The 143,591-nt window shown below is 49.3% G+C and overlaps 1 protein-coding gene across 1 annotated transcript; it reads left to right on the forward strand.

Annotated features, from left to right (window-relative positions):
• The first annotated feature begins 1,725 nt into the window (after positions 1-1,725).
• On the forward strand, positions 1,726-111,891 carry CLMN (calmin). Its single transcript, XM_065872232.1, has 13 exons — positions 1,726-1,807; positions 79,994-80,055; positions 83,505-83,600; positions 86,289-86,372; positions 91,951-92,043; positions 93,763-93,953; positions 96,000-96,193; positions 98,158-98,240; positions 102,885-104,483; positions 107,363-107,559; positions 108,935-108,995; positions 109,665-109,735; positions 111,723-111,891. Exons 1-13 carry the CDS (start codon positions 1,726-1,728, stop codon positions 111,889-111,891), a joined length of 2,982 nt encoding a protein of 993 aa, XP_065728304.1.
• Positions 111,892-143,591: the final 31,700 nt, after the last annotated feature.

Genomic DNA, 143,591 nt, shown 5'->3' on the forward strand with positions numbered 1-143,591 from the left:
GCACCCTGACAGTAGATTCCCGTTCGCCCTCTGGATAAACACCCCCCACGGGACAGGCAGTGCACGTGGGCAGCCACGTCCCTGGCTGTGCCATGGCGATGTCTCCACTGACCCCCTGCCCAAACTGCTGTCGCAGTGGTGGTTCCCTTCATCCTTCAGGCTCAGCTCCAAGGTCCCCATCCCAATTACTTATCCCAAGAGGATTTTTTTCTTGAACTCACTTCTGTTTTCAGTTGTCTGGTTTCTTTGTTTGTTGGCAGTCCACTGTTCCCAGGAAGTTGCCTGAGGTAAGACTTCTTCAATTTAGGGCGGTGCCTCAAAGGCACAGGGTCTGTCTATCAGCAGGGGCTCCCTAGTTATTTGTTAATTAGGAAGTAGGCCGTCTGGGTTTCTAGTATTTCAGTACCATGAATATGGCAATGATGAACACGGCCCATATATATAAATGCTGAGGAGCCCTGCCCGTTTTTTCTCTCTTGGAATATCTCATACATAAACCATTCTCCTCTCCTCTCTCTTTCTGTGTGTGTGTGTCGGTATTTGTTTTCTGGAAAGGGTCAGAGTACTGAGCTGGGGGCTGGGACCTCAAGTCCCTAGCTCATTCTTCAGCCTTTGGCAAATTCCAGGACTCCAAAGCCTCCTTTTTTCTGTGTTTTAAAAACCAGTAAAGAACTCTGCCTAAGGTATGAGTTGTGAGCACCAAATAAGATAAGATCCTGGAACTCTCAAGACTCAAAAGAAACAGTGAAGAAACACACACACACACACACATACACATACAAATACACCCCACCGGCAAGGCCTATACTCATTTTTCACTTTCAGTAAAGCCCCAGAGAAGGTCACTTGGAGATTCAGGGGCCCTGGATTCCATGGGGTACCCTCCCGGGGTGTCGGCTGCTTCTCCCTCCTCCTCAGAATCTGGGGTCATCTCTGGACTGGATCCCCGGGGAAAAGGTTCCCAATACCCAGACCCAGGAAGGAAGTCTTTCTCTCCAAGAGTCCCCAATCTGGAGACAAACGAGTGAATCCCCCAACATCATCTCCACACTCGCTGGCCTCCTACCCAGTCCCTCCCGATGCCGGTAGGTGTCCTTGGGGCGGATGGGCACGGCTTGGGGGACCACCCCCTCCGCAGGGGGCTGCCTCCCCCAATTTTGCCGGGGCAGAGGACCTGGGGTAGAAAAGTGTGGGTGTCAGGTTCCTATCTGGGACCGGGCTGGGGTGGGCGGAGGCGCTGGGAGTAAGGGTGAGAGGGGGCGGGCCCCATGGGTACCGGGACCCGCGGGCTCATCCCAGGTTGCGTCACCCGGCCCACCGCCCACTGAGACATCACAATCGGAGGGCCGGGACCCCGCGCCTCATTACCAACCCGACTGCAACCAAACAACCCAAGCAACAAACACCCCGGAAAAAAAAAAAAAGAAACCAGCCGGAGTCCAGCCTCCCTCCCCGCCCCTCCCCCTCGCCCCCCGGGGCCCCCGCCCCCGGATGCGAGAGTGAGCGCGAGCCAGGCGCCCCGCTCCCGTCAGCTGCCCGCCGCCAGCCCGCGGCGGGGGCGGCTCGACCGCGCGCCCGCCCAGCCCGCGCCCCGCCCGCGCCCGCGCTCCTCCGGCTCCGCGGCGCCCTCGCCGGGTGCGTGCCGCTTGCACGCCAGCCCGCCCGGCTCTCCGCGCCCGCCGCCCGCGCCCGGCCCCGGCGCCCCGGCCCTGCTGCCCGCGCTTCATGGCTGCGCACGAATGGGACTGGTTCCAGCGCGAGGAGCTCATCGGACAGATCAGCGACATCCGAGTCCAGAACCTGCAAGGTAACGCGTCCAGCCTCCCCGGAGAGGGGCGCGGAGCGGGGGAGCCCGGGAGCCCCGGGAGCGGCTCCCCCCACCCCCCCGAGGAAGCTCCGACCCGCGCCGCCCCCGGCCCCGTCCTGACCCGGTCCTGTCACTTACGGAGGGGAAGAGGGTCGAGACACCCTCCCCCAAACCCCGGCATTGCCTCCCCGGCCAAATGAACAGTGGCCTCCGGGGTGTGGGGAGGCACACGTGTGTGTGTGTGTGTGTGTGTGTGTGTGTGTATGTGTCGGGGGGGGAGCATCCCATTTGCTTGAGGGGGGCGGGGGCGTCACGATTCCTCCTCCAGCCGCAGCTGCGAGTTTGGAGAAGTTTGTACTTGGGCCCTTGGGGGCGGCGGCCCAGGTCAGGGAGGGGAGGAGAAAGTGAGATGGCGTGTGTGCGTGCGTGTGCGTGTGTGTGTGTGTGTGTCTGAGTTCGGACAGTTCCTAAGTATCTCCGGGGCTAGGGGAACTGAATGGGGCGCGGCGGCTCGGGGTGGACGGGGGAGAAGGAGGTCAGAGGCGCGGGTCGGTGGGGTCTGGCGGCTTCTTTGTTCGGGGAGCTGCCCCTCCCTTGGCCCGGGGGTCACCTGGGCAGGGGTGGGAGGGTGGGGTAAGGGCGAGAGGCCGGCCGGCGCGAGACGCTGGGAGCTGCGTCTGCCTTGGGACGAGGTGAAAAGAGACGCTTGGGAGCCGGCAGGTCTGACCAGGGCTGGTGCGGGGCGGGGGGGGGGGTTCTCCCACCACAGACGACATGAATTTATCTTCCAGAGGAGTTAGTTCATTGTGGAAACTTAGCACAAACATATTTAAAGGAAAAAATTCACCAACAATCACCCCATGACCCATGCACGCCCCCCCCCCCCCACACATGAAGAAAGCCGCTTTTCATGGAGGTGTACTTCCAGCCTCTTTCTTTTCATATGTGGACTTTGCAGAACTGGACAGAGTTCCACCTTCCGCCTCTCTTCACCCACATAGACCTGGACAGGGACGTTTAGCAGCTTCCTCTTCAGGCTTGGGTTTCTAGAGATTGCAAGGTCAGGGAGCAGCTCAGAGAGAGCTGGGAGGCCTGGACAGAGAGTGGGTGGGGCCGTGGGTCCCAAGCAGGTGGCCTGCCTTTACTGCTGGAGGGCAGAGAGCCCCAGTGGTCAGGGTGCAGTCTTGGGGGGTGACTAGGCAGTCAAGTTTAAACATTACACCTGATAAAATGTGTCCTGGGAGCCCACATGGCCTGCTCCACCCCTAGGTTGGGCAAGGACAGTGCAGGCAGAGGTGACCTGCAGTGGGGAGGAGGGGAGCCTAGTGCACTGGACACTGGAAACTTGAGTTTGCTCTGTGCTCCCTTGATTTTTTCTGCAGTGATTTGTGTAAAGTAAGGAGGATTGAGTTGGAGATGCTGAAAATGATCTTTTTCGCTAAGCCTCACGTCTGGGTCCTGTTGCCTGAGAACTGACATCCTATTTTGGGGGTGGGTGTTAGTATCTTTTGCTGAGGTGGCATCTGGTTTGGGCTGTCAGGTTGTGTGTGTGTGTGTGCCTTAGGCAATCAGTGGGTGTTTATTAAGCACATACGAACCAATTCTTGGTGCAACAATTTCCTGCACTCCTCAACTCTTGGTAAAAAGATCGACTTTTGTGAAGGGATGTTCAACAATATGAGCAGCTAGTTACACCTGGAACAGTGAGAGAAGGCTTCACTCAATGGGGACAATTTGAAATGGGTCTTGAGGGTGGGGTAGGAGTTCACTGAGTGGGCTCCTCTCTCTCAGCTCCCAGTGAACTGTCCTCACTTTTAGGCAATTGCCAATGGCAATTTGAGCATCAATGGGCTTTGCCATTTAAAAAAATAAACTTCTAACTTTATGTATATTAATGATTATATACATGTATATAAAATATGCATTAATCTCAAGTACAAGCCCAACACATTTTTATGTATGGATACACCTGTGTAATAACTGCCTAGATCAAGATGTAGAAGTTTTCTAGCACCCTGGATGGATGCTTTGTCTCCCTTCCCACTCACCCCCTCCAACAAAGCAGCTACTATTTTTATCTTTATTGCTGTAGTTTTGCCCCTAGAACTTCTTATAAAATCGAATAGCACAGTATATATACTCTTTTGAAATGGCCTTTTTTTGCTCCACATTATGTTGGTGCGTTTCATCCACTTTCTTGCTTGTATCAGTAGTTCCTTTTTTTTTTTTTTTTTTGCGGTACGCGGGCCTCTCACCGCTGTGGCCTCTCCCGTTGCGGAGCACAGGCTCCGAAAGCGCAGGCTCAGTGGCCATGGCTCACGGGCCTAGCCACTCCGCAGCACGTGGGATCCTCCCGGACCGGGACACGAACCCACGTCCCCTGCATCGGCAGGCGGACTCTCAACCACTGCGCCACCAGGGAAGCCCAGTAGTTCCTTTTTTAAGAGAGTTTTTATAAAACTACTGATGCAGTTTTACATATTGTAAAATTCAACCTGCTTTAAGTTTATAATTCAATGATTTTTAGTAACTCTGCAGAGTTGTGCAAACGTCCCAACAATGCAGTTGGGGAACACTTTCATTACCTGCTAACGGCCCCTAGTGCCCAGCATGTGTGTCAATATCGCTCCCAGCCCTAGATCCAGGCTGTCCATAGTTCCTTGTTTTCCGAGGACTCTTCCATCATATGGATGTACCACAGTTTGTTGATGTGTTCTTCGGTGAGGGGCGTTTGGGTTGTTTGCAGCTGGGGGCTGTCCTCAGTGGATGGAGCTGTCAGTCCTGGCGGGCGCTGTGGAGTTGCTGCCCAGCGTCGCTGAGGAGAGGCTAGGAGAAGCAGTGGGCCAGGAATCTGTCTTGTCTCTCTCCATCTTTCCCTTGGCATCCCCGTCTCTTAAGGATGCTAAACAACCATTTTCTCTCCTTGTCTCTGTGGTGCTCAGGAAGTCCAGCCAAAGGGCTGGGTCCAGAAAGCGGTCCTCGCCATGCTTAGAACGTCTGCCCAAACCAGCTGGTGGGTGTTGGCCGGCCCTGGACGTGTCTGGGTGACACGTGGGCCATGGGCGGGGGCCTTGTTCATCTGAACTCTGCATGGGTGGTAGTCAGGAGTCCAGGCAGAAGGGTTGTTTTTCAAACTCCGTGCTTCCTTCGCGAGCACAGGTAGAAGCAGTTGTCGTGGTGATGGGACGCTGGGTACAGGGGAATTTCACAAATCTGCCATCATAGGGACTGAGCCTGATCCCCAGCCTCCATCAAGCTTTTGTCTATGGCCCTGTGGAATTGTGGAATCCATGCAAATATGACTGTGATGTCACCAGACCATCCCCCAGGTCGGGGGGAGCAGGGCAGAAAGCGTGGCCTCTCCCAGGAGGGCTGTGACAACTCACTGTACCTGACACATGGGCACGTGAAGTCCTCTTGATGTGCTCACTTCGATGGCTCATAAAAGTGTCTGTAAATGAAGGACTCCCTGGCAGGGAGCATGGATGTCCATCTGGGCGAAGCTGCCTGTGCCACCCTCACAGGGTCCTTCGCAAGGAAATGGGGGCGGCCCAGCTGTTGACCTTTTCAGAAGGGAGAACATGGAATTGCAGGATGTGGGCAGCCGCCACCTGGTGGCCCCCACTTCCTTGGAGCCTCGTGGGGTAGAGCTGAGGTTGGAGGCGGCACTTCAGGTCTGTGCATTAGTTCTCAGCCGGGCTGTGGGCAGCAGGCGCTCCGGTGCCTTTCCGATGACAAGGCTGCCTGGCTGCCCCCTCTCCCTCTTTGGCTTGGCCTGAGGGTCCAGCTGAATGCTCCACCAGTTCTGGGATCCCCTGACTCTTGGTCCAAGGCAGGTGTCAGGCCAGTGTTCGGAAGATGCTCCCGTTTCTGTAGGGAGCCTCCACCCTGCCCCCCCGCTCCCCACAAGATTCATAGTCCTTTTCTGCTGAGTTTAGCAAACACGTGCCAAGCATCTAGCATCGTGCAGACACCAGGGAATGCAGAGCTGGTTCTTGTCCGTGCCTTGCAGGAGCATGAAGCCATCACGGCACCCGGCCAGACCGGGGCTTGGAATTTTCTGCTCCTGGCAGCACAGACGTCCGTTCAGTTCGCGACCGTCTCCTGTTGCTCTGGTGCCTGTTGGGTCTGACGCTGTGAACTTTGACCTCATTGTTCCGGAGCGACTTGGCCAGAGTTGGAGGTGGACGGAGTGAGATTAGGCTGGGCAGACATAAGGCTTTCCCACTGCATCTCTGGGGCAGCCAGCTAGGTAGGGGTGTCCAGCGCTGCCAGCTGAGCCCCGCCGGCTGGAGCTCCCTGAGCGGCAACCCTCCCCCTCTGCCTCAGTGTCTCCCTCAGTCGGAATTTCTTGGGAAGCAGTACCACCCAGGGTTAGCAAACAGAAACTGTGACTCAGGGCACTTGGAATTGACTGCCAAACAGGGGTAGTAACATTCCAGCGGCCTGTGTGCCAGACACGGCGCAAACTGCTGTGTTTTAATGCTTCTGCAAGCCTTTAAGGCTGTTTCAGAAGTGGAGAGGTAGAATGACTTGCCCAGGGTCATGGGCTTGGAAGTGGAGCTGGGCTTTGAACCTGGGTCACACTAAGGCACACTTCGCATTGCGCTGGCTCTGTAAATCTTGGGCAAAGGCTGCACGGGTGAAGGAGCTGGTAGCCTCAGGGCTGGGAGCTGGGAGGGCCTCTCACAGTGGGGGCATTGGAACCAGACCTTGAGGGCAGAGCAGAAACTTAACTGCATGAGTTCTGTGCTACACAACCCGGTAGGCAGGAAAGTGGCTGGGATCTCCTGAAGGGAGGCTCAGGGCCAGGACTGTGCCCGCGTGCTCACGATGGGCCCTTCTTGCCTTGTTACCCACTTCCTCCTTTCTTCCACCGGCCCGGGCCCTCCTCACGCCTGCCCAGTCTCCGCAATGACCTCTTTATGGCTCCGGGCCTTGTGTTACCTCCTTCAAGCCACCCGCCACCCAGCCACCAACACATGTCCCTGCTAATGCCTTTAGCGGGTCTCCACGGCCACCCTGTGCGCCCAGGGCAGCTCCCGTCCACCCCAGGACTGATAGCATCCTTATCCACAAATGCCGGGATGTAGGAAAGGTCAGGCTGCACCGGTGTACTGGGTCAAGTCCAGGCCCCTTTGCCTGACGGGTGAGGCCCTCTGGGGTCTGGTTCAAGATGCCACACCAGGCTCCCCTCCCACTCCCCGCACCCAGTACCCTCCCCTCCCATTCCTTAGGTTCTTATCTCCAAACCTCTAGGCCTCCTGTGCAGACAGCCATGGGATTAGGGATGTCGCCTGGTCAAAGTGATCCAGCACCCACAGGAGCCAGGGAGCCGAGAGGGAATCTTTCCTGCTTCTGTGTCCCTCAGCTCTTGGAGGGCACAGCGAGCTGCTGGAGGTTTCTGTATAAAAACCAAAGAAAATCAAATTCAGAGGTTTCACCGTTCTCCAAGAACTTGCTGCCCATTAGGGCCCAGCCCCCGGGGCTGTGTGCTTGGTTCTAAAGGATGAGTCATCATGTAGAACATTGCTTTCAGCCCCCCAGCTGGAGTCAAGTCACTGGCTTTGAGTTAACTCTGGATTTTGCCCACAAAAGGCTGTGTTCCAGCCCTGGCTGCATCCCTCCCTCCGGGTGTGGATTCTTCTCGAGCAGCCTTTCCAGGTGGGAGCATTTGAGCAGCTGGGGAAGACACAGTCAGGACGGGGCAGCTGAAGGCCTGGGTCTGGGGCCTGGCTTTGCTGCTGACTTGCTGTGGGATCCTGGGAAATCTCTTCCCCTCCCTGTGCCTCAGCTTTCACATCTGCAAAAGGAGAGGGTTGGACTCTCAGGGGCTCACATGGCCCACCCCCGCCGAAGGCGGTGTAAGGAGGGTGGGACCTGGACAGAGACGCCCACGTAAAGCCATCGTCATCCCAGCCCCTGGAACACGTGGGCGGGTGGCCGTCGTGCAGCTCTGGGCACCGCTGAGCACAGCTGGCTGCGTTCCTGAATTCTTTTCACTGCCAGGTGCAGGAGACTCACTCCCGCTAAGGGTTCCATGTAGAAAAGGTTGCAGTTCATGAGCTTTGTTGTAAAAGTACATGTGGGTAAATGATGTACCTTCTTGGTTTATTCTTGGCTGATTAATTATGGTTTCTATGAAGAGCCCAGGAAAGGCCTGGGACACCTACTCTGAACTAGCTGGGCAGAGTTGAAGGTGTCCTCGGGGGAGGTTTAGGGACCTGCCCACGGTCCTGCCAAACTGGGCGGAGGGGGGCACGTCCTGCGCACGCACATTTGTACTGAGGAACGTTCGAGACCAGGTAGAACAGAAGCCCGTCACCGAAAGGGTTTGTCAGCCGTGAGAGGGAAGCCCTCCATCTAGAGGGCAGCCCCCGGAAGAGGTTTCTCCCTGAATCCCTTGTTAGTGGCCCCGGTCGTGGTTGACCTTGACTCCATCAGAGCAGTCCCGCGGGGTGAGGTGAGGCTTCTGAGCAGATCCAGCGCTCTGGGGAAACGGCCCTTTGCCCAAGAGGCCCAGATGACAATAACGGCCCTCCCGGACCCGGGGTACACTGTGGCATTTAATCTTTGCCTGGAACAGCTGAGGCGCTGGCAGAGTCCTGCCCAACAAGCCAGAGGTCACTCCCGCTCCGCCTCAGAGGGGAAGAGAGAAAAAGAAAGTAATTCTCTTCTCAGTGGTTGAAACATTAAAAGTAAACTCCCGGTTCCCATAGAAACCTTTTCTTATTTCCCCCACCCCCTCCCTGCACCTCTTATTTTTTAAAACAGTGGTGGATTGTGTCAGCCACAGAAGGAATTAGAGGCAGCATCAAAAATCACAAGTGTGGCTTTAAAGAGTCTTTCACAGTTTTTTTCCCTCACTAGTCTGTCTGCTTTGCTTTCATTCATTTTTTTTTTCCTATCAGAGCAGGGATTGGTGAACTACGGTCTGAAGGCTAGATCCAACCGGCTACCTGTTTTGGGGAATAAAGTTTTATTGGAACACAGCCATGCCCATTGTAAGTGCAAAAGGGATTCTTTTGCACTTACAATGGCAATTGAGTAGTTGTGACAGAGGAGATCCACAAAACCAAAAATATTTACTCTTGGCCCATTTGGAATGTGGGAATCCAGAGAGCTTCCTGTGGGGTGGCAGGGACCTTGTATTCTAGACCCAGACTCGGAGCACATGACAAGTAGGAGATGTTTGTGAATGGCTGCTGCATGTGTAACAGCCCAGTCCTCTTTGCAGAGGGTGCATGCCTGGAGTGGGTTCTGCACCCACTTTAGAAATGGACTTCCCCACTGGAAGCCTGGCCATTTGTTCAAATAATAGTTATTGAGTCCTCCTGGCAATGCTGGGAGCTGGGACGGAGGGATGGATGGGACACTCTGGGAGCCCCTAGTACCCGGACGACACAGGCATCTTGAGGCTAAGATGAGCATGTTAGGGCTAAGGATGCCAAGGCGTGTGCTGCCAGGAATATGGGGGGAGGGGAGGCGTGATCCAGCCTTAAGGGTGGTGGCCTGGAAAAATCTGTAATCCCAAAGGCAGGCAGTGTGGAACCAGGGGGTAGGGGAGTATGGTAGGGGTTTGGCAGGGGCCTCTCTGGTGGGATTGCAGCCAGGGTTGGGGGGGCCAGTGCAGGGGAGTGGGTCCCAGAGGACCCATGCAGCTGCATTCCCCTTGACCTTCCTGAGCTCCGGGATCCACTGCTTCTCGGAGGTGACGGTCCAAAGCCCCGAGGACCAGGAAAAGCCAGGGAGGATTGGGGGAACTTGGCAGCATCCCTGGAGTCATTCTGGTGTCAACCAGCTCCTGCAGAACTGGGGGGTCTAACTGGAAGACATTGGGGATCCGATGACGTCATGCCCCACTCCTGCTTCCCCCTCCTGGGGGGCCGTCCAAGTAGGCAGGAGCCTTTGCAATATTTATATCCCTTTTAAACTATTTTTAATCTTTTACGGTATGACATACTTAAAAAGCAGCAGCGTTCTGTGGCCTTCTCGCTGCGAACTGGGGCGAGGTGGGGAGAGGGCACAGAGATGGCTTGACAGTTTGGTGGTGACATAAGTTAGCCCTCGGATGGGCTCCTCCACCGGCCCCTCCCTCACCTCTCGCATCCTCAAGCGTCTCTCCCATCTACACCTTTCCTTTCTTGCCTGCTTTTGCGAACATTCTCCTTGGCGGTTGCTAGGACCACTGTTTTCCTGCTCCCAGCTTCCCGGTTCCCACTTCAGCCCAGAGATCCGGAAGTCTTTCCCTCGCCAAATCCGTCCTCTACCAAGACTCCTCTTTGCCCTCGGGCAGAAACCCTGCTGTGTGTTCTGGGCACCCTCACTTCTGTCCTTTCTGGAATCAACCAGCTGCACCGGGAAATCATCCTGTTTATCCCACAAACCACTCCTTTCTCGTCCCTGTACCTTTGTCTGCATGGCTCCTTCTGCAGAGAACGACTGTGGCCGCACCTATGGCAGCCTCCCTATACCCCGCCTCGGGAGAATTCACAGCCACCTCCCTTGGACTTCCTGCCGCCCAGCCCTGAGTAGGTCGCTAGAGGAGTGCATGCGTTGTTGTCCCGCCAGCCCCCAACATGGAGTAGGTCGCCAGAACTGTTTGCTAAACTACTGTCGGCTGAACTATGGTCCACATCTTGATCCCCAGAACCTGGGAATGTGTTACCTTCCTAGGTAAAAGGGACTTTGCAGATGTGATTAAGTACAGGATCTTGAGATGATCCCAGGTTATCTGGGTGGGTCCCATTAATCAATCACAAGCATCCTTATAGGAGGGAGGCAAGAGGGTCAGAGAGGAGATATGTTGATGGAAGCAGAGGTCATAGCGATGCCATTGCTGGAAGGAGCCATGAGCCATGGAGTGCAGGCAGCCCCTAGGAGCTGGAAAAGAGAAGGAAATGGATTACTTTCCTAGGGCCTCAAGGAACACAGTCCCGCTGATAATTTCGATGTTAGCCTGTCAAACCCATTGTGGACCCCTTACCTCCAGAACTGTCAGATAATAAATTTGTGTTGTTTTAAACCTCTAAGAATGTGGTAATTGGTGACAGCAGCAACAGGAAACTGATACATGAATGAATTACAAGTGGCTTATCAAGCCTTCTCCTTTTTTCCTGGAAGAGACACATCTGGGGGACATTTGCACACCTGGAATACCCTTTAGGTTCTGTGGGAGTGTGATGGACACCCAGGGTGGTGGCGCTGAGCTGAGTTTGAGCCAGGAGTGCAGAGACCTGGGCTCTGGTCACAGGGTTGGCGCTGCTTGGTTGTGGAACCTGGGAAGGCTGCCTGACCAAGGACAGCAGGGCAGGACTTGAGCGGACAAGAGAGGGAGTCTGCCCGGGCCTACAGAGACTGTCTACTCAGAGGTCCAAATGCAGCAGTGCTGTGATCCGAGATACACACCGGGCTGTGAATAACCAGGGCACGATGTCATGGGCTGGCCCTGTGGCCTATGTCCTGCGGCCCTGGCGGTGTGGATGGTGCAACAGGAAGGGGTGATGTCACAGCAGCCTCCAGGTACACACCCTGTCGTGTGGACCCTGGGGTTCAACGTGCTCCGGCACCAATAACATCTCTGTTTTAATCCTTGTGTTGTTTTAGAGTTGAGATACGTGAACTCTGGAAATGCTGATAACTCCGAGTGAGTCAAGTCTGGAATATTTTGGATAAACATTCTTCTATTTCATGTGAAATATCAAATCTATTTGGAAAACCAGAGAGCATCATTAGAGGATTGGCTTATATGCAGTTCCTGAGTTTTTTCTACATTACATCAAGCATTAAACATACAATTATGAGGAACTTAAATTCCCAGAGAATGGAAGGAAAACCCTAATCGTGCCTCACTGTTTAAGTATGGTTGAATGACATCATACCGTACTGTTGTTTCATTTATTTTCCTGAACTTGCCCTCTCTGCTTGGTTGAAGGTCACCCCATAACCTTCACTGCTCTGGTTCCATCGGCTCCATGGTATTGTTTATGAAACCAATAGTGATCATTGATAATGACACTTCCATTTTTTTCTCTTTCTACTTATTTTTATAAAACAAGGATGAATTGCAATCAGATGTTCCAGTAACTCCCCAAACATGCGGTACAATGAAGATGCCAGTGTAGCTAAAAGGCTCCCCTGTGCTGTAGCTTGGCCCCTTCCTTGTCAGGGTGATTTAGCCAAGACGCAGCTTGAGTGACTAAAGAGAATTTGGGGCATTGCTGTTGTAAAATGTATAATACAGAGTACAGGTTCTATAAAAATCAGTTAAGTCAGGGGTTGTCTTAATTGGTTATGGGGCATTGATGTTGTGATTATGGGGAGTCTGGGGGATGGGGGTTGACCCCTTGCTGGATCCTGTACTGCGTCTTCCCAATAACCCCTGTGGTGGGCATTATCATCTATCTGCCCAGAAACTAAGGCTGAGCAAGGGTGTCATGAATGCCAAGCTACTGAGCTAGTAAGTGGTAGAACCAGGAATCAGAACCAAGTCTGGGAAGAGGGAGTAAGTTGCGGGGAGGGGATGTTAAGAGGGGAGACTGATGGGATGTGGACTTGGGGGAGGGGAGAGACTTGATGAGCCCTGGCTCAAGGCCCCGCTGGCTGTGGACGGGGCACTTGATTTGGAACCCAGGAAGAAAGCTGGGCCAGGCTAAAGGCTGTCTGGCAAGCAGTCAGCCAGCCTTGGGTGTTGTTTCTTATCAGAGTGGGCTCAGTGACTCTGCTGTTTATAGTCACCTATGTACCACGTACCTCACACTGTGACAGAGTAAAATCTAAATTCCTAACTGATGATTCTTGACTAGTAATTCCCCGGGGCAGATCTGAGAATTGCGGGGACAAGGATCCCCTTTTCAGAGGTTGAGAAGACGAAATCCTTGTAACCTTGAATTATGGCAGAGGTGACTGGAGGCAGCCATGGGAAAGCAGCCTGCCATCCTCGTCTGGGCCGTACTATGGCCATGGTAGATTATAAAGCACAGTCATCCCCATTACATCATTTTAATTCTCCTGGAACCCTCTGAGGCTGGTGTCATAGTCCCACTCTACAGATGCAGACACTGAGGCCCAGCGGAGTTCAACCACTTTGCTCTGTCCCACAGCTAGTGAGCAGCTGTCTGAGGTTTCCTTCCACACTCTGGTGTCTGGGGCTTACCCTGGACCTGCATACCCACCAGCACTTGCTGAGGCTGGTCTGTGCAAGGTTATTCACTTTCCCTTCATGTACACAAGGGACTGTGTGTGTGGAGCTCTCCCTTGGAGAACCAGTCTGGCCTTTGAGCCCGACTCTGATCTAAGACAAAACGAAACACGATACCTTCCAAATCAAAGCTGAGGGCCTTGGACCTGGGTGGCAGTGTGTTGGCAGGCCTGGGTGATAGCCTGTTGAGTTCCCAGAAGTGTTGTGGGCAAGAGCTAAGTAGTGGCATGTAATGACTCACTTGTGGGGTGGTGGGGGGATGAGGTGCCATGATGCCACAGGAACAATGATGGGCTGGCAGAGGGGGAGGCCAGGAACCAGACAGGTGTTGCCCTTGATAGATTGTGACCACCCAGGGTGGGCACTGCTGCACTTGGATTTGTTATTAGTGGTGGCTTGTTGACTGTTGGTTTGCCCTGGTAGAGCAGAAGGCTCATTGGATCGGTCCCTGGGGCCTGTCCTGTCCACCACTGTGTCTCAGGGCCTAGCCTGCTGTCCCAGGCTCAGTGTGTGCTCAGTTCGTATTGGTTGAATATATGAATGGAGACTCAAAGGGAAAGTGTAGCTTCTGGGATCAGGCAGAACTGGGGTCTGAGTTTTAGCGTCTTTTTAGTGTTGCCTAGCTGTAGGTAGTCTGAGCCTGACAGTATCTTTTTGGTGAAGAGGGGGATAAACCCAACTTCTCTTAGTTGTGAGAACATTCGGTGATGTCACATGTCTTCATCAATGTCAGTTTCCCTCTCCCTTGCCTTTTCCAAGTCGTATGAGACTATACTTGTCCAAGGTTTATATGAAAAACAGTGGCTCCCCCTCGTTGCCCCTTTTCCCAGAGGCAATCGCTTGCAACTTATTTTAGTACAGCAGTCCGCAGCCTTTTTGGTACCAGGGACTGGTTTCGTGGAAGACAGTTTTTCCACGGACTGGGGCGGGGGGTAGGTGGGGGGGGGGGGATATGGTTCAGGCGGTACTGTGAGCGATGGGGAGAGGCTGTAAATACAGATGAAGCTTCACTCGCGTGCCTGCCCCTCACCTCCTGCTCTGCGGCCCTGTTCCTAACAGGCTGCAGACCAGCACCGGTCTGTGGCCCAGGGGTTGGGGACCCCTGTTTTAGCGGATGATTTTGGTATTTTCTTCCACGTCTGTAAATAACATGCACGTATTCCTTTGTCTTGAGTTTTTGGTTCTAGGCTCCTCTTTCCTACTATGGAAGGTAAGGATGTAGGTCTCCTTTTTACCTCTTTTAACCTCAGCTCTTTCCTGTCCTCCCAACTTCCTGATATATTTCATCATAATTTTGGTAAGATCAGTAATTGGGGTTTACACTGTTCCGACTAGATCAGTGAGATTCAGAGCTTCGTCGTGGAGTAAATTATGATCACCTCTCCTGCTGTACTTTCTGGTTTCCTTGGAGTTAAAAATTGTCTACTGTTGTTGGCATATGTGCTTAAATTCTTCCTCAAAGTCTCTGTTAGTGTCTGGATAGCCCCTCACGTTGTTTGGATGCATCAGGTAAATTCTCTCCACTTCCTCTTCCTGAGCACTTCAGGATCCTCTGACCTGTCTCCAGTCTGGACTCACTGTCCCCCACACCTGGGACCTGGCTGTTACCTGGGCCGTCTGTCACCATCACCTGTGGTTCCCTTCTCTCCTGGGTCAGATCTGCCATTTCCTGTCTGCCTCGTATGGCTTTGTCCCTTGAATACAGGAGCACATCCTTCCTGAGAAGGTCTGCCTAGAGGGTGAACTTTCTGAGAACTTGCACATGGAAAAATCAGCTTATTCTCCACTAATTCTTTTTTTTAAAAATATTTATTTATTCTTTTGGTCACGCCGGGTCTTAGTTGCGGCTCGTGGGCTCCGTAGTTGTAGCACATGAACTCTTACTTGCGGCATGCATATGGGATCTAGTTCCTTGACCAGGGATTGAACCCAGGCCCCCTGCATTGGGAACATGGAGTCTTCACCACTTCACCACCAGGGAAGTCCCTCCACTAACTGTTGATTGCTAGATTAGCTAGGCATCAAATTCAAGGTTGGAAATCATTTTCCTTCCGAGGATTGAAAGCCTTGCTCCACTGCCTTCTGGCTTCCAGGGTTGCCGTTGAGAAGCGTGAAGCCATTTTTGACGCTTTGTGTGGCCTGTTTTGTTCTCTCTGGAAGCTTATAGAATCCTCTTTTTGTCCCCAGTGCCCTGAGATGTCAGGGTGACCAGCCTTGGTGCTGGCCTCTTTTCATCTGTCATGCTGAGCTCTTCTTAGTGAGACTCTTCCAGCTGGAACTATGTCGTTCGGTTCTGGGAAATTTTCTTGGATTATTCCATCATGGTTTCTACTCCTTGGTTTTCTCTAATCTTCTAGAACTCCTTGTATTTGGATATTGGTCCTCCTGGACTAATCCTCCAATTTTCTTATCGTTTTCTGTTTTCCATCCCTTTTGCTTTTTTGCTTTACTTTCTGGGAGATTGCATCAATTTTATACTCCATATTTTAATCTACCACATTTTTAATTTGCAAGAGTTCTCTTATTCTATCTTTTTGAATTTTATTTTTTTACTACAGCAGGTTCTTATTATTTTTTTTATACATATTAGTGTCTACATGTCAATCCCAATCTCCCAGTTCATCCCACCACCTCCCTTCACCCCCCACGAAGAGCTCTTTCTTAAGAGAAGTCCAGAATCTTCTCTTCCACACTGACAATAGTAATGATGGACAGTGGTGGCCGGGGTGATGCTTTGAAAGGCAGTGGTTGAGAGCACTGAGCCACATGGTCTGGTTTGAATCTCGCCTCTGCCACTTCCTCGCTTTGTGACTTTGGGTAAGTTATTTTATTTCATTATTCTTCAAACACCTCGTCTTCAAAATGTGAATAATACTAATGTCTGCCTCAAGAGCTGCAGTGATTACAGGAGGGACTACAGGGGGAGGGTTGAGAGCTGCCCATGCACACTGGATGTGCTGAAATGTGTGTGTTCCTTTTGCCTCTCCCTCTGTTTACTGCGTTTGTTTGGTCTGGAGCTTTCACATTAGAAACTTCTTTCTTTAGCTGGCTGACTCATTCACAGTCCTTGGTTGGCTACTCATATTTAAGAGTTGGGAACTAAAAAGTATCCTGCAGGCTCTGAGCACAGGGGGCAGGGCTCCTTGACTAGAGCTCCTCTGACGAGTGCCCTGTGGGTTGTGTCACAGGGAACCTCGATGTCACTATTTTTAAGTCTTTCCTCCTGGGTGGGCAGACTCCCCACGGAAGGGTCTTACAGTCTCCTGTCTGGAGGGTGAAGGTCGAGCTGCTGGGGGTAAGGGCTGGGGGTCTGGGAGCTGAAAGAAGGAAGAGGGCTTAGGACAGGGAGGTCTTCTGCATCCAGTATGTGTAAAATCACTTAATCTGCCTGTTTTGAGTACAATTCACACTGAGGCCTTCTGATTTACCCTCTTCACGGAATAAACTTCCAGTCTTGTGCCCGATGGAGGAGGGACAGTCCCCCAGCTAGGAGACTTGTGGGAAGGGATACCAGGACCTGTCTGGTTCTTTCCTCTAAGCCTCTTTTTGCATTCCTCCATCCCAGCCGCATTTCTAGAGATACCTGTCATCACTCTTTCCTGAGCCTTTGGGACATCCGCATTGTATGTTGGGTTGATTATTGTCCTTTCTCGCTGCCACTTGGATATAGATTTCTTGAGTTTGGTAAATCAGGTATCAGAGGGTGGTCTTCTCTCCACCCTGCAGAATTTGTCCCTGTGTTCCCTTCTGTCCTTTCCATCCTGGAAGGTTTCTATTCTATATACACAATATATCCAACAGACAAGATCCCTTTACTCTAGGTTTTAGTGGAGTTTCCAGATGGACTGGAGTTAGAGCCCGTGTTCTGTGTGTCCTCTTCTCTGAGAAGTCACTCCCTCACCTTTCCAAGTGTCTCGGGACAGCCGCGGAGGAAGCTGGTAGGCGGGTGCTGCGTTCACCTTAGCCTTGAAGATTGCAAGTGTGAAGATGCTTGCTTGGCGATGTTCCCTTCCCTTTCGACTGTTTTCCAGAGCCCGCTGCTGAATGCTTGTTACCAGGAGACCTCGGGAAAATAGCAGGAGGGCTTCAGTCACCTGATGGCTGTTTTCCCAGCCACACACTGTGGTTATCTGGGGCTGGGGACCCAAGGCCTGGGGGTCAGGGATCTGGGTGGGTGGAAGGACTTCCTCCCATGAACTTGCCGCTGAGCTTCCCCCAGGCCTCAACACCCTGATCAGTGGGCTAAAAGCTCCTCTCGGCTTGACAGGTGGGGTTTTAATCCGACCCCTGGCGCTAATCTTTATGCACTTGTTTTTGCTGTTCTTGTTTTAAAGCTGCAGCCTCTGCTACCCACGGGTTGCCTTGGCGCCTCGGGAGACAAAAACCAAACCACTGGAGGGAACAGGTTGTTTGGTTTCTACATTATTTGATGTTGGAACCCTTCCTGCTTTTATAAAACCTTCCCAAGCCCAAAGCCACAGGCTACCTGGGGGAGAATTGGCTGGGGCCAAGCTTTGAAAGTTAAGCTATTCTTCATGGCAAGATTAAAGATTATCCAGCCTGAACCTCCATCAGATACTGCCAGGCTGAGTTGACTTGATAGTCTAGATTTAAAAAATTTTTCTTTTTGCGGTACGTGGGCCTCTTACTGTTGTGGCCTCTCCCGTTGCGGAGCACAGCCTCCAGACGCACAGGCTCAGCGGCCGTGGCTCACGGGCCCAGCCGCTCCGCGGCACGTGGGATCTTCCCGGACCAGGGCACGAACCTGTGTCCCCCGCATCGGCAGGCGGACTCTCAACCACTGCGCCACCAGGGAAGCCCCGATAGTCCAGATCTTTGAGTGGGTTGGATTACCCGGGAGGAGGAGCGCAGGAGAAACACCCTTTGAATAGTACAGTAAAGACCGAATCAATACGTGACCCTCCAGGACCCCTGAAATGATGCCTCTTTATCAACCGCAGCCCTTATCGAGTAAACACAGTTGATCAATAAGAACAAAACCAGAGAAAGAAGAGCCTGAGGTGTTGGAAACCAGGGGTGAACTTGAGTTTTAGCTCCTTCACTTTGTAGCTGTAGAACGTTAGCCAAATTACGTGTCCCTGCGGAGCTTTGATCTCTTCCACCTGTAATGTGACTTCAGTCACAGGAATGCCCTCTCGGGGTTGTTTGGAGGATCCAGTGAAACTGTGAATGCTGAGTGCCCGATACTAATCAGGACCTTTTGAACAAAAGTTCCTTTCTTTTAATTTAAAGTGAAAGAGGAATTGTGTTGGTATGGTGGTCGATGTTTGGGTAGGGGTTCAACCGAATGGCGTGAATGAATCCATCACTTAGTCAATACATTGAGGTCAGATTTGGCGTCTATACTCAGGGGTCACGTCATGGAGACCACAGGGCAGTAGTTGACAAGCGCTAAGTAAGTTGTCTAGTTGGAGGCCTGGAGTCCCTTGGAGATGGGCGAGGTGATGGGGGCCGAGCCATCCAGCAAGGTGCCGGCCGTGCAGCAGGACCTTGTGTTGGGTGGAGATTGAGGATGGTTAGGTGGAGGTTGACAGGGATGGCTCTCCAGGTGAGGGAGGAGGTTGGCACAAGCCAAGGTGCTGGAGTCTTCAGAAGGTGACTGGTCCAGCCTGGGTGGGTGGGAAAAGGACCCAGAGGGGACGGTGTCAGTGGGTCCTCATTAACAATGAAGTGCCCTTTTGGACTCATTTTTTCTCTGCCGCCGTTTCACCCTGGGGGCATGGCCTGGGCTGGCCTCTGGCCAGTGTTCCACTGGTCGGGGGATTGGGGGGATGCTGTTGGGTTTTGGAGCAGGTGGTCCTCCTTGGGAAGGATGTTCCACGTGTTACAGGAGATTTAGCATCCTTGGTTGAGCCCACAAAAATGCCAGTCGCGTGACGATCGAAATCTCCTTCCACTTGGGGGAGTGGTACCACCCATTTGAGTACTAACAGGGCACCGTGTATGCAGATGAAGGGGGGAGGCTGTGCTTTTCCAAAGAGCCATCTCTCCACTCTAGTACACAGAGCAGCTATGGTAACTACGTGTGCCCCTCACTCAAAAGACTCTTTGATAGGAACCTCCAGCTTTGAGGCTCTTGGAAAATCAATGGTTGATGTAATAGTTGTTCTGTGAATTGTGTCCATTATAACCAAATCCTCGCCAGTTCTTGGAAGAGTCCAGCAAAGTGACGCAACAATGCATGACCCTTTGGGCTGTTCCGTGGAAAATTACTTAATGTGTTAGATGCAGGTGCTGCAACGTTTGTTTTCCAAAGTACTGCCGCTTTTCTCTCCAAGTCCAGCCAACCAGAGCCCTTCTGGTTCTTGAGTGAACTTCACGCGACGGCCACTTGCAGCAGATGTTTGTTGAGTGCCTGCTCGGTGCCAGGTGCTCTCCCAGGCTCCAGGGAGATACAGCCCTCGTCTCTGGTCCATGGCAGGGTATCAGTCCCCACAGTCCCGCCAGGGTATAAGGATGACTGTGAAGTGGGACACAGTCACGTGAGAGTGTCCAACAAGGGAGGCCTGCAGCAGGTGCCATGAAGGGCTTTCAGACAAGGTGACACTTTAAGTTGAAAAGAGAAGGGTAAGTGGGAATTAGCCAGATGGAAGGGGGAGAGGGACATTCCGTGCAGAGGACACAACTCACCCAGAGGCTGAGGCAGGCAAGAGCATGGCTCATGGCCATGGCTCTACTGACTGGAGGGGCCAGGGGTGGGCTTGGGGGCTCTGTTCAGTCTGGAGCACCTCGTGGGCGGAACCCTTGAGCCCCACCCTAGGTGAAGATGTCTTCGGAGTTGGAGGTAGAGCTTCTGGATTTTTCCCATTCAACGAAGCAATAGATCGGGGCTCTGGGCCATTATCACAGGGACCAAAAAGTCTATGATTCGCTTTCTTTCTTTTTGTTTTTTTGGCCGCACTGCGTGGCATGTGGGATCTTAATTCCCTGACCAGGGATTGAACCCATGCCCCCTGCTTTGGAAGCACGAAGTCTTAAACCACTGGACCACCAGGGAAGTCCATCACTTGCTTTCATATAGGCTCAGCTCTGAAGGGGGGCTCCCCACCGCTGATAGAACATGGGTTAGCTCTGACACTGGTTCCCAGAGTTGGGGTGCCTCGGGCGCAGCAGGCGCTGTGGTACTGGTGCCCCGTGGGTATGTCCTCTCCTCTCGCCACGCCCATCTCTCTCATTTCCTCTTCCTGCCCTGACCCAGGCCAGGCAGATCTGCCTCTGAGACAGACTGCTCCTTTCAAGCTTCAGTTTTCTGGGTTGGGGCTGATGGAAATGCAGTTGCTGAAGGCCATATATTCACCACCTGTATCACTGTCATGTCTCCATGTTGAATACCGACGGTGCGCCGAGAACTCTGTTGGGTATTTTATATTTAACTCTCACTGTAACTGTATGAGGAGGGGAATTGAGGCTCAGAGAGGTCGAGTACAAGGTTCATGGTCACACAGCTGGTGAGCGGCCAGGTCGGAATTTGGCTTTGGATATTTCTTGCTCCAAAACCTGTTGTTCTTTCTGCTAAGCCACCCTCATCCCCCAGTTGAGTCAGGCACTGTGATTAACAAGCACATGGCTCTGGCCTCATTCAGTCACCTCTTTGGACCTCAGTATCCGCAGTGTAAACTGAGGGGTGAGCTGCCCGCTACGGTAGCCACGCGTCACCTGTGCCTGTCGAGGCTGCGTCTAGTCCAGATTGAGATGTGCTGTGAGGGTACAATGTCGAAGAAAATTGGAAAAACTTACAAAATCGGAAGACTTTTGGAAAAAGAGTGTAAAACATGAATAGTTTGAAAATATTTTGCTTTAATGTTGAAATGAAAATACTTTGGATATCGTAGGTTAAACAAAGCATATTATTAAAATGAATTTTGCCTGTTTCGTTGGACCTTCTACAACATGGCTACTAAAAAATGTAACATCACACGTGTGACCTGCATTGTATTTCGACTCAGCAGGGCTAGGTTAGGCTATGATTTCTGAGAGCCTTTTAATGCTTCAATGTGCAGACTCCGGGACTTGCATCTCTCTCCTTCCTGTGCAGTGTCTTTAAGACCCAAGCCCCCTTTGACTTCCTTGCCCTATGGTTGACTCTCTAGGGGGGCTTTTATCCTGTCTCCTGCCTGACTTCTGACTCCATCGCAGGAAAGAAACTCACCCGCTGCCCTGGACAAGTTGTTTCACCTCTCTGAGTCTCAAGTGCCTCAACTTTCAAATGGAGGTGAATCTTGCCCTCCTCACAGGGTTGTTCTGATAAGGGATGTTGGTAAAGCCCCACGCTAGCGGGAGCTCTACACACACCCACCCCCTACTTAACATTCTGTAGCCGATGTCTGTCACCCTCCCAACAGATTCCAGCTGGGGTTGTCATTGTCCCTGCCGTGGATGGTGTCCGTTTCATTTCTCTGGCAAATTTGTTGGGGATGGGATGCCGCAGAATCAAACGAGCCACCCGCCCCTGCTGATCTGCTGGTCCCCAGTTGGGGGTGGTGGTGATGCTGCCCCACCCTGTGCCCTGGAGGCCAGGATGTGCGTTGGAGTCTAGATTTGACTTTGCACCTGGTGCAGGGGACTCAGAGGCTTCTGGGCAAATGGATCGAGTACGTACCTGGAATCCTCTCTCCGCTGGCTGTAGATCCCACGCTGGCCCATCTCTTTGGGCTTCAGGGGCCTCAGATCTAGAAGCTCTGGGTTTGAAGAGTTGAAATGGTCCTTAGTGTCCCAGTGGGGCAGTTCTGGTGAGCAGTGGTGATGAGGGGGCAGGTATAGGACAGGAGGCTGTGCTGTCTGAAACAGAGCCCTCACGTGCCACAAAAGCCATGGGCTCCAGGGCGAGACCCCTGACCTCGCAGGCCCTATTCCTCAATGTACTTAGAGGAAACCAAGTCCTGCCTTATTAATAATGTATGCGAAGCCCTTGGCCTGGTACAGCAGTGTGTATCCGCTGGGTTAATCATCTGTGGCGACTGCTGTTCTTGTTTTCACAGGGTTATCAAAGTCAGACACACACACTTTGGGGCCACCACCCTAACACAACTGCCGCTGTTAGTTTTGTGTGGTCCCTTCTGGTCTTTTTCATATGAGTTTGTATTTTTCACACTTGTATCCCTTACCCGTTTGAGTCCTGCTTTTTCCTTTTCCCTGTCGCATCTGATCCAGCGCCTTCTTCCGTGCTGTTGGTGGCCTCCCTGGCACCGCGAGCTGGCGCCCCTAACCCCTCTGCCCTCAGCATCACGTCTCAGCTCTTGTCCTTTTTTCGTCACTCTGCCGTGACTTGTCTGATCCTCCATCAGGCACGAGCCCTTTGCAGGAGGGTCTGGTCTGAGCCACCTCCATGGGCTGGTCCAGCAGTGCCCATAGAGTGGACACACCGCGTCCCACCGAGCACCTGGGCCGGACTTTTCTTAACCAGCTCCCTCCTGGGAGGTGTGAGGTTACTCTCCAAGCAGAGTTCCCTTCTTGAGCATCTGACTCTGTACAGCCGTCTCCACTCTGGGGTGATGTATTCTCAGGATAGGGTCCCTGAATAACGATGACAAGGTCAAACATCGTGTGGGTCTTGGTCAACATTCACGGTGAATTTTAATCTTGGGACCGCCTCTGCCCTTCTTTTTGGGAGTGGGGTCCTGGATCCCCCAGACTCCCTTTCACTCGGCACTTATGCAGAAAAATGAACTGTTAAGCCGGCTCTGATGGGAGAGGGTCAAGTGAAGAATACAAATGAAGCAGAACAGTCCAACCAAAGCTTCGGTGGACCCAGCCGTCACGGGTCACGGGGAGCCGATTGACGGCTGTCCTGGGAGAGCCAGGCATGCGAGCCGAGGAGTCCTCCAGGGCGGTCTGAGCGTTCAGAGCCACATGGGGCAGCTCCCTGAGAAAGGGGACTGTACGGGCAGGCGTAGCTGTGGTGAGGAGGCAGAAGGAGGGGACACAGCAGCAAGTGTCAGGAGTCGGGGGTGGGATGAAGAATACGGAGCTCAGAGCCCGACGGCCTGGGCTGAATCCTGGCTCTGCCTCTGAGCTTGTTTCCTCATCAATAAAATGGTGCTGCTGTAAGGAGTGAGACCTGGCGTCCAGCCGGTAACTCCACCAATGGAGGAGGTTACTGTTACCGAAAACAATTCCCCTGTAGGCTCCTGGAGGGAGCGAGTCGGCTTCGTGCCCTGTGGAGCAGAGGTTCTCAAACTTTAGGTCAGTGGATCTCAACTCGGGGTGATTTGACCCCCAGGGGATGTTCGGCAACGTCTGGGGACATTTCTGGTCACAGTTGCAAGGATGCTCTTGGCACCTAGTGGGTGGAGTTCAGGGATGCTGCTGAATGTCCCACAATGCACAGGGCAGCACTCACCACAGAGAACGATGCAGCCCAGAGCGTCCACACGGCCGGGACTGAGGAGCCCCGCCTTTGACGCCTGGGCATCCTCTGGAGGCCTTGTTGAACCACCGCTGGGCTCCACCCCCGGGAGGTCTGGTTGGGGGGCTGGGCATTTGCATATCCAGCAGGTCCCCAGGTGCTGCTGGTCCCTTGAGACGGATCCGTGAGCCAAGCGCGCTGCCACCACCTAGACTCCTAGCTGACGCTCTTTTGGGAGCTCACGGTGTGCCAGACGCGGCGTGAAGGGATCACTTGCATTTCACGGCCATCCCCTAAGAGAGCTGCTTTTATCAGCTCCCCTATTTTCCAGATGAAGAAACTGAGGCTCAGAGAGTAGGATTCCCACTAAGTATCTGGACACATCACCCCCTGACTGGGGGCTCAGCTCTCCTCTGGAAGGGCCTGCCCTCAGCCCAGCGGCAGCCTACTGGCCCGGCAGCTGCCAAGAGGTGAGATCACCCACCCCTTTGTCTCTTCCCAGAGCTCTGCTTATCAGCCTCGCAGAGGTAGGAAGGGGAGGATCCCTGGGCTTTGGTCCCAGGCTCCAGAGGAGAAGGGGGAGGGCGGCCAGGAGGGCCCAGGAGAAGCCTGCCGGGGCACCAGCTCTGGGGACCTCTGGTCTCCCGTCCAGGCGGCCGGGCAGGACCTCAGGGCTCAGACGGGGGCGTCGCTTGGCCTGCCCCCTGCCCAGGTGCTCCCGGGGGCTCCCCCCGCTTGGGGCCCCTTCACCCCCCTTTGTGTGGTGGGCTTTGGTGCTGGCAGCTGAAACCTGATGGGCCCTCGGAGGACAGGAGACACTGGTGTGCGGACGGCAGTGCCGGTCTCGGGCAGCAGTGCCCCTCAAGCCGGGGTTTCAATATTGCCTCCTCCTGTGACTTTGCCCAAGTGACTGTGTCGTGGGGAATGGGGGGAAGTTCTCCTCTCTCCCGCAGGACTGGAGTGCAGATTAATTAATGCCCACCAGCTCTGTAACCCAGACCCGATGCCCAGCAGCCCCTCCAGATCAGCAGCCTCTGGTTCTAAGCTGCTGGGAGGCCCTGGGACCCAGACCAGCCTCCTGGCCTCAGTCTCCTCACCGGAGATGGAGATTTGAAATGGCTGGCCTACCTTCCTCACAGAGCGGTGGGAAGGTCTGATGAAGCCTGGATGAGAAATGCCCCTCCCTCTATACCCCACCTGTCTACCTTTGCCACTCACCATCTCCAGGCAGCCTTCCTTGATTTCCACCCCCATCCTGCTTCCAGTGCCCCAGTGCTTAGCCCTCTGTCCTCGAGTGGGTGTTGACAGCCCTCCCCTCCGCGTTGCGAGTCCTTATGGGGCCGGGGCTCTGCCGTGGTCCTCCTGTGTCCCCAGTGCCTGGTGCAGAATGAGTGCTCGACAAACATTGCAATGAATGCATGGAATGGCAGGATGAGGGACCTGGTGCCTGAAGACCTGGTGCTTCTTGCTCCTACTTTCAGAGCATCTCCCCTTCCGATGTGGATCCCAGTGGGGGCTGGGCACTGAGGAACCCAGAAAGTTCTCTATGGGCTCTGGGTTTCCCCAGCGGCTCCCTCCTGACTTGGATGAGCCTCCTTGGGTTGGGAGAGGGACTGGGGGAGCCACAGGGTAGACCCTGGGCAGCCTCGTCGCCGCACCCCGACCTGTTGGCTCACCAAACCATTAGTCCTCTGAGGACAGGATTTTGTCTTGTTCATTTACTGATGCTTCCCGAATGTTTGGAACAGTGTCCAGTACATAGAGGACACTCGAAAACATTTGCATGAATGAATGAATAAATGAATCCTGGCAGGTGCTGGATGTGGTTTTCCATGGCGCATACACATACCTGGAACCTGATGGTAACATAGTTTTTTCTTTTTTTGAAAAGTTATTTATTTATTTAAATTATTTTGGCTTCGTTGGGTCTTCGTTGCCGCATGCGGGCTTTCTCTAGTTGAGGCGAGCGGGGGCTACTCTTCGTTGCGGTGCGCGGGCTTCTCACTGCGGTGGCTTCTCTTGTTGCGAAGCACGGGCTCTAGGCGCACGGGCTTCAGTAGTTGTGGCTCGCGGGCTTAGTTGCTCCGCAGCATGTGGGATCTTCCCGGACCAGGGCTCGAACCCGTGTCCCCTGCATTGGCAGGTGGATTCTTAACCACTGCGCCACCAGGGAAGCCCCATAGGAGCTTTTAAAATACGTTTCCTTCCAAAGATACCTTGGAGTCAGGAAAGACCGTATGGAATCCCATACTGGCCACTCTGGCTGTGTGACCTGAGCAGGTGATGGCTCATCTCTGAGCTCTCTTTTCTCTGCGGTAAAGTGAGGATGAAATACCCAAATCCCCAGGGGGTTAGGCCGGATATGCTTGTTGCTGTGTAGCCATCTCATTTTATGTTTGCTTCTGCCAGCTTGGCTGCCCCTTCTTTGTGGGTGTAGATGTGCCTTTGTGAGCAAGCATGTGTGCTCCCCTGCTGTAGGTCGTCCTGGGTTACCCTGGGGCCAGTGTTTCAGCCTGAGATTTCCATAGCCCGGGTGGAGAGCTTCTTCCTCCCTCCTACAGATTGTGTGTTTGGGGGAGGTGACGCTGACAAGTGGGGGAGTCAGCAAGGTCACCATCTCTTTGCACGACTGACCCCTTCCTCCCCCCGGGGTCCCCGGGCTGGTGACTCTGTGGTCCCTTGAACAGTCTCTGTCTTCTCGTTCCAGTTTGTCTCCAGGGGTGGCAGACGGGACAAGAGAAGGTTGTGGTGGCCAAAAGGGGAGCCTTTCTCAGGCAGTGGAGGGTGACCTGGGACAGGCCGAGCTGAGTCCAGCAGCTCACCCTCAGGGAGATCTTTCCGTCCATAACAAGAGAGAACACAGGCTCCCCGTTGTGCTTTGTGGTTAACTGGGGCACAAGACTTGTTGGGCGTTGTGGGGGGTGGGGGAGTGGGAGAGGAGAAGGGCTGCAGGAAGGAACTGGTGGGGAATTGGGTGCGGTGGGGTGGCCGGGCGGGCTGGGTCTGGGTGGTGACTGACCTTGCAGTTGGAAGGATTGTCTAGAATGCTGTGCCTTGACAATGGTCCTCTCTCTGCAAGTGCTGGCCAGGCCTTGGAGCAGCTGAAATGTTCCTGCCCTGTCGGTGGGAATGCAGAATGGCACAGCCACTTCGGCAAAGTTTGGTAGTTTCTTATCCAGTGAAACATACACTGCGATTCGACCCCGCAGTTCTCCTCCTTGGTATTTACCCAGAGTAACGGAAACCTGTCCACACACACAGCTATATGGGAATATATGTAGCCGCCTTATATCGTGTGCATGGACACAATGCGCATGCCCTTCAGTCGGTGAATGGGTGCAGGCGATGGTACCTCCGGACAGTAGTACTGCTGGTACATGCTGCTGGATCTCCAGAACACGCTAAGTGAAGGAAAAAAGATTCTAATGGCTCTACATATGATTCCATTTAAATGACATTCTGGAAAAGGCAAAATAATCAGAATTTTAAAATGGCCTTGTGGTAATCAGGGGCCAAGAATTGGGGGAAGAGGTTTGGCTACCATGGGGCATGGAGGGACTTTTGGGGGGTGATAGAATATTCTGTGTCTTGAGTGAGGTGCTTCCATGATTTTATTCACGATGTTGTACATGAGAAAGAGTGAAGTTTACTATATGTAAATTATACTTCAATAAATCTGACTTTCAAAAGAGACAGAGTGAGAGGGACGCCACAGACAAGCTGAGAATCTCTGTATCACAGTTGTTTTCATAATGCTGGTGTGTCCATTTATACAGGGCGTCACACAAGTGGCCTCTTTTGGTCCTGTGACCGCTGATGTAAGTAAGCACGTTCTAGACTGATCTTTGAAATCTCTTCCTCATGAAAAACACAGGACCCCACTGAGCTCTGGGCATAGATTTACCTTGTAAGTGAGACTTTACAGACTTCTTTCAAGCCTAGTAAAGTGAGACCCGCAGGGAGGGCCACAGGTAGGAGTCGGACAGCCACCCTTCCACTCCAGGCCCCACAGGCACCAAGCCCAGAGCTCTCCCTGGGAGCACACTAGCTGGCATGCCTTTGCTTTCTTTGCCTCCGAGAGAGAGCTGGGGGTGACGCTGGATCTCTCTCGATTAGGTTTGGCTGCGAGTTACTGAAACACCCAAATAACAGTGTTATGAACAGATACGCGTTTCTGCGCGGGCAGCCCAAAGCTGGTAGGCAACTGTCCACCACAAAAATCTGAGGGACCCAGGCTCCCTCTAGCTCATCACACTGTCATCTTCCAGTGTAGCTCTGACTTCACAGTCCAAGATGGCTGCTAGAGCTCCAGCCATTGCATTAGTGTTTCAGGCAGCAGGATGGAAGAAGGGACAATAAAGAAGGGTCAAGGGGTGAACTCTAGCTCTCTGTTAGTGGAAGTTTCAAGAAACTGCCCCTTGGCGTTTCTGCTTTCATCTCATTGGCCAGCATATGGTCACATGGTTGTAATTAACTGCACGGGAGGCTGGGAAATAGAGTCCGTGGTGCCCACCTAAGAACAGGGCGTCTATTTTTATGGAAAAAAGAGAGAAGGGATATTTGAGGTGAGGGGCAACCAATAGTCTTTACTACAACTCTCAGTTTCGCGGTGTCTTCGCTGTGGGGCCTTGGACCAATCTCTAACCTCTTGAGGTCTTACTTTTCTCATCTGTAAAATAAGCACAATAACTCCTTCCTCACTTGCTGGTTTTGGAAATGAAACAAGATAATGTGTATAAAATCCCTGGGGCACAGTTTCCCCATGGTAACCGTTTTTATTACTCCCACTGTGGTTTCTGTAAATGGTCTCTGGTTATTAACATCTGGGCTAAGCGGGCACAGCGGAGAACACCATAAAGAGGGGACACACTTTGCAGATACCCAGGATCCAGTCATCTGACCAGATTTACTCAGCAGTTAACGCTGATAGGCCCTGGGCACCAGGCTACCATATACTAGTATCACCGCTGACTTACTCTGTGGCAGTCACTGTGTGCATGCAAGAGTGCTCTTGCATCCCTGTTGGGCGGAGGGGCCTGAAGCACTGAGAGGCTTAGGGACTTAGTCACATGGTCAGTGAGAGGCGGGGGGATTTGAGCCCGGGCAGTGTGGAGTAGGGTCCGGGTTCTCTCGGTGTGTCGTGCGTACCCGTGGCTTTGTGCAGGGACAGACTGTGCATCAGGGCAGGACGGCGGGGCAGGGGGGCAGGTGTGTTACACGGGGCCGTGGGAACCCCAAGATCAATGCCCCCTTGAAAGAAAAGTAGCCGGGTAGAGAGATGGTGCAGGCGGAGGGTGGAGGGCACGCCGGGCAGGGGGAGAAGGTGGCGATGATGAAGCGAGTGGGGTGCGCCATCGGCAGTGAGCTAGAAGAGGTCGTGGCGACTTACTCCATTTCTGGTTGAAATGCTGGTCTTCAGAATAATTACTGCATGTGGGGGGGCATGTCATCGATAGTGTGGGTACCGAGTGATGTGAATCCCAGCCCCACCGCTTGCCGGATATGTGACCCCGCTGAGCTTCTGATTTGTTTTCCCCCCCGTATCGTGGGCCCGACACCAAGCCTGGGTGAGAGGAGTGGGAGTTCCCACTCAGGAGGCACCTGGCACCTCTTGGCAGTGGCCTGTTCTCCCCTGGGCTGTCCTGGCCGTGGCCCTCACCGGCTCTGTGGCCTCCTCTGCACCCGGCTGGGGGTCTGCTCTGCGGATGAGCCCCCTTGCATGTCAGGGTCCATAGTGCCCTCTTCCATGGGTCCAGAGCCAGACCCTTGTCCTGCCTTTAAACACGCCCCCTGCGCCCAGGGGGTCAGCCAGGTCCTCGAGGTGGGAGAGGGGCCCAAGCCCCCCTCATCGCCACATCATTGACAGTCACATTGCCATCAGTGCCTTTTCTCTGCAATTCCCTCACTCAGCGAAAGGGGAGGAGAATTTTGCTGCATTTAAAAGCCCCAGGATGGGGACTTCCCTGGTGGTGCAGTGGTTAAGAATCCGCCTGCCAATGCAGGGGACACGGGTGGTTTGAGCCCTGGTCCGGGAAGATGCCACGTGCCGCGGAGCACCTAAGCCCGTGTGCCACAACTACTGAGCCTGTGCTCTAGAACCCACGAGCCACAACTACCGAGCCTGCGTGCCACAACTACTGAAGCCCGTGCACCTAGAGCTCATGCTCTGCAACAAGAGAAGCCACCACCGTAAGAAGCCCGCGCATCACAACAAAGAGTAGCCCCCGCTCGCCGCAGCTAGAGAAAGCCCACACGCAGCAACAAAGACCCAAGGCAGCCAAAAATAAATAAATAAATTTATTTATTAAAAAAAAAAAGCCCCAGGATGGACCTCAGGCTGCTGACAGAGTTCCTCTCCGTGTGCTGGACCGGTGGTTGTCTGATATTTCCCTCTTTTCACTTATGTGTGTTCCCCAGTTTCTCTAGAAACAATACATTGAGTTTTTGCTAATAAGGAAAGCAAAGGTTTTGAAGAATGAGCTTCCAACATTTTGCCTGGTGCATGGGAGGCATTCTTCCGGGCCCCGCCCCCAGTCCTGCCTTCCCACAGACATATCCACCCCACTAGATCATCTGTCTCCATTTTAACCCACCACTGTAGATGAAAATGGAATGTATTAAAACTCATGAATAATTCACGTTACAAAAGGAGTATTGGCTTTACGACGTCTGCTTTCAGAGTTCATTGTCTGACAAAGGCTGCCTAGAAAACCTAAAATGTTAGCCAGCCAGAGTGGAGCTACCCATTCTGTGCAGTTGTCGGCAGGTCATTCTCTCCTGGACCTGTTTCTTCACGCAAAAAAACCACAGGGTTAGATTTGGCTGCCTGTTCTGATCGATGGTTTGTGCCTGCCTAGGTAAGGAGAGGGGCCAAGTCTGGGCTTGGTGGAATGGCGTGCTGGGTTTGATTAGCAATGTCTGCTGTGACGCCAGTTGGTAGTATTTAACATGAGTGAAGGATTTACTGTCCCAGGACTAGATTATCTCAGAAATCTCTCTCTTTTTTTTTTTTTTTTTTTGCCACTCTGTGCAGCATGCGTGATCTTAACCACTGGACGGCCAGGGAATTCCCATATCAGAAATCTCTTTGACAGTCTGTGTATCTATGAGCCGTACTCAGGGCCAGCCACATAATTGGTGGAGTCCAGTGCAAAAAAAAAACTGGGCTCTGGCTGAGAGTGGGGACATCAGTCTCCTTCCCAGGAGCTCACTGCCCCAGGCCCTCAGACAGGAGTTCCCTGTAGCCCACGATGGGGCCGGGGCCATGCTTCCAGATGGCTGCTGGCCACTCCTTCTGTGCCGACAGACGCCCAGGTCCCCAGCGTCCCAGCCGCAGACCTATAATGCCTCTCCCCCTGTTCTCTCTCTGCTCTTGGGCCCAATGCCATCTTTTCTTTGGTACCCACCCCCCTGACTGTAAACCCTCCTCCATTGGCCCCCTGGTGACTGTTCTAGAATCATCAACTTTGGCAGCTCCATGAGGAAGCTGGCCTCAGTGCCTGTGACCTACAGGAGGCAAGAGCCAGGCTTTCAAAATCACTGCCTAGGGCTTCCCTGGTGGCGCAGTGGTTGAGAGTCCGCCTGCCGATGCAGGGGACACGGGTTTGTGCCCTGGTCCGGGAGGATACCATATGCCGCGGAGCGGCTGGGCCTGTGAGCCATGGCCACTGAGCCTGCGCGTCCGGGGCCTGTGCTCCGCAATGGGAGAGGCCACAACAGTGAGAGGCCCGCGTACCGCAAAAACAAACAAACAAACAAAAACCTGCTGCCTCCCAGGAGTGGGGGTGGGGATAGGGGAAGCCTGCCAAGACTTGGCTGTCAGCTGGGCCTCACTTGCCCGCTCTCCCTCCCTCCCAGCACATGTTGATTGGGCATCTACTATGTGCCAGACACGGTTCTAGGTGCTGGGAACACAAGGTGGTCCAGACAGACTAGATCCCGCTTCTCTGGAGCATCACATCCTTGTGGGGGAGACAAGCTGTAAACAAGCGCACAAATAATCAAATCCGGATGTTAGAAGTGCCTGGAGGAACATTAAGGTGGCTTTAGGGAAGAGGGGGTGGAGGGAGGGGAATGTGGAAGCCAAAATAGTGGACCCCAAAGAAGTCCACATTCTAACCCCTGGAACCTGCAAATATGTTCCTTTCCATGACAAAAAGGCCTTTGCAGCTGTGACTGAGAGATTATCCTGGATTATCCGGGTGGGTCCAGCATAATCACACGGGTCTCTCTAAGTGAAAGAGGGAGGTGAGAGGTCAGAGCCAGAGTGATGCAGCTTGAGAAGGACTTGACCAGCTGTTCCTGGCTTTGAAGAGGGAGGAAGACCGCGAGCGAAGGAACCTGCGCGGCCTTTAAAAGCTGGGAAAGGAAAGGGGCTTTTCCCCTAGAACCTCCAGAAAGAGTAGAGCCTTGATTTGGGCTCAGGGAGTCTCATTGCAGACTTTTGACCTCTAGAACTAGGAGATAAATTTCTGTTGTTTTATGTCACCACGTTTGTGTTGATTTGTTACAGCAGCCAGGGAAGACTCATACAGGAAGCTCTTTGTGGTCGGGGGAGGCCTCTGAGGAGATGAGCAAAGAGCAGTAGCAGCTATGCAAAGATCTGAGTAAAAAATACTTTGGGCCTAGGAAACAGCGGGTGCAAAGGTCCTGGGGTAGGAGTCGTTTGTGGGTCGCTCTTCTGTCATGGCCAGCTGTCACGTGAAATGACCTGGGCCTTTGATCAACATGAGAACTCTGACCTTTGCCCCCCCAGGCCTCTGGCTTTGCTCCTGTTTCGCCCTCTGCCCTGCATGCTCTTTCAGCCAGCGAATTCCTACGCGTCCAAAGAGGCCCAACCCAGTGTGTTCTGAGAAGCCCCTCCTGACACCCCTGTACAGAGTAACAGTTTCCCCCTTTTCAGTCCTCGGCTCTCATCATCCTTATTCTGTTGCATCAGTCACTTGTTTATACATCTGTCCCCTCTGCTGGGCCATTCCCCAGGAGGAAAAGCTGTCTCTTTTTCTCCTATCTTTAGCACTTGGTACAATGCCTGGTGTGCAGGAGGTAAAGCATTTGTTGAGTACCTGAGAGCTCTGACCTGTGAACTGATTTTTCTGAAGCCTCCTGCTTACCCTCTCCAGCTACCAACCTCTTGGACTAGCCTGAACTCAACAGCTTGTGGGCGTGGCAGCCTGAACACATTTTCCCCAGAGACAGTGTCCTCCACCCTGTTATCAGGACAAAAAAATGCCTTGAGCTTATCACAGGGCCTTATCAGCCAGGAGCCCAGAAGGAAACTCACAGGGGAGAGTCTGCAGGGTTTGGTGAAGAGCTGTTTACAGGGGTGGGGCGGGAGAAGGGCCCCAGCAAGGGAGGCGCAGCCCCCGGGGACTCACGGCAGAGGTGGGGAGCTGTTACAGGCAAGGAGAAGGGTGGAACTGTGGGAACCCCCCAAAGCTGTAGCCTGGCGAGGGGTCCCCGGCGAGAGCTGTGGGCCGAGGTGGGTGAATGCAGCCCTGGCTGAAACAACAACTGGGGAGGCCAGCATGAGAGCAGGGGGATGAATCATCGGGCCCCTCTCCACCCCCATCTGGTCCTGCCAGCCTCTCCCAGTGGTCAAACCCAGCATGTGGCCAGAGGACAGGGGTGCCCAGAAGCTGCAGGCTGGGGAGGGGTCAGCCTCCCAGATGGGGCGTGAATTGGAGGGAGGGGTTGGGCAAATGGACACTAAATAGCACGGGAACATGCATCCGGATGTTCAGCCCAGCACTTTAAATAAGCATCTTTTCTGCATGTTATTATAGAGCAAGAGTAACTTGCCCAAGATGGAGCTGCTGGGAAGGAACGGGTGAGGGAGGGAGCTGCAATGTGGATGCAGGCCTGTCTCCCGGGTCTTTCTGCTCGACCTGACCCTTCCACCCAGTTGCCAATGGGCTTGGGTCCCTGAGCACCTACTGTGTGCAAGGTGCCTGCTAGACAAGCACCCCAGCCCACCTCCTTCCAGAGGCGTCCTGGGGTTCAGTCTCTCAGAGCCTAGCTTTCTTCATCCTTGCAACAATCACACTTTGTGGTTCTACGGTTGGTTGTGTTTTCTTGCTTCCCCAAGGCAAGCAAGGACCAGGCATCTTGCTCAACACTGTTGCCTCATCCAGTGCCTGGCGCATAATAGATGCTCAGTAAATACCTCTGGAAATATGCATGCATCCTACCCATTCATTGCAGGTCCTTCAGCAGGCAGGCGGACCCTGCTGTCCTGGCTGCTTGGGGTGTAGTGGGAGGGTGCTGCCTGGGGCAGTAGGGCAGCTCTTCAGGGCCAGACTTCTCGCCTCACCCTCCTTCTCCCCCCCCCCACGTCTCCTCAGCATCCCATTGGTCTGTTCTTAGTGGGGGTGTGGGCAGCCCACCCGCACCCCCAGCCAGGCGTGGGACTGGCACCCTCCCTGCTGGCATTCTACAAGCTTTGGCTGCAGCGTTAGGTGAGAGACTAGTGGGAGGGATTTTTTCCTCTTCCTTTCTTTATGCTTCCGCCTTCCTTACCACTTGGAACCCCAGGGCTGATGTCTGAGGAGATCAGGTTTGTCTGATAGCCCCGAGGAGGGAGGGAAGGAGCCTGGGCCCCATTCTCCACCTCGCAGGGACAGCTCAGCCCGGGGTTGCGTTGTTGCCACGGATTTCTCTTTTCATTTCTCAAAGCAGTGAGGGCTTCCTGGGGGCAGTGCACCAGCATGGCTCTGCCCTTCCCCACTGGCACGGATGCAGAGCCAGTTCAGAGCTGTTCCTGGGCGTGGTCCAGAGGGAACAGTGAAGACCAGAGCCTGGCAAACTTCCCAGGAGAGTTTCAAAAATATATATGTTCATTTGATTTGATTTAAAAATAAATGAGAGAAAGCTTTGAAAATGGGGTGGGGGAAAGAAAGAAAAGTACCTTCAAGCCCATTCACTCTGATATAATTATTGTCATTTTTATGTTTTTTTTTCCATTTTTAATCATTTCCCAAATACATTTTTATTGGTTCTCACGGCCATAAAAGGATACGTGCAAAATTGCATTCTGCTCTGCGTCACTCACCGACTTCTTTTTCCTGGGACTTGGTTGCCTCCATCTGATGCTGTCTGATGGCTGGTTGGGTGAGCTGGGATTGAACTCGCCATGGCTCGGAGAGGCACAGACTCTGGGCCTCCTGTCCCCACTGCATCCTGTGCTCTCACAGGCCTGACCTCTCCGAGCCTTGTTTTGCCCTCCCAAGCTGGTCTGTGCTAATCCTTGGTGATTTTTCTCCTGCTCTCAGCAAATCCTGGCTCCCGGGAAAGCTGGTGTTTTTAGCAAGGTGGGAGGTGAGGCAGCCTGGAGAACCTGGAGAGCAGGTGAAGCCAGCGGGCCCCCCTCGGCCCCCTGAGTGGGCAGAAGGGAAAAGCTGTTCTCAGGCTTTTGACCTGAAGCTACTGAAAGTCAAGGGCATCATCTCCTGGGAAGGAAAATCAATGTGTAAAAGACAGTAAGGCTTTTGCCCATAGCAAGCGGGGCGGGGCGGGGAGTCCTGGGAGGGCAGGTCTCTCATTACTGGTCTTTGTCTGTGTTGTTATTTAAACCATTCTAGGGGAGGTTATGGTATCTCTGGAGGCTTTTAAAAATAGCACAGTTTCTGGTTTTAAAAGTAACATGTGTCCACTGTATAAAATGTGGAAAATATCCAAAATATAAAGGAGAAAATAAAAATCATCTCAAGTGGCACCACCCAGAAATGACTACAATGAATATTTCCTTACATTTGCTTCTCAGGCTTTTGTTCCCGTAAATGTGTTGATGGTTTGAGCATAAATGGTTTAACGCATAGTCACTTGGACCTGCATTCTGGTCCCAGTGTCACTGCTTACAAGCCGAGTAATAATTGAACTGAAGACTTCTCTCCATGCCTCAATCCCTTTCTCTGTGAAACAGGCCTAAAGTCGGACCTCCCTCAGGGGCTTGCAGTGAGGCTAAATGACACGTTGGGCCCCAGCACAGCGCCAGGCACACAGTAAGCGTTCAATAAATGCTTGTCGTCGCCATTAGCAATTTTGGTCAATCGTATGCACAGATTTGGACCCTGCTCTTTTTCATTTTGTATTAAGATCTCAGAATTTCCCTGTGTCTTAAAAGCTGAATAAACGTCATTTCTGTGGCTGGTGAGAGTTCTCCCTATGACTTATTGAGCCACTGTTTACCATTCAGGTCTTCTCCACCTTTTCACTGTTTTTGATACATCCCACTGTGATGAAGTTCCTTGCCCATTCATTCATTCTCTGGGTTCCTGATGATCTTTAGGACAGATACGGCCGTGCAAACATGTTGGGTCACAGGCTGCAAGAATGTCTTTCTGGGGCTCCCGATAACGCGAGACCACGTTACCTTTTAGGAGGGTGATACCGCTTTACGTTCCCTAGACGGCTTTGCTAGGACCGGTCTCCTTCCCCTCAGCAGCATTCTGTGCGGGGGTTGATGTTTATTTGCACAAGTAACCATCCCCAACGATGCCTGTAACCAGGAGCCTCTGTGGACGAGAGGCAGACACTCTGGCCAGTAACATTTCCAGGGAGGATGCAAGTGTCCGTTTTTTTTTTTTTTCTGGCATCGGCTGTATGCAACCGCAGTTATTAGCTCCGAGAAGGCGAGAAGGGCAGGAGCTGAGGGAACAAGATGATGCAGATTGGCGTGGACAGGAGGAGGCATCTGTTTCCAGAGCCATCACTAGGCAGCTGGGCTCTCATTTAACGTGGCTGCAACAGGTGGTTTCCTGGATGGCGAGCCAAGTCCCAGGCAGTCAGGAGGCGCCACGCCTCGCGCTCAGTGAGTGGATGGTGTCATCAGTGACCAGGGACGCGGAGGCAGCCCCAGTCCTGCTCCAGCCGGCTAAAGCCTTTTCCAAGGTGGTTTCTTTTTAAATTGTTCCTCTTCTTTTGGGTTGGAGCCTAGCACATAGCTAAGAGGCTATTAATGATAACTACAGCAAATATTTCAGAGAGCTCTGCTCTTTCCAAGCATGTTTTCCTGCGATCTCCCCTGCAACCAGATGGGATGCATGCCCCTAGGAATCCCAGTTTCTGGGCATCATTATTCCTGGACTGCTGAGACTTACTGGTCCTGTACCAAACACCACCCCCTGCCCCCCACCCCCCACCAATGAGCTCTTGGAATCTGAGCAATACAGACGAAACAAAACAAATATAAAATAAAATGACACCCATTTTACAGATGAGGCTCAGAGAGGTTAGCTTGTGCAAGCTCACCCAGCTGAGAAGGGGCAGAGTCAGGATCTTACCAGGGTCTGTTTGTCTCCCAGATGTGTGCTTCTAACCTCCACTGTATACTCCCTTCATTCAACTGGTGTTACTGGGGCACCCATGGCCGTTCCACTGGGTGGGGCTGGGAAATTCTGAGAATAGCAAAGCTGATCTGACATTCAGTACCTCACAGCATCTTAAGGAGGTGTGTGAGTTTCCTATGGCCGCCGTAACAGATTACCACACACTTGGTTGCAAAGAACACAACTTTATTATCTTACACTTCTGGAGGCCAGAAGTCTGATGAGGTCTCACTGCCCACGGACCAGCAGGGCTGCATTCCTTCTGGAGGCTCCAGGAGAAAATGTGTTTCCTTACCTTTCCTAGCTTCTAGAGGCCACCTGTGTTTCCTGGCTCTCAGCCCCTTCCTCCACCCTCAACGCCAGCAGTATCTAATCTTCTGTCTCTGACTCCACTTCCGTTAATGGCTTTCTCTTCTGTCTTCTGGGTCAGATCTCCCTCTGCCCGCTTCTTATAAAGATTTGTGATGACATTGGGCCCATCCAGAGAATCCAGGAAAGTCTCCCCACCCCAGACCCCTGCATCAGAGACTCTGGGTGCGGGGCCAGGCAGTCTGTGTGTTTCGGATGTGCGCTCAGGGTTGACAACCCCTGCACTCCGGGAACGGGGACAGACACAGACCCTTCTCTCCCTCTCTGAGTCACTGAAAAATACGCATATGGCTGCTGCCTCCTGATGCAGCTGGCTCCCCAGAGATGCCGGGGTCCCAGACCTGTGCTGAGGAGGACAGGCAGGTTGAGGCTGGCCCCACACACCTGGCCCTCTGATGCACTGGGCTTCGGTGGAGAGAGACCACAGGGCTGGGCTAGGAGGTCACAGAGACACTGCCTATGAGACAGAGGGTTTGTGGGCAGAGAGGGCTGGCGTGGGCGGACAGGTTTTTGTTTATTTGTATAGATGCAGACGTGACGCTCAAATCCACAGGATTATCCTGGTTTGCAAAGTCAGCCCATCAGAACTGCCTCTCACTCTCTCTGCGGATTCACGGGAGAGGAGGGTCCAAGGGGAGGTTCAAGGAGCCGGCTTAGGCGGGTACTGGGATTCTGGGAAGGGTGATGGAAGCAAAGTGCAGCAACCCTGGGGGAACATGACCTCGGAGGCAGCTTAAGGTGTAGCCACTGGCCCTTTTTTGCTAGCTGCTCACGCTTCCTCCCAAATTATAGACGTGCCTTTCACATTGCGTGTCTGCCTATCTGCAAAACCTCGTGCAGATTTTCTGTGGGTTCACATGGCAAGCGGAAGGTGATGAGTGAAGCCTCAGTGATCTCAAATGATCTGCCATGAGGTCTGGGCCTTTGAACTTGCTGTTCCCTCTGCCTGGAGGAAAGGAGTCCCCCGTCTCCAGGTGCTTCATCTTCACGTGTTTAACTCCTGGGTATTTTATTTTATTATTATTTGAAAATATAGCGTTTTTATTTTGGAGAATAACTTTTTTTTTTTTTAACCGAAGTGCATAAAATTAACCATTTTAAGGTATTCAGTTCGGTGGCATTTAGTACATTTACAGTGTTGTCCAACCATCACTGCTATCTAGTTTCAAAATACCTTCATCACCCTAAAAGGAGACCTTACACCCATTAGCAGTTAATCCCCACTCTCACCCCCAACTCCTGGCAACCACTAGTCTGCTTCCTGTCTCTGTGGATTTGCCTATTCCAGACCTTTCATGTAAGTGGAATCACGATATGTGGCCTTTCGTGTCTGGCTTCTTTCATTTTGCATAATGTTGTCTGGGTTCATCCCTGCTGTACTGTGTATCAGTGCGTCATTTGTTCTTACGGATGAATGATATTCTACAGTATGGATATCACATCTCCCCTGCCCAATCTCACTATAGTGAGATTCTCCTGTCTCACTATCTGGGACTTACTGTTTTAAAGTAAATTTCAGGCATGGTGCCATTTTATCCATAAATGTTTTAGTATGTTTCTTTAAAAGATAAGGACTGTTTAAAAAAGCATGGCCACATTATCATGGTCACAGCTAAAACAATTCATGATAATTCCTTAATATCCTCAAGGAGCCAGAGGAAGCAGTTTTTCAGCCTGGCATTTGGCAGCCAAGTTTACCTCGTCTCCTCTCTTCCTCCTCCCGCAGACCGAAGATCTCACATCGATTTTATCATGTGGTTCCATGTGGATCAATTGTCAGTGGCTGCCTGAGGGCTCAGTGCAGAAGTATTTTGAGGTCAAGTCTGGGATTGGTGGGAATGTGCGGTGGTTGATTAGTGATGCCTGCCATGGGCACCAGTGGAGGATGTGGTAGCACCATGGACCCTTTGCTTTAGCCACATATTTTAGAGTCTCTCTCTGCCTTTATTCCAGGAATCCAGGCACCTGTACATGCTCCCTGACATTCCACCCACCCTCTCACCCACCCAAGATCTTGCCCTGTTTAATACCCAGCTCAAAGTCCACTCTTCTGAAACCTTCCCAGGTCCTCCAGTCATAATTAATCTTTAACTCTGTTGGACTTTATGGGTCCTGTCCTATGTCTCCAGAGGAAGAAGCCATCTTCTACAATTTATTCAGTCTCCCCAGCACTGTATCAACAGCACAAAAAAAGCTAGAGTATTACCCAGAAGCCTCAGCATTCAGAGGTGGGCCCTGCCTTCCTGGCTCAGATTCATATTCTGTCTGTCTGTCTGTCTCTCTCTCTCTCTCACACACACACACACACACTCACTCTCACACACACACACTTGAATTTTCATTTTTTCATTTCCTGGGGAGAATTCAATGACCTAAAGGAATGATTCTAATGGGTATAATTTCAGGCACCAGCTAAGGATAGGTGGTTTAGGGTTTAATTTTTCATCCTATTCAAAATCAAACTCTGAAAGCTGTGGCATGCAACAGAAAACAGCCCTGGAGCTGAAGCCCCAAGAATTGCTCCCGCCCTGGCTCTGCTCTGTGACCTTGGGTGGGTTGCCCCCCATCCCCTGGTGCTCTGTGTCTTCCTGTGCACAAACGGGCGTAGGCTCCATGATCAGTGATCCCCCTGCTGGTCCTGTATCTGATGGCTCTCCACTCTGCCTCTGACAAAGAAGGGGCTAGTCCTGCTGAAGTGAGGGCCTTAAGCAAAAGAAGCAGGGAGGTGGTTAGAAATAGCCCATCTTCCCTCTCAGCACCCTGTTCTGGCCTTTTATATGCCTGGCTGCCCCTGACCAGGAGGAACGTAAAAACTTCCAGGACTGACGCAGGAAACGCCCTGGAAATCAGGTCTCTTGACTCTGCCCCAGACCCCCAGGAGCCACTTCAGTGCCTGCCTGCCCCTGCGTACTGGACTCAGCTGCCCATTTAAGCCTGCCCCACCCCACTCCCCACTGCCTCAGGGTCAACTCTGAACAAATCATTGGGTCTTTCCTCAGATCTGACCCTTCCCAACCCCCAGCCCCCAGCTCCTGCTCTCGTCCAAGCCCCCCTACATGTGCCTGGACTGATACAGCTTCCTAACTGGCTTCTTGACCTGTACTTGCTTCCCGCCCCAGCCTCCTCTCCATAGGCTGACAGAGGTGTTCTGACAAATAAAGTCTGATTTGGCCGTTCCCTATGGTTCTGTAGACGTCCAAATCATAGTGCAAGAAAAACCCTTGAAGATCGGGCACTTGGCTTCTGCCCATCCTCTGCCCCTGCAAGACCAAACTGCTCATGCTTTTCTCACATACTGTTCCCTGCACATTCTTTTCTCCAACAGCTGTGCCTGGTGAACTCTTATTCATCCTTCAGAGCCCAATTCACATATTCTCATCTTGTGCAGCTGATGCTCTGAAGACAATTACTACCCATGACCAGGGACACGCAACCAAGTCCAGAAGGTGTGTCCCGCAGCGAATAAGGGTGGAGCAGTTCTCTGGCAAATTGGGGGACGGGGGAGCACATGCCCACCCACTTCCCTCTCTCCCTTCATCTAGTGTTGCGTAGCCCATCTCTGTGCAAGGAAACAGCGTGTTGTCACAAACGGTCATCGGGGGTTGGAAGTCAGAATTTCTAACACTTGCTTCCAGATGTCCATACCTGGATAGAAAGATTTCAGCTAAGAATGACTTTGAATGGGTCCATTTTAATTTCAAGCCAAGATATGCTGTCATAGCAGATTACAAGAAATCTCAGGAGTATTTCCCAGTGATAGACTTCATTCTGGTTCCTCATAGTAGATGACTTGTGTGTGAGCATGAAATACCTGCCGCTTATTTCCCCTGGCCTGATGAAGCATCTCTGAGCAGAGAGACCACCTCGTATTTTCAAGACCAAGGGATTCATGCATCCAAAGTTCTCCTGAGGCAGGCAGTTTCAGGCTGACCCAGGACACTGGCCGGGAAAGCGCTTATGTGTATCCTTTTAAAGCTTAGCCCCATGAGGGCATCCCCTCCTTTGGGAACCTTCCTTGATTTCCCCCGGTCAAGGGGGTGAGGAGCTTACCTCTCCCGGAGGTGGTCACTTGGGCTTACTCGCTTTTAGACCATGAGCTCCTGGAGGGCAGGGAGGATGTGTTTTCATCTTGTTATTTTTTGTGTCTAACACAGTGCTGGGCACAGAGTTAGTGCTCAGGGTTTGTTGAATGAATAAATAACCACTCGTCGATTGATTAGTCTGGATTTGGGGGAATCCCTGACCCCCACCTGATTCTCTGTGCTTTGCCCTCATCTCCCCATTTCATTTTTTCACTTCCTGTTTCTCTTCTGCTCTTGACTGGCCTAAGTAATCTCTAATCACTGCCCTGTACCAAAGTGACTGCCACTTTCTATTTGAAACATCAGAAGGAAAGTTAGCGAGCTTACCAAGATTTCCATCGAAAGGAGTTTGGATCATCAAGAGATACGCTTTGGTTTTCTAGAGCCTGCCTGACTTGGAATAGTTCTGTCCTGATGACCTGCCTCGACGCTGTTCTTTGAAATGATTCAAAGGGGTCACAGGTGGGACATGAACTTGCACCTAAGGCTTTGGCTGCTGACTTGCTCACATCCCCAGAATGTAAATTAATCAGAAGTCTGACGTCTAAGCTTGATTCTTCTTCTTTGGCCTGGCCTAGGTCCCCACCTGTAAGATACTCTCGGTGGCCCGGGACTGGGGGAGAGGGGCACTTGGCAAAGGCTTCTTGGCACTAACTCCATTTTATTCTGAGAGCATGTTGAGAAGGCCTGTCCCAAATGCTAGCCTCTGGTTAAGGCCTTGATCAATGGGGAAGATAGTGAAGGGTTCCAGCAGCAGGGGCCTTGGCACTGTGACAAGCCCCTCCCTCCTTATGTCCCTGTATCCGTGACACCAGGAAGTACCAGTTCAGGACCCCAAGATAGATTCCCTCACCCACTTCTGCCTGTCAGGAGGGGGATGATGAAATTGATTCCCCCAAAACTTTTTCCTAGAGCTACTATATATTTCAATCCCTATTAATTAAAAAAAAAAGTGATTATAGAATATTTCAAGCATTCACCAAAGTAGAAAGAATAAGACGGTGAACCTTTTCCCCTCTGCAGCTTTAGCAGTGATCGAACTGCTCGTGTGTCACCTGTGACCCCAGGCCGCCTCTCCCACCTACCCTGGTGGTTTTGAAGCAGATCGCAGACCTCGGATCATTTTGTCCACAGATATTTTAGTAGAGAACTCTAAAAGAGACTCCGAAATTCTTGGAGGGTTTAGATGGATCGGTGCCGCTCCAGCCCCACCAGCCAGCCCGGCCCCAACGTGAGCTCCCCGGCCTCTGCTACACTTACTTCCCTCAGCTTCCACCTGCCCTTCCACCTCCCCGAACAGGCGTCTTCTTATTCCTGCATTATTGCCTTTCCACGGGATGTTTGTGTTCTAAACATCCCACAGGTGCCTGTGGTACTGAACGTGACGCAGGGATATAGAGTGAATCTCACCGAAAAGATATGTACAATGTACCTGACCTCTTTCAGAATCCATGCTCACCTGTGTTGTACGTGTGCATGTGATCGTATAAATCCGCCACCCCGTTTCCCTCAGGTCTCTACTCAGATGTCACCTTTTGAGTAAAGCTTCCTTTGCCAGGGTGTCTTGACCTCAGCCCTAGAGACATGGTGGGACGGATAATTCTGGTGGGACGGGTGGATAATTCTATGTCAGGAGGGGCTGTGCTGTACATTGGAGGGTGTATCACAGCCTCCCTGGTCTCGGCCCGCCACATGCCGGTAGCACCCTCCCCCCAGCTGTGACAATCAAAAACGTGTCTAAGAATTGCCAAATGTCCCCTGCGGGCAAAATCGTGCCAGAATGAGTACTATTGACTTAAATTTTAATTGGGAGAAATAAAATAGCACCACTTTTCATCCATCCACCCCTCCACCCACAATCTCCATCCCCCTTCCTCTTTCATGTTTCATTTTTCTCTTTGGCCCTTATGCCCGGCTAACAGACTAGATATTTTACATATTTATCCTGTTGATCGTCAGTCTCTCCATATCAGACTTTCAAGTGTCACACATCTGGGATTTTTATCTGCATCATTTGCAAGATACCCTCCTATGCTGTTTCCCCAGGGCCTAGACCACTGTCTGACCCATAGGAGGGGTCAGTAATTGTTTGTTGAATGAACAAGTGATCGTTTTATAACAATACTGCGAGACACGCACAGGAGGGAGAAGGCAGTCAGGGGCTTCCCCACAAGGAGCCACAGGTTGGGAGACATCCTTCCAAGGCAGCGTGCTGGGACCAGCTCCCTGGGGCTCAGGGCATGCTTCCCTCCCAACCAGTGGCCAGGGCCATGTGCCCAGGTGTCCAGAAGCCTGACAGGAAATGACGTCTGCCCGCCGCTGCTGGGCAGAGACAAAGGCAGCTTCCTAGGGGGTATGTTTGCTGACCACATTATGGCATGATGACAGCTAATCACGGGTCCATGACTGTCAAGCATGGGCAGGGGTGGCAATTAAAATACCGACTGATTTCATGGTCCTGGATGCCTTGAGAAGTTTGAAAGGTGTGGTTAGTGCAGTGTGGGTCTGATGGGGGGAAAAGAAAGAAAACAGGCGTTTCCAAGCAGAGCAATGGGGGGAAAAGACCAGAGGAGGGAGAGAGGGCTATGGGTGTGCAGGTCTGAGAGCTGAGCATTTCCAAGAGGAAACAAGCTGGAGCAAAAAAACGGGGGCAGAGGGACTTCCCTAGTGGTCCAGTGGTTAAGACTCTGCACTCCCAATGCAGGGGGTGCGGGTTCAATCCCTGGTTGGAGAACTAAGATCCCGCATGGCATGACCAAAAAATAAAATAAAATAAAATAATTTAAACAAACAGGGGGCAGGGACTGCACTGCAAATGCGGGGAAGAAAAGTTAGAATAATTGGGAAATAGAAGGATTGCAGTAAAGGGTAGAGTGAAACTGGTCAGTAAGCCAGAGCCCTAGTCATGAACCCAAGAAGAGAACAAGGTAAGACTCTTCCTTATCTTTCTCTGCCATAAACCTGCCTAGAGAACAGGAAGTAAATCAGCTCTCAAACCATGTGGGTAAAGAATCTGTTCTCTATTTATCAACTGAAGTGGGTAAAGCGTTCAAAACTGGACAGCTGAGGGCTTCCCTGGTGGTGCAGTGGGTGAGAGTCTGCCTGCCGATGCAGGGGATGCCGGTTCGTGCCCCGGTCCGGGAAGATCCCACATGCCGCGGAGCGGCTGGGCCCGTGAGCCATGGCCACTGAGCCTGCGCGTGTCCGGAGCCTGTGCTCCGCAACGGGAGAAGCCACAACAGTGAGAGGCCCGCGTACCGCAAAAAAACAAACCCCCGCCCCCCAGAATTGGACAGCTGAGCTGAGTTCAGAGTGAGATTCTGAATGTAGGCTTGGCCGGATGGAAGATGGTTCTGTAGGGGGCCTTTGAGAGGGGTTCCGAGGATGGCATGCGATCATTTTGCTGTTGGGCCAGTTCTGGCAAACAGAAATTTGTAGCTGTTAGTATTGTTATTGACTAAGGTGTGTAGTCAGAGCGGAGACCAGGTAGGTGAGGGCAGAGGCGGTATTTATAGACCCACAGGTCAAATGCCCACTCACACTTACCTGCCCTGCCCCAGGCTAAGATAGTCAAGGTTATGAAATTCCCTAGACGTAACAGTGGGTGTATGGATGCACTAAGTGTATGATTGTTACTGATCCGTCCCAAACACCACGGAGCCTTTCGGGGCCTTTCCTGAACACGCTCGTTGTGTTGGGAGTATTATTTATTTAGGGGTGAGCCAACCTCAGTTGGGGTGCCAGGCCCTATCAGATGGCAGAGCTGGCCACGTGCAGCTCCCAGTTATAAGTGAACTGTGCTCTCATAAGCACTGCCACCTTCTCCTGTTCGCTGAAGAACACCAGGCCCGGATGAGACACACGGAACCCTCCCGAGCAGGGGTAAGGGATGACTTCTCCCAGATGTGTGACCTCTGATGGGATGGGGTGGGGGGGATTCACTGGTGCAAATCACCCCAGAAATGTCCTCAGAGCAGATGCCCACACCATCCTCCTTACACCTCTGAGCCTTCCGGACATCCTTGGTGGCTTTTCACCTGCTGTCCCTCTTTCTGGAACCTTCTCCCACCATTCTGCCAGCCTCTGCAGGGCCCAGTCCTTTAGAGTCTGCCGATTGGAGGGTGGGAAATTATATGTGCATTTGTTTATAAAGGGCTAAAATATTTCTGGAAGAGATCACACAAACCGCAACTAAATCATTTGCTTTGGGGGAGGGGAGTTGGCTGGAGAGAGAGGGATGGGAGACTTCACTTTTATTGTTTCATAATTCACTTTTATTATACTTTTTGAATTTTGAACCAGGCGAGGGTTTATTCGAGCCTACATTGTGAGGGAGGCTTTTCACAACCTCGGCCCCAATATTTTCCCTTCGGAGCGCTAATGAGCAGCTTACAATTATTTTATGGATTCGTTTGATGTGGCCTTTCTTCTCTCCTCTAGAACTTGATCTCCACACAGCCAGGGCCCAGGTCAGCCTAGTTGTTTGGTATCTGGTACAGGCCTGGACACACAGCCTGACTTGATGGTTGGATACATTAAGAAGGAATGAACTAACTCAGGACATGCGGCTGGTGTATTGTGGTATTGAACTTGAATCTATAGCCACCAAGCTACCCACTTTAAACGCTGCTCCGGATGTCAAGGAGCTCACGGTTGTCCGTTGAGTTTAATGCTGAAATGCCCGAGGTGCCGGGCCCCCCAGTACAGGGCCTGGAACCTAGTAGGTGTGCAGGAGAGATCTGTTGAGTGTGTAAATGGATAACTTCATCTCCCCTCATTCTGAAGCGTTTCGGAGTCTCCCTCACCCATTCTGTTCCCAGGCCCCACTGAGGCTAGGGCGTTGTCTGTTACGGCAGTGAGCATGACTCTTATACCCCCTCATCCTCTCTTCCTACAGTGCCCTCCCCTCCCCTGCCCTCCCCCCGCAGCCAGCAGCCTCCCAGCAAACTCCTCCTCTATCTCAGCCTCCCCTCTTCTGCACAGCCTGCTCTAGCCCCCTGCTCATCCTTTCTCTCTTCATTTTTCTACTGGTGGACTGAGTACCTCACTCTACCCAAGGACAATCCCTGATTTAACATTTGGACATTTTTCTTTCCACACTTTTCTCCATGCACCTATTTATACTTAAAAGAAGACAGGAGTTTTAAAGAAATTTTATTGGAGTATAGTTGATTTACAATGTTGTGTTATTTTCAGGTGTACAGCAAAGTGAATCAGTTATACATATATCCACTCTTTTTTATTTTTATTTATTTATTTATTTTGCGGTATGCGGGCCTCTCACTGTTGTGGCCTCTCCTGTTGCGGAGCACAGGCTCCGGACGCACAGGCTCAGCGGCCATGGCTCACGCGCCCAGCCGCTCCGCGGCATGTGGGATCTTCCCAGACCGAGGCACGAACCCGTGTCCCCTGCATTGGCAGGCAGACTCTCAACCACTGCACCACCAGGGAAGCCCTATTTATTTTTTATATAGTAGTATGTATATATCAATCCCAATCTCCCAATTTACCCCTCCCTCCCCCTCTTTCCCCCTTGGTACCATAAGTTTGTTTTCTACATCTGTGACTCTATTTCTGTTTTGTAAATAACTTCATTTGTACTGTTTTTTTTAGATTCCACATATAAGCAATATCATATGATATTTGTCTTTCTCTGACTTACTTCACTCAGTATGACAATCTCTAGGTCCATCCATGGCATTTCATTCTTCTTATGGCTGAGTAATATTCCAGTGTATATATGTACCACATCTTCTTTATCTATTCCTCTGTCCATCACATTTAGGTTGCCCCTGGCTATTGTAAATAGTGCTGCAGTGAACGTTGGGGTGCATGTATCTTTTCGAATTACATTTTCTCTGTATATGTACATCCAGGAGTGGGATTGCAGGATGATATGATAGGTCTATTTTTAGTTTTTTAAGGAAGCTCCATACTGTTCTCCATAGTGGCTGTATCAATTTACATTCCCACCAACAGTGTAGGAAGGTTCCCTTTTCTCTACACCCTTTCCAGCACTTATTGTATGTCAACATTTTGATGCCTGGTGTGAGGTGATACCTCTTTATAGTTTTGATTTGCATTTCTCTAATAATTAGTGACGAACATCTTTTCATGTGCTTTTTGGCCATTTGTATGTCTTCTTCGGAGAAATGTCTATTTAGATCTCCCATTCATTTTTTGATTGGGGTGTTTGTTTTTTTCATATTAAGCTGCATGAGCTGTTTGTATATTTTGGAGATTAATCTCTTGTCAGTGTCTTTGGTTGCAGATCTTTTTCTCCCATTCTGTGACTTTTTGTTTTGTTTATGGTTTCCTTTGCTGTGCAAAAGCTTTTAAGTTTAATTAGGTCCCATTTGTTTATTTTTGTTTTTATTTTCATTAGTCTAGGAGGTGGGTCAAAAAAGATCTTTCTGTGATTTATGTCAGAGAGTGGTCTTCCTGTGTTTTCCTCTAAGAGTTTTATAGTATCCAGCCTTACATTTAGGTCTTTAATCGATTTTGAGTTTATTTTTGTGTATGGTGTTAGGCAGTGTTCTAATTTCATTCTTTTACATGTAGCTGTATAGTTTTCCCAGCACCACTTATTGAAGAGACTGTCTTTTCTGCATTGTATGTTTTTGCCTCCTTTGTCATAGATTAGTTGACCATAGGTGTGTGGGTTTATCTCTAGGCTTTCTACCCTGTTCCATTGATCTATATTTCTGTTTTTGTGCCAGTACCATATTGTCTTGATTACTGTAGCTTTGTCGTATAGTCTGAAGCCAGGGAGCCTGGTTCCTCCAGCTCCATTTTTCTTTCTCAAGATTGCTTTGGCTATTCAGGGTAAAAGAAGACAGGATTAATGCCCATCAACAAGAGAGCAGATAAACAAATCGTGCACTAGTCACACAATGGAATAACATCGTACACAGAAATAATAATAATAATAAAAGATCAGACTATTGACATGCCCAATAATATGGATGAATATTGAACATTAACAGAACAAAAGAAGACAGACACAAAAAAGACTGTACTCTGTGATTCCGTTACGTGAAGTTTATCTATGGGAATGAGAGTCAAAATAGTGTGTACCTTTGGATATGCACTGGGAAGGGGCACAAGAGAACTCTCTGGGGTGATGGAAATGTTTACAGTCTTGATCTGGGTGGTGATTATACAGATATACATATAGGTTAAAGTTCATTGAGCTGTACACTTAACTTTTGTATGTTCTGTTGTACTGAAACATGCTTCAGTTGGAGGGAATAGAAAAGAGAGTCTTGTGCTCTATGTGCTGCTCTGTTCCCTGACACATTCACCTCATTTGTTCAAGCATACTGACATTGTGTAGATCTGCGCTGTAATTTTAGTGGCTACATAGTATTCCATTGCATGGATTCATTTGTATCTTCAGACCAGTTTTGTTCCCGGGTAGAAAATCCTTCTGAAATGATGTAAGAGGAGAAGGAAAACCCAGTATCTTTGGCATCATCTTTGTGCTTCTCAGGGATATGGTTCTGCAGACAGGCCAGGAGAGCATGGCTGCTGTTCTGGGATCAAATTGTTCAGAATATTTTGGTTCATCAGGAACAACTTATAAAAATGAGCCAGGTTCATCAACATTAAAAACTTCTATTCTTCAAAGGAAAGTGAAAAAACAACCCACAGAATGGGAAAAAATATTTGCCAGTCATATATCTGATAAGGGACTTGTTTCCAGAATGTATAAAGAACTTTTATACCTCAATAGTAAAAAGACAACCCAATTTAAAAATGGGCAAAAGATTGGAATAGACGTTTCTCCAAAGAGGGTATACAAATGGCCAAAAAGCACATGAAAAGATGTTCAACATCATTAGGGAAATGAAATAGAAACCACAGTGAAATACCATTTCACACCCACTAGATGGCTAAAATCAAAAGGACAGACAATAACAAGTGTTGACATAATGTGGAGAAATTAGAACCTTCATACACTGCTGGTGGGAATGTAAAATGGTGCAGCTGCTTTAGAAAACAGTTTGGCAGTCACTCAAAATTTCAAACAGTTACTATATAATCTAGCAATTCTACTCATAGGTGTATACCTAAGAGAAATGAAAACATACATCCACACAAAAACTTGTACATGGATGTTCATAGCAGCATCGCAGAATTATTCAAAAACTGAATGTCCAAATGTCCATCAACACGAAATGGATAAATGAAATGTTGTGTATCTGTACTATGGAATATTATTCAACAGTAAAAGAGTGAAGCACTGATTCATGCTATAACATGGATGAACCTCAAAAACATTATACTAAATGAAAGAAGCAAGTCACAAAAAGCCACATATTATATGACTCCATTTATATGAAATGTCCCAAAGTAAGGGAGGCAGAAAGTATATTAAGGTTTGCCTGGGGCAGGGAGGGGCATGGGGAATGGGGAATGACTGCTAATGGGCATATTATTTCTTTTGAGGAAAGTGATCTGAAATTAGATTGTGGTGATGTTTCCACAACTCTGCACGTATACTAAAAACCACGGACCTGTACTTCAAATAAGTATATAGTTTGTAAATTATACCTCAAAAAAATGAGTGAGGCATTTGGCAAATATAAGGGGGAATTAATTATTTTTCATTGAATTACCTGGAAAACACTGAATGAGGTGATGATGATGGGGAGATAGTCAACAAAGACAGCATTAACTGGACCGCGGTTTGGCCAAGATGTGGCACGTTGTAGGGGGAGGGTCCCCACCGACAGCCTGAATCCTGGGCTTGTCCCTCCTTGCTGGCTGTTTGACCCTGGCCAAGTCATCCTACTCCTTGGATTTTGTTTTCTTCTTCATAAAATGGAAACCAGTGTTAGGGGAATGCCAGCTACTCTAACAGATGAGCCCATACATCACAGTGGTTGCACGTAGCAGAAGTTAATTTCTTACTCATGCCAAGTCATACTGCCCTCCAGCCGGTAGATGGGATGGGAGAGAGAGGGCGGATGACCAGGCCGGAAGTGACACACATCCTTCCACCCCATCCATTGGCCAGAACTCTGTCACACGACCCCAGCTAGATACAGGGGCCAGGAGATGCAGTCACCTCCCAGGAATGTCTCCACACTTTGAAAGGGGAGCCTGAACCTTGGTGGGCAGGCAGCTGGGCTGGGGGATGCAGGCGGGGAGTCTGGGAGTCAAGAGGCCATATCATTGTCCAGTGGGACCTTGAGTACAATCCCTGTGGTGAGTTGAAAGGCACACCATATGAACACAAAGTGCTGTAACCTTTATCATGAGTCACGAGCTGAGATGAAGTCCTTTCAGTTCTGCCAGGGTCAGGCCATCTGACCACCTTTCAGGAGATCTGCCAATCAAAGGGGAAGCATATTTTTACAGGAACACCTATGAACTCCCAAATCAAAAGACCGTAGCATTGCCTGCTTCCTCCACTTCATTCAGGTCGGAAGCTGAGGACTAGATTGTGACCATCCCACAAGGCTCTGCTGTCTCAGACGCTGATGGAGGCTTCTCCTCTGGCCTAGGCATGAGTTGGGTTTCACCAGGAGGTGGCTCACAGCTACGAAGAGGATTGTGCTGTGGGGCTGTTGCTATAGAGAAAATCTGACTATATTCAAACTCAAGTTCATTCAACCAGAATATTCCTTTTCCTCAAGGCTGGAGAATGTCACAGGGAGGCCCTCCCTCCCTCTGCCTACTTCAGGCTACTGGAAGGCCAATGTTCAAGAGGGCCGTGTCTGAGCATGAAAAGAATGCCTTATTCCTTCTGATCCCAGCCAGCTGCTCGAAATATGATTCACTGGAAATAAAAATGAGAAATCGATATGGTTGGAGCAATGGCAAACGGTTGCAGCCAGGAGGTCTGATTCACAGGTAGTGACTTTCTCCACTTTTCTACACTCACGCATGCCACAGTGCAGCCCTGTGTGTATTAGGGTTCTTCAGAGAAACAGAACCAACAGCATGTGTCTATGTATATAGATTTATTTTAAGGAATTGGGTCATGTGATCATGCAGGCTGGCAAGTCCAAAATCTCCATCAGGCTGGAGACCCACAGAAGAGTCGCAGTTCAAGTCCAAAGGCCATCTGTGGCAGAATCCCTTCTAACTTGGGGGAGCTCAGTTTTTGTTCTGGTCCAGGCCTTCAACTGATTGGATGAGGCCCACCCATGTTATGGAGGGCATTCTGCTTTCCTCAAAGTCTCCTGATTTAAATGTTGATCTCATTCAAAAAGAACCTTCACAGAAACATCCATAATGATGTGTGACTACATATCTGGGTGCATGGCCCAGGCAAGTTGACCCATAAAGTTAACCATCACACCGGGTTTATCACAAACGTGCTCACAGAAGTGGTGGGCTGGCCTGCAAAGTGCATGGATGCCAGGAAGCTTGGGTGTGAATCTTCCCTCCTGAATTTTCTAGGGAGGTAACTGTAACCTCTCCGAGCCTCTGTGGTCTTGTAAAAATACCGGCCGTTTATTGAGCCCCTTCTCTGACCAAGGAGAGTGGATTCATGATTCTCCCCAGGTTTAAAGCCAGGGCATTTAGGGGACTGGCCCAGGGTTGGCTTATACAACTGCGTGGTGAGGAGAGGAACCCGGAATCCAGGTCTGACCCCGCCCCCACTGGCTGGTGCTCAGTCAGTAACAGGTTTTTCTTCAAAAGGCCCCTTCGGGGATGGTGGTGTTCAGTCTGGACTTGGAGAGTCTAAGGCCATAATGACGATGGTGACAACCTTCTTACTGGTGTTTGCCGTGCCGGCCACTTGTCTACGCTCTTCCCAGACACTCAGTTCAGTCCTCATGACAACCCCATGAGGTGGGAGTGGCGATGATCCCCAGCTTTCCATCCTGCCACCCAGAGGACCAGCCATGTGGCCTGCGGCATGTTCCCTGACTCCCTAAGCCCAACTTCCTCAACCAGAAAATGGTGAGAAGATCTGGAAAATAGCCCCTACCTTGAATTTAGTAAGATTGGATAAGATAGTATCTCTTAAGTACGTGTAGCAGAGTGCCCGCGTGGCACACAGCAAGCGCTCGAGAAACACTTTTCTTTTTCTTAATTTATTTATTTTAATTTATTTATTTTTGGCTGCTTTGGGTCTCCGTTGCTGCGCGCGGGCTTTCTCTAGTTGCGGCGAGCGGGGGCTACTCTTCGTTGCAGTGCACGGGCTTCTCATTGCAGTGGCTTCTCTTGTTGCGGCGCCCAGGCTCTAGGCGCACGGGCTTCAGTAGTTGTGGCTCACGGGCTCTAGAGCACAGGCTCAGTAGCTGTGGCGCATGGGCTTAGTTGCTCTGCGGCATGTGGGATCTTCCCGGACCAGAGATTGAACCCGTGTCCCCTGCATTGGCAGGCAGATTCTTAACCACTGCGCCACCAGGGAAGCCCCAAGAAACGGTTTTCTATTTTTATTAGGCATTTAATAAATGCCAAGTGGATATCTCTTGGCTGACTCTGCTTGCTCTAGATCAGTTTTCAGGTCGTAGCTTGCTGAGCTGTCCTCCCGTCACTGGAACGTACTTGTCTTTTGTGGAGGGAGATAGGGTTGCTCTTCTGGTAAGCAGAACAGCTGCGGAAAGGCTAAGTATTCAGTAGCCAGGCTAAGAACTGGGTTAACCACAGGGCAGATGCAGGGCCCTGAGAAAATGTCAACTTCAAGAGAGTCACCAGAGCCGGCTCTGCGATTGGCTTTAATGCTTCAACAGGTGATGACACTTGACTGCTGATGCCCTGCGCGAGGTGGGGAGACACGTGGAGAGTTCAGATTGATTTCCCGGGACGTTTGGGAATGCAGGTGGGGATGCTGGCTGAGTCTCAGCACCTGTCATCCAGGCTTTGGATGCTGGCTCTCCTGGGCCCTGAGCCGAGCTGCTGCTCGGAGGAGGAATTCCTAGGAAAGGCATCTGGAGAAGGAGCTACTTGCAGGTTGTCAGGATTCATTCCTTATCAGAACGAAGTTGACGGATGCTTTAGGAGGCCTGGGAGTGAGAGGATGGTGATGGCTTCCAGGTTCTCGCTGTGGATGGGAGACGGGCTGTGGAGATCCCCGTGTTACCTGGGGGGATGGGGGAGCCAGCACACCTGCAGGCAGCCTAAGGTGGACAGGGGCGGAAGAGCCACCTGCCCAACAGCAGTTATGTGCTTTGCTGGGCCCACTGCAGAGGCACAGGTCTCAAGACCCTGGTGACTCTCAAACTGGAGAGTGAAAGGGGGAGCTGTTAATTACATTCCATGCACATTGTCCACGGATTCCGTATTTGCACTTCGCCTACTCGCTAACTTTATTTGTAGCCCCCAAATCAATACTTGTGGTGCTTTCACGGTCATTTGCAGACACGCACAGAGTGGCAAAAAATTTGAGTATGTAACGCACATGTTCCAGCTGAGATGGAACAAAGCATCAGTCTGTCTTCTTGTTTCAGTTCTCGTGCTATCAACAAGTGTCCTTTCGAGGTCTAGTTAGTGCCAAATTTTTAGCATTTTTCTGCTTTTCGCTGGTGATCTCATTGTTTAAAATGCCCCACACACATCGTGCTAAAATTCAAGAAGGCTGTGATGTACCTTAAAGAGAAAATACACGCATTAGATGAGCTCTGTTCAGGCGTGAGTTATAGCACTATTGGCGCTGAGTCCCATTTTTTTTAATAAATTCATTTATTTATTATTAATTTTTGGCTGCTTTGAGTATTCGTCATTGTGCACGGGCTTCCTCTAGTTGCAATGAGCGAGGGCTACTTACTCTTCGTTGTGGTGCACGGGCTTCTTATTGCAGTGGCCTCTCTTTGGTGCCGAGCATGGGCTCTAGGCACACAGGCTTCAGTAGTTGTGGCACACGGGCTCAGCAGTTGTGGCTCGCTGGCTCTAGAGCCCAGGCTCAGTAGTTGTGGCGCACGGGCTTAGTTACTCTGCAGCATGTGGGATCTTCTCAGACCAGGGCTTGAACCCAGTGTCCACTGTGTTGGCAGGTGGATTCCCAACCACTGCGCCACCAGAGAAGTCCCCTGAGTCCAGTGTTAAGGAGTCAACAGTATATATTAAGTAAGGTGTCTTTAGACAGAAACACACATAAAACAAGGTATGTATTGATCGGTTGACAAGAATGTGGCCAGAGGTTCTCAGGAACCCAAACCCGTGTTTCCCAAGGAGCAATAATTCAGTACTTGCTAATTCAGTGTTCGTGGTGACTTTCTAGAATGTAACTACTGTGAATAATGAGAATCAACTGTATTACCTTTGGTCAATAGGAATAAACTGGGTCATATAGGCACTTAAGACCTAATGCAAAGCCACGCCTTCAGGAAGCCTCCTCTGGTTTCTCCAGCCTCTGAAGATCTTTCTCCTACCCTGTCTCACCCCACAGTATGTATTATTTACCACTGATTTTTTTTTTTTTTTTTGTACACGGGCCTCTCACTGTTGTGGCCTCTCCCGTTGCGGAGCACAGGCTTCGGACGCACAGGCTCAGCGGCCATGGCTCACGGGCCCAGCCGCTCCGCGGCATGTGGGATCTTCCCGGACCGGGGCACGAACCCGTGTCCCCTGCATCGGCAGGCGGACTCTCAACCACTGCGCCACCAGGGAAGCCCTTTACCACTGATTTGACACGTGACATTGACTGCAAGATATTAGTCATTTTTCCCACACATTTATCTTACAGAATGACAATGGCACGAGCTTCTTGAAAGCCGGGAATGCGTCTGTTACAATTCTTTGGGCACCGCTCATAGTAGAGTGTGTTTGAGTCTTTCTGCAGATATTTGATTCATTAATTTGATTTGCATGTTGGATTCATCCTCTTAATGAGCAAATAATTGCAAGATTGATGGAAGGAAGGGAGGGAGGGAGGGAGGAAGGGAGGAAGGAAGGATGGATGGATGTGCTTACTGAATGCCAGGCACCCACGGGAGGCAGTAATGATGAGAAAGTCACAAGACAAAGAATCCCGGGTGCTGCAGTTGTGGGGAACAGAGAGGAGGTGGCTCCCCATCCTAAGATGGGTAGGGTGGACGTCCAGAGGAATTTCATGAGTAGGTGGAGAAAGGCAGGAAGGGTGTTCCATGCGGCGTGAACAGCATGTGCAAAGGCCCAGAGGCACGGTGGGCAGGTGTGTTAGGGAGCTACAAGACGTGCAGCAGCAAGGGGAGAACGGGAGTGAGGAGAGGGGAGGACAGGCAGGTGGGCCGGGCCCCCGCGGCCTCGCATCTACGCACTGAGGAGGTCTGAGTTAGGAAGGTCCTTTGGGGGGTTAAGCACTTAGGCGGTTGCGGTTAGACGCGATGCTCTGGTCCTTAATTAGCTCAGGAGCACATGCACATAATTCAGGACAGGTATCCACCCTGTGCCGGCTGGTGGGGTCAGAGGACTAAGGTGTCCCAGGGGCTCAGGGAGCTCACGCCCAGGTAGGGGAGACACAGACAAGTCAACTCCTTTCCCAGCCCCACCGGCTGGGTGTAAAAACAGGATCCCCAAGCAGGTCAAGATGGTGTTTTTCTGTCCTGCTCCCAGCAGCTCTGTGGGAACCGCGGCCCGGCCCTGCCCTCTCGCTTCCTCCCAGATGGTTCTTGAAACCCCAGGAGGGTCTGGGCAGAGGTGGGGGTGGGGCATCCTCCTGTGTTGTGTGAAGGACCCTCTCTGGCACCCGCCGGGCTGGTCCATGCTGCCCTTCCTCCCTGCTCTGAGGTCAGGCCTGGGGTGGGGGCAGCTGGTGGATGGCCAGGGCCCAGCCAGCGTCCAGCCAGCATCAGAGCTCTCCGCTTTGTCCTGTGTCACAGCCACACATGGTCACCTCCCTCCATTCTGCCCTCTGGGGGGGGGGCTGTCCGGCTCCCACTCCTTTCCCAGCCCTGGGGGGCCAGCTGCTCATGCCTCCAGGTCCAGGAGCAATCCCTGAACAAACACACACACACACACACACCACAGACACACCACAGACACACACACCACACAGACACACACACCACACAGACACACCACAGACACAGACACACCACAGACAAGACACACCACAGATACAAACACACCACACAGACACACAAACACAACACAGACACACAGACACACCACAGACACACAAACACAACACAGACACACCACAGACACACAGACACACCACAGATACAAACACACCACACAGACACACACACACCACAGACACCACACACCACAGACACACACCACAGACTTACACCACACAGACATACACACACCACACAGATACAGACACATACACTCACAGACACACACCACACGGACACACAAACACAACACAGACACACCACAGACACACACACCACACAGACACACACACCACAGACACACACACCACACGGACACACACACCACAGACACACCACAGACACACAGACACACCACAGATACAAACACACCACACAGACACACACACACCACAGACACCACACACCACAGACACACACCACACAGATACACAGACACAGACACACACACCACAGACACACAGACACACACCACACAGACACAGACGCACACCACAGACACACAGACACACACACACCACACAGACACACACAAACACACAGACACACACACCACAGACACAAACACACCACACAGACACACCACAGACATACACCACAGACATACAGCACACAGACACACACACACCACACAGACACACAGATACCACACAGACACACACACACACACACACCACAGACACACAGACACACCACAGACACACAGACACACCACACAGATACACAGACACACACCACAGACACACACACCACACACACACACCACACATACACACCACATTCAAGTACACATACTATATACAAACATCCACATACATCACATAGCCTACACTACCTTTACACAGCCAACATACCACACCCGCTACTCACACATGCGCACCACATGTACTACACACAGCAGACACACAAAAATACCCACGCACGGCCTAGCCCCTCCAAACACACCACACGTGCTATACACACCATACACATACACAAATATGTATATTTACACATGTATATACACAAACACACACACACCATACACACGCACACCACCTCCCCCACACCACATGCTACACACACATCCTACACAAATACACACGCTCTACACAAACATCCATACACATCACATACCCCACACACACCTGTATGCACAGCACACATACCACACACACTACATACTGATACACACCCCATACACGTACACCACACACCCCTTACACACATCATACGCCCGTACACACACACACCCTTACACCACACACATACACATGTACCAGACCCACACGCGCGCACACGCATACACGAGTGCGGTGCTGCCTGAGGCTGCAGGGCCAGCCCCCTACGCTCCCTGTCTCCTCAGAGGCGTTGCCTCCCAGCGCTGTGTTTTCCGTCTCTTGGAGCCTTTATTACAGGCCCCTTGGCCTGAGGCTCCCTGCCAGCGCCTCTTAACATCAGGCACACCCCACGGGGCGGGCACCTGCCCCACCGCCGGACTTGAGCTCACCCCATCCCTCCCCACTGGGCTCTTTGGGGGCGTCCAGTGAACCACGCACACTTCATTCCCTCTTCTCTGGGGATGAGCCCACACCTGGAAGCTTCTTCGTCCCAGTACGTAGAGACCCGGCTGGCTTTTCCCACCAGCCCTTCAGCTTAGAGCAGTCTGTTCAGGAAAGATGGAAATGTGTCACCTCCTGTTGGAACACTGTTGTCAAGGAAACAACAGGCTTCCTTGAAGGACTAGCAAAGGACAGAGAAACTTCTGCAGCTCGTGGGGCAGTGTGACTGTTAGAACAGAAAACATAGCTACCATTGCAGGCGTGCCCATGATGCGGTGGCCATGAGTGCCTGCTTTTCCCTTCTTAGCAGAGCACGCCCTGCACCCTGGGGCCACAGGTGTTGCTTTAGTAATTGCACAGGTGGGAAGAATGAATGTCAAGGCCTCCGTTTGTTAGTGCTGTGTAACAGAGTACCACAGGCTGGTGCTTTAAGACCAGAAATGTATTTTCCTACATTTCTGGGGACCAGAAATCCAAGATCAAGGTGCCGTGAGCGTTGGTTCCTTCTGAGATCCGTGAAGGACGGCTCTGTTCCAGGCCCCGCTCCTTGCGTTGTAGACCGCCGTCTTCTCCCTGTGTCTTCACGTGGTCTTCCCCTGGGTGTGTGTGAGGACACCAGTCCTATTGGATTAGGACCCACCCTAATGACCTCATTTTAACTTAATTATCTCTGTAAAGACCCCATCTCTAAATACAGTCAGCTCTGATATCCTGAGGGGCTAGGAATTCAACATACGAATTTCTGAGGGGACACAGTTCAGCCCGTCACAGAGACGTTAAGCAAATGACCCTTGACCACACAGCCGGCTGGTGGAGCTAAGAGAGAAACCAACATCTCCCAGCGGCAAAGGCCATGCAGGGCCAGAGCAGAACCCAACAGCAGTCTTCTTGGAGGGGGCTGTCTCCCTTGCTCTGTGGGGACTGCTGCGGTTGAGGGGACTTGATGAGAAAGGATGCAGCAGAGCAGAACTTTTCCATCCCTGCTGATGCCTTTATGTCCTTAACTCCGGAGATGCCCTGCATTCCAACCAGAAGGACCCATAGGGTCAGGCATGGAGCCTGTTCCTTCTGTTGCACGTACCCAACAAATTCTAGTTCTGAAACTCCAGCAAGCGCCCAAGCCTCGTTTCTTCGTTGGTGAGGTGGTGATCATAACACCTGCTTCTTAGGACTCCTGGTAGCAAGTGACAGAAACCTGACTGGAACTAACCTAAGCCCAAAAGGGAAGGAATCTGCTTTTAGATTTCAAGAAAGAGGAACCAAAGAAGCCACTGGCAGGGTCGGGGGGAGGCTGAGCCCCAGGAGTCAAGGAATCCAGGACTCAAACATCACCAATTGTTTTGCTCCTCTCTGCATTTCGACTAAGTCTCTCTTATGCCCTAGACCAGCTTTCTCCACCAAGTGGGAAATGTGGTCTCCATGAGCCCCCAAGTTCAAATATCATGGCTTCTCATGGGAGGGACATCTCTGATGCCCTCTGGACTCCCAAGTCCAAAGCTCCCAGGGAAGTAGCTCATTGGCTCCGCTGGGCTCCCGTGGCCTTTAAGTCAATCTGACTGTGACCAGGGAGGGGCAGGGTCCTGAGACGTGGCAGGGTCAGAGCACAGTAGCTCCACACTCCTTATAACCATGTGGCAGGGGCAGGGGAGCAAGTGGGCAGTCTCCCAAAGAGTTTGAACACACCATCGCTGAGAAAATTCAAGGAGATGCTGACTGCCTGACTCTAGTTAGCTCCCTTCTACTCCACCCACCCATGAGGTAATGCCAGTTAATTGGAAGAGATTAATCTGGATTAATGAGGTGTAAACACTTAAGCACAGAGTTACTCTATTAGCAAAACATTTTCGGTGGCTCCTGCTAGGTCTTTGTCAATGGATAGACACCTTATTGATAGACACCTTATTGACAGTTGGCATCCTTCACATCCAAGAGAATGACTTGGAATCTACTACTTGTGGAAGATAAAGAGGGAGGAGAGAATAAAAACAGGAACAAATAGCTCCTCGTCTAGACACAGCTGGCAGCGGGTCCTCGACAGCTGTTTCACTGGATGAACAAAGTATAAATCCTCTGTTTTACTCTGGCCTCTGCCTTGGTTTACTTCTCAAATCTAATTCGCAAACACTGCAACCGGGATGAAAGATCACACATTCTAATTCAAGGAATCCATAGGAATAATGGCCTCATTGTATATTTGGTCCAAAGGAACCGCTTGGGTGGCATTCAAGGCTCTCTCACCGAGTGTCCCCCCCCACCCCCGTTTTTGCCCCACTTCTCCCTGCCAAGGAGCTGGGGGCTGACAGGTCTCAGAACCTACCCTTTGTTATTGGTCACGCTCCAGCCTTCTCCGTCCCTCTGCAGGGAATGCCTCCCCCCCAACCTCCCTCTCTGCTGACCTTGGACCTTCAAGTTCCTGCTCCAACTCCACCCCACACGGGAAGTTCCTGAGCGGAGGCTCCATCCACCACAAGAGCCCTTCTCCGAGCACTGAGTTTCCCCGTACCTGTGTGCCTGGCAGGGTGCTGACCAGGCCCATGTATTCAGCAGTTTTTCTCTCCTGCCAACACAGACACACACTGTGCGTCCAGTGCATTGCTCAGTTTCATTTTTAAATGAATAAATGAAGGAACGTCTAGCCAGGAGCCACCTGGTCATTTCAGCGTCTTGAATGAACATTTAAGAGATGGTTGGGGGCTTCCCTGGTGGCACAGTGGTTGAGAGTCCGCCTGCCGATGCAGGGGACACGGGTTCATGCCCCGGTCCAGGAAGATCCCACATGCCGTGGAGCGGCTGGGCCCGTGAGCCATGGCTTCTGAGCCTGCGCGTCCGGAGCCTGTGCTCCACAATGGGAGAGGCCACAACAGTGAGAGGTCTGCATAACACACACACACACAAAAGAGATGGTTGGGAAGAGAGGTGTTGGGACCTCACTGGGTACCCAGCCAGCGCGCAGGGCAGATGCCCTCCCAGGGGCATGACAGGTGGGGGTTACTCTAGGTGGCTGGCCTTTCCTAGGAAGCAACGAGCTCATAAAGAAATCATTTTCTAAGTGTTAAGCCCGGCAATTCTCTGTTGAATCACAAAGCGACTGGCTGGTTGCAGTTTCTTCAGGCAAGATTCACTGTCTCTGACAACACCAGGAGAGAGTTCCTTCCCACTAAACACTCACGAGCCTGATCAGATTGTGTTCTTTTGTCAGTCGAATTGGGTTAAAATGATGTAGGGAGCTCCATGAAGTCCTTCCTGATCTGGCAACTCACAACCTGGAAAGGTAGGCGCTGTGCGTCTCATTTTACAGATGTGGAAACTGAGGTGCCCATGAGATTGCATCTGAAACGCGCTCCACTTAGTTGTTTCCAGTTTGGGTGGTTGGGGGTCCCAGTGGACATGAAACTCAGGAGGGTTGGTGTCGGGGAAGTTGTCTGGAATTCACCCTCATTTCTGACACTAACTGCAAAGTTCGAGGGGTTCCCCAAACCACCCTCAGGTTTGATAATGCATTAGAAAGACACAGAGCTCACTGAAAGCGGTTCTACTCACGTTACCCTCCTGGCACTGATGTGTGACAGTACACACAGACATCACCCACTAGGGAAGCTCGTGTGAGCTTCGGTCCCCAGGGTTTTTACTGGGCCTTCGTTAAGTAGGCATGATCGATCCATCGATTGATTGATTGATTGGTGGCCCACATGGTTGCACTCAGTCTCCAGGCCCACTGGTACTATGTGACCCACAGCCCCCATCCCAGGTCACACTGTTGGTCTCTCTGGCGTGGTCAGCCCCTGCCCTAAACAAGGACACTCCTGCTGGATGGCGTAGGTCACCTCCCAGAAGCCAAGGGCAAAGGCTAGTCCTCTCTTTGGCCAAAGTCAGATTCTGTGCTGCTCAGAAGTGCTGGCAGGAACCAGCTTTGACTGGCCTGATGGCTGTAAACGTGCTCACCCTATCACAGGGCTGGGGCTGTCCCATCTGCCGTTACTGCCATGTGTCAAGTTCTAAGCATTCTGTAAACACCTGCTCTCACTGCATCCTCATGCCAACCCCACGGTGCTTTAGACTGTCCCCCCACTTTACAGATGGGGACAGTGAGGGGAGGCACTTTGCCCAGCAGTGCAGGGCTGGCACGTGGTGGAATCAGAATGCCTCGGACCTTTACTGTTGCTGCGTTCATTTTTAAACTTTTTAAAAACATGAGTAAGTTGCCGCCCGACTTCAAATGGCCTGCTCAGCACCCGTCCGGTGCTCCTTTGGTAATTTCCAACTCCTTGGAGAAGGAAGGACCACCCTGAGTGCAGTGGTCTTGGGGCCAGACTCAGCCAGAGCTGGGAGGAAGAGACACAAAGCCATAAAGCAGCCGGGAGGGAAGTTATTTTTCAATCAAGTTGGGCTTTGCCTGCTAATCCTTCCCCTCTGCAGGGGCCGAGGGCAGAAAACTCTCCTCTGCGTGGAGACTCCAAGGTCTGGCCCCGGCCCTTGGACCTGAGTTTAGAACCTGGCCTGCAGCTTTGAGAATAAGCAAAAGTAAAGGAATGCCTCAGAAAACCACCAGGCCCGGAAGAGTTCCAACTGCTCCTTATGAAAGAAGCAATTGAAGGGAGGGAGGAGGGGACCCCTCATCAACAAAGACCCAACAATTCTCTCTGTGACACCGCTCGCCCTAGAATTAAGAGCACGTTTGCTCAAGACATTTAGAATTCCTTTTCTTCCCTCCTGTCTGGTCCTGAACACAAAATTCCCTCACCTCTGAGCCTCAGTTTCCTCATCTGTAAAATGGAGATATTAATACCCACCTCACAAGTGCCCAGCACAGAGCCCAGAACTCAATAAATATAGGGTCCTAGTTTTCACAGTTGAGGCTTAGAGAGGATCTTTGTGATTTTAACGCCAGGATGTCAAGTCCTTGTTCTGTAATAAATGAGTTCTATTTATAAAATGGAAGACATTCTGGGTCGGACACATAGGGAACAAATGTGTTTAGAAGAGTGCAAAGACCACTTGACCGGGAGATGAGTCTCTTTTACTACATCTCTGATTTTATAGGGTCGGTCAGTGAGAATAGAGGATTCACTTTAACAGCCAGAGTGATTGGACCCCATCCACAAAACAAACATCAAGGGGCAGAGGCACCAAGGTTTTCCAGAACACAAGATGGCGGGTGGTGGTTTTATCGTCATCACCTGAGAACTAAGAACACGGACATTGCCTTTGGCCCTTCAGTGTTCTCCCACTCCTCTCCCCCACCCCCACGTGGGATGGCTGTGTGCAATCACCAAATGCATATACCACATGGGAAATAAAAAGGGCCTCAGGAAATCCAGAGGTTAGAGAGGGTGATGTTTGGTTCCAGGTGGTCTCTCTGGCGTGGTCAGCCCCTGCCCTAAACAAGGACACTCCTGCTGGATGGCGTAGGTCACCTCCCAGAAGCCAAGGGCAAAGGCTAGTCCAGATTTCCTGTATTGTTAAGAAGCAGCCCTCTCCTAATACCTTTCAAGATCTCATAGTCTTTGCCACCTTTTCGAACACCTTCCCAACCTCCCTGCTGCTTCTCCAGCCCACCCCGACACACGCAGACATTGGCTATCATCTCTGAGGATTTTGTCCCATGCCCCCTGCTATGGTGTTCAGAGGCCCCAAGCGATATACAGTATTCCTGAGCCTTTGCTTATGCCTTAATGTATTGCAGTCATTCGTTCTTTGCACCCTGCGGTTAGAGACAGGCTTCCTGGCTTCGCGAGGTGACCTCCCATAGGGTTAATCTGCAGGGTTTTAGAACCTGGATGACACATCCCTAGCTCTTCACAACTTGGAAGTGTTTCTCATTTCTCACTCGGATTCAGCAGCCACCATTTACTGAAGTTGGATGATTTTTTTGAACAGAACGTAGATGTTAGGGGGAAACATAAAGGAGAGAGAAGACGTCATGGAAAACCTGGTGCCTATAACGTGGCCCTTGAGCCATCCTATCTTGAAACATTTTCCTCTGGCTTCGTGAGCGAATGAACGTGAAAGAGTTTTGCTATAGAAATGTAAGGACCACGGGCGCTTATGCATAATTGTGCGTATTACTGAAGTATTAACAGCACCCCGAAACCTGGGACTAGCGTAACTATCCGACAATAGGGATATGGTTGAGTAAGCTTTGAAGGGTTTACGTTGGGTTTATCACGTCATACAAGAGGATGTGTATTGTGTCATTTAAGATCGTGTTGAGCTGCAAGTAACAAAAACCCAACTTACAGTGACTTCAGATAGGATTTATTTCTCTGAAGCCTGGAGATAAGTAGCTTGGGGCCAGTTCTGGGGCCCAGTAGAGCCATCATGGAGCCAGCTGCTGCTTTTCACTGCTCAGTCATTCCTAGAAGTGGCTGTTATGTTTTCTAGCTTCATAGTTTCATGACTGGAAACCAGAGGGTTAAAGGCAAAGTAAACCTCAGCCTTTTCTGCTCCCCTTTACAGGGCACTCCTGGAAACCCCACCCCCTAACTTCCTCTTCCACTTCATTGGCCAAGCTTTGTCACATGACTCCCCCGGACTGCAAGGGAGGCTGGGAAGTGATCATTTTTAAACTAGGCAGATTGCTGGCTCAAAATCAGCATTCCGTTAGTTGAGAAGAAGGGAAGGACGAATGTCGGGGCGGCAACCAGCGGTTGCCACAGGCCGCTCCCTTAGCTACCCACCATCCATACATACCTTTTTCCTTCTCAGAACTCATATGAATGTTCCATATCAGAACATTCCCAAGGAAAAGTCAGAAAATTTCACTCTGAGCCAGGCCTCAAAATCCAGGACCATGAAGGGCTCTACCAGTTGCCTATCAGGTTTGAAAGTTGTCTGTCTGGTTCCTTGTACCTATAAACTAAAAGACAAGTTATTTGCCCCCTCTCCCAACACAGCCAAGACACAGTGATGGAGAAGGGGCAAGATTGATGACAGTAATAATAATAACGACAATGATAATGATAACTATTACTACTACCATTCAGGAAAGGTGAGAAAAGATACGGAACAGGCAAACAGCAGCGCCCACCCCCACCGAATCCCACGTGGCATGTATAATATGGTCGAAATTATGTTCAAACAAGCAAGCAAAAATAAAAAGCATGTAGAGGAAGAATGGAAGGAAATAAGCTTGCCTTGGAATAATTGAATCCATGTGACTTTTTTTTTTCCATTGTATTTTCTGATTTTTTTGTGTGTTTTAGGTATCTACTGATTTTACAAACAAAATTCTTTCGTCAGCTCTGGCATTTGGAAACATTTCCCCCAGTGGTATTAAGGTCAAAAGATGAAAAAAGATTGCACTAGGCACAGGGTTGGGTACATAGCACATTTTTTAAAGTAAAGCTTAAAATTTCTATCACATGTATGCACATCATTTAAAAAATTAAATATATTTTAATTTATTAAATTTTAATAAATAATAATTTTATAATAATAAAATTAATAAAATTTAATTAAATTTAATAATAAGATTAAATTAATAAAAATTAATTTATTAAATTAATTTATTACAAGATAAGCTTGTAATAAAAGTTGCAGTCTCCTTCCCTAGCTGTCTGCACTTTCAGGCCCGCTTCTACCGGGAAGCCCTTTTATAGGTTTTAGACTTTTGAAGATAGGGTTCTTCCTGGGTAGAAGTTGTGGTTTAGTGTGGGGGAACTGACAAAATGTATGAAATCGCTAATAGCACAGCCTCGGAAAGTAGGCATCCCTCTGCAGAGGGACCCGCCAAGGTGGCACACGGCGTGGCAGGAGGTGGTAGTGACCTAAATTGGAAGGACTTAGAATAGTCCTGCTAATGAGCTCCGCCCTGGTGTACTGCGAAGTCTGGGAGTGGTGGTGGCGTCCGGTGTCCCGGTCAGGGTTGAGATCGGGAGGCAGTGTGCCCAGCAGGCTGGGTTTGACACAGGCTCTGGGGCCAGGCCTGGGTATGACACCCGGCTCTGGGTGGCCACACTCATCCCTGCCTCGGTTAGTGCATCTGTAAAATGGGAATCAGGAATGTTCAAGTTAAGGACTGTTTGTTGTTGTTTTTTTTTTTAACATTTATTGATGTATTTAAATTCCCTATTTCTTCTTGCCCTGATTTTGGCATTTTATAATTTGCTAAGAATTTATTTCAGTTATGTTTTTGAACTTCCAGAATACAATTATTTTATCTTCATAACAGTGTGTTTGAATCTGGATCCAAATAAGGGCCGTACATTGCAATCCGAGGGTGTCCGTTGAGCCTTTCTTAATCTTTCGGTGTCCCTTCATCTCTTTGAATTTGCAGTTTGCTTGTTGAAGAAATTATGCTTTTAACTGCAACCAGCAGAAACTCACAAGAGCATGATTAAGCTTAAAAGCTGCCTTTGCTTTAAGAAAAGTACAGGAAAAGAAAAAAAGTACAGGGATCCCACTGAATCCAAAGGCCAGGGCGTGTGTAGCAGGGCCTCGAGAATAGGCCAGAACAGAGCTCTCCTTTGTACACACTTTCTCCTTCTCTGTCTTTCCCACCCCATCTCTCATCGCTGTGTCTCTCTTTCTTCCTGATTGATCTGTTTGCTCTCCAGTCCGAGTGGCAGCAGATGGCCCCTGTGCCGCTTGCTCCGTTCAAGGGACCAGTCAGATGGACGCTGGAATCAGACCCAGTCTGATTCCCAAGAAGGAGCTCAGGCTCCAGTGGTCGTGTCGTTGACTTTCAGGGTCCCACTGCCTTTACCACCTGGATCAACGACCAGGGAGGGGCATCCCCGTACCAGGGGGTGCCCTGCAGGGCACTCCGGCGTGCACACCATCATGACAGTACCCGTCCCATAGGGTCACGGATCAGAGGAAAGAGATGAGCCATGTGTAGCGCAGGGCACACAGTGAGCCCAAAAAATGTGGCAGCTTTAGCAACGAAAAGCAGACACCAAAAACTCTTAGGAATCATGAAGGTTAGTTCACGCACAGTGGCACGGCGCCCCTTTTCTTCCCGAGGGGCAGCTAGACGCAGTATCTTAATTGGCTGTTCATTTAAGCCAAGTGCCGAGATGCCTGGGCCAGGTGGTGGTCCTTTTGCAGTCAGGCTTGTTCTCTTGATACCTGAACCTGGGAGAAATCCAGATCCAGCTCTCACTGATAGAGCCATGGTGATCTGTTCCACCAGAGACAGATGGTTGTAAGCCCCTCAGGCCGGCGCACCACAGAGTTGGTCCCCATACTGATTCCTGGGTATCTTCATCCGGGCTTTCTTGGTTCAGTCCTATAGATTCCACCTGAGACTTGGCTCACTGGAACAGCCTGAGCGATTCTGTGAGCAGGAACTGCAGGTACAAAAAGGGAGAAGACCTAGTTTGTGTTCCTAGAGCCACACTGGTGAAGTTAGATGGACAGATTGGAGGTCAGGGTCGCAGCTGGGAAGTGAGTGATCCAGGCTGTGTCAGGATGAGCATGGTGGTTTTGGAGGCCAGATGCAATGAGTGCCGTGGTAGGTGAGTTTTCCATTGATTGATTGATTCAACAAGCATCTCTACTTATACACCAGGCATGGGTGGGGTGAAGGGTAACAACCATGTACAAGACACTTTGTTTACTTATGGATTTACTCATTCACATGTCTGTTCATTCATTTATTATACTCTCTTTTTTTTTTTTTTTTTTTTTTGCGGTATGCGGGGCTCTCACTGTTGTGGCCTCTCCCGTTGCGGAGCACAGGCTCCGGACGCACAGGCTCAGCGGCCATGGCTCACGGGCCCAGCCGCTCCGCGGCATGTGGGATCTTCCCGGACCGGGGCACGAACCCGTGTCCCCTGCATCAGCAGGTGGACTCTCAACCACTGTGCCACCAGGGAAGCCCATATACTCTCCTTACTTTTTTTTTTTTTTTTTTTCGGTACGCGGGCCTCTCACTGTTGTGGCCTCTCCCATTGCGGAGCACAGGCTCCAGACGCGCAGGCTCAGCGGGCCTAGCCTCTAGGCAGCATGTGGGATCTTCCCGGACCGGGGCACGAACCCGCGTCCCCTGCATCTGCAGGCGGACTCTCAACCACTGCGCCACCAGGGAAGCCCTACTCTCCTTTCTTGAGCAAAAACATTTAAGGTAGTTTACCTGATCCATAAAACAAAGCTTAAAAGTTTATAAACAAAAGAATCTGTATCAAATTCAGTTGGCCCTCAATATCTGTGGATTCTGCGTCCGTGGATTCAGATAACAAATATTCCAAAAAACATTTCCAGAAAGTTTCAAAAAGCAAAACTTGAATTTGCCACGGGGACAACTATTTACGTAGCACTTACATTGTATTAGGTCTCATAAGTAATTTAGAGATGATTTAAAGTATATGGGAGGATGTGTGTCGATTATATGCAAATACTGCAGTGTTTTATATAAGGGACTTGAGCATCCACGGATTTTGTTATCTGTGGGGGTCCTGGAGTCAGTCCCCTGCAGATAACAAGGTATGACTGTAATATTTTTGTAAAAATTGAGGTCCAGGGGAAAGTTAGTATCCAGATATGTGGGCCACAGTTCCGCTCATTGGTTAAACTTGGCCTTCAAGTTTAACGAAGAATTTCCTGACGGCAAAGTGAAAAAGGAAACTGAACTCGTTATGAGATTCCTCCAAAGAGGAATATTTGCAGTGACCCCTGTTCCTTTGTATAAGAACCTGTTCAAGAATGTTAGTGATGCGGTTATGTCCCATCTTTTTGTGAATTAGTGTGTTTCCGTCTCCTACATAAATATATGGATTCATTTTCAAGTAAAAATTCACCCCTAACCAACCTGTTACAAGAACTAGTTTTCATAGCATATCTAGTTGGAGGAATTACAGTAGTTATCAGGAGAGGTAGCAAAACCTCCTTCCAGCTCACCAGATTTTCCAACAGCCTGAAAAAACATTTACCAGGGCTTTCTAGCCAGAATCTCAGAGTATCTGTGTGTTTTTAGTTTTCCTCTAAAACGTTAAGATTTGAAGAGCTGGAAATGTTTGGTATTCCATCCCACTGTTGGTCAGCTCTGATGGTCTAGCTTCCTGATATCAAACTGAAACCTGTCATCCTCTAGCTCCTAACTTGTACCCACTGCACTTTCTCCTTTTCCATAAGACAAGCTTTGAGATCATGGAAGCCTGATTTTGGAGAGGTACTGAGTGCCTCATCCTGGGACGCATTCAAGTAGACCCTGGACGACTGCCTCGATGGCAGTGTTGGATGAGAAGCTACCCTACGTATTTAGTGGCCTCTCCAGCCAGAACACTGAACTGCCGAGTACTCTGATGGGCAGAATAATTCTGGGTTCCTTGCGGTGCCAAGAAAATGGGTGAGGGAGATTACTCTCCTTGGACAAGGTTTAATCTGCTAAGAAATTTTGCCTACGGGTAGCCCCGTTTGATTTTTTTTTTTTAAGCCTGTTTCCATTTAAACTTTACAAAAGAAGAAGGAAAAAAAATAATGATTGTGTGGGGTTGTTTTCCTTCTCCATGTTTGCTCCCTTGGATTCTTGAGACAAAGTGGGTATTTAGCAGGGAATGAGGAGAGAGAGGCTAGGTGATAGGACTTGGTTTGAAAAAGGCTGGCTGCTGAAGAAGGAAAATAAGGACAAGAATCACTTACAAGTCTGGTTGCCCAAATGTGATTTTTCTCACAGTTTTGGTGATGGAAGGAGAAAATCCAAGTGGATTTCTCTGACTTGCAGGGACCAAATACTCAGTTTTTCTGCTGCTCTTATTTCCCATACACCTTCTGCTCCATCCACCCCACCACTGCTGTTTGCTTTTCTTATAACAGTAAACAGAATGCAAACAACCCCCTGCTCCTGAAGCCCCAAACTGACTTTTAAAAGTTGGGCCGTGAAGGGTATGGCCACCAGCAAAGTCTACAATGGCTGATTAAATCAAGCAATGGGGCTTGTGAAGTCTAGAGCAGGGCTTGGCAAGCTGCGGCCCACCACCTGTTCTTACAAATAAAGTTTTATTGGAACACACCATGCTCGTTTGGGTATACCTTGGCTGCTTTCTACCACCACTGCAGAGTTGGCTAGTTGCCAGAGACCACATGGCCTGCAAAGTCTAAAACATTTACTATCTGGCCCTTGACAAAAAAAATTTGCCAACCCCTGGCTGAGAGCAGTGGTTCTCAGCCCTGGCTCAGTGTCAGGATCACCTGGGGAGCTTTAAAAATGCAGATACCTGGGCCCCATCCTCAGGGATTCGGATTCAATTAGTCTGGAATGGAGCCCAGGCATCTCTGATTTTTTTTAAAGATTCCCCAGGTGACTGTGAGGGTTGAGCATCACGGGTCTAGTCTCAGTGGGTTTTGTAGGATTACCGAACTGGAATTTGCCATTCTACAGGGTTCTACCCAGTGGCAATGGTCTGCCCTTGACCTCAGTGTGAGTGCAGTCCTTGAGGTCTGAACCATTATGGCTGTGGCATAAGGGAGACCTTGCAATGACAAAATCCCTCCAGTGACCCTGGGAGCTAAAGGTCCCTGAAGAAGGTTGAAGGTGACCCACATTACCTTGAGGGGTGTGTGTGTGTGTGTGTGTGTGTGTGTGTGTGTGTGTGTGCGTGTCACTTTTCGTTGGCAGTTTAAGGTTGTAAATGGGAATTTTCAGGGTTTGTTCTGTCCCTGGCATTTAAAGCAAATATTAACCACCTCGAGTTACGCTGTCTTGGTCTCCCACGTGGCTCCCAGGGCCTTCTGCCCCTCCCAGCAGCTGTCCCCTCCTTCCTGCTCTCCAGGACACAGTGCTGTGTGTACTGCTTAGAATGGCCAACTCATCCCAGTTTGCCTGGGACTTTCCCAGTTTTAGCACTGGAGGCCCTGTGTCCTGGGATCCCCCTCAACCCAGGGCAAACCAGGGCAGTTGGTCACCCTAATTCTAGAGAATCTCGCAGCTGATTGGCCTTTGCATGTACATAAAAACATTGGTATTTGAAGGGTGAGTGTGGGGCTTTATTAAAAATGTAAATCAAGGTCATGCAGCTGAGTGTTTTAATCTCCTTTTTAAAAAAGAGCTGAACCCAAGAAGTCAAGCGAACGCTTATTAGGTCTGTTTAAGCTCTGTTCGGGGACAAAACACCAGGTCAGCCTGTATTCTGCCGAGCTCACCTGGGTGTGAAACCGATTCTTTGTGAAGGTTCTTCAATAAGATGTTTGTTCTGAAGGGTTCCACCAGCCCAGCAAGGTGCCGTGGAGAGGGTACTGGCTCACCAGGCTAGACTCTTCCCTCGGCTGTACAGCCAAGCACCGGAACAGGTCACTGCCCCTCTCTGACACTCAGTTTCCCCATCTGCACCGGAAGCACCATCGCTCACCTGTTGAGGTTGCCGTGAGGATTCAGTGGCGGAGTATTTCTCCCTGTGCCTGGAAGAGGCTGCAGAAATGTTGACTTTTCCCTTCTCCCCTTCCTCTCGTGCACAGGGGAGGCTGGTTCTCACTTAAGGCAGGTACAAGCCTGGTTGTCCAGCTGCTATAATAACAATCCCCAAAGGACTCTGGCTTAACTCAGTGAAGGTGTATCTCTCACTCACTCAACAGTCCCACAGTGGTATTCCTCATGGGGTGGCACTACTGGGGGGATTTGGGAGTCCAGACTCCTTCCCTGCTATGGCTCGGTCCTCCTCTACATCCTTGGCACAAGGCATGAAGCATTGGCCTGGCCTCGTCTGAAAGTGGCATGCTTGGCTGGAACGCAGCCATGAGGCCCCCACCACCTGCAAGGGAGGCTGGGAAATGTAGTTTGGCTATGTGCCCATGAGAAAAAGGAAACAGGGTTTGGCAAACACAAGGGAGTCTCCGTCACAGGAAGTGTGGCTGCCTAATTCAGTGGCTGTGAGGACCCAGTGGAGACGTCCCCCATGAATGAACATCTCTCTGTATTTCCAAAGCGGGAGTCTACAAGAAAGTTGTGATCAGTTTTACCCAGAAAAGGGGTCTGGCTTCAGATGAGCTTGGTTGAGACCAAGTGAAACACGTCTCTATTGCAGGACTTATCAGAGCCTTAAAAATACTGCTCATAAATATCCATGAGAGGAAACAGAGGATGCACTATTTCCCAGCTTTATTGGGTTCCTCTTTTGAAAGGCCTCTTAGAACTAGTCCTCTGCAGGATGTGGTTTGGAAAACACAGTTTTAGAAGTTACTCAAGTTAGTATTCAGAAGCCAGGATACTTTCCCGAAAATACTGGTATTAGAAAAAAGAAAATCATCAAAATCTGTGGTCCACAAGGGAGAGTTCAGTCCCCCAGGAATCACGGTCTCCATAGTATGGGAAGAGAATATGTTTCTATCTTGCTTCCCTTCCTTCCTTCTCTCCCTCCTCCCCTCCCTCTCTCCATCCTTCCTTGTGGGACCTGGCAAAGGAAGCCCATGAGGACGGGGTCCACATTCTTATTTTCCATGGTTGAATGTAAGCGTCAACCCATTTGCTTCCTGGATGGGTGTGTGAATGATCTGTCCGACACCACTTAACTCTCCGTCTCCGTTTCAACTGGCTGCATCCGGGCAGTCTGCCTGACTTGGTCATGTCACCTGGTCTGCCCATCTGGGTGGATGTTAAAATCCCTTTTCCCAACCTTGGTTTTTTTTTGGGCGGGGCGGGGGGGGAATTTTATTTTATTTTATTTTATTTATTTATTTAACATCTTTATTGGAGTATAATTGCTTTACAATGGTGTGTTAGTTTCTGCTTTATAACAAAGTGAATCAGTTATACATATACATATGTTCCCAAATCTCCTGCCTCTTGCGTCTCCTGCCCTCCCACCCTCCCTATCCCACCCCTCCAGCCGGTCACAAAGCACCAAGCTGATCTCCCTGTGCTATGCGGCTGCTTCCCACTAGCTATCTACCTTACGTTTGGTAGTCCAACCTTGGTTTTTATGGCTGGCTGGCTGGCGTCATCTGTCATAAATCAGGGTGGACCGAGGTTGAGCACTGAGGTTAGACAGTATCACTCACAGAAAAAACTAGAGTGGGTTTATTTTTTTATGTTAGTCACAGGCACCCGCCCTGTATATATATACATATAACTTAAAAGTTAATTTGGTGTGAAATTGGGACTAGCTCTTTGGAGCCCTGGGGTATGTGTTTGAGAGCAGCTAAGAAGCAGGGGCATGGCGGGGCAGGACGTGGTATGTTAATTGGTGGCCTCTGGGACCTGTGAGAGAATTGGATTTAAGTCCCCAGTTCGAATAAGCTTGGCAGTTTTATTGCAGTCTCCCCAGGTGCATACTGGGGAGACCACCGGTTTGCACCGGCTGGAGCCCGGACTCACTCTTGGTCCTGAGGCCCATCGGCGCATCCCCAGTCCCACAAGGGACAAAGGAGAGAAGGCAGCAGAGGAACTAGAAAGGGGGAGAGGGCCCTGGCAGCTCTGCCTGCCACTTCCCTGCACACCGACTGGTAGGAGTTGCATGCTCGTTGGCCTGTGGTCCCAAGGAGGGTTTTGCATTTTATTACCAAAGTCTCAATAAAAGGGACTTGGGTCAGAGCAAACATTGGGGGAGGAAAAAACAAAGGAAATTAAATGCAAAATCACCACTGGTGCAAACCACTCGGAGGCCTTGGCTTTTAATACCGCCAGAGCCGATGGTGGGAAGTAGCCCCTGGAGTCAGAACCGAAGGCTGCTGGCCTGGTATTCCTGAAGCCTGGCTCCCCTCCTGCTGAAAAAGAAATTGCTGGTTAATTTGTTTCTGAGTTTTATTTCTCAAATGAACCAGCATGGGGCCATGTAATGAGGTTGTTCTGGGAGGTGTTGAAAGATGGGGAAAGGAGTGAAACCACGAGGTGGGGGACCCGCCCTCTTCGGGGGGCGGCCGCGGGCGCCTGGGGGTCCAGCAGTGCCAAGGGCTGGGCCGGGGCAGGCATGCAGGGGCACCCCCGAGGGCTAGCTTCTTTGTGTGCTGTCTGTGGGGCGGCGGGTGCCCTTGATCCTGGGTTAAAGATCCCCGGTTGATGGAAAGAGCTGGCACAGCTGAAGCGAGCCAAGGGGGACACTTGGAATGAGTCGGGGTCTGAGCCATGGAGAAAAAGAAGGATATTTGGCAAGAAGGATAGTGGCTTTCCCAGCTAGTGGAGGAGGTCAGCTCAGACCCAGAACGGGAAAGTGTATGTGAGTGTCTCAGGACGTCGCTCGTATAAGGTGGGGCAAGAGGTTTGTAGACCAGGATGCTATCGGAGGAACCCCTTGAGACTGTCATCATCGGGGGCTGTGGCTTCCGCTGGAGCCGAGATGGCCCTCTGTACAGACCCGGGCTTCTGGCGAACAAGGCCTGGGGCGCAGGAGCCTACGCGTGCCAGGGTCCTGCCCTCACACAAAACAGGAGTAAAGCTTGAAAAGTACGGGGCCTCCTGCCACCCTGCCTCCTGGATAGAGAGGGCTGAGTGGGGGACTTCGGTGACCATTCCACAGGGGACAGGGAGGGCCCACCAAGCTGTCACCAGGGTAGCCATGCCCCATCCTACAGAAAGCTGTCAGTAGGGCCCACGTATGGGTCTCTGGAATGCTATGAATTGTGAGAAGAAACAAGTCTGTTTACTGAGGTCCTCTGTGTGTCCGACACACACACACACACACACACACACACACACACACACACAGGCATCATCATCTCATTTGGTAGGGGAAGGCGTTGTCTCTATTACACAGAAAAGAAACTCAACTTCAGAGAAGTTCAGCTTGTCAGAGGTTAGTGATAACAGCTACAGCTGCGTTTGTTCAGCACATGCGCTGTGCCCGGCTCTGGGCGAGGGCTTTGAGCTCCTGGAGGTGAGGCCACAGCTCGCCCCAGCCGCCTCCCTCCCGCCCGGGCAGTGCCCCTGCAGCTGGAAACAGGTGTCCCAGCTGCCGCAGCTGGACGGACGTCGAAGGATAAGCCTTGCCTGCGGGATTCTGCTCTGCGGTCCTCCAAGGCGAGCTCTGCTTCATCTCTCGGGAGTATCAGAGCAGCTGCGTGAATCTAGTGACTTAAAGCATTATCAGGAAGAGCATTTTTGACAAAGCAGGAAAGAAATTTTTGTTGCCAGCGCCAATAAGCAATACTGTAGCCAACCCGGGAGCCCTATCCGTGTCTCCATCTCAGGGTGAGGGGTGGCACTGTGGGCCTGGCTCCAGAATGCCGGCCCTTTCTGCTCCACCAGGTGACGTCCCATTGCCATCTCTACTCTGCCCGAAGATGACCAAGGAACCGTGCCACTTGTCTCTTCCCAGGAAGACCCAGGTTCTTCAACTGTGTACTGTCATAACCCCCGAGCTGGTTCAATTCAGATTCCCAGGCCCCAGCCCCAGAGAGTGTGACCCAGTAGGTCTTGGCCGAGGTCGAGGAATTAGCATTTTAACTGTCACCCCAGAAGCCCAGAAGCTTGATATTAGGGATCCATGGGCAATGCTTTGACGAATACTGAGTCTTTAGGTGATGACGTTGTAGTTGTGTACATGCGCACCCACGTGCATTAACTCTGAACCTGTGTATGTGTGTTCGCGCGTGTGTGTGTGTAGTTCTAGGAGAATGGTCATTAAAATGGCAATACTGGTGATCTCTGAGTGTAATGATTTCACGAGATTTGAGATATATTTCTCTATGCTTTTCTTTCTTCCTTTCTTTCTTTCCCCACTCCGTGCAGCTTGTGGGATCTTAGTTTCCCAGCCAGTGATCAAACCTGGGTCACAGCAGTGAAAGTGCCAAGTCCTAACCACTGGACCACCAGGGAATTCCCTCTCTGTGCTTTTCTATATTTTAATTTTTTATGATGAGCATATTATTTTCATCAACAGATAAAGCCATCAAGGCTTTCCCATGGGCGGGGAAGAGCAGACTATTATAGAGGAAATATTATATAGGAAGTAGGTTTGAGGGAAATGTGGACCTATGGAAAGACAGCCACAAATGTAAATGAGTCTTTTTTTTTTTTTGTGGTACGCGGGCCTCTCACTGTTGTGGCCTCTCCCATTGCGGAGCACAGGCTCCGGACGCGCAGGCTCAGCGGCCATGGCTCACGGGCCCAGCCGCTCTGCGGCATGTGGGATCCTCCTGGACCGGGGTACGAACCCCTGTCCCCTGCATCGGCAGGCGGACTCTCAACCACTGCGCCACCAGGGAAGCCCCTAAATGAGTCTATTTTAACTCCCAGAGCTAGTATCCCTTTTTCTGTGGCTTCCAACCCCTGAGCCTGATACTGAGAAGGAAGGAATGTCACACCTCCTGTTTTCAAATTGGCTGTTCTAGGCAAAGGCGGGGCCAAAGTCATGCCTTGGAATTTGGGAGGGTGGAGTTGAGCCAGAAGGCTGGGCCGCCCCTTCTGTGCGTCCCTGGCGTCCCGGGCCTGGCAGCCCCTCCCCGCCTCCACCCGACCTGGTGCTCGAGCACCCTGGCCGGCCAGGCAGAGCTGGGATGGTGATTTTACAGCGCTGTTATTACTCCGTTGTTGCCCAGTAAACCCACACCAGGCCCCACAAACACTCCTCACGAAGGCCAGACCCTTCCTGAGAAATGGTTTCCTACACCTTTACAACGTGATAGGTGCCGTGGACAAAAGGGGCCGTTGGGTTTATGGAGGCTATATAAAGTTTATAGAGTCTTGGCAGGGCCAGAAGTAGAAAAGGCCTGTGGGATGGGGGTGGGTATTTGGAAATGCAGAAGACCGGGAAAGGGCAGCCAACGTTTGTGTGGAGACACCAGATAAAATACCCCAAGGGCATGCGGTGTGGCATGGGGCTGGGGGAAAGGTGGCCCTTCCGGAACAGCTGTTGGGAATGCCTTTCTGGCGGATCCCTTTTGATCTTCACAGCATTCCTGTGAGGGAGGCACGGTTATCCCCATCCTGCAGAGGGGAGACTGAGGCAAAGGTATTTTGAAAGTTCTGACTTTCACCAAGGTCAGCTCATGGTCTAATGGTGTGTGGCTCCCAGGTGGGCCTTCTGGGGCAGGCTAAATTCTCGCATTCTCTCTCCTGTGTATTGAGCGGCGTGTCCTAGTTTCAGGGACAGAAAATATGGTCTGCGTACCCTATTTCTGTTTGGGACTCATCTGCTATTTGTGACCTAGTCTCACAGTCCCCTGGTGTCTTCGGTCATCACCTTGCCCTCCTATGGCTCCACTGTGTTCTTGAAGCTGATTTGTGCCCGGATTCACCCACTGGCCTTGGCTGGAATGGAAGTGAAGCCACCCAGAGGTTGGCTGTGTATCAGGCCAGGGCTAAAATGCTGTCTTTGCCTTTCAGGATCCCTCCGTGTCCCAATTCTATGGGGGGGGGATCATCTCAGGGCCCCCAGAGGAGTCCCCCGTGGAGTCTGAAATCACCTCCTCCCGTCCCATCAGCTCTTGAAATTTCTAATCCATTTCTCCCTGTCTCTGTGCCTTGCGGCATCCGTGTTTTCTCTTCATTTCTCCTTGTTTCTGTGCCTTGCGGCATCCGTGTTTTCTCTCTCCTACTGGCTGTCAATTCTTGGAGTGCAAGATTCCATGAATGCTTAATTCTTCATTTCTGATTTTGCCCACAGGGTTGGGCATAGTTCCCAGCAAGTAGTAATCATTGAGTAAGTATCAGCTGGGAGGCCGGCTGAATGGATGAATGGATGGATGGATGGATGGATGGATGGATGGATGGATGGATGGAATAATGAGTGGGTGGATGGGTGGATGGACTAACGGGTGGATGGATGGATGGATAGATGGATGGATGGAAGGACTAATGGGTGGGTGGATGGGTGAGTGGATGGACAGGTAGGTGGCTCAGTGGGCAGATAGATGAGGCATATGTAGACTAACAGACACCCACTTCCTCATTTATACCCACTTCCTCATTTGCACCCTTCTGCACAGTTAAACTAACAGCCTACGCCTGGTTCTCTTAGGCTTTCACTGAATGCACTTTTGTTTCAGGAGACAGACTTTGCTCTCTCTGAAGCCATATGGAGAAACCAGTCTGAGTGTTTGAATGTGTGTGTAAATACTTTACAATCCCCATAAACTTGTTTAAAGACAGGTTGGGGGTGAAGATATAAACTGGGGCAGCCTTTTGGGAGGGCAGTCTGGAAGTCGCTATTAAATTTTCAAATGTGCCCACTGCTAAGACCCAGCGGTTCCGCTTGTCGTCGTCAGGCGTAAGAACTATAGTCACACGTTTGTGCACAGAGACTCACATGCCAGGTTGCCTGTGCCAGGGTGCTGGCTACTGCACTGCTCCATACAGTAAAAAACCAGGAATAGCCCATGTCCATCAACAGCGGGACAGACCTAAACTATGGGAAGACCCACACTATGGAAAAAGCTGCAGAGGCAGAAAGGTCTCCCATCTTCTGGGAAGTCCTGGAACTCTGTAACTCATGGCCCTCAGCACATGCCCCCCTTCCTGGCCTCGCTTCCATCAGCTTCTTTTCCTTCCTCCCTCCTCCCGCCTCCCATGAGAAACAGTTCACTAGAATGAGCTCTTTCATCCTTATGCCTACTAGCCAGTGACCTTCCCTGACGGAAAAAGAGGAAAATGAGAGAGAAGCAGTTATGTGCATAATTAGTCTGCTGGCTCTTCAGTTAAAAAGATTGAAAGGCACAATATTAAAATTCGATTTATGGGCACCACTATCTACCTAATAATGAGGCTGGGAGGAAGAAAAGAACCACAGTCGCTAGAGAAAACCATAGCCTTTTTTTCTCGGCCAAGAGATAAATTGCCTCTCGTTTTCTTATTGCTAAAGAAATATGAAATGGTTTTAGGCATATGTGATATGTTCTTCCAATATGTTGAAATCCAGAACTTAGTAATTTAGGAGTCCTGTGGCTCCGACATTTCCAGGAAGCTTCCTGAGAGGTGTAGCGTCTTGAGCTGCAGGGGCTGCTACTGTGGTCCCTGGGGGCGCCCAGACCCAGGCACTGGCACCACCGCCTATCACGGAAACTCCCTCCGGGTCCCCAGGTGCCAAGCCAGCTGATGCCACAGAGCCCAGGAGCGAATGGGGAAAGCACAGACTCTAGTTCCAAGTCCTAATTTTGTGGCTTATTAGCTGTTTGATCCTCAGTTTCCTCATCTGTAACATAGGAACAATACCCTTACTAATTGCGTGTCGCTGGGCAAGTGCCCCGGTTTTCCCATCTTGAAGGTCCCTCCCTGCGAGGGTTGTAGGAAGGATTAAATCAGTGAATGCGTGTGAAGTGCTCAGATGTGTACCTGCCCACATAGCGGCTGTTCGGTAAATATTTTTTAAATCATTATCATTACAACTGCAGATGCCTTTGTCGTAATTTTTGGAAGAGATGGAATTCAAACCCAAGCCTTCCACTTCCAGGGAGCTGGCTGATGAGGGGCAGACAGACAGATGCTCAGCTCTGTCTCTCTCCAACTGATGTCCGGGGCAAGTCAGGGTACCTCTCTGAGCCCCATTTTGTTCATCTATAAAATACTAGTTTCTGCTTCGCAGGTGGTATTGTCAGGATTAGAGATTATTGGAGACAAAGTGTCCAGGACACAATTAGTGCTGGGTAGATAGATGGCAATAACTCTTGAAAAGGAAAGACCTTTCCTCCTAAGAAACCTGTTTGGGAAGTTATGTCCTGTGGGAGAAGGGGTCTGTGTCTGGTTGGCGTCTTCCCTGCTCACTGGGGCTCTGCAGAACTCTCCCCTCCTGGGGCGCACAAAGTATTCCCTGGCTCTAAAAATAATTGCTACAAAGAAAAAAAGAATGAGCAGCTATTGTGCCAGGAACCCTGCTGAGCCTGACCTGCAGGATCGCAGGTCAGTCTTACGGCAACCCGGAAGTAGGCTGTCACCCATGCATCTTCATGGGGAAGATCAGATATGGGGATAGGCGACTGGCCCAAGGACACAAAGCTGGGAGGTGACCAGGTTAAGAGTCCAAGCCAGGACTGTCAAATTCTTTCCACCACGCATTCAAGAGCCCCCTCCCAATTCCTAATCACTGACCTCCCCTCCTTTCCTCCATCGTAGCTCCTCTGACCCACACTACCGCCAGGCAGGTGTGTGACACCATCACCTCGTGCTTTAAATTTGTATCTTCCCACCAGTGCTTCTTATGCTGGAGAGTCAAATGTCCAAATGCTCACGTTAGCTTGTGCATAAGATTTTGTTCTGTGTGTCTGAATTCGTGGGTCTTTAATCTATTTAAGATGCTCAGGGTTGGGCTGGAGAAAATGGATTCTAGGTGCTCCCCAGGCCCTTGCCAGCCTCCTTCTGGGAAGGTCTCCATCCCTATATGGGACCTCCGGGGCTCCCCATCCTACAGAGATTCTGTAGACTCTCCCCTTGGGAAGAGGGGGGTGGGATTTTGCATGTATTTCTTTGCACCCGGCTAATGGCACTTCTTTGTTTTCAGTTGAGAGGGAGAATGTGCAGAAGCGGACTTTTACTCGATGGATAAATCTCCATCTGGAGAAGGTAAGCAGGGCACTCGGCTTGCTGTTAAGTGATGGATTCCTCCATAACGGAGTGCACAGTTCAGCAGAGCGGGGGTGAGGGTGCTCAGTGTTTCTGTTGTGTTGTTGTTTTTCATTCATTCATTTAAACATCTGTTGAGTGCATTCTCATTGCCTAGCGTCAGGCTCAGTGCTGGGAACATGAAGGTAAGTAAGACATGGGGTTCTGACCTCCTGGGGTTATCAGTCTAGCTGGGGAAGGAGAGGGTCCATCTTTAAATAGGAATCGCTGAGCAAAAGTTAGGAAACATTCACTGTTGAACAACCCAAACAGGGGGCTGAGGGGATCTCGACCTCTAGTCTGGGGTGGTCAGGGAGGCTCTCGTGAAGACCCATTTGTAGGTATTTGCGTTGATTCAAGCAAAAACTCCTCGCACTTTTTAACCGAGCCAGATTCCCTGGTTCATCACGTAATGCTGCTGTTGGTCAAAGATATTATCTGCTTGTTTGGGTGCATCGAGCACACATCTCCTTTAATCCTCAAGACAGCCCTCCTTACCCTGCACCCCATCCTGTTACGAATGAGGAAACAGAAGCCTGGAGACATTGAATCGCTTCTCTGCAATCCCACGACCGAGAAGAGAAAGCTCTTCCTGTGGCTTCTCCTGCATATTCCACTTCGTGACCCCTCTTCTCCCCTTTTTCTTTTTTTGCTAATATACTCTGGCCAGGCAACATTGAAGCGCATTTTGTCTGCCGGCTTCTCAGGCACACAAACCCTAAAACAAAAGCAGCTGAACCAGACACAAGGATGAGCAGCAGAGAAGGGGCGGGATGTGAAATGGATAAACAGCTCGGAGGAGAAATCCGAACCCTCCTCCCTCCTCACCACTAGGTTAGCCCCCCCCACCCCCCACAGAGAACATTCTAATTGCCCGGGGCTGGGGGAGGAGAGATTATTTTTCTTATTATAAGAAAGCTGGTTTATCAGGATTCATTTTACTCACTTCACATCTTCTTAAATTCCACTATCTCGTTCTCCAAATAGACCCAGCCAGTAGTCTCGTGTCTTTCAAAGCTGGTGGTATTTAAATATCCTACTTCAGTGAGTTTAATACCTATATTTTCTCCTCTCCTCTCCTCTTAAAAGGCACAAGAGTAATATTAACTGCCCTTAGAGTTAACCCCAAAGAAAGGATCTTAGAGGAAATCACTGAAATGATTAGAAAGCAGAGAAAATAAATGTGGTTTTTTAGGAAGTGGAGCTCTTGACCAAAATTTTAATTCACGTAGCTTAAACTTTAGGCCTATAATATTTCCCGAGCAGACGCTTGACCACCCTCACTTCTATTCCCCACCTGTAGAACGGGTTCCGCTCGACCCAGGAGGCTCCTGAACTCTTCAGGGCAAAGTCTCTCTATACCGTGGATGAAGCGCGATAAATCACTTGCCGGTTGTTTTGACTCTTGGTGCATTTTCGGCACTGCTCACCCAGTGAAGTGTTATTTTTGGAAAAAAAGGAAAACCGTTCCCCAAATCTGAGTTCACTGAACTCCTAAATTAATGCCTGATGTGTATCAGGGTAGCTGGAAATTCCTCCTGGCAGACGGAGTTCAGTGTATTTCTTTCTTTCTTTCTTTTAAAAATAAACACAGAAAAGTACAGAGGGTAATAGAGCAAATACCCTCACAGTCACTCACCCCCACCCCCACCCCGGAACGAACCTCTGTTAGCATTGATCGCATCCAGAATTTTCTCCGTGGCCGTGCTTCTGCTTCCTTTTTCGGGGCAGGTGGGTAGCACCCACTCTACGGATAAATCAGATAGCACCTGAAACTGATTCGTAATAAACAGGGCAAAATTCACAGCCGTGTTTCCAACCTTGAGACTTTCAAGAACAACTTTTCATGTAAGGGAAACCCAGGAACTCCTTGGGGAAGTGGGCTTAACTGCAATTTGAAGGCTGTCAGAAATATTTACGGGGTCTCTGGCTTCTGGAAAAATTCCTTAATTTACCCAAGGAGTTAGATCACGAAGAAACCCCTGGCGGTGCTGTTTACTCGGCCATACCAATCTCATGAAGCCCATGGAACGTCTGGGGCCCCGAGGAGTGTTTTCACTGGAGTGGGTTCAGTTTCTCCTCCTGCCATCTTGCAGATGGATGCCGGCCAAGGCCCCGCTCCCTGCTGCTGGGCTGAGGCTCTTACAGACACTGTCAATGGAAATTATTCTCCAGGTTCAGCTCAAAAGCAAGGTTTGGCCACGGTCGGGGCTGCTAACGGGAAATTTTGTGAGTTCATCTATCAGGGGCTGTTTTGTTCCGGTCTTGCGTTTCTGCCCCGCGTTAACAGGAATAACATTTCCGTAAGAGTCTCGGTAACCTGATACCGTCATGCTCCGTGTGGAATGTTCCTGCAGAGCAGTGGGGAGTTGGCAAAGAAAATAATTTGCCTTTGGGTTCAAAGTCGCTGTTGCCCTTGAAGCAGAGCTCTTTTCTGTGCACCTGTGGGTGGAATTGCCCAGTATTTTGACTAACTGGGAGTCAGGGGGCTCGTGTAAGAGGTAAGGAAATGCCACCTCCCGAATAAAAAAAGAAAACGTGGGCCCTCCAAGGCTTTCACGGGGAGGAGGCCTTCCCGGAGGAAAGGGTGCCTGGGCCACAGCTCCAAGATTTCCCTGGCTCTCTGATGGGTGACAGGCGCCATACCTGTCCCCCAATTAATCCGGTCTCCTGTGGGAACACCCCCCCTTCGTCATCCCCAAGAGCAGTAAGTGTTCTAATGCTTCCAAATGCCCCAATACCAGAAAGTAAATAGAATTTATGCTGGGGGTGGTTAATGAAAAATGCAGGTTCCTGGACCCTGTCCCCCAAGATTCAATAAATCCTAACCATCCTGCATTAAAGGAGTTTTTATCAAGCTTGTTTAGTCAACAGAAACCTTTCTTTAAGCAAAGTCTTTCTGGAACCCTAAATAAAGGCCAGTAAGAGCTATCGAAGGGAGTGCCCTGAATAAGCCTCCTCTGGGACCGCCCCCTCCCCCCCCACCCCGCCCCCATAGGGCTCTGTGAAGTGCTCTGCTGGAGCTGTTCTGGGAAGCACAGTTTGGAAAGCGCTGTGCTGGGACATCTGCCCAACAAGTTCCAGCCGGCCCCGCGGACCCCAGGCCACACCCAGCCAAACTCTTGGTGGACACAACACAGGTCCCTCAGACCTCCCCAGGTCAGAGAGGAAAGCAGGGGCCTTCTGACTTTTTCCACCCAGAGCCTCCTCCACAGCTCCCCAGCGCACCCACTGCCCACGGGCCACCTCCAGGGAGAGGGGAATCGCTGTCTCCTTGGATGGGCCCTGCTGCCTGTAGGCACATCTGGGTGTCCGGAAGTTTTTTCTCCAGTGAAAGCTGCAGTTCTGAAATTATTTTGTGACTTACACAGATCACTAATCGGCTACTTTCTTTTCCCCCTCTTCCACAGTGCAACCCACCTCTAGAAGTTAAAGATTTATTCGTTGATATACAAGATGGCAAAATCCTAATGGCTTTGTTAGAAGTCCTGTCTGGGCGAAATCTGGTACGTATGCTCCAGAAGGGTTAGGAAGAAGTAAAAATGCAAAGGAAAGCATTGCCAAAGGGTTCTTTTCTGTACAGATCTATGTGTATGTACATATATACCTGGCCATCCATAAATCCTATGACGGGAGACCTGGGAGGGTGACATTCCTTTCTCGGTGACTAAGACTGATACAGTCATGTGTAACTAAGCAGATATACTTCAGCAAGTAAATAAATAAATGCCCCATGTTTTCTGTGAATCCAAAGCTAAGGATCATGACTGAATCATGACAGTTTAGCTGGCCAGCCATGAAATTACCTAGAATGAGAGCTAAGAGTCAGGAAGATGGGGAAGAAACGCATCTTATCAGCCAAAATCTATAATCCACCAACTAGATACACAGAATTCTAGAACCTTCTTGTGAGTATGACCAAAATTGAATTGAACCAGCTGACCTTGGGGTTCCTTCCACTTTGGATCTTCACCAGAGCTCTCCATGTTGCCTGTATCTGCTGTATATAGGTCGGTCCTCTCTCCCCAGTTCCACACTGTTGGCATCTTGGCTGGGGTAGTTCTTTGTCATGGGGGCACTGACCTGGGCATTGCAGGATGTGTAACAGCAAGCATCCTTGGGTCTCTATCCACTGGATGCCAGTAGTACCCCCAGGTTTGACAACCAAAAATGTCCCCAGGCACTGCCAGAGGTTCCTTGAGGGGGCACAGTGATCTGGTCAGAATACCAGTGGTGTCAATTTTGAGAAACCGGCTCTAGAGTCCAGTGTTTGACTTGGCTTAAGTGACCCAGCGTGGCTGATACAAAAGTGCCGCGATGGGGTATAGCTCAGCCCGTGTGGACCTCTCTGGACTTGTTCCCTTTTTTTTTTTTTTTAAATAAATTTATTTATTTTATTTTTGGCTGCATTGGATCCTCGTTGCTGCATGGTGCGCGGGCTTTTCGTTGCGGTGGCTTCTCTTGCTGCGTAGCACGGGCTCAGTTGCTCCGCGACATGTGGCATCTTCCCGGACCAGGACCTGAACCGTGTACCCTGCGTTGGCAGGCATATTCTTAACCACTGCGCCACCAGGGAAGCCCATCTGGATTTGTTCTTAACTGTAGCTTTAAACTCAAGAGCCCCTACTTCTGTTCTCAGCTCTAATGTGGCTGGAGTCTTAATCACACCCCTTCCTTGCCTTTGCTTTCCCAATATCTTCCCCACCCCGCCGCAAGGGGGCGGTGCAAAGTGATGCTGTGAATTCTAATGAAGGGCAAAGCCACTGCAGTAAAAGGAGTACAGTAAGTCCCCTACATATGAACGAGTTCCATTCCGAGAGCGTGTGTGTAAGTCCGATTTGCTCATAAGTCCCACAGAGTTAGCCTCGGCACCCATCTAACACAATTGGCTGTATACCACTGCTTTTGGGCTTGCTTCCGGACATCCTGGGCTTGAAATAAAGATACTGTACTCTATACAGTACTGTACAGTGAAGTACACAAAACACAACCACTTGTAGAGGATGCACGCACGTGGCAACGCACGCCAGACACGTGAACTAACTTACGTGATTGGACATGCGAACGCACATTCGCATCTTTGAAAGTTCACAACTTGAAGGTTCGTGTGCAGGGGACTTGCTGTATTTGGTTTCTCTGCACATCTCGCAATGGGTGGCCGGCATGGTCTCTAATAGGCTTCCTGAAAAAGCGCGTTCTAGCTCCTCGTTCTGTGTTCCCAGCAGCCCAGGCTCCCACTTCGCTGCCAGGGCACTGGTTAGGAGCTACCGTGTCCTTGCGGGGCCTCTGTTGGGAGTCTTTGATCCTGGAGCCCAGCCAAGAACATCCAAGACCTCACCCATTAGCTTGCCTGGAAGTTCACACCGTGTGGAAGTGGTACCCACTGGCTTGCCTTATAGTGTAAAGCACCCACCTGGAGGAGTGGGGACGGACTTCCGTTTCAGGATGAGTTTCCTTTGCTGATGCTCCTAGTGGGTACGACGAGCATTGTCAGAGTTTTTGCTTCTGCAAACACCTTTCTCTCTCTCTCTCTCCCCCCCCGCCTCCTTTCTCTCTCTCTCTCCTCTCTCTCTCTCTCCTGTCTCTCTATGCTTCTCTGTGTCTGTCTCTTTCTCTGTCTCTCTGTTCTCTGTCTCTCTGTGTTTCTGTCTCTGTCTGTCTGTCTCTCTCTCTCTCTGACCTGGGATAAATGTCCACAAAGCTCTTGGCCAGAAAACAGAAACATTTGCGGCCGCCAGGGAGGGCTTACCGGATGATTTAGCAGCTGTGGGTGACACTCCCGGCTGACGCTTTCTGTCCTGACGAAAAGCATCAGTGCAGTGAGAACATGTCACCGACAGTCTCTGGAGGAGGGAGGAGTATCAAAAGCCAGGAGCTGGGTCAGAGAGAAACATTTGACAAATCTGTCCCTTGTTTAACCCCTGGATTCCCCTCCTTCACCAACTCGAGTGAGTTTGGTCCCAGGAACCATAAATAAGGTGACTGTCGGGGGCCCCTGAGGGTACGGTTGTGCATCCTGGGGCCCCGTGCCTGGGTTTGGATGTGGTCCCTGTGGGCTCTGCTATGAGCCCCAACCTTCTCTTGGGACTAGTGTGAAAAAGGTAAAGAAAAAGACAAGCACATCCGACGGCACCGCTGGGGACTGAGTGCCTGTCTTGGCTTAACTGCTTGTTTTGTTCTGGTTTGTGTTACAGCTGCACGAATACAAGTCCTCATCCCATCGTATTTTTCGGTTGAACAACATAGCGAAAGCCCTTAAGTTTTTGGAAGATAGCAACGTAAGTATCTGAAACACATCTTGTTAACACAGACTTCCCTGTGACCAAAAGGACATAATTTGAAGTTTAATGCTGGTCACAAGAGATGCGGGCAAAGGGGACCCTGCTGAGATGGTCGAATGAAACTAAGTTGAGATGTAACAGAACTCCCACAGCTAATCCATCAGCCGGAGATACAGTCCCTGACTCCCTGCCCGCCCCTCCATCTCCATCAGGCTCTCAGATGTTCAGAATTTAGTTGACATTTTCTTTTTCATTTGGGGGGATAAGAGCATGGCAGCGTGTAAAATCTTTTTCTTAGAACTCAGAATATGGGAGAAGCAAGGAGGAAAAGGGGGCCAAATGAGCTGGGGGAAAATTACATAATTCTGTCCCCTTTGATATAACTTTCTCGACTTAAATTAGCCTTTTCTGTGTTTTGAACTCTGCTTCGTGTCCTTCAAAACTGGGAAGGAATGGCCCTAGAGGGATGAAATTTCCAAAGTTCCCCTTTCATTAAGTTTCACCAATTAATGACCACGTGGGTCCCTGCATTGGGAGGGGGAGAGGCTGTGCAGTGGTGCCGGCTACTTAGCAGCCCTGGGTTTCATCCCAGCCCTGATTCCCCAGTCTTCCAGGTCATTCTGTGACCCCTTGGCATCCTTTCAACACATTCCTTTTCTGCGCTTAAATCAGCCCAGATTGTTTACCATCAGGAACCCCAAACAAATTGCACTTCGTGATGATGGTCTACTGTACGTGCCGATGTGTCAGGCAAGCTGAGGGGTTTTTTCTGCACTGTCCCCCTGCCTCCAGCACAGCCCCTGGAAGGAACTCTCGGTGTCACTCATTCAGATTCTAAGGCCTGGGCTGATAAGCCTGGATCCCCACCCATGTCCTGGCTGCCAAGGGCAGGGAAAAGCACCTTTGGCTTTTGAAGAGGGAGGTGTACTCTGCCTCCCGTACTGTGGGGAAAGCCCCAGACCTAGGAGGGAGTTCAGGTGGTGACGGCCAAAAAGCACCGCACTGCTCATGGCAGCATCATTCATAATAGCCAAAAGGCGGGAGCAACCCGGATGCCTATCCACGGACAAAGGGATGAACAAAATGTGGTCTGTCCGTGCAGTGGAATGTTATTCTTCCGTGAAAAAGAATGAAGTGCTGATACAAGCTGCAGTGTGGATGAGCCTTGAAAACGTTATGAAAGATGCCAGACAAAAAGGACCACTTCTTCTATGAATCGATTCCTGTGAAACGTCCAGCAGGGAAATCTCTCGAGTCAGAAAAGAGATGGGTGGTTGCTCAGGGTTGAGAGAGGTTGGGGGATTAGACAAGTGACAGTTAAAGGGTATAGGATTTCTTTTTGAGGTGATGAAAATGCTCTAAAATTATGGTGATGCCAAAAAACCATGGAATTGTATATTTTAAATGGGTGAATTGGATGGGACGGGAATTGTATCTCTCAATAAAGCTGCTTTTAGAAAAGCACGTCCCGTTTCGTGAAAACGCTGGCCTCTCTGCAGAGTCCGTTTCGCCATCCGCCTCGGTGCTGACGGCACGTTCAGGGCACCGCTGCCACGGCTTCCACTCCTGGAAAACGATGTAGACGCCTTGAGCCTCCATTTCCACATCTGTTACACAGAGGTGATGAGAGCCAAACCTATTTCAGAGAGTTGTTGAGGATGGAATGTGCCCGTCCAGGTGGGGTTTAGCCAAGTGCGGGCACAGGGCACAGGGCGAGGGCTGAGTTCGTTAGCTGTGGCTCTTGCTACCTGTCCCCAGCTCCATAGCTCCACTGTCTGCTCCTGGAAGGGAGTGTTAGGCGTGGCCCTCCCGGGCAGTGTCCACCCCTGAATTCCGAAGAGCGTTGTTTTTATGATAACGTGGGGCCTTGGGACCACTGCCCGGGATACTCACTGTCCTTCCTTCCAGCTTGTGAACCCCTAAGTAATTTCCTGCTCTGCCAGCTGCCACGTGTTGATGGGTCTGTACTGTAGGCAGCGTTTACAAAGTGTCTTCTGTGGGCCCAGGGCTGTGCTCAGCCTTGGGGACATAAAGCTGCATTAGGAGCACATGTCCGCTTCAAGGAGCTTAGAGCCTCGCAGAGGAGGCCTCACGCGGACGGCAGGCTGCGCATCACTGCGGGGGCCCAGGGAGGAGCAGTGATCCTGCAGAAGCGAAAAAACAAACAGCCTGGGAGCCTGCTGGGGGGCGTTGCAGGTAGGACTAGCCCATGCTCAGGGGTGGCAGGCCTGGCCTTCTGTAATCCGTCCCTAAATGTTTCCCCAACTGCAGTAGCTGCCTTATGGTGCAAAAGAAAGAACAGTAAAGCTCCCTTCTCCTTTATTTTCTATTTAAAAATCTGGAAATATGCCCAATGTGGTTGTGTTATGTCAGCTCTTTGCCCCGTTGGCTCCCGTGGCCGGCAGGTGAATGGCCCCATGGGGAGGAGAGCACCGGTGGGTGAGGCAAGTGGAAACAGGCATTTTGGTTGCAGTTTCTTTCCCATTGCCAGAAGCTGGGCCCTTGTTGGCCCCTTCCTGTCCCACTGTCCCAGCTCGAGGGAGGCCGGGCCACAGTGGCTCTCCTGAGCCAAAAAAGTGCCCAGAACTGGGTGATCAGTGCCAAGCGGGTGCTGGAGGGGCAGCAGTCAGGTCCCATTTGCCCCAGGATTCAGGTGCTGTTAGTGTGGCCAGCCTCTGTCCCTCCCTCTGTCCCCTGAAACTATGAGCATGGTGTTCACTCCTGTGTCAGAGACCCGCTGCCCCACAGGACCAGCTGTGTGACCTCCGGCAGGTCGTTCAACCTCTCTGAGCCTCAACTCGCTCATCTGTGCAATGGGTATAGTATGACTAACCCATGAGAACCACTGGGCAGAAGTCAGCTCTCCCCGGGGAGGGCATTACCGTGATGACCGTTATCACTGCCCCACGATGGATGTGCCAGCCAGAGGGGGAGAAGGAATATTCCCAGAAGCCAGTTGGTCCATTTATTGTCAGTGTGGTGAAAACAACCAAGTTGGCGGGAAAAGGGGGAGGAGGACATTGTCCCTGAAGCTTCTGACTGATGTCCGGCTGCTACATCGTCTGTTTGCCAGGGAGAACCAAGCAGTGGCTGGGCACCGGAGGCAAGGTCTTCGGGAACATCCATAATCCCCGCCTTCCCTCAGCCAGGCTCCCCAGTCCCTGTGGCCAGGAGAGCGCTTTATTCTCCAAAGATGACAGCTGCTCCCTGCCCCCGCTTCCCTCCCTGTCCCAAGAGGGTGCACCCTCCTATTCCCCACATCCCTACAAGGCAGCTCTGTGATTTCTCACTTTGGGACACTTTCCATGAACCTCAGCTCAGAGGCCATGCTGGGCTTCCTCCAGGGGATAGTGAAGGCCAGGATTGACTAAGTGCTTTGATGTGACTCCCCCGCGCTGGGATGTGATCAGTGAGCCACGAAAACGGAGGGAGCTGCCAGAGCAGAGGTCCAGGGTACGCTATCAGCCACAGACCGCAGGTGCTTCATCCCATGGGACGTGTGGCCATGATGAATATGGACGGACTATTGGGCCTGAATTCGATTGGCTTTGTTGTTCACAATATTGACAACTTCCTTCAGCCTCTAACCCGCCAGTGATGAGCTTGTGCTCCCTGGATTATTCTCTGGGCATCAACCTGCAAAACACACCTGAGCCAGGGGCTCAGGGTTCTCGCCTGTGATTAGGAAAGCCCAGGCCCTACTGATGGGTGTGGTCAGAAACCCCTGATGAACCGGTAGGATCAGAGACCCATCTTTTTTTAAAGCCCCAAAGGAAAGAGAGAAAGAAGTATTTGTGTGAGACACTCTCTTTGTGTTTTCTTTCCCGAGTCTCCCAAGCAGAATTTTATGAATCAAATTTGGATTTGAAAGTTTACCTTGGGACTTCCCTGGTAGTGCAGTGGTTAAGAATCCTCCTGCCAATGCAGGGGACATGGGTTCGAGCCCTGGTCCAGGAAGATCCCACATGCCACGGAGCAACTAAGCCCGTCCGCCATGACTACTGAGCCTCTGCTCTAGAGCCCGCGAGCCACAACTACTGAGCCCTTGCTTCGCAACTGCTGAAGCCCGTGTGCCTAAAGCCTATGCTCCGCAACAAGAGAAGCCCCCACAGTGAGAAGCCCATGTACGGCAACGAAGGGTAGCCCCGCTCGCTGCAGCTAGAGAAAGCCTGCGTGCAGCCACGAAGACCTAACGCAGCCAAAGAAAGAAAAGAAAAAGTTGACCTTGATTTACTTGATTTCTCCTCCCGCTGAAGAATGGAGTTTACATTTGCAAAGGGTGGTAAAGAATGAAGAGGCGGAAAATGTGACACAGACGGTTGTGGCCTGCAGTCTTCAATATTTGCTCTCTGGCTCTTTACAGAAGTTTGCAGACCCCTGATCTACGTACTCAGGTTTTGTTTGCAGAGTAAAATGATGACTTAGGGCGGTCGTCCTGAAACCCAAGCGTGTAGCAGAATCACTTGGAGCTCTGGTTAAAATGCAAATTGTCGGGCTTCCCCGGTGGCGCAGTGGTTGAGAGTCCGCCTGCCAATGCAGGAGACATGGGTTCGTGCCCGGTCCAGGAAGATCCCACATGCCACGGAGCGGCTGGGCCCGTGAGCCATGGCCGCTGAGCCTGTGCATCCGGAGCCTGTGCTCTGCAACGGGAGAGGCCACAAGAGTGAGAGGCCTGCGTACCGCAAAAAAAAAAAAAAAAAAGAATGATGGAGTCACTAGGCTTGATCGAATCAGATCAAATAGAATATTTAAAACGCAGATTGTGGCCCCTCCCAGGGTTTCTGATTCAGTCGGTCAGCGGGAGAATTTGTGTTTCTAAGGAGTTCCCAGGTGACAACGTGCTGCTGGTCCAGGGACCACACTTTGAAAACCAGTGCCTCAGGCATTCACCGAGGGCAGTCATCCGGTGCTCAGAACATAGTTAAATAAATAACGTCATCTCTTAAGGGTTTCTCAGATACGCCCATCTGAACCCGTCAGTAGGGTATTTTGTTGCGGGATGTTGCAGAAAGATGCAGAAACGCTGGGTAGCAGCCTCATCCCCACGCGCTATTTCTAATTAGTAATGGATAATTGTCTTAGCTCTCCGTGTTCCTTGATCGCTGATGTCAGCGCTCTGCGTTTGTCCAAAGATGTGTTAAATCTGGAGGTTTGGTGGTGTTAGTGTAGTACACAGACCGCCCTTGGGTATTTACCATCTGTTCTTGGAAAAGGATGACTTTCTTACTAGCTGTGTGTCCTGGGCACGTTACATTGACTGCTCTGGAATTTCTTGACCGGAAATACAGAGATAATAGAAGAATCTGTGACGTGGGGTTGTTGTGAGGATGAGCCGTGAGGATGAATACTTGTAAGGAGCTTAGAATAGTGTCTGCGCACGCGAAGTACTATGCACGTGTTTATTAGACACACTTACGTACGCTTTTGCGTGTTGGCGTCCCCGAGAGGTGGCCTGGGGCAGCACCGAACAGCACAGGTGAGAAAGAGAAACGGGCCCACGACGACAGCATCAGAAAATAACATGTTGCATCCTGTTTGGGCACTCTTGTTAAGCTTATGAATTGCTTCTCTCCAGGTAAAGCTGGTTAGCATCGACGCGGCAGAAATAGCAGATGGCAACCCCTCTTTGGTTCTTGGGCTGATGTGGAACATCATCCTCTTCTTCCAGGTAAAGTCATTTCTCTCCTGTAACACACGGTAATGATCTCCAGCAACACAAGAGTGGAGCTGGATGGAGGGAGACAGTGAGATTTCGTTTCTAACGGATTTCGACTTTTCTGTTTCCTGGGAAAGAACTAGAAGAACCTGGTTGCTTTGAACTCCTGTGATTCTAAAAGTGATGCGAGCTCTGTTCTCCTCTTGGTACTTGAAGAGTTACATATGCACTTGGAAAAGTAATTTTGTTCTAAAGTGTCACAACAGCTGGGGAATACTTCCAACCAAAAATTGAACTTGGTAGAGTTACTTTCCTAAAATGACTTGTGTTCATCAGAGACGGTTAAAGAGCCTGTACAAAGATAGCTCTAGGAAGAGGTGTGTGTGACAGGAAAGACCTTGTTTTTCCATCCTTAGCACCCTCAGCCTCTATCTGGAAATGCAGATTTTGTAGAGCAAGGACAGGGTCTGTGGCTGGAGTATGAAGGGGATATTTCAAATTGTGCTCAAGTTCTTTTCCCTGAGTAGGATGGAGTGAGTTGATGTTTTATCTTCTAAAATCCCCCTCTTTTGAAATAGAAGATAATGGCTCGTCGCTTAATGGGTCTCCCAAGTGTAAAAATGATCTGCACAGAGGCTCATGCTTACATTTCAGAGAAGAATGAGCTCAAACAAGGCTTGGAGACAATAGCCCTGAACTTACAAAACCAAAGGCTCCCTCTGAGCCTCAGTTTCCACATCTGTGAAATGGTAGCAGTGGTCCAAATATGTGGTGGGCATCAAGAGGTGCTACGTGGGAAAGCCCTCTGTCAATTGTACAGTGTCATAGAGGCCTTAGTTACTGACGTTCGTTCTTCAACTCCCTGATAGACTGGAAATGTCCTGAAATGTGTAAAAAGTCCTTAACTCCACTCTGGATCGTCATTCATTTATTCGGTAAATGTCTAGTGAGCTTCTCCCGTGTGCCAGGCTCTGAGCATACAAAGTCTTGCTCTCATGACTTTCTGGTATCTCAGACAGGTCAGTCCCGTATTATAGAATTCTGTGGTGCAGCCGTGATCAGCATATGAGCAGAGTATTATAAAAGCTCCAAGCCGGGGCAACTATCTCAGAGGGGGAAGGGGGGAGGGGAAAGTGACACCAGAGCAGGGTTTTAAAGGATGAGGAATTCACAAGACAAGTGTCTCTCAGACTTTATACCAATTGCCTGGTATGGGGGTGGTATTGAAACGCAGAGTCTGATTTCGTAGGTCTGGGGCGGGGCCTGGGGTTCTGCATTTCTCACAGGCACCCCACGGTAAGAGCACATTTTGAGTAGCCAGGAGTTCAGTGTTGGAAGGGAGGGACATCCAGGCAGCAGGACCCGGGTGAGCATCGGCGGTGGGGCTTCAAACAGCATGGTGCACTCTGGGAGCGATGGCCATGAAAGGATGGGGTAGGGGTAGGTGGAGTGAGGTCAGGAAGACCTCATCTGCAGCCTCTGGCCAGAGCTAAAGAGACTCCAGGAAGAGATGATTTTTCCCTGCAAAGCATCACTGCACGCACCACAAGCCACAAGAAACAGCCAGGCCGTCATGAGTACTGACCCCTGACCCCCTGACACACGACCCTCAGGAAGGGGTTTCTCCCGATCTGGAGAACCAGTTCTGCACAAGCTGGTCCCTCCAGCCGGGGTCCACGAGGGACCGTGCTGGGTCTGCCTCCGGGGTCTGAAATGCCGTTTTCCTTCCAGATTAAAGAACTCACCGGCAACCTCAGCAGAAATTCTCCATCTTCCAGCCTGTCACCCGGCTCAGGGGGCACAGACTCAGACTCCTCCTTCCCACCCACGCCCACTGCAGAGAGGAGTGCGGTGATATCGGTGAAAGACCAGAGGAGGGCCATCAGGACACTGTTGACATGGGTGCAGAGGAAAACAAGGAAGTAAGCCTCATGCCCTGTGCCCCAGCACCCCGTGCTCTGCCAGGCAGGGGGAGGAGGGCTAAGAAAAAGGGCATCATCACCGTTTGCTCAGTTATGTGCCCGGCGCTTCACGTAGACTCTCAGAAAAGGGATCCTGTCAGTTTCTGTTTCTGCACACAAAACTGTACTCATCCCGTGTTTGGTTTGCAGAAAGCTGATGATAGAATTTGAATAGAAATCCCAGGGGCCTTCAACACATTAAATCCCAATGTGGGGATGGCCCTTGGATCCTAATAACGTGGACACATTTATTATGAAGCTTCTGGGTATCTTTCAGAGTCTGTACCTACTTAAAAACGAGTAACAATAAAGGCTGCAACCTATCAGAGTCAGGTCTGGCCCTTCCAAAACTGAGACAGGTGAACTGGAACCAAGTTCCTGGCCTTCTGTTTAACCCCTTCCAGACTGGGGAGAGCCTGGTGAATCTCTTACCTTTCTAAGCTGCATCTGTAAGATGGTGGCTTACCATTCACCCCCTTATGGGAGAGTTGGGGTTAAATGAAATAAACCCCGTGAAAGCACCTTGCAGAGTACCAGCACTTAGTAAGTGCTCAGCAGTGGATCCTGGCTCCCCAGTGTATGGAAATAAAAGATGAGAGAGAAGTTGGGTCTTCGGGGTTTTGATTAAGGGGTTAAGCGTGATAGAGTTGATTAATGTGAGCAACCAGTAAATGGTATTTTAAAATAAATTTATTTTATCTACTTTAAAATTTATTTTAAAATAAATCAAGTGAGCTCATTGCCAGGAGTTAGGGTGGCTATAACAAGAGAGGAAGGGCCTTTGCAGGGAGTAGAACAGTCTGTATCGCCATTGTGGCACTGGTCACAGGAATGGGTGCTTGTGACAAAATGTCATGGCACTTACACCGTCCCCGTGACACTGAAGCCAATGAAATCCTAATTCGGTCTGTGGTTGTAACAGCCCTGTACCCACGTCGGTGTCCCAGTTCTGGTAACACACGCCGGTAACGTAGGCTGCTGCCCTTGAAAGAAGCTGGGTGAAGGGTCTACAGGGGCCCTTTGTACTGCTGTCGCAACTTCTTATGAATCTCAAATGATTTCTAAATAACAGGATTTTTTTTTTTTTTTTTTTTGTGATACGCGGGCCTCTCACTGTTGTGGCCTCTCCCGTTGCGGAGCACAGGCTCCGGACGCGCAGGCTCAGCGGCCATGGCTCACGGGCCTAGCCGCTCCGCGGCACGTGGGATCTTCCAGGACCGGGGCACGAACCCATGTCTCCTGCATCGGCAGGTGGACTCTCAACCACTGTGCCACCAGGGAAGCCCCAGGATTTTTTTTTAAAGAGAGTTCAGGGATCACAGCTGAGAGACTGACGGGGCCGGATATGGTCTCAAGGGATGGAGTCCGAAGGAAATTAGTGCCTGGCAGGATTATCTATCTTTGTCACTTTTAATGTTCTGATTTTATTTATATTAATCATGACGTTAGCTGTCCCTTAGTGTGGCTTTCATGTGCCATCTGCACTGCACATGAGATTGTCCACGTGACATGGCCATTTGGGGGGATTCAACCTAAAACTTGCCCATGACAGCTGCCCTGTTTTATAAATGAGTTTGAGGCTTAGAAGGTATGTGACTCAAGGCCACAGCACTGGAAGCACAGTGGGGCAGCCGGAATGTGAACTAGTGTCTTTCTGGCTCCATTTTTTTACACAACACATCTATGTTTGCTGCATTTTGAACATCACTGGTAAAAGGAACAGTGTATAAAATGACTCCTTTATATATATATATGTGTGTATAAATATGTATATATCTGGGAATTGGGAAACACAAGGTTCTATTATGTCTCCTCGTGTGATGTATACCTTCGTATCCTGTTTGTCTGAAAGTGGAAATACCTATGGTTCAGTGCAGCTATCCCAATCCTCAGGGCCTGGGGCATCTTGGCCTCCCCAGGTCAGCAGCTCCCAGCCCCGCTCGGAGGCCAGCGAGGCATCCCCGAGTCTGCTTACTGACCTGCACTGAGGCTGCTCCTTTTCCTCAGGTATGGCGTGGCGGTGCAGGACTTTGCAGGCAGCTGGAGAAGCGGGCTGGCCTTCCTGGCAGTGATCAAGGCCATCGACCCCAGCCTGGTCGACATGAAGCAGGCGCTAGAAGACTCCATGCGGGAAAATCTAGAGAAGGCTTTCAGCATCGCTCACGACGCCCTTCACATCCCCAGGCTCCTGGAGCCAGAAGGTAGATGTGGTTCTCTCTCTTTCTCTTTCTTCGTTATATATATATATATATATTTTACGTATGTAACACCTGCTGTCCAATCTGGAGAATACAGAAATATCTAATGAAGTCATTTTTATATCTCCTGTATTGCTGCCACTGAGATCATTTTCCCAGTATTTTTCCTTACATCTAATTACAATTTTTTTACCTAATTGGGATCATTCAGTGTATGTATGGTTTTGTATCCTACTTTTTTTAAACCTAATGTTATAACTGTGACATAAGTATGCTGATAGGAGGTCCTCATTACATATTTTTATTGGCTGCATAATGGTCCATTTAGTGGGTGCACCAAAATTTACTTAGCTCTTTACTACTGGTGGACATCGAGGTTGTTTCAGAATAGTCATGTTTATACATAACGCTGCAATGAACATCTTATTGGTTAAAGCTCAGTGTGCATCTCAGATTATTTCCTCCAGGGCCAGGTCCCAACAGTGGAATGAATGACACAGCTAGAAAGTACACACCTTTTTAGGGCACTTGGTTATCTCTGTCAAATCGCCTTCCATGTGGATTAGGCTAACTTAGGACTCCCTCTGGCAGTGAGTGAGGGTCCCAGCTCAACAGACTAGCTGATGAGGCAGGCAGTGAGCTGGCTGCTGGCAGGGAGGGACTAAGACAGTAGGGAGCAGCAGAATCTTGGGTGCAAGGAGAGCTGGAGTCTTCATTCCACCTTCTCTGCTCATCAGCCACTTGTGAGGCTTCACTCAAATCATTCCCCTTCTCTGGGCCTAGATTTCTTGAAGTGTACAATAAAGTGAAAAAACCTCCCTGGTCTGTGGGATCCTTCGCCATCAAGCATCCCAAGATCCCATGTAAAAACCACGTGTTCTTGTTGGTGGGAATGTAAATTGGTGCAGCTCTTATGGAAAACTGTATGGAGGTTCCTCAAAAAATTAAAAATAGAAAATCATGTGATCCAGCAAACCCTCTACTGAATATATATCCAAAGGAAATGAAATTTAAAAGAACAACAAAAATAAACCAACCACCTCAGGAATTCCCTGGCGGTCTAGTGGTTAAGACTCAGTGCTTTCACTGCTGTGGGCCTAAGTTTGATCCCTGGTCAGGGAACTAAGATCCCACAAGGCACACTGCATGACCAAAGACCCCCCAAAAACAAAAAAAAGCCCCCCCCAAACCCCCCAAACAAACAAAACACAAACAAAGGAAATGACATTGCAATCTTGGAGAAATATTTGCACACCAGTGTTCACTGCAGCATTATTCACAATAGGCAAAGCATGGTAACAACCGACGCGTCCATCAGTGGATGAAGAGATAAAGAAAATGCTGTGTGTATGTACGATGGAATATTATTCAGCCACGAAAAAGAAAGAACTCCTGCCATTTACCACAGCACAGATGAACCTGGAGGACATTATACTGAGTGAAGTAAGCCAGGCACAGAAAGACAAATACTACATGATCTCACTTATACGTGGAATCTGAAAAAGCCAAACTCATAGAACCAGAGAGTATAAGGGTGGTTACCGGGGGCTGGGGGTTGGGGGTGGGGTGGGAAAGTAGGGAAACGTACAAACTTTCAGTTATAAATGAATAAGTTCTGGGGAGTCTAACATACAGTATGGTGACTATAGCTAATAGTACCGTGTTGTGTACTAGAAATTTGCTAAGAGAGCAGATCTTAAGGTTTCTCAGCACACCAAAAAAACCCAAAAAACAAAAAAGGTAGCTCTGTGAGGTGACGGATGTGTGAATTAACTTGCTTGTGGGAATTATTTCACAGTGTATATGTATGTCAAATCATGCCGTACACCTTAAATATATACAGTTCTCATTTGTCAATTATACCTCAATACAGCTGGAAAACAATGTTTTAATTAAAAATGTCTTAAATAAATAAAATAAAAACCGTGTTTTGCGTGTCCTTCTAACTCCTGTGTCTCTCTTAACAGACATCATGGTTGACACACCGGACGAGCAGTCCATCGTGACTTACGTGGCTCAGTTTCTAGAACATTTCCCGGAGTTGGAAGCCGTATGTCTGTTTTCCTTACCTATAATTCAGAAACCATACATTTCCATCAGCCGGCCATCCCACGGAGCTCGGGGTTCGGGCTGTGTTCTGTGTGACAGCTGTAAGGATCAAAACTCGATCTCAAGTGCTTTGCCGCTTACTCATTTCAAAATCATAGATAACGTGTATGACATTTAAAATCAGAGTGGGAAGCTAGGCACACCTCTTACAAACCTCTTCCCATCCCAAACTTTATTAAGGTTAGAAGAGATGCCCACTTGTAATACGAATGAGCTACTTCATTTTCTAGGTGCCAGATGGAACCTTTTAGCAGTCTACCGGATTTTAGCAGAATGTGAAAAATTCTCATAGACACTGACCATTCAAAAACACGCCTTTTTATTTTCAGTATCTGAGTATACTTGGTGACAGAGTGTTTGGAGCAGAATCAGACCTTTTAGAAGTTGTCATGGCTCTGTTGAACCTCCAGCCAACCCGTGCATAAGCCCAAGATGATAATAACCATGATCACAAGGATAACAGCAGTCCTTTATTGAATGTATTGGAAATCTGCGGAACACCTACTGCTGGCTCGGGGGAACTTAGCAATAAGCAAGATGGATGAGGTCCCTGACCTTTTGTAGCTTTGTTCTAGTAGAGGAAACAGTTGACAGGTCCACAAACATGTCATCATTTCAGGTAGTTAGACGTACTAGACAAAAAAGAAAAAAGCATAAAGAGCTAATACTTGCAGGGAGAATGGGCCGCTCTTTTAGCTGGAGGCTTGTCAGGTAACCATCCCTTGTGTCTCTGGGCTGACTGCCACCTCTGCGATTCCACTTGACTTGGTATCATTATTTTCACTTTGTAGAGAGAAAACAGATACTCTAAGAGGCTTAGCTTAAAGAGCTCTCCAGGGTTGCCCAGCTACCAAGTGTAGAGCTGGGGTTTGATCCCAGTTCTCTGTGGTTGCAAAGTTCAGGCTTTTAGATTCCTTACAACGTATGCTGAAACTGAGACCCCATTTTGCATAGCTCAGAAGAGCCAGACTGGGTCTTCCCCAGGATGTGGCTCTCATTCCAGTCCCTACCTATGTGTGTGTTTCCCGTCTGTTTCTGGCCCACAGATCACTTTCCAGGGTACTTTAGAAGCAGGCATTCCAGGGCTGGAATGTCAGTTCTTCCATTTGAAGCTGTGTGACCTTGAGCCGCTTTCTTAACCTCTCTGATACATGTCCGTATGAGATGCCATCTGTAAAATGGAAAGATGACCCACATTTCAGAGTTACGTGAAGAATAAATAGATACAGAAAGTGCTTACTCCTGTGCGTGGCACAGCAGCTGATGCCCAGAAAGTGGTGGTGATATTATTTTGCAATTTAATCTTCATAGGCCATTACTAAATTCTGTAATACTAGGCACCAGGGCTTTTATTAGCCCTGAGCTCTAAAGCTGTAGGCAGAGTTTTAAATTAACTAAAATTTATGATATTTATGTGAGTCAAGGTCACGGCCGGGATTCAGCAGATCTGACACTTGGATCTCCCCAGTGCTGGGGTCAGAGACTAGGGCTGGGGCAAGAGAGGTTGAACAAGATATGATACCTGGAGTAGGTCATCCTGACGCATGGAACACAGGGCATCACCACAGAACAGTCCATTTACATCCCCAGGGGAATACAGATGAGCCATCCCAGATAATCTAGACTCCCATTAAACCGCTGTTTTTTGTAAGCTTAACAATTCAGCTGAGTTTAGTACATTTCAGTAAACATTCATTAAGCCCTGACTGCGTACCAGACACTGTGCCTGGCTTTATGGCCCGACATATGGTTTATTTGGGTAAACATACCATATGCACTTGCAAAGAATGTGTCTTGTGCAGTGAAAGTGTTGACAGTCTTTAAATATCAATTAGGTTGAGTTGGTTAATATGCTGTTCTAATATCCTATGGACATACTGACTTTTTTTTTTTTTTTTTGCTTTTCCTATCAGTGAGTGTGAGGGAGAAAAGTTAAAAATCTCTGACTTATGATTGTGGATTTGTTGCGCTTCTTACTTCTGTCAGCTTTTGCTTTATGTATGTGGAAGCTCTGCCACACATGTATACACATTTAGGACTGTTGTCTCTTCCTGACGACATCATCATTTTATTTTTATTTTATTTTGTCTTGGAGTGTCCTTGGTCTGGCAGGAATATAGCCATAGCAACTTCCTTATGATTCGTGTTTGTGTGATACATCTTTTTCCATCTTTCTCCTCTCAGAGTATGCTTATGTTTAAAGCACGTCTCTTGCAAATAGTATGGAGTTGGGTCTTGTTTTTTTTTTTTTTTTGCCATACGCGAGCCTCTCACTGTTGTGGCCTCTCCCGTTGCGGAGCACAGGCTCCAGACGCACAGTCTCAGCGGCCATGTCTCACGGGCCCAGCTGCTCCACGACACGTGGGATCTTCCCGGACCGGGGCACGGACCCGTGTCCCCTGCATCGGCAGGCGGACTCTCAACCACCGCGCCACCAGGGAAGCCCATGGGTCTTGTTTTTTATCCATTCTGACAAGAATTAGTGTGGCATTTTATTAGTGTATTTTTTTACCATTTACTTCACGTAGTCTACCGTCTTGATTGTTGTTTTTATTGGTCCTGTCTGTTCTACGTTCCTTCGTCCTCCTTTCTAACTTTTTTTCTGATTATTCAGTTACTTTTCTGGTTTCCATTTTATCTCCTCTGTTGACTTTGAAACAGCAGCTCCTTGTTTTATCTTTTTAGTAGTTTTCCTAGGGGTTATGATATTCATCTTGAACATAACTCAGTCTACTTTGGATTACTATAATACAACATTAAATAAAATGCATATGTATACGTTTTTATATATGCAACGATGTCATTCCACTCACCTCTTCTCCATTCCTTTGTGCTGTCATCGCCACTGACTTTCTTCTGCATCCTCAGGATTCTTGAGGATTCTTCTGCAATCCTCAATGCTGTGTTATTATTTGTGCTTTACACAGGATACCTTTTAAGAAAACTTTTAAAATAGTCTTTTATATTGGCCATACATTTACCATTTCAGGTACTTTTCATTCCCCGCTTCAGCACCAGGCTTTCATCTCTGATCCTTTCCTTCAGCCTGAAGAAAACCTTTGTATTTCTTGTAGTATCGGTTAAGCAGTTATTTTAGACTCTTTATTTCCTAGTTCTAACCCCAAGTTATCTTTGGGTCTACTTCTAATGACTGTTGTTTCTCCTGATTATGGCTCTCTTCTCTTGCTTATTTGTGACTTAAATTTTTTTTATTTTATGCCAAATCTGGTGTATAAAGGAGCAGTACAGTTGAGGTAGATGACATTTTTCCCCCAGAGGATATAGCCCTTTCCCAAACATGGACGTATAATGAAGAGCTGATCATTTTGACCTTCTCAGGAGCTGATAAGGGCTCTGTTGAAGTTTTATTTAATTTCAGCCCTCCAGTTTCAAGCAATCGTATAATGAGGTCAATCCACCCTCCCTACCAGTGCATTGGGAGCCGTGCTCTGCGGTACCACCAAGATGGCTCTCTGCTTTTCAGCCCTGCTCTCAGCTGCTGCATCTTTTTGTTTCTAACTGAAGTGTAGTTGGTTTACAATGTTATGTTAGTTTCTGGCGTACAGCAAGGAGATCCAGTTACATACATACAGTCTTCTTCATATTCTTTGCCATTATGGATTATTACAAGATATTGAATATAGTTCCTTGTGCTATACAATAAGTCCTTGTTGGTTATCTATTTTATTTATAGTAGTGTGTATATACTTACCTAAAACCCCTGATTTATCCCTCCCTTGCCTTTCCTCTTTGGTAACCATAAGTTCGTTTCCTATGTCTGTTTCTGTTTCGTAAATAAGTTCGTTTGTATCATATTTCAGATTCCATGTATAAATGATATCATATGATATTTGTCTTTGTCTATCTGCCTTACTTCACTTCGTACGATAATCTCTATGTCCATGCATGTTGCTGTCAGTGGCGTTATCGCATTCTTTTTTATGGCCGAGTAATATTCCATTGTGTGCGTGCGTGTGTGTGTGCGTGTGTGTGTGTGTGTGTGCGCGCGTGTGCGTACACACCACATCTCCTTTATCCATTCCTCTGTTGGTGGACACTTAGGTTGCTTCCATGTCTTGGCTGTTGTGAATAACTCAGCCGCGTCTTACTTAGCAGAAGTCCCTGTGTGGGAGAATTAGTATATGAAGAGAACTAGTTTTGTGTTTGGGCCCCTTCTAGATTCAATCTCTCACGCCAGCCCACACAATCAATAGATATTTAGCTGATCTTTCCTCGTCTCGGATGAGTTCGCTCTCCTGTCCATACCCAGACCGGGCAGTGGCCCACAGGTATGAACTCACGGACAATCTCTGCTCACTTAGGAAGGGCTCATCCTTCTCCAGAGTTCAGTTCATTGATATGCCGTTGCAGCCATAGCTTTAAAAAAAAAACACACATTCTTTTAAACTTTGGTGTCCTCACGTTTCAGCAGGAACAGTAGTCATTTGCCAGTCTACATCTGCATCAGAACACTTCCGTTCCTTCTGAAGTGCTTTGTCCACTTCGGTGTTTGTGTTTTGAGAGGGGACGCCGCGTGACACTTAGACGCTCCGCTGATTTCGCGTTGCCCTGTATTTCTTGGCAGGAGGATTTTGCGGATTCCGACAAAGAAGCCCCTATTGAATCCACCTTCGTTCGCATCAGAGAAACCCCTTCTGAGCAAGAGAGCACCGTCTTCTTTCTGACGGAGAACGGGGAGCGTGCCTACACCGTCAACCACGAAACGAGCCACCCGCCACCCTCCAAAGTCTTCGTCTGTGACAAGCCTGCGGGCGTGAAGGAGCCCTGCGTTACCAGCCGGGAGCTGGCAGAGAGCTGCTCTGAGTTCGCACACCAGATCATTGACCAGGTTCTCCAAGGGGTCCCAGGGAAGATCAACAGCACCGGCGAGCTGGCTCCAGAATCTTCCATCTTATCATCCAGAAAGGGCAGCCAGAGGTCCACCTCTCTGCCAATCAAGAAAACTGTGCACTTTGAGGCTGACACCTACAAGGAGGCCTCCTGCAGTAGGGACCCTTTCTACAGTCCAGACCTTTACTTCGAAGGAAGCCCAAGAGAGACCAAGGAGTTGTTCAAGCAGGACGGACAGATCTTGGCAGCTGAGGTTGCTGAGGAAACACCGAAACAGCAGGCCCTGGAGATCCCGGAAGCAGCCTCCAGTGAGGCCCCCAGCGACGTGTCTTCAGTGGATGGTAAGGTCAGTCATCCTCCGACTTCCCGGACCTCTCCCTCCTGGAATGGGGCGTCGGAGAGGGCAGCTGGCCCAGGGGAAGAGGGCCGTTCCCCGTCATCCCTGGGAGAGGATACCATTGTAGCCGATTCCACGGAGATTGAGGTTAAGCCGCTGACCGTAGAAGCTATGGATAAGGAAGACTCTTTCGAAGGCATACCATTAAAAGCCTCGAAATTTAACAGCGACCTCGTAGATTTTCCCTCCACCAGCCAGCCTTTCCACGAGGTTCCCTCGCCTCATGAGAAAAAACCTGCCGAGGAGGAGGCGTCCGAGGATCGTGCTGAGAAGTTGCATAAAAGGGGAGGTAAATCTGCCCACAGGGAGACAGATTTGGATGAGCCCTCCGTGAAGCCCAACCAGCAGGAACCTCACAGGGACCCTGGACCAGAAGACCAAGGCTCTTCTTTGGAGGCACCGGTGGATAAAAAGCCAGAAGTGTATGAAAAGGCCAAGCACAAGTCCCCCCGGCGCCGTCGGGGTGAGGAGGAAGGGGAAGCCGAGGGCCCACGGGGCCTTGGGGGAGAATTGCCTTCCAATCCAGCCAACAGCAGCAGCAGCTTGGAGACCCTCCGCAGCCCCAGCGAAGAGGGCCTGGATTTCGAGCTGTCTCCACCGCCCTCCAGGATCTCCATCATCCCCCATGACCTTTTCTACTACCCGCATTACGAGGTTCCCCTGGCTGCGGTTTTGGAGGCTTATGCAGAAGGCGTGGAGGATTTGAAAAACGAAGAAGCGGACCTCGAAGAGCCAGAGGGGTATCTGCCGGACGCGGGGGCCGGGGAGGCCGAGGCCTCCCAGAGCAGCTGCAGCTTCGCCGGGCGGGGCAAGGGCCACCCCCAGGCCAGCATCGCGGAGGATGCCAGACCAGCCTCGGAACCCAGTCCCCCGTCCCCGCAGGAGGACCACCAGCCAAGTGAGGACGCAGAGAGTGTCCCCGTGCAGGGCCACCAGGTACTTGACTGTGGGTGCGGGAACGCTGAGTGGGGAATTCTCTGCTTCTCCTAAGCTCGGCTTCTTCCTCCATAAAACGGAGAAAGGCAGCTTCCCTCACAGGCATCCCAGGTCCAGAATTTAAGGAGACACTCACTCAGGCTCAGGCAAGGGTCAGGGTTAGCACCCGAGAGGAACACTTGTCGTCAGTTTTGCACCCTGGGTGTCTCGCTGGCCTCCCCCTAGTCTGGGCCCTGCCCACAGGCTGCCAAGGAGATCAGGTGAGGCCATGCTTGAGGTGCTTGAGGGTCCAAGCACAGAAGTAGCAGAAATCCTTTTGAGTAGTGATCGCAGCTCTACCTAGCACGCACTTAGCGAACTTTACCCCCAACCCCGCGGCAGCCTGAGAAAACCAGGCCAGACCTCACACTGGACTCCAGCCTTGACTTTTAAAGGGCTTTTGCTTGTTGAGCACTATTGTTTGGCTCCTGTGGTTAGAAGTGGGTTGTGTGAACAGGGCGAGGCGGACGCGCACTTCTGAGCCGGGGCAGCTGGGTACGTGCTCCTCTGCCACCCCGTGTCTGCACGTCATCTGGCCCAGCAGCTTCAGAGGGCCCCCCCCAGAGTGATCAGTGAGAGGGTGTGGGGAGCCCTGACTGCATGTCCCTCTGGGTCCCCCTCCCCGCCCTCCCCTCCGGACAAGCCCACCTCCTCCCTGCCTCCCAGCCTGCCTCTGGGCTTTGCTGGAGCTGGTCCCCCCATCTGGACGCCCTTCCCCACACTTGGCTTGGCGAGCACTTACTCCTCTTCAAAGCCCAATGCCAACAGCATCCCCTCCCGGGAGCCTGCCCAGCCTCTCTCTAGGCAGAGCAGCCACTCTTCCATTTATAGTGATAACATTCTCGATGGTTCTCTGGTGGACTGCCGCTGCTTTCGTGGGTTGTGATTTTCTCTCCTGGGAGAGGGTGAGCATTTGTGTATTAATCTCTGGGCTCCAGAGGCCAGCCTGACAGGAAACAAGGTGCATTGCATGACAGTTTGGGGTATCAGGTGAGGGCAGGTAAATTAAACCCTGAGGGGCTGGAAAGTCAGGACAGGACCCAGCGGAGGCCCAAAGGTGTTCGGACGAGTGAGAAAGCCTTGCCCTGGGGAGGCTGCAGGAGAAGGGGAATCTGAGTAGACTTAAAAGGCATTTAGGATTGAGATGGGCCAGAAGTGGTAGCATCATTTACGGGTCTGCCCGCTCCAGGCAGTGGGGAGTAGCTGCCCAAGCACTGGGGGGCCTCAGAGTTCTCTGGCACTAAGAGTCCAGAAGCCACGTGTGGCCGGACCTATCCTTTGGCGCCGAGCACCCATTCTCTGTCCGTCTTCGGCTGGAGAAGAGGGCTGGGTGGCTCCATAGGTGCGAGAGACCTGCCTGCCACCTTCCCCTTCTGCCCAGGGGCAAGGAACCTAGTCCTGTCCCCTGCCCCGAGCCCTCTGTCTGCTGTCTGCCAGAGCAGGCTTGTCCTGTGGGAGACCAGAAGATCCGGCGGGTTGAGAAATGCCCCTCAGTGACATCGGGTCTCGGGGTCCCCAGGTTGGGGGATGACAACAGCAACTGGGGTGATTCTCTGGATTATTACAGGCCAAAAAGCTCTTTTAGAACAAAAGAAAAGGGACTGGGATTGGGGAGAGCCTGAGTAGCCTTTCTGCCCCTCTGTGTGACTTAGAATGGCCAATGAGCGCCTAAGTTCCCCTCCCCCAGTGATGGAGTGTGGCCTGTGGGCACACAGATTAGGCATCCGACTGCCCACTGCTCCCAAGCACACCTTGCCATTGGCTCCCGAGCATAGCCCTAGCCTTGATCCCTGTGAGTGCAGCCCTGGATGACTTGCCTCCTGGCAGAGAGGATGACGGGGTGGAGAATTTCTCCGATACCTGGCCCTTCTTTAAAAAGAAAAGAGAAAGCTATCTTCTAAATGGACTAGAAAACGGCAAGTTCTACTTCCAGTCTTTAAGAAAGTAAGTCCTCTCCTCACTTCACCTTTCAGAAAAGGTAGCATTTGCTCATTGATAATGGAGGAGCAGCTGGCCTTTCGATTGCTGAGAGCGGTTTTAATTTCTGCAGGGAGCTTTGTTCTCCTGGCTGCACTGGCCGGCCACTCTGATCCTCTTATTGGGACACCTGTTGAGCAGGTTTTTCCAGCCCCTGTGAGAATTCTTGAGAGGTGCTGCCAACAATTCTCACGCTTCTCGATTTCACGTGGGAGCATCGCTGGTGGGTTTCAGAGTGCCTGGGGGCGGGGGCGGGTGGAGGTCAAAGATGCCTTATCATATAAATGCTACAAAGGTGGCACTACCATACACCTTCGGCCAAAAGCACGGTGAAGAGTCATCTCTCCAAACACAGGAGCCACCTTCACACCCCTTGACCCACCTGGCCTCTAGGATTTGTTCCTCTGTTTAAGTGGATGATGGTTGTGTGAAGGGTCCAACCATTGTCCACTGTGAGGGACATCCTTTATAGGAAGCACTGTGGTATAGTGGGAAGAGGCTGATAATCATTATACCCATTTGACAGACAAGGAAACCAAGGATCAGAGAGATAGTCAGTTGTTCAAGGTCAGATAGCTGACTTAGCCAGGATGTGAAACCAGGTCTTACTGACTGTAAAACCCATGCTGTTTTCGATCCATCAGTCTGGAGCATTTGGAACTCTGCCCGGGGAGCAGCAGTTCGGGTGGGCTTCTCCTCCATGGTGGGCTGTGCTGGAAGGAACCCATGGAAGAGGCAGGATTGGAAGGGGCGCCCTAGCTGGGCCTCGGAGTCAAGGTGGAGCAGGGCGCTGCCGGGTGGTGTCACGCACTCAACACCTCAGCGTAAAATTCTGATTTGTGTTTGGTTGTCATATCCTTCAGTCCCAGGAGTTTCCAAACTCGGAAAACTTAGCAAACCCATTAGAAGAAAAGGTAATGGAAGAACCGATCAGTAGTAAAAAAAAGGAAAAAAGAAAACATGTGGACCACGTAGAAAGTTCAATATTCATAGCACCCGGAACTGTTCGCTCCTCAGATGACCTGGAAGAAGACACCTGTGACCACAAAGTCCTTTCCAGGTATTTTATTAACAACTTCTCACCCCAGATCCTGAGCTGGGAAGCTACTCTCTGAACTCATCCCATTTCTGGTTTCTGATTGGATGGGGGACGCAGGGGTGGGGCTGGACAGCAAGGGAAACAGATTCAGGCAAAGTCCTCATTCTTCACACCTGGGCTCCCCCACTGACCTCCCCCCGCCATCCCGCCCCCAACCAATATCAGACCTGCCCGTAATCGGCAAAACCAGAAGGACCTGAACTTTGCCTTCTCTCCTCGCTCCACGTAGCTTCGGGTGGAAACTGGCAGGGAGCAGAGAGGTGGCTGAACCGTAGGTAGGGGTGGGGTATGAAAAGTAATAGCCTTGGAGACTCTGCCGGCCGTCTCTGGCCCCTGATAACCTCCGGTCAGTCTAGGTAGAGACCAAACTTAGCCGTTTATAAGCATCTTACAGGATCAGAAGGGAGGCACTGGATATGCGTGGAGGGGACCATTTATCACTGTCGCATGGAAGCTGGACTTTAATATGACCGCTTCACCCACGAGTTTGGGTCCAAGGCAGTAAGGGTGGAAACTTGAGGAAACTAACATGACTGTCTCTGTATCAGGCCCATTCACGTGCAACACCTCTTTCTCCTGTGGAGCAATAGGACAGGGCCACTTTGACCTGCAGTAGGCTAGTATCCCCACCAGCTCCATGAAGTAGGTAGGGTGGGAATGATGATCCATTTCACAGATAAGGAAAACTGATCAGAGATGTAAATATTTGACCAAGGTTGCCAGTTAATCAACCAGGAGCCAGGATGACAGCCCAGGCCTCTGGTTGGGTATCTTTTTGCCTTAGCCCTGAGTGAGCCAGCTTTATTGGAAGATCAGAGAAACACATCAGCCTCAAAGATATAGTCAGAAAATTAGCCTCCTCGTGTATGAAAGGAAAAGAGGTGGTCCACCCAAGAGCTAGGCAGTCAGCAGCATTGCGCACGGCAGGAAGCACTGAAAAGGGAGTCCAGGTCCCAGGTCTCAGCCCAGGTCTGACTTTAGCTTGCAGAGGACGTCTGGTGAGTCCCAAGACTTCAGGATACTTAGAAAAAGAGACCCTTTCCTGCCCCCAAATCCTATGATTTTTAAGAATATGTGGTCTGCTTTCTATTTGAAATTCTTTCTCACTGTTTTCTTTTTTTTTTTTCTTGTTGACGAGGGCTCAGTGTGTCCCTTTCACATCATCCTGCTGTTTATAAACACACTCCACCCCGAGTGGGTCTACTGGATACCATGTCTCATTTCCGTCACTAGGTCAGAAATCAGAACTTGCCTGAATCCACATGTGGCAGCCTCAGGATGGGGGCAGCAAGAAGTTCTTGGTGGCACCAATTCAAAACGTGTCTTTATTTTGCAGGACAAGTCACAGTGACTCCAGCATTTACGTTCAACGACATGCTAATAGGTCTTTGGAACCGGTTAGTGTGTGAATTTCTTCTTCTTTCATCCGGCCCCTGCTAATCAATTCCTTTCCATCCTTCCTCCTCCCCAGCCCAGAGCTTTGAAATAGAGAGGCAGGATTGGAAGGGGCGCCCTAGCTGGGCCTCGGAGTCAAGGTGGAGCAGGGCGCTGCCGGGTGGTGTCACGCACTGCTTTGGGATAGAAGACAAGCAAATTGAAACCTTGTCAGTAAGCATAGTCCAATCAGATGTCCAGTTTGGGCAATAGGGGATGTAAATAAAGTGATGATTTTAAAGCCCAAAGGCATCTTTGTCATAACAAACGCATCCAAGACCTCACCCCTGCACACACGTCCAGAAAGATCACGTTCAAAGACAGGTGCCACATAAGCAGAGGGTTCGCTTTGTCTTCGCAACCACTTAGCTGTGGATGTGTTGGGACCCAAAGCCCTGGGATCCACAGCTTGCCCTGATTCAGGTTGTTATGGGGGACGGGAGCCTTCCGTGGGCCCGTGGGAATGACGTAGAATACTGTATAGTCATTTTACTTTGGAACTAGATGTTCGCAAGATTGAGAAAAGCATGGCATGCTCGACTTTGTATGTTTAAAATCATTTCATTTTCTGTTTCAGAGATTTCATCTTTACTAATGGGGTTGCGGGGTTTTGTTTATGAATTTCACTGTAGGATCATTTTAGCTACGTTCAGTTGAGGAACACAGCAGATCAGGATGACAGAAGAAACCGAATGTTAACCAGGTAGGTGGCGGTAGTCCAAGCTTGGTGGGGCTTAAAAGGATATTTTTTCTTTAATTTTGCAGCCTACCTTCTGGGGGTGGCTATTCTCCAACAGGGCTGTGTTGGGTAACAGTATTAATAGTCTGGGCTCGTGCAAGAAAATACCCGTTCCGGAAAAAAATGAATGGAAATTGAATATGAGTGGGAGGGGAAGGTAGATATGAATTCATGTTGATGGGCAGGGCATGGTTCAGAAAATGACTCGGTTTAAAGACAGGTCTGGGTCATGAGCCTGTGGCTGTATTTAGATGACACAGTGGTATACGCCGGCCCTCCGAGGCAGAGCCAGGCAGAAGAGGTAGGGACGGGATACTGTGTGTTCTAAACGCTGTAGCCCCTGACAACTGTGTTCATTCCGTGTCGCCACTGCAGGTACAATACTCAGAAGCTCACTGAGCTGATTTTACAGTTTTATGACATCAGAACAGACATGAAGAGGGAATGCAAACATGCCAGGATGTCTATGAAAGTATTTCTTGCTGTTGGAGAACTAAGTGACCTAGACTACGAGTGTCGAATTGCTCTAACACCGCCCGTTTAGAACATAGACAGGCAGAGAAATCTAAAACTCTGACAACTCTGAGATGCCCCTATCTCTGTTAAAGTTATTGAATCGCTTAATTTAATTGATTTTTAAAAAAATATTTGCCACGGATTTGAATTGGCTTGGGAGGACTTAGATTATTGGAATGGAAAGACCTTGTCTGAAAATTGCCCGACACCCAGGAGTGTAATCTTTACAAGTCCACCTGTCTGGCTACTAAAAAGAGAGGCAAGATTTGTTTCCCTCCCCTGCCGTAAAATGGAAATATTAATTCACGTTTTCCACCAGGTTTGACATCCTGATAGGAAAATAGTACTTTTAGCTTTTATGAGATAGAGTCTTTGAAAATTGAACCCGCAAGGTTGAGAAGTGCAGTCGTGTTTTCCATGCTTTTGAGCATTTATTACCCTTGCAATAAAAATATGCAGTTTAAAATTTCTCTAAAAACAGTTTTAAGGAGAAAGAAATTCTGTCCGTTGTCTGTTATCTGTGTGGGAATCGCTCAGTTTCCAGACCAGGGCAAAGGTTTAACCCCCTCTTGGCATGGCCTTTCATTGTATCAGGAGATGCTCTAGGGAGGAGGAGGAAGTTTTCGCTTCTCATGACCTCCATCACCCTGATGACCCTGAGAAGCCCCAAATGACCCTGAGAAGCTTACGCTCTAGGTTCTACAAATGCCTCTGTAGAGGCCCCCAAGCCCAACTGCAATCAGATTATGGCTTCTGACCCTTTCCTGTCATCACCACAACAGTCCCCTTCTGGGCTTTCTCCACCAGGCAAAACTAAAATGTCACTTTAGCACTACCTTCTGTTAAAATAAGAGAAGAAAGATACATCTGACCAAAATCTGGTAACCTGGTAATTATTTGCAAGGTTAGATTCCAAAAACAAAACCAAAACCTTGGTGGTACAGAGGCGTGTCTTTTTGTTGCTGATGGCTGTTTTTAAATGATCTGTCATCAGGGAACCTCCGATTCTTTCTTCCGATTCCTTAGGAAGTCCCCCCTATTCCTAGGGAAGAACGAAGAGCCATCAGCTTCTAACTCTGTGTTAAGGGCACTGCGGTGTAAGGGAAAGCATCCTGGAAGGGTGTAGACCTGGTCCAGGTCCCGGCTGTATCACAAAGTCATTGTATGGCCTCGAGCAAGCCCCCCTCCCACCCCCTCTCCACGCCCATCTGCAGAATGGGGCTAACAGCTCCTCCCTCTTGGCGCTGTGAAGATGAACTGAGTGCGGTTAAAAGCTCAAAGCATCCTGGGACCCAGCCCTCCGCCAGGGTCTGCACCTCACTGGGAAGCCCTCAGCTCTCCAGTTGGGCAGTGAGGCCGGAGTACAGGGAGGGAGGGGGCTCCACTGGGCTGGGGACCCACTTGTGACTGCCTTGGTGTGTCTCCCCTCCTGCAGGAAGGCCAACAACTCAGGCGAAGCCAGGCCGCAAGAGATCCACAGCCCACAGAGCGACTCGCTGATGCAGTTCGTCCAGCAGCCAGACGTGATGTACTTTATCCTCTTCCTCTGGCTCCTGGTTTATTGCCTGCTGGTCTTCCCCCAGCTGGACCTCAACGGACTCTGATGCGTGCGTCTGCATAATAAAAAGACAGGATCCTGGCCAGGGGTGGGCAGTCTCCTTACTTCCTTTTATTGCCTGTTCTGGATGGGGCACTTCTGCAGATGGTGGAGGACCTCCGAGGAAACTTAGCCTCCCTCTCTCCACTTTTCTTTTTCATGTTTCCTTTCTCTCCTGTAAGTCCTAAGCACGCTTTTCTCTTTGGCTATGGACTCAACACTCAGGTGTGTGGCCAGATCCTTGGGTGGGTTTGTTTGTGTGCCTTGCTGTCAGGTATTAAGCTTTGTTACTAATACTCATAACTGGGTCTTAGCTCGCCCCACGCGCTGGTTTTTAAGGTCCCAGATGGACCTGAGTTTCTCGCCTCCCGATGAGAAATAGGATGGATGCCTCAGGGAGACCCCCGCTGGGAAGAAAGCTGCCCTGCTTTCCTCTGAGAGGGGAGTCTGAGTGAAGGTGCTGGGGGTCTGCGCACCTGTTGTGGTCTGGTGATTGGTTGTTTTCTTTAGGGGGATATCAGAGCAGCACAAAGCTTCCAGGTCCAGCAAAGGGCGTCCACGAATGGCAGAGTTCGAGGAAAGTGAAGGCTAGCTCGTGAGCTGCAGTGCACACTTGTTCACCCTCGTTTTCTTTTTTGTGGGGGGCATGCATTTTAATTTTGCTTTCGCATTGATTGAACTGAGGTAAAGCTGTGATTTTCAAACCTTTCCCACCTATGGAATCCTCCTTTCAAGTGGATTCTCAGGGGCCAGTCTAGTTGATACATGAAAAGCAGAGCTTTGACTGACACAGGGCAAGGCCTGGGATCCCTCTCGCTTTGCCCGGGCAGCTCCCAGCTTCCACCCGTGCCTACTGAGGCATCTATGCTGGTACCCAAGGCCCCGCAGGGCACTGTCAAAAAGCCCCCGAAAGCCCCGAGGAGGAATGCAGAAGTGGCCTGGCTGAGAATGAGCTCTGACTGATGTTAGAGCAGGAAGTGGTCCAGCACGTTCCTGCTCCGAGAGAGCTTTTGTGCACACCTGCCTCACAGCGTGAGTCTCAGCACGGGCATCTTTCGTGGTCAGTTATGATGGGTTTCTTGAAAAGGGTTCCTGGAAAGCACCCTGAGAAGTAACCAGAACGGGCAGGTGGTGAGAGGACAGAGGCATCCACCTGCCCTTCCGTCTTCCTTCTGCCCTGGGCTCCCTCCGCTTCCTGCTTCCTGTCAAGATGTAGGCCATGCGTCCCTGTGTATTACTTCCTCATCCCGTTGTCCTCCCCCTCAGAAAGCGTGTATATGGTGAGACTTATAAAACCACAGCCTATTAGGTCAGGAGGGGCAGTTAGACGGCATCTCCCCTGCTGAACCCAGAGAGGCAGAGCTGGTTGGCCAAGATCACACAGCCAACCAGGAATGGAGGCCACCTGATGCCCCATCCAGAGCTGTCCCCTCTTTTAGGGAAATTCCACTGGGCCCATGAATGTCCTGAAAAAAAAAATAATAAAATGAATAGATAAGAATGTCCTCATTTAAACAAAACCAAAATTTTTAGGTCAACCACCCACCTTTGTTTTTTCTCGTGTTCTTCCCGTGAGGAAGTTTTGTTCGCTTTCAGGCTCATTGCCTGTTCCTTCTAGAATGCCCTCGACAGCTCTAACAGCTTGTCAGCTGACATACCAGCTTTGCCGTTACTCCAGGAATCACGCTTCTCTCTCAGCAAGGCAGGGATTTGCTTACTTCAAGCAGGGGGTCTCAAGTTTACAGAATTCCAGCATGGCCAAAAGAATTGACGTGGCGCATTTGAGTCGATGACAGCCAAAGCCTGGCCTCTAACCCACTCTGGCTATAAGCTGCTTTCTCTCCACGAACGAATCTAAGCCTTCCCAGCTGAAAGCTGTTGGGAGTTTGGAGCAATTCCATCTCAAAGGCCTAGTGTCCCATGGAAGATGAGCTAATTAGTGAGCTCCCTGGCATCACTGCAAGCTGAAAGGTACAGATAATAAAGATTATGTGTGCGATACTTTATAACCCTGGACACCAGACAGCCCTCACCTAAATTAGATGCTTGAAAAGCCAGGGAAGAGCTGACCCGAACGTTAATCATTTCACTTTATGGGTCTAGACCTTGTTCAGAGAAGTCTCTGCGGGTTTCTCCTCTCACCCATTACAAAGTGTGCTGTTGTTTAAAACCATCTACTGGCAAGATGCCTGAAAGTCATTTGGTTCAGGGTGGCAGCAAACTGATTTAAAAAAAAAAAAAATCTCACTTGATTACAGGCGTGTGTGAAAGAAGTCAGATATAGGAGGTGGGTGAGAAGCCTGAAGGACAAACCACTCCATGGCTTCCATTTAAGAATTTTTAATTCTTATCCAAGTAATACATGTTCATAGTTTAAAAAGAAACGAATACTATAAGACTTAATGAAAACTAGCAACCCCTGTGGGTTGCTCTCTAGAAGTAACACTTTCACCTCTTTTAGCTGCTGCTTCTAATGTTTACCTTTGCATTTCTACATAACATGCTTATACGTCTTTTACTTTGAAAATTAATCTAGAAACATCTACTGGCTTGCTACCGTGGTAGAGAAGGATCTTGCTCTTACCCATACCGTGCTTTGTTTTTCCAGTATAGTTATAGTCATTGTGGGCATATGAGGACTGTTTACCTGTGAGCCGAGTAGTGTACTATAGCTACACGTCCTTTCTCGTCAGATTTCTTCTCCCTCCTTGATGATGATTTTGGTGTGGCGCATTCCTTAGTAACTTTCTTAGAAAAGAACATGGGAAGTAAATATTATTGTAAATATTTTGAGATTTTGCATAACTTAAAATATCCTTGTTCTGCCCTTACCCAGGTGTAGCTGGATATAGAATTGTGGGTGGGAAATAATACCACCCATCGTGGTTGTTGAGATTCCTGATGCCATTCTGATTCCCAGGCCTTTAGCTGCGACTTGGGTTTCTCCACCCTCCCAGGAAACATTTAAGATCCCGTCATTCTTAGTGTTCTGAACTGTCCTGATGGTGTTGTGCCCTTGATGGTGGCCTTTCTTGTAATCGTTCACTTTCTTTCTTTCTGTACCACCTGTTGTTCCAATGTTGGACCTCCCAGGCTAGACCTCTAATGTTTTTTTGTCTTTTCTATTTCTCGTCTCTTAATTTATTTTTTTTTTGATCTGCTTTCAAAGGTAGTTGTTTAGCTTTATCTTCTCAATATACCTGATGAATGTTTTATTAATTTTTAATTTCCAGAACGTTTTATAGTGTCCTGTTCTTGTTTCATGGGTGCAGAACTTATTTCTCTGTGGATGTTCATGATAATGGGGTTTGGGGGAAGTTCTTTTCTGCTCTCTGTTTTGCCTTTATTTCCTCTAAGTTCCCTTTCTTTTAGTCTCACTCTCTGTCTTTCACATTACAAGTTTTCTTCGGATATCTAGTGATCCTGTGGATCGGTTCGTGTGTAAGAATGATACATCACAAAATGGATAGGAAGTTCTGTGTGTCAACTGGTGGATTTTTCTGTAGGGTCACCAGGTGGGCACCTGGACTCTTCACGGGAGGACCACACATATCAATATTTGCAGGTCTTTTCTCACTGTGTTTCTTTAGAGATATTTCCACTTCTCTCCTGCCTGAGATAAAGGGACATAGGCAGAGCTGCTACTAGCCTATGCAGGGCCCTCATGCAGTTTCAAAAACGGCATTCCCTCTGAGTGGATGGATGACTTAGATATAGGTGCTTCTCTGAGCAGAAGCCACCCGTGGGCACTTGGCCACACTGGCAGAAGCCATCTTTGCCTCTTTCTCCAGGGAAAAGCCTGAGGAGCAGAGTAAGGGCTAGATTTTAACTCGCAATTGCCCCTTAGCCAGGCACCTTTGTGCCGTGCACGGACTGGTGGGCCGTACCCAGAGATGCCGGCACACACCTGAGCACCCGCATCCTGCCTCCGAGTAGGCATCTCATCACAGTCAGTGTGTACACTCACTGAATTGCTCCCGCCTCGCTGTGCCTGGTGTCCCTGGGTTAGAGCCCCTCCGCTTCCCCCCCGAGGAGTAGGCTGCTGGCGCTGCTGGGTGCTGGTGCCTCCCCTCTGCACAGGCAGTGCGTGGTGCTGGGATTCCTCGGCCCTGCTCCTGTCTCCCTCAGTTCTGCCCCTGCCATACGTGGGTCGGCATCTCGCGCCTGCTGTCATCTACGCTTCATCCCTTTGTCTTTATGATTCCATCCCTTCCATTCCTTGGTTCTTATTTCCCTGGGGTTTCACCAGGGAAGACATCCTCTTGAATCGCAGGTCCCACGTTTGCTCTCTCCCTGCTTGTTAGGTGGCTCGCTGCTCTGTGGGCGCGCTTGTGAACGTGCCCTGAGTCCTGCTGAGGCATGGTCTGTGAGTGCCTTCATATAACTGGGCCAAGTGAGGAGAGGCGAGAGGGCACTTGGAGCTCCCCTGGATGCCCCGGTACAGATAGGACTCTCCTTCCTTCCCTCCTTTCCACCTCCTACCCCGACGAAACTATCTTAGAGCTCCGTTCCCCACCAGACTCCCGCTTCTTGGAGTCACGCACTTTCTAGGTTTTCTTTGCCACCGTCCCTTCACTGGGAAACAGGTAGTCCACACTGGTGTCGGCCAGCAAGCAAACTGGCTGCTCCCTCTGTCGGATGGCTGTTTGGAACTTTGTGAGCAATTCCTCCCGGTCAAGCCCGGCCTCTGTAGGGAGTGGGGCTGCCACCAGGACTGGGAACCAGGGAGCACCCCACTCCGTGCCCCCTAGAAGCCACCCTGGGCACAGGCTGCTTCTCCCTTTCTGGGGTTCAGCTCTCTCTTCCTGTCCCCACGCAGTGCGAGCCTGCTCTTTGTGAGGGTCGAACTCGTAGAAGGCGGAAGATTTGGAGCTTGCCTGCCTGTGTAGTCGATCTTCATAAATTATAGGTCATTTCATAGCCTTAGGGATCACATAAGGGTCTAGTGCCTCATTTAAGAAATGAGAAAACTGACGATCAGGAAGGAGAGATGACTAGTCACACTGCTGGTTAGTGCCCTCGGGAGGGACGTCCGGATGCCAAGTTCTCTACAGAACTCCAGCCTCCAGCCGCTGCAACTCAAATGCACCTCCCTCGTCACCAAGGACTCAGGACATCACAGAGCTGATCTCTCAAACACAAGCCCGAGTAAACAGGGAAAGAAGGTATCTCTGAATCTCAGAATTCATGGTGGCTTCTTTGTTAAGATTTGTTCTCTTTCCGCGGTCGTGTCATTGGAGAGCACTCCTGTGACACACTCTTTCATGCAAGCTCGGATTTTCTTAACTCTCCAGTAGACCCACTGCTGTTTGGAGCCACGACCTCTCTTTCCTTTGGCTTGGAGACCTTCCCAGCCATTTCTGTTCACGTCCTCAAGTCCCCGAGGTGGTCTATGTGGGAGTTTCAGATCAACGTGGTTCCTCAGAACCTTCCCAGTGATATTCTGGCCAGGAAACAAGAGCCCACGAAACCCTCCGGGTCCGCATGTGTTATTTCTCTTGCCCTGACATTGCATCATCTCTGCTGAAACCGCCTTTGGGGAGAGACTGAACGTCTTGGGGCTGCAGCTGCTGGCTGGAGTCCCCACTGAGCGGCAGGCTCTTCCTCCGGCCCGTCCAGCTGCTCTCGGGATGAAGGCCTTGGCCTGGGCTGAGCAGCTGAAGCCTGAGAGCTGGCGTGAGTGATAACTCGCTTATTTGCTGGAAATAGCTGCAGAGTTTGCCTTAACGGTTAGCCAGTGTCAGGGAGCCAAGAAATGAGACGTGGGTTCTTTGCTGGACGTTGAGTCCCGTAGATCTTCTCGGCTCTGCCTCTTGTCAGGCACCTTGTTGAGGAGCAATAGTCACGCAGGGAAGTGAGCCCAATACCCGTGAAGCGTGGACCCTGCATGCATTGCGCCCAGAATCTTCCATTCCCATATCACGCAGACCCCGTGGCTTCAGGCTCCAGGTGAGCCCTGGCCCTCCTTGCTCTGACGTGTGACAGCACCACAGTGACCTGCAAGCCGTCAAAGTCCTCCACCCCCGTGGGCGCGACCAGCTTGGGAAGGGGCAAAGGCCTGGAGGCTCTGAGCCCCTACTTCCCTAGGATCAGCAGAGGCCATCAGAGTTCCGGGGCCCCTCTGACCCTTCTGGAATTGCTGGACCCCTCAGCGGCGGGAAGACCGACTTAGGTGCTTATAATTCGTCTGAGAACCTTGATGAAAACCCAGCCCTGGGCTGTAGCACCAACAAGCCAGAAAAATGTCCTCGTTTATGGGAAGAAGACAGCCAGTATTTTACGCTGTTGGACCACGTGGTTTTAAATACACACACCACTCAATAATCTACCGCCCTGATCCCACTGCTAACTTCAAGATCCCTGACACTTAGATGTCAAGGCCAGCTTTCATCTAGCAGGAATCTCTTTAACTGAAACTACCCCCCCTTTTCTTATCACTCCCTTCTCCCTTCTCCAGGAGGATTTATGGAATAGGGGAAGAGGGCAGGTTCAGGAATCAGCCAGATCTAGGTTCAAGTCCCCTCTGTGTCTCCAGATATCTGGATGACTGGGCAAATTACCTCTCTGAGCATCTTCTGTGCAGAATCTACACTCAGTACGTATTTGCTGAGTGAACAATAGCTCCCTTGTGAGCTTGTTACAGTGTCGTAAAACGCTCAGTAGCTCCCTGTCTGCATGTCCCTCCTCGCCAAGCTTTGACTAGACCTCCTTTCAGTTCGTTCAGTTTACCATGGCTTCTTCTAGCCTCTCTCCAATCCGCCTCCATCTTGCCAGCTGCTCTCTCAAACCTAGCTCATGCCTTTTACAAGAGGAAGCCAAAGCCAGCGTGTACCCACGGACTCACTGGACCCTTAACGACAATCACGGGAGGTGGTTCTTTCAGAGAGGAAGCTAAAACACAAGAAGGAAAGATGACAAGGTCATAGAGCTGGCAAGTGGCAGAACCATGATCATAGGACCCTTCCTTCCAGACGTTGATTTCCACCCTAGACTTTACTGCTTAGAAACTAAGTCATGCCTTAATGTGATTCTCATTGTTGGTGAATTTGGCCTAGTTGGCAAGCGTGGGTGGAGATCTCAGAGTCGGGCGGGTTTAGCAGTCGCATTGCAACCCTCACCTGGCGTCCTTCCCCTTCCCAAGTTTCTGCATACTCTGACCCCCGCCCCATATCAACACTGCTTAAATATCTCCTTCATCCTCATTTGGTAAAAATGATTCATATTGTACATCAACTATACTTCAATTAAAAAATAAATTAAAAAATGTGTAAATGATCGAGGACACCCCAAGTTCAGGTTTTAACCTAAGGTTGCAAATTGACAACCAAAATGACTGCCTCTAAAGGCCCGTTAGCAGCATAACCTCAGTGTTTTAACATCCAAGATTGAATGACTTTAATTAATGCCCCCAGGCATTAGTCACTTCACTTCTTCTCACACATGCTTTTCAGAGTAGAAGTGAGGCTTCCTCCTTCAGAAAGCAGATCTCACTGTGCTGGGCAGAGCACGAGTTAAATAGGGATGAGACCATGGATTACTTGGAGGAAGTTAGAACTGGTTGGCCTGTGAGATAGGAATCATTACTTTTCCTTTGTTTTGAATTGAAAAGTTGTGATTTTGGCATTGTTGCAGAAAGGAATAGAAAAATGTCTCCTCATAGGTCTCTTTTCCATTTGCAAAAGTTCAGACTTCTTTTAGACCCACCAGAAGTCAGTAATAGCCTCTTCTCTGTAAGACTTTCCTATGAGGACAGACACAACATGCCTGTATTCCTAAATGTCACGCAAGGATTGAGACACTTTTTAAAAGGAAACTCTGGGGACTTCCCTGACTGTCCAGTGGTTAAGACTCCGCCTTCCAATGCAGGTGGTGCGGGTTCGATCCCTGGTCGGGGAACTAAGATCCCACATGCTGCACAGTATGGCCCCCAATTTTTTTTTTTTTAAAAAACTGAAAGTGTCTAACCTAGAGAGCTGACATTATTCCAAAGTAGGATAGCACTGGCCTGGTCATCAGGACCCCAGGTCCTAGCTCCGGCCCACCTGCTGTGACACCTTGAATAATTCATTTACCTCTCTGGGTGGAAAGGTGGGAGACCTCTTTTTAAAAGTCTTTCCTAGGTTTAAAAATCCAAAGGTTAGGGCTTCCCTGGTGGCGCAGTGGTTGGGAGTCCGCCTGCCGATGCAGGGGACACGGGTTCGTGCCCCGGTCCGGGAAGATCCCACATGCCGCGGAGCGGCTGGGCCCCTGAGCCATGGCCGCTGAGCCTGCGTGTCCGGAGCCTGTGCTCCGCAACGGGAGGCCGCGTACCGCAAAACAAAAATCCAAAGGTTAGCAAATTAGGTTTGTTTTTATTTTAATCTCAGTAAGTGGCCTGTTTGCTTAGAATAAATGCACCTCTGCATTTGTAAGTGAATTCCAAAGCTTAGAGCATGGCTCCCGGCTTTAGTATCTGAGAAAGGTCCCTTTGGAAAGGGTTTGGTAAAATAAAAGGTAGTCTGTTGAAAGTGTGGGGTGAAAGTTTGGAGTAGAACGTGGGAGAGCTGCTTCCTAGGACTCCCAGAACCAAACTGATCTCCTTAAATTAAGTCAGCATCCGGGGCAATTTTCTTGGATACTTTGAAATTCACAAGTTCAGCTGCAGGCATATATAGATGTAAACGACTGGACCTTCCTATCCTTCCCATCTTTTTCCCCGTCCCCTGGTAGACTCGAAATAGATAGGCACAGAAATTCCACTCGAATCAGAGGCTGCTTGCATTCTAGCACTGGATCCCTGAAGCCAAAGACTGGTATGTTTGTACAGAATGTCCCTGGGGTGGGAGTGGGACTGGGGGAAGGGGTGCCATGAAGCAGAGACCCTGTCTCCTTGAAATTGCACCCTGAGTTAGCTACCTGCATCACTTGCGTTGGTGTTGGTAACATCAGCCAAAGACAAAGAGTAAAAGAGGAAAGATGGTGGTTCCCTACCGTACATGGCCAGGACCAATTATTAAACCTGGAAGCAGGAGTTTGTTCAAAGCGTACTGTATTGGATGATGGTAGGTATTTATTTTTTCAAGGTCTGTAATACGTTTAACAGATATAATGCTACAGTTTCTTGTAATGTCATGGCAGGACTTAATTGAGTCTGAATATTTTTACTGAGAGCTCTAAGAGAACTATTGAAAAAAAGCAAAATGTTATTTTGTAGTACAAGAATTATTTTGTCATTTAGCACATACATAGCTGTAGCTTTGTAAAAAAAGGTATCTTTGTAAAAAAAATTGTATGAACGTGCACTCTTATTTATTGACTATTGTAAATGAAGATATAAATGACTATTTGCATAATTTATACCTGTGGGACATTAACTGGAGTATTTGTTATTTGACTGTTTTCTATTAAGGACGACTATTAGGCTTGGTGCTATGATGAATAGTCTTGTAAAATTACATGTAACCTTAAGAAAAATCTTGAGTATAAATTTCATGAATTGACCAGCTCATTGATGATTCTTATTTCCATGTATGTTCACGCCTTTGCCAACCAGAAATGACTCTATCTTTCCTTTGTCCCAACAAAGAGTACTATTGCCAGGTAAAAGTGACACCAATTGGCTGTAGAATTGTAGGGACTGTAGGGAATCTACCCTTTTTAACTATTAACTTGTTTTGAGCCTTTGCAGGTGAACCTCCAAGAAGGAACAATAATGGTAGTGATGGTGGCTCTATGGCTGTGGAGTTAACGCTGCCTGCCTGGGTTTGAATCCTGGGTCTGTCTCTTACCGACTGTGTGATTTGTAACAAGTTACTATAGTAGCCTGGGTCTTCCAGAAAACAGAGCCTGAGTCAAACCTTATGTGCTTATGCATCAGTGCCGGGGGGATGGGGGCGTGGGTACAATCCCAGGACAGCAAGAGTGAGGCAAAGAAGGAGGGAAAGCAAACCAGAAGTGGTGCAACAGGTATCTGTCGTGTACCTACGAGGCATCCGGCACTGTTCTGGTTGCTGAGAATAGAGTAATAAACGAAACCAAAGTCCTTGTACTCAGAGAGCTTACATTCTAGTGGCGGAGAGAGATGTAAACAAAATAGGTAACATACACAGTATGTCAGATACCTATCAATAAGTGCTGTAAGAATGATCAGGACAGGAGCGCCAGTTTGGGGGTGGACGGGGAGGTGATACAGTGTTAATAATCAAGAGAGGCCTCTTTGAGAGGGAGACATTTGACTGAAGACTTGAAGGAGATGCCAGGACAAGTCACTCGAATAACTGGAGAAGAGCTGTCTAAGCAAAGGGAGGAGCAGGTGCAAAGGCACTGTGGTGGGATCATGGCGGTGTTTGTAGGGGACGCCAAAGAGCCTGGTGTGGCTAAAGTACAGTGAGTGAGAGGGGAGAGAAGTAGGTGAGTTTACTGGGCCAGGTCAGGTAGGGCTGTGTTGGATGTTATAAGGACTTTGGCCTTCATCCTGAGTGAGCTGGAGCCCCTGGAGGGTTTTGAGCACATGTTGACTTAACATTGTAGCAGGCTCACCCTGGCTGCCATGATGAGAATAGACTGGGGAACAAAGGCAGGGCATGGAGGCCAGCTAGGAGGCCATTGCAACAGTGCAGGGGAGAGGTGACGATGGTACAGACCAAGATCGGAACCGTGGTGGTGATGAGCAGTGATTAGATCTGGATATATTGATACTACGAGAGCAGACCCTCTGGATTTGCTAATGGATTGGGTGTGGGGTGTGACAGAAAGGGTCGAGAAAGGCTCCAAAGTTTGGCTTGAGCAGCAGGAAGGGTGGAGGTGCTCTGGGCTGAGACGGGGGAGACATGGGAGGAACAGGTTTCGAGTCTGAACTTGCCACGCTAAATTGAGATGACTGGTAGATGTCCCCTTTCCCAAGTGTACACGGTCCTACAGTGTGGGGAATGCCCCGGGGGTGACTGATCGCCTGCCAACCGCGGGATGGCCCAGCCCCGATGGCCCGTAGCTGCTCGGCTGCTGTGTCACATTTGAGGCTTGGGAATCCCTGATGGGTTTTGGAAGCCCAGGTCCCCGGTGTACCAGGAGGCCATTCCCGAGGAGCCCCCAGACTGGGTGCTCTCTCACTGCCCCCAGCTCTGCACCCCACCCCAAGGCGGGCCCTCCCTCCTCTCCCCCTGCTGTCTTTTAATCTCTCGAACACAGATGCCAGAAAGCCCGTCGTAAACCTCCCTTGACATGTGTAGAAGCTGGTCCGTGCTTGAATGGAGAAAGTGTAGGGTGAAAACACATCGAACTATCTGATCATATTAAAAAGGGGGCGGGAGGGTAACATAGGAAGAGAGACCCCGCACTTGGGTCGCTGAAGCCTGTAACCAGCTGTGCATAGTCATGTTTGAACTTGGGGGCTTGAGTCTTAATTTGGACAGGGTGGCGATACTACAGAAAGCTCAAATGAAGATGGGGTGATGTTTTAATTTCCATTAATTGTCTTAACACATAGGATTAGTTTCAGCTGCCTCTGACAGAAAACCCACAAAAGCAGTGGCTTAAACCCAATGGAAGTTTTACCCTTGCCTCTCTGAGAGAGAGGCCATCGATCCAGGTTGGCTGGACAGCGTCTCGTCCTTCCCGCGGCCCCCAGTGTTGTAGCTGCATCCTCCCTAGACCACCATCTTTGTCCTCGTGGTCCAAGATGGCGTCTGTCCATCCAGACCACACATCCGTGTCCTGTGCTGTGGAATGGAAGGAGAGGCAGAAGTGGGCCACCCCGCCTGTAAGACTTCCCAGAAGAACCACACATTGGCTTTCATCCCATTGCCTGAGCTGAGTTCCCGGTCACAGCTGCCAGAGAGGCAGGAAGTGGGTCCTTTGACCAAACACTCTGCTCAGTGAATTGCTAACAGGAAGAGGGCTGTAGGACAGCTAGCAGCTTTGGTGACACTGGGCTCAGTCCTGCCTGTCAGGTTGGGCCAGATGTGGGCAGTTCCTTCCTTACACAGTCCTGTATGGAAGGCCTTCTGGGTCCACGGGGCTAGGTGTCAGTGGTAAAGACAGGAATGAGGGCTTCCCCTGTGGCACAGTGGTTGAGAGTCCACCTGCCGATACAGGGGACGTGGGTTCGTGCCCCGGTCCGGGAAGATCCCTCGTGCCGCGGAGCGGCTGGGCCCGTGAGCCATGGCCGCTGAGCCTGCGTGTCCGGAGCCTGTGCTCCGCAACGGGAGAGGCCACAACAGTGAGAGGCCCGCGTACCGCAAAAAAAAAAAAAAAAAAAGTAGAGGAATGAGATCAAGTCCATCCTTGGAAGGAGCTCTCTGTGGAGCCAGAGAGGAAAGTGATGCCTATGGAGGGCAGCTACCGTTTCTTCCTTCCTTTCTTTTTTTTTTTTTAAATAATAAGCATGAACATTTAATTGCGTTGGAAAACACGGAGAAAACTCACACAACTGGATAGATGGTATCACTAAAAAACCATGATTAGCATTGCCAGATGGGCACTGCTACCATTTCTGGAGCGCTTTCCCAGATGCTGGACTAGAAATTCATTGCACGATCATAAATCTTTCAAAACATCCCGTGGGGTGGTGGCCACATCCTGCCCACGAGAAGGGGCAGGAAAAAAATGAAGGTGGGGGAAAAGGGGGGCAGGACAAATGAGGGTGGTAAAAATGATTTCATTCCCATGCTGCCCAGCTGAGTGAGAATAAGAACATGGGGCCACCAGACTTTCCCCGTCACGTCAGCCTGCCTTCTGTACCTCCCAAGAAATGGCCCCCGAGAGAACGTGAACTGAGGTACGGGGTCCACGGCTGCTCCGCGATGGGGCTCACAGAGGCCCCGAGGGACAGAGCAGCTGCCAGTTCCGGTCTGAGGCCCACATCCTGCCATGGGACGGAAAACTGGACAGGGGAGCTTCCCTGGCCACCCTGTATCAGGGTCAGCTCTCCTAGGGACCCCAGGTAAGTCTCAGCGTTCCCAGGCCTCAGTTCCTTCAAATGTGAAATAGCAATAACAGCCCCAAGGCAAGGCCTGAAATGAGATACTGTCTGTGAAAGTACCCAAGAAATAACCCAAAGACAAATGTTCATGATATTAGAAGAGCATCCTTCTTTCTTTCTCCCTTAAGCAACAGAGTCCTAAAGTTCCAATTATTTTTGTCTTATAACTCAACGCCTTCCTACCCAATATTCATCATTGGCAGACTCTTTTGTGCCACTGCCATAACCCTCGAAATGTCCTGACAGCTTCAGTGTTCTAGCTAGACAGCAGCATTTCTACCCTACAGTTCTCTCTGGCCCTAGGCAGCGATGTCCCAGCTACTGAGATTTGGCATGAAGGGGCAGGATTAATTCACCTAGAGAGCTCCACCACTGCCGACAGTTTGAGAGTCCTTGTGTTAAGTCAGCCCTACTGGGTTATATTGGCCGGTCTGTAGTGACCACAAAAGGAAACTAAAGGCTGAGTGTCATCTTTCATCTTGTAAGTTGATTGTCTGTTTGGGGGCGGGGGTGGGTACAGTTAGCTTTCAAATCACATAGGTGCCATTTTATGTGAAACTACTCGCTAAGAAATACCAACATTAGCTCAGTCCCTGGAGACCCTGGAGGGTCCCAGACGACACCCCTTGCAAGAATGTGTACCCAAAGATGGAGCCTGGTGAGCACCGTGGACTGCCCTGCCCATCTGAGCACAGAGTTCCCTAAAATCAAAATCTAGGCCTTCCCAAGCTATGTGGTAAAGGACATTTTTAAAATGTATTTATTTCCAGTCTATCATAGACCAACTTTTGTAAAATACAATACAAATTAAATACCCCAAAAATGATATTAAAAAATGACATAAAGAATACAAGGCCTAATTTTTTATTATTAGATTCAATAGACAAAAAATTATCCTGTTGCATCCCTGGAAGATGAATTTACCTTGTAGAGGCCCAGGTACCTGCAGGAAGTCGGAGACAATGCCCATGAGTAGCACTGCCTGAAACCACCTGTACCTCCTATCTTCTAAAGGGAAATTATCATCTTTGTTTTTGTCTCAATGCAAGCACATAGTTTTTCATGAATAGTCACTACTTATCTAAACTTCTAGGTCACAGCTGACTGGTTTATTTTCTAATAATTTTCAGTTTGCTTGCAAAGAGTACAAGGCACTTGAAGACATGGGGTCTAATTTTGTTTTGATGGTATCCCCCTAAGTTTCATAAAGGCCTGTGGTATTTCTTATTTGACTGATGGTATAGCTGGACTGAGAAAGGTCATTTGATTTGATGAAGAAGAGGGACGAGGGGCAGCCCCAACGCAGCACCCACTTGAGGTAGCCGACACCACACAAGCCCATCCCACCAGGGCTGCCCAAGTGCCCTGGGAAGTGGCTGATGAAGGAGTCATAGGAGTTTTGTCCCAACCAGCCTGGACCGGTCCAGCCATGAGCCTCCCTCACTGAACACAGCTCTGGCAAGTAGGCCGGCCCGCCACTAGAAGAATTACATCCTGCCGGGGCAAGGCACTGTTTAGGGCCTGTGGCTACCAGAGATGTAGGAGATTTTGTCCAACTGTCACCCTGCAGACACAGGTGAATGCCTGGCTTCAGTAAGCCTGCATCCTCCAGGATCATCAAGGCACCAGACAGGACTGAACCAAACCAGACTTCTCCCCACCTTTTAAACACTCAGGGAGGCCTGGACACAAACTGGGGAGGGGGTCAAATCCTGAAATGTCCTCCTATGTACATCATGTGAAATAGTAGCTGGTGTTGCACTCCAGGGACCAATGAGACCTGTAACCAGAGATGGACACCCCATTACATAGATGCTATGCGAAAAGGTTTAGTTTTCCTAAATCTGTCAAAAAGTAGTAAGCTTTCACTTTTACCAACTGTGTGATAAGTGGGATAAAAGTCTAGGCTGCCCTCCCCTTCTCTAGCACATTCTATAACTCATGTTTCAAAGTCATTATTAAGAACTAATTCATGGACTTCCCTGGTGGCGCAGTGGTTGAGAATCCGCCTGCCAGTGCAGGGGACACGGGTTCCAGCCCTGGTCTGGGAAGATCCCACATGCCGTGGAGGAACTAAGCCCGTGTGCCTCAACTACTGAGCCTGTGCTCTAGAACCTGCGAGCCACAACTACTGAGCCCACGTGCCACAACTACTGAAGCCCGCGCACCTAGAGCCCCTGCCCTGCAACAAGAGAAGCCACCGCAATGAGAAGCCCGCGCACCACAACAAGGAGTAGCCCCCGCTCGCCGCAACTAGAGAAAGCCCGCGCACAGCAACGAAGACCCAATGCAGCCAAAAATAAATAAAGTAATTAATTAAAAGAAAAAAACCTAATTCATCCCTGGGTCTATGGTAGATGTGGTCTCCACATCATTTAGGGACTAAATTAAGCTGCATGTTAATGGAAATCTGGCTATGATGCTTTCACCACACAGGGTTAATTTCTCACACAGGACATTGAAGCAGTTGGTCCTGAGGTGCAGTGGCTCAGGTTTCTTCCGTCTTCTATTCTGCCATCATAACATGTGGCTTCCCCGTCATGGTCTCTTCTGGTCACAAGATGGCCTCTGCAGCCTCAGCCTCACATCTCTGTGCCAAGAAAGTAAAAGGAAACTACAAGCAGAAAATAAAACAGACCCCACAGACTCTCATGTAAAACCCATTAGCCGACACTGTGAAATATGGCCAGCCCTGGGCTGCAAGGGAAGTTGGGAAATGTAGTTCTGTAGCTAGGACTTTTGCTGCCCGGTGAGAAAGAAAAATCTGTCAATAAAGAAAGGAAGAACAAATCCTGGGGAGGCAGCTGATCCTGTCTGCTCCAGCCTCCTCTTGTCCATCTTGGGAAATGGATTTAGCTCATTATTTTCCCAATGGAACAACTGATGATAATGACCGCTAATTAAGTATCTATTATAAACCAGAAAGGTCGTCAGGCACTTCATGTTCATGTTCTCCTTCAACCTTCACAATAATAACCCCGAAGGTAGATTATTATCCTCCCCATTTTATAGATGAAGAAATAAATGGAGACTGAGAAATGTCAAGTGCCTCCTCCAAGGTGGCACACAGGCAATTGACAATATCTAAATTTTAACCCTGATGTCTCTGTCGCTAAAATCTAGCTTTCCACTGTAGCTGAACATACATCTTGATGATTGCCTCAGAGGACGGGCTGGGGCTGAGAGATTTTCACGCAGAAGATTATTCTTTGAAATTCAGCATCTTTTGTATCCTGGCTATGTTCCTTTGCTGCCTGTCTCATGGGTTAACTCACTGATATAAACAATCTGCTACGCAGTCTCAGATGGCCATCTGCTTTATTTTGGTTTCCACAGATATTTTTGTAGCAAAACTCCTGTAAACACAAGTGCTTGAAAGTTCACTCCTCTCTTGGAGTCCAGTGGAACCTGAGTCTTAAGGAAATTGATCAGTGAGAAGTCTTAGTTCCAAGCAAAAGAAATTTATTCTGGATGATTAAGCAGAAAGAAGTAAATTAAGATGATAGGGATGGAGTAGGAATAATGCTGGGGAGGGGCTGGGAAGTGTGTTGTTTGTTTATTCCACTTGTATAATTAGCCATAAATTCCTCCAAAATTAAGTAAATAAAAGGATATGGGCTTGTTCATAGAATTGTTGGGAGGGGTAGAGAACCAGGTTTGAGGCTAAAGCTTGGAGAACAATACCCAATTTGTTGAGAAAATCTCTGCAGGGGTCCTGCCCCACTGAGCCCTCAGGAAAGGCACCAGCCCCTACCCCCCGCTGCCCATTCAACATGAAGAGCTCAACCTTGCAGGCCCCCACCATGGTTGCCTCCCCCAAAGCCAGATGCCCCCATCACCACCACACCAGCAGCAATACAAGAGCCTGTTTTCTCACTTTGCCCACTTCCAAATCAGTTTTACATGGGTGTGTCCATGCCATACGCTAGCTTCGATTCTCCTAAGAGTTCTCATTCGTATATTGGGAGCAGGACTCCATAGGCAGGAATTTCTCTAGGTGTGGAAAGACCATTCAAAAGATGGGGGACGGGTAACACGAGGGGTCCTTGCAGTGATGGAAATGTTCTGTATCTTGACTGTATTAATGTTAGTATCCTGGTCGTGATATTGTGCCATAGTTGTGCAAGATGTTACCACTGGGAAAAACTGAGTTGAGGGTACAGAGGAGCTCTCTGTATTACATCTTACAACTCTGTGTGAACCTACAATTATCTGAAAATAAAAGTTTAACTGTAAATGGCATTAAGAGAATGAAAAGACAGGCCACAGACTAGAAGAAAATATTTGAAAAACATATCTGTTAAAGGACTTGTATTCAAAATATACAAAGAACTCTTAAAACTCAATAAGAAAACAACTCAATTGAAACTGAGAAAAAGATCTGAATAGGCACCCACCAGTGAAGATACACAGGTAGTAAATAAGCATATGAAAAGATGCTCAACATCATAGGTCATTAGGGAACTGCGAATTAAAACAACATGAGATACCACTACATACCTATTAGAATGGCTGAGATCCAGAACACTGACATCACCAAATGCTGGCCAGGCTATGGAGCAACAGGAACTCTCATTTGTTGCTGGTGGGAATGTAAAATGGTACAGCCACTTTGGAAGACACAGTGGCAGTTTCTTACAAAATTAAACATAGTCTTACCATAAGATCCAAAAATCATGCTCCTTGGTACTTACCCAAGTGAGTTGAAAACTTATGTCCACAAAAAAAACCTGTACATGAATGTTTGTAGCAGCTTTATTCATAATTGCCAAAACTTGGAAGCAACCAAGATATCCTTCAAGAGGTGAATGGATGAAGAAACTGTGGTACATCCAGACAGTGAAATATTATTCAGCAATATAAAGAAATGAGCAGGAATTCCCTGGTGGTCCAGTGGTTAGGACTTCATGATTTCACTGCTGAGGGCCCAGGTTCAATCCCTGGTCGAGGAACTAAGACCCCACAAGCCATGGGGCACAACCAAAAAAAAAAAAAAAAAAAGAGCTATGAAGAAATGAGCTACAAAGTCATGAAAATATAGGGAGGATTCTTAAATGCATATTGCAAAGTGAAAGAAGAAGCCAGAATGAAAAGGCTACATACTGTATGATTCCAACTACATGACATTCTGAAAAAGGCAAAACTATGGAGACAGTAAAAAGAACAGTAGTTGCCAAGGTTCACAGGGAAGGGTCGGAGGGGTGAATAGGGGAAATACAGGATTTTTAGGGCAGTGAAACTATTCTGTACAATACTCTAATGGTGAATATCTGACATTATACATTTGTCAAGACCCATTGAACTATACAACACAAAGAGTGAACCTAGTGTAAACTATGGTTCATCAATTGTAACAAATGGATGCAAGATGTCAATACTAGGGGAAACTGGAAGGGGGAGTAGAGTATATGGGAACCTCTGTACTTTCTCAACCTTTCCCTAACCCAAGAACTGCTCTACAAAATAAAGTTTACTAACTTTTAAAAAAATTTAATTAAAAAAAAAAAAGATGAGGAACAGCCATGATTATAACAGGGAGTTACTACAGAATTACCTAGAGGGGTTAGAGGGGTGCAGCATTTAGAGGATTAGAGGATCCGAACAATCAAGTCACATAAGAGAGAGCATGAATTGTAAATAAATGCGTGGGTGGAAAGGGCAACCGAAGAAAGGTAACAAGTGCTACTTTAAGCATGTTACATTTATAAAATGTAAACAAAGCTATTATTTTACACTTGCTAAATTAGCATACAATTTCAAAGGCTCCCTGGTGTTCACCAAGCTGTGAGGAATGTGACAGGTTAATAATACCTAACCAGTGGCAGTTAGGTAGGTACTGAAGAAACACTTCTGCTTGTAAGTGTCGTGAGCAACAGCCACACAGATGTTCACGCCCTTGGACAAGAAAATTCTAGAGGTTTATTCTAAAGAATGTTTCCTGAGGACCTAATTCAACAGAAGTTATCAGCTTATTGTGGGATATTATACTCAGGAAAAATGACCTTGTCTCTAATAAATTGATGACATTTTAAAAAGCAGGTGTTGGGGAGATGTTACAGCATAAAGGAGACTTATAACAATAAAATGCAGTGTATGGACTTTGTCTGGACTGATTTGAATGAACAACTATAAAAAGCCTGGCGGGTTTTTTTGTTTGTTCGTTTTGGGTATCTGGGGTAACTTTAATATGGACTGGAAATTAGATGATATTAACAAATTATTAACATTGTAATGTATAAAAATGGCAGATGATTATGTTTTTAAAAATCATTACCAGAGAGGCATTGTGAAGTATTTATGGGTAAGATGCCATGCTAAGGATAATCCAGCTTTTATGTACATACACAGTTGGCCTTCTGTATCTGCAGATTCAACCAGCTGCAGACTGAATTCCATCTGCGGTTGGTTGTATTCACAGATGCAGAATCCACGGATACAAAGGACCACTGAACTATGCTATTTTATACAAGGGACTTGAGCACCTGTGAAGTTTTGTATCCATGGGGATCCTGGAACCAATCCCCAGTAGATACCACGGGACTGTATTTTACCACAATTGTTTTTTAAATCCAGAAAAAAACCTGTAGGGGGTGGGGAAGTGAGCAGGATAAAGCAAGGCTGGCTAACAGTTGAAGATTTATGATGGGTACCTTGAAATTCCTTATACATCTTTTTTTTTTTTTTTTTTTTTTTTGCGGTATCTGGGCCTCTCGCTGTTGTGGCCCCTCCCGTTGCGGAGCACAGGCTCCGGACGCACAGGCTCAGCGGCCATGGCTCACGGGCCCAGCCGCTCCGCTGCATGTGTGATCCTCCCGGACCGGGGCACGAACCCGCGTCCCCTGCATCGGCAGGCGGACTCTCAACCACTGCGCCACCAGGGAAGCCCCATTATACATCTTTTATATGCTTGAAAATTTCCATAATAAAAAGTTTTAAAACAACCTATTGTGGCATACTACTAGCAGTACCTTACTATCTGTTGTAGGTATTTAGCTCAGCACGTCGCCTTTTAGTAAAGACAATTTCCCAGCCTTCCTTGCAGCTACGTTCAGCCTTTCCTGTTATCAACATCCTAAACCAGAGAGGTACATTTTGTTACAACTGATGACACATCATGATCACCCAAAGTCCATAGTTTACATTAGGGTTTATCTCTGGCTTTTAATAATGTCTATTACTTATTCCAAATGCTTTTAATCAGAGTACAGTTTTTAGGGAACCTCTTCAATAACATTTTCTAACAATTTATAGCTAACAAGGATAAACAGGGTAAGTGAGTCCCATGGCTTTTAATTTATTTAAGCAAAAAGAACTGATTAGTAACTGCCGAAATGTTAATAATTTCACATGATATATGAAGTACAGAGTAGATCACAGTGGAAATATATAGCTCCCTCTACTGTAAATACTTTGAATTGGATATCTCTGGGTTTTGTACTTTACGGATCTTAGTTTGCTTTCATGATGAATTTCATTTAGGAGTTTTGTAAGTGATTTCATGCTCTGAGCATTTTGCAAGGCTCTGAGAGATATACATGTAATTAACACGAGGATGCTGCCGTCAGGAGCTCTGAACAGTTGTACAGTTTTAAGGCAGCCTCTAGCCCAGGCTGACATTTGGTGATCTGCCAATCCTGTGTTGCCCAAGAAGGGCTGAGGTTTGAAGATATAAAAGGAATTACTTTGCTTTCCCTAAAGCCACAGTCATTGGGATGGGATGAAATTAAATGACCCTCGAGAGGGGAAAGGACTTTTGGAAAGTGTTGGAGAGGTGAGAGGGAAATGGAAATCTAGGGGTGAGGGGAAGGCGAGGCCATGGTGTTCTCAGTTACCCTCAGCTGACCAGCATTTCAGGGTAACAAAAGGACATGGTCAGAAGTGATGGTTCCACGCAGGGCCAGGTGACCATACCCTGTAATAAGTGCTAGAATAAAAGTATACGCGATGTGCCTTGAAAGGAGAGAGAAGGAAGACTTTGTTCTGCCGCAGGGAGTAGGGGCTGGAGCAGAGAGGCATCAGGTCTCAGAATGGGGTGACCTCAGGAGGCTTTGTAAGGGCACAGGAAGAGAGGAAGGGCATTTCAGGCAACAGGAACAGCATGAAGTACTGCACAGAGGTGTGAAATTTCATCATGCGTTTAAGAAACGGTAGGCTGCTTGGCTGAAGTTTAGTAGGATGGTGGGGCAAGAAGATACATAAGCAGGGACCAGCTTCTGCAGGACCTTGAACTCCAGGGTGCTAAGTTTGCAAACACTGGGAAGCACTGAGAACTTCGCAGCAGGGCAGAGACGAGAACAGTCATCTGGAAGCAAAGCGGAGGTAGATTGTAGCGGGTTAAGTAAGACTAGAGATCAGAGAGACTGGTTGGGAAGCTATTATAACGAGTTCAGAAGAGAAATAGAGGATCAGAACCAGGGCAGTGACAGTACAAAGAGGACAAAACAGAATCTCAGAAGGCGTTCAAATTCGCCTCTGCAATGGATGGCACTAGGCCACTAACTGGACTTGGGTGACATCTTAAACAGGACAGGATGTTCAGAGAAGGAGTGATCAGACATCTGATTATGATCCACCTGTTGGCACAGTAAATGGCACATAAAAAGTGTTCTATCCATGTAATCTACTATTATTACCGCTATTATTATTTTTCTTACTTATCTCAAAAACTACGTCATCTTTTGTTGATTTTTTCAGATACTCATTTTCATAGATACTTTGTAGGAAAGTTATATAATTGGCTTTCTTTATATTAAGCAAAATACAATCACTAGAATCACAGAGATCTCTAGAAAACCTGTTTTATTGCATACAAGATCATTAAACCTCGAATCAGAGCCTTGGTAACTTAGTCTATTCAATGTTGCCCCATAAAGCAACTGCAAAGGATTAGGGTAATACTACACCTAGTTTACCTTCGTCTCCTGCCCTCACACTGGACCGAGAGCTTCCCAAAGTCAGACACTAGGATTTATTTGCCATTGTGTCCCCAGTGTTTAGGGGAATATTAGAATATGGCCAGCGCTCCAAAGACTTTTGTTGAAGAATGAATGAATAAATAAATGGATGGATGGATGGATGGATGGATGGGTGGGTGGTTGGATGGATGGACGGAACAATAAAAAAATTAAATCCTTGAAAAAAATCCCTTCTTTTGGATTAAATATAATGTGTGTCATACTTGAAATTGGTCAGATGATTCAGCCGAGGGATGAGTGGAATGAATCCTTGCCAGACACACTGGAACCCACAGTGAACAAGGGCCAGTCAGCTGCCCACCCAGGAGCAGCTGAAGTAAAGCCACCTACATCCCCCATCTCCAGAGCAGTTTTCTCAGCTAGCAAGATTCATCAAAGAGGGCAGGTTTTTGCCCAAATAATTTAGATTCAGTTTCTAATATTGTTCGGATTTTTCTGCAGACTTCACAGAATTTTTGTATTGGGTTATTGATACCTCTACCAGAATAAAACCCCAAATGCCAGTGATCTAAACAAGGTACAAGATTATGTTTACCACCGAAGTTCAGACTCAACGGTGGCTCCAAGATACTGGGATTACAAATTCTTTTCATCTTGAAGCTCTGTCATCTTCAACATGCAGCTTCTATCATCTTGTCTAAAACAACAGATCTGGTTCCCTACCACTGTATGCCCACCCTATTCTAGTCCCAAAAAAGGGAGAAGAGAGGAGGTCATACCTAAAGGTTTGACACAGAAGTTGCACACATTATTTCTGTTCACATCTCTTTAACCAAAACTTGGTCACGTGGCCACAACTAGCTACCAGGGATGCTGGGAAATGAAGCATTTAGTTGGCTATCCATATGCCTCCCTAAAACTTCTATCATTCTAGAGCAGGGGTTGTTAGCCTTTCTTATGCCATGGACCCCTTTGTCAGTCTGATGAAACTGCTTCACAGAATTCTCAAACAAAATTTTTAGTTAAAAAACGTTTAAAATAGTTGCATTAAAAATAATGTGAAAATAGTTGCAACCGTGCTTCTTATTATTGCATTGATAAAAAATATGGCAGCAGATTTTTTTTTTTTTTTTGCGGTACGCGGGCCTCTCACTGCTGTGGCCTCTCCCGTTGCGGAGCACAGGCTCCGGACGCGCAGGCTCAGTGGCCATGGCTCACGGGCCCAGCCGCTCCGCGGCATGTGGGATCTTCCCGGACCGGGGCACGAACCCGTGTCCCCTGCATCGGCAGGCGGACTCTCAACCACTGCGCCACCAGGGAAGCCCTAGCAGCAGGTTTAATCACTACTATAACTTCAAAGTCATGATGAGCATAAACAAAGCTTCAAGGTATCTGCAATCATAATGTGACATAAAAATATCTGTGATTCCTTCTGGTGACAAAGTCACAGGTGGTATTAATCCTACTGTGACCATCACCTACATTCATAACTGAAGGAAATGCTAAATTTCAGTTAAAGGGTAGTCAAAACAAAGATGTGATTTTTTTCTCAGCCTGGTACACGGACACCCTGAATTCTACTCAAAGTCTTTTTGGGGTCTGTGAACCTAGTTTAAGGACCCTCACTAATAGAATAAGAGAATGGAGACTGGGTGGCATTAACAGAGCGCTCCACAAGCCCCATTTCAGTACATGCCCGGGCTCTGTGATCAAACTCTCTGTATTAATGAGGGTTCAGTGAGGAGACAGAAACCACAGAGGAATTTGAAAGAGAAATTTAAAAAAAATTTTTTTTTTTTAGTTTTGTAAATTTATTTATCTGTTTATTTATTTTGGGCTGCGTTGGGTTTTCATTTCTGAGAATGGGCTTTCTCTAGCTGTGGCGAATGGGGGCTACTCTTCATTGTGGTGCGCTGCCTTCTCATTGCGGTGACTTCTCTTGTTGCAGAGCATGGACTCTAGGCGTGCAGACTTTAGTACTTGTGGCACGCGGGCTCTAGAGCACAGGCTCAGTAGTTGTGGCTCGCGGGCTCTAGAGCACGGGCTCAGTAGTCGTGGCACACAGGTTCAGTTGCTCTACAACATGTGGGATCTTCCCGCACCAGGGATCGAACCTGTGTCCCCTGCATTGGCAGGTGGACCAGGGAAGTCCCTGAAAGGGAAATTTTAATATAAAGAATTATTAACTATAACAGGGATTGGTGTCACGAGGGATTGACTATTAAGAAGAGAACGCTAAAGGATTGAGGAATTGCAGGTATAAAAAGGGGTGAGAGCTGATACCTGGAAATTGTCAGAGGGCAGGCAGGCTTACTGGATGTCAGAGTAGCTGCTGTGGTGTCACACTGGCAGAACTTGCTGGAAATCCATCTTTTAGGTGCTTGGGAAAGCTGTTCTTGGAGAGGTGCCTCATGGAGGCACTATGAAACCACCAGTGGAAGGTGCTGGGTGCTAGGTGCTAGGTACTGCTGACCACTGTGTCCTGCATACGCCACACTCTGGGGAAGCTACTTACACTGTGAAGGAAACCAGAACGTGTCTCCCCAAAATATGCCACTTTGGCATATGGATTATTTTGAATTACAAGCATTCAAGAAACAGCAAGTATAAGGACACTCTGATCCTCCTTTTTTCTTCCTAAAAGCAGGAGATAAAACTCCTATGTGAAAGGTACCCTCCCTGGATGAGGAGGAAAGAAGACATTCTTATCAGTGCAGAGGTAGCACCAGAGGAATCTGCAAATGAATATCAGTCTATTCATTTCCTCCCATGTATTTACCCTCCCACCTTCCAAGTTTGCCTTCCTTGGGAGCCTGAAACTGCTTTCTTTTGTCCTGTCATTTCTCTACAAATTTATTATTATTATTATTATTTTTTTTTTTGCGGTACGCAGCCCTCTCGCTGCTGTGGCCTCTCCCGTTGCAGAGCACAGGCTCCGGACGTGCAGGCTCAGCGGCCATGGCTCACGGGCCCAGCCGCTCCGCGGTATGTGGGATCTTCCCGGACCGGGGCACAAACCCGTGTCCCCTGCATCGGCAGGCGGACTCCCAACCACTGCGCCACCAGGGAAGCCCAAATTTATTATTTTTTATTGAAGCTGCCATATCTTTGGAATTCTAAATCACCACTTTGAGTTACTTTTGGTTTAGGTTTCTCCCACGTGATGTGTGCTGCATGTTTTTACAAACTATTTGCTTTCTCTTGTTAATCTGCCTTTTAGTACAGGAGTCTCAGCCAAGAACTCAGAAGGTAGAAAGAAAATTATTTTTCCTCCCCTACAACTGCCAGCCTGGGCACTGGGAGAGCTGGGAGCTGGGGGACCTGCCTGCTTTGCTGTAACTGGTAATGCTTTAAGCTGGATGGCTCGTCGATAGTCCTTGTTTGATCACCAATTTGAAAATTTGCTCCATATTGCAGCCTTGTTTGGCCCCAATCTATGGTTCTGGGCTTCTGCCCAAGTTCTTGGTTTGTCTCCTGGTTCTTTAAGCAAAGGTTCAAAAACAGCCCTGGGGGCTTTCCTGGTGGCACAGTGGTTGAGAGTCCGCCTGCCGATGCAGGGGACGTGGGTTCGTGCCCCGGTCTGGGAAGATCCCACATGCCGCAGAGTGGCTGGGCCCGTGAGCCATGGCCGCTGAGCCTGTGCGTCCGGAGCCTGTGCTCCGCAACGGGAGAGGCCACAACAGTGAGAGGGGCCCGTGTACCGCAAAAAACAAACAAACAAACAAACAAAAAACAGCCCTGGATCCTGCCAACTAGGCTAGAACTTGGATACTTTGCTCAGCCTTTTCTAACTCATTCCTTGGAGCCCCACACTATTATCTAAGTATCCTCACTTACCAGTTGGAATCTAATCACAAACTAGAAAATTATGTGAAGTCTTGATGCTGTCTGAGAATCTTATCTGCTACTGGGCCCCATGCAACAGATTTAAGTCCTCTTGGACCAAGCCCAGACCTGTCAACATCTTTTGCATCCTGGGAACCTCGCTGACTCTAGTTTACGGGTGCCCTACTCTCACAAACCCCGACCCCCATCCAGTTCCTACTCTGCCTTTTCTCGTTGGTCCACTGCTGAGACCCATGATGACTTGCCATTAAAGGCATCAGATAGCCAAGAGCAAAGGTGGGAAGATCTAAGACTAAAACTAGCCTTAGGGAATGCAGAGGAGTTTCTACTGTTGTGGTTTTTTATGAGATGTATAGAAATACCTCCACCTAAAATATTCTTTCCTTCTGCTGTTCCCCTGTGTCATCATTCCTCCACCCCAAACACATACCTAGCCCACAGGCTCTCTCAATACTGGAAATACTATCATTTGTGATTTTCCCTTTTGGAGTGAAAATCATTGTGATTCCAGAAATCTCTTTCAGAATACTAATACATACCCCTGAGAGGGATAATAACCCATCGTTATCCGTTAAAACTTTGCAGTGTCCTATTTCCTTCTTGCTTTCAATGAGCTGCCTGCAAATGGGGCCCTGAGGAGACAAATCACAGAACACACAAGTGTGTGTTGACTATGCACCCAGCTTGTATTGTCCTGATGTTATTTCTAATAGTGTCCTATTTCACTATTGCCCAGGTTTTGACAATAATTAAATAGTCTCCTTAACCAAGTGGGATGAGTCAGGAGCATGTGTTTTATTTGGGGAAGGGAAATCTGGAGGAAGGATTGAATTTACCAAGGAGCAGCATGAAGTATTGGGAAAAGGTTGCTGGAGAGGAAAAAATGCCATAAAGAGTGTTGAAGAAAACTTTGTCCACTTCAGAATTTGTCCTTACAAATCTCCCAGTGTCTCCCATATGTCAATGAACCTGGAAACATTATGGATTGGCTTTGGGAGAGCATAGCCTAGGGATAAAAAGTCTAGTGACTCAGCCCTTGAAGTCAGTCTTGGGTTTAAATCCCAAGTCCACTACTACCTGGTGTCTGACTATGTCCTTAATTAACAAATCTTCTATTGATAATCTGTGTCCCTGTCTATGAGCCAATTTATTTGCAAAGTTGGGATAACAATAACAGCCACTCTTAAAGCAGCAGTGAAAGTCAAATAAATGAATGCATGTAAGGTATTCAGCATAGTGCTTGGGGCATAGCCATCACTCGATTTCATCAGTTGATACCACAGGAGTGGGTATCTTTGGGATGGTTTGTCCACCTGTCATTCTCTGAAAACCTATCTCACTGTGGTAGACTGAATAATGACCTCCAAAGATGTTCAAGTCTGAATCCCTGGAACCTATGAATGTTACCTTAGGTGGCAAAAGGCACTTTGCCGATGAGTTTAAGTTAAGGATCCTGAGATGGAAAGATTATCCTGGATTATCTGGGTCAATGCTAAAGGTAATTATAAGTGTCCTTACAAGAGGGAGGCAGAAAGAGATTTGACTACAGAAGAGGAGAAGGCTATGTAATGTTGGGGGCAGAATGATGCACTTTGAAGATAAATGAAGGGGCCATGAACCAAAGAATGCAGGTGGCCACTAGAAGTGGAAAAAGGCAAGGAGATGGATTCTCCCCTCAGAGGTTCCAGAAGGAACCAGCCCTGCCAACACATTGGCTTTAGTCCAATGAAATTGATTTCAGACTTCCGACTTCCAGACTTGTAAAAGAATACGTTTCTGCTGTTTGAAGCCACTGAATTTGCAGTAACCTGTTACAGCCGCGATAGGAAACTAAGACACCCACCTATAGTGGGAGACTCAACAGCCTTGGTTCTTTCACTTGGTCTAAGAGTGGACACATGACTTAAGCTGGGCCAATCAGATTCTTTCTCCCAGGTTTGTGGAATTTTGAGCTGGGACTTGTGGGCGTTAAGTCACATACATGGCAGAATGCCAGAGAGATGGTGTGCGAACTTCTGCGGCCAAGGTTCTCATACCTCTCCTGCTTCCTGCCCTCCCCCCAGATTATTCAGCAATCCTTCGGATACAACAGGGATATATTGTGGGATTTAACAGCATCCTTCCAACAAAATCCCTTTGTCAATTAAGGTAGCAAGTTTTGGTTTTTATTAGTTGCCACCTCCCCAAATTGATTGATACAGACAAGCTGTAATGGACAATCAACTAAGAAAACAGCGTGTCTGCAACAGATCACTGGCTGCAGCCTTTCTGGCAGCACCAGTTCAGGTTTCTGTGGCTTTAAAGCAGACAGCAATGGCTCCCGCCAGAAGACGCTCTGCAGCACATCTGAGCTGCAATGCCATTCCCAAAGCAAAACTAACAATGCTAGACTGCTGAGGAAATAGCTCACCTTGGCCTGGCACAGTCAAGGGGGGCCTGGCGCAGCTCATTTTGCGGGGAGGCCTCACGGAAATGTCAATTTGAGTCAAGATGCACATTCTTGAGACGCTACTGGATTTTTGCTGAGAGACCGTGGGTGGGAAATTGGAGAAACATTTCCACTGCCCAGTCGCCAAACCTCACAGGAAAGACAAGACGTGGATAGTTTCACCACCTTAAAAACTCATGGTTCCACAGAGCACGCCGTAGAGCTCTTCAAAGTGGGTCTACTTCAGGAAAGAAGCCTGCAGCTGAAACCTGGGGCTCCACGAGAGGCGGCCACAGATGAAGCCTGTGGAAATGCGTTTGTTTCTGCTTCCAGCCTAGTCTATATTTGGTATCTGTTCAAAAGCCGGTTCAGTGACGGTCACTTCGAAAGGACAGATGCCTTTACCTTCAGGGTTCATTCGTTCAGCAGGATTTTACTGAGCTGTTGCTTTGTGCCTGGAATGATGCAACGTGCATGAGGTACAAAGAGGAATGTGGCACACTTCCTGCTCCCAAGGGGCTGCCAGCTCATGTGGGGAGACACAGCGCCAAGGGAGTGGTGAGTGCCACTCGTGCAAAGACTTGAATTCTCTTCTCTCTCTCTCCCTCCCCGCTCCCCCACTCTCTTTCTTTCTTTTTACTTTTCCTGTGTGTGGACTTTGGAGATACAGGGATGAGTAAGACACAAGCACCACTATCTGTGTCCTTGAGGAGCTCGGCTTAGAGGGGAAGTGGGCTGGGTGACCAAGGAGGAAGCATGAACTCACTTTGGGGGAAAGGAGTCAGGGAAGTGACGTGATGAGGTCATAATCAAGCAAAGTTTTGAAGAACAAGGAGCTCTGCAGACAGAGACAAGGGGAGAAGGTTTTCCAGCAGGTACCTAGAGAATAACTCCATTAATAAGCCAAAACACAGGGACCCAAACACCCTGCCTTTGGAAAGGAGAGTGTTTTCCCAGCAGCACGAAGAGGTCAGTGTTGCTGGAACCTAGGCAACAAGGAGACCAGGGAGCAGGATGGGAGGCCAGAAACCCAGATCGAAGCTGGGTCATGGGGGGCTTGAGTGCCATGCTCAAAAGTTTGGATGGGGTGCAATTGAAGAGTTTGAGCAGTGGGACGAGCTAATCAGATCTCTGTGCCAGAAAAAAACTGGCCTAGAAGCAATGTGGTATATGACATAGAGAGAGGTGCCCCTAGATCTGAAAAGAAATGAGTTTTTAGGTGCTAGAGATTTCAGGGAATTCACACCTAATAGCCTCTCTTTCTCCTCTGAATTATTAAGTAAGAGAGAAGGTTATAATAGGACACCGAACAAGCAAAGGAGGTGGCTGCCACCAGTGTTCAGGTCGGGATGGCATTCCGGGGGTCAGTTATGTGCATCCTGAGACCTTATTGATGGCAGAAGCATTGTATAGTGTTATGGGCTGGACTGTGTCCCCACAGAATTCGTATGTTGAAGCCCTAACCCTCAGTACTTCCGAATGCGACTGTATTGAAGATAGGGCCTTTAAGGAGGCGACTAAGGTAAAATGGGTAAATAATGGTGGGCCCTAATTCAATGAGTGATGTCATCACAAGAAGAGGAAGTTAGACATACAAAAGGAGACACCAAGGGTGCGGTACACGGAGGAAAGACCATGTGAAGACAAAGGGAGAAGGTGACCACCTCCAAGCCAAGGAGAGAGGCCTCAGAAGAAACGAGACCTCCTAACATCTTGATCTTGGACTTCCAGCCTCCAAAACTTTGGGAAATAAGTTTCTGTTGTTTAAGCCTCCCAGTTTGTAGTATTTTGTTATGGCAGCCCTAGCAAGCTAATACAGTATGTCAAAATTCTCCCAGATACTGGATGTACATAGGAGAGTCTTAGTCTGTTTGGACTACTATAACAAAATACCACAGGCTCGTATGAATGACGAGAAATTTATTCCTCACAGTTCTGGAGGCTGGAAATCCAAAATCATGGTGTTAGCATGGCCAGGTTCTGGTGAAAGCCCTCTTCTAGGTTGTAGACTGCTGATTTCTTGCTGTGTCCTCACATGGTAGAAGGTGAAAGCAAGCTCTCTGTGGCTCCTTTTATAAGGACACTCATCTCATTCGTGAGGGCTCCACCCTCATGACCTAATCACCTGTATAGGCCCACCTCCTAAAACCCATCAACTTGGGATTTCAACATATAAATTTTGGGGGACACAAACATTCAGATCACAGCAGGGAACTACCCTGGTAGTATTTTTATTCTGATTTGCTTGGCTCATGTCACACGGGGAAGATGTAAGAGAATTGCATGGAAGAAGATCTGTGAGGGTGAGAACTAAGAGGAAAAACCATAATAAATTTAATTTGTCTAAGAAAATAGGTTGGTGAGGGGTAGTGAAGAGAGAAAGAATGATAAAGTTATTTAAAATCAATTTTAAAGTCTGTAGTTTGGTTTAACCACATTAAAAAAAATCTGGGCAAACTTGATTTTGTAATTCTTAGCTCCTTTAGAAAATCATTTATCAGAAGTACTAACACCACGTGAATCTTGTTTACTATGTAAAATGCAATATAAATTAAGATTACGTGTGTTCCAAATGAAAAAGAGCTGATGCTAAGGTAGAGGAAAATTGTTTTATTCCAGTTGGTGGGAAAAGTCAATCAAATGCTGTGACACTGATGTGAGTACCACATGGCTGTAATTTTTCTGTTGTTTTATTTTCCCCTGTAGGAGTGAAAAGATACTGAAACTCTGTAGGAGAGCTATTCAAGGTACTGGGAAAAGCAGAAAGTAGTTTTAGATAACTTCCTGGTAAAAGATTGCATACTCTGGAGGTCAAGGTTCTTTAGTTCTAAATTAAACAAGCCTCAGGGATTCAGTACTGATGTGAAGGCAAAAGACATCATGGAAGTAAAAGTCAACTTGAAAAAGGAGATGCCAAGAAATACTGAGTTAATTTCACTTAAGTCTAAAGAGAGGCGTGATATAATTATGACCTGGGGCAAGGAAAAAGACACTGAATGTGCCCCAACTGGTATATTTTTTTCCCACATTTTATTCTAACTGAAGATGCTATTTCAGTAGATTAAGTTTCATGTTTAACTGTTTTAAGTATTTTGTTAAAAACAGAGCAAAATCACAACAAAATTTTAATCCTGTGACAAAGACTGCCAATCTTAATCACAGTTAGCAAGGCTTTTTGGTCAGGTGGAAAAGCTCTACTGCCTGGCAGCGTTCTAATTGCACCTTCAACTTTCTAGAAAATAGAGCCTTGGTGGCCTTGAAACCACAACTATAAAAAAGGAGAGTAAAACACTTTCATTTTTACCTCCCAAATATGTCTAATTCAGCTACATCTCTCTCCCATTAAGCCTAACCTCATCAAAGCCACCACATCTTTCACACTATTGCAAACAAACACTTCAGTTTTGCTCTTCTGCATTTTCTACACTGGCTGAATGAAGTTAACTTTTTCAAATGTACATCTGATCACATCACCTTTGGCTTAAGAACTTTTCTATGAAACAGTAAATCTTCAACATGATACACACGTCCCTCTGTGTTCTGGTGCCATTTTCCTATCT

The sequence above is a fragment of the Phocoena phocoena genome, chromosome 2 (genome assembly GCF_963924675.1).
Source record: "Phocoena phocoena chromosome 2, mPhoPho1.1, whole genome shotgun sequence".
In the NCBI taxonomy this organism is placed as follows: domain Eukaryota; kingdom Metazoa; phylum Chordata; class Mammalia; order Artiodactyla; family Phocoenidae; genus Phocoena; species Phocoena phocoena.

Bases quoted from the DNA above. Each gene is read 5' to 3' on its own strand.
- CLMN (XM_065872232.1), top strand. From the start codon at position 1,726: ATGGCTGCGCACGAATGGGACTGGTTCCAGCGCGAGGAGCTCATCGGA. The intron at 86,373-91,950 runs GTAAGTATCTGA...GCTTCTCTCCAG, and splicing joins AGTTTTTGGAAGATAGCAAC to GTAAAGCTGGTTAGCATCGA. The intron at 93,954-95,999 runs GTAAGCCTCATG...CCTTTTCCTCAG, and splicing joins GTGCAGAGGAAAACAAGGAA to GTATGGCGTGGCGGTGCAGG.